At 31.8% G+C, this 144,179-nt stretch overlaps 4 protein-coding genes across 6 annotated transcripts; 3 read left to right on the forward strand and 1 right to left on the reverse strand.

The window, feature by feature from the left end:
• Positions 1 to 6,746: 6,746 nt before the first annotated feature.
• Positions 6,747 to 8,483, forward strand: LOC134727568 (uncharacterized). The gene has a single exon (XM_063591948.1). It carries the CDS (start codon positions 6,747 to 6,749, stop codon positions 8,481 to 8,483), a length of 1,737 nt encoding a protein of 578 aa, XP_063448018.1.
• Positions 8,484 to 24,687: 16,204 nt separating this feature from the next.
• Positions 24,688 to 50,174, reverse strand: LOC134680800 (tectonic-2-like). 2 transcript variants are annotated; one of them, XM_063540036.1, is made up of 20 exons: positions 50,007 to 50,174; positions 47,132 to 47,283; positions 46,588 to 46,694; positions 45,824 to 45,913; positions 44,645 to 44,755; positions 43,724 to 43,826; positions 43,191 to 43,284; positions 42,770 to 42,852; positions 42,067 to 42,211; positions 39,783 to 39,835; positions 39,022 to 39,196; positions 32,584 to 32,702; positions 31,770 to 32,017; positions 30,017 to 30,858; positions 29,082 to 29,195; positions 28,537 to 28,654; positions 27,691 to 27,795; positions 26,806 to 26,985; positions 26,261 to 26,398; positions 24,688 to 25,159 (listed from the first exon to the last, which is right to left on the reverse strand). In XM_063540036.1, the coding sequence occupies exons 1-20, from the start codon at positions 50,062 to 50,064 to the stop codon at positions 24,988 to 24,990; spliced, it is 3,207 nt and encodes a 1,068-aa protein (XP_063396106.1). In that variant the 5' UTR covers positions 50,065 to 50,174; the 3' UTR covers positions 24,688 to 24,987. The 2 variants fall into 2 exon arrangements, with proteins under 2 accessions (XP_063396106.1, XP_063396105.1); XM_063540035.1 differs by having other exon boundaries at positions 39,783 to 39,847.
• An 87-nt stretch (positions 50,175 to 50,261) lies between these two features.
• On the forward strand, positions 50,262 to 80,335 carry LOC134680801 (poly(A)-specific ribonuclease PNLDC1-like). 2 transcript variants are annotated; one of them, XM_063540037.1, is made up of 21 exons: positions 50,262 to 50,384; positions 51,933 to 52,058; positions 52,605 to 52,644; positions 54,280 to 54,355; positions 55,046 to 55,093; positions 55,575 to 55,669; positions 56,954 to 57,057; positions 57,538 to 57,623; positions 62,681 to 62,763; positions 63,767 to 63,827; positions 64,393 to 64,462; positions 65,103 to 65,188; positions 68,648 to 68,712; positions 69,412 to 69,479; positions 70,580 to 70,633; positions 71,125 to 71,167; positions 74,324 to 74,423; positions 75,039 to 75,128; positions 76,264 to 76,352; positions 78,988 to 79,086; positions 80,202 to 80,335. In XM_063540037.1, the coding sequence occupies exons 1-21, from the start codon at positions 50,306 to 50,308 to the stop codon at positions 80,269 to 80,271; spliced, it is 1,632 nt and encodes a 543-aa protein (XP_063396107.1). In that variant the 5' UTR covers positions 50,262 to 50,305; the 3' UTR covers positions 80,272 to 80,335. The 2 variants fall into 2 exon arrangements, with proteins under 2 accessions (XP_063396107.1, XP_063396108.1); XM_063540038.1 differs by having other exon boundaries at positions 50,309 to 50,513.
• Positions 80,336 to 98,300: 17,965 nt separating this feature from the next.
• Positions 98,301 to 101,899, forward strand: LOC134727569 (uncharacterized). The gene is made up of 4 exons (XM_063591949.1): positions 98,301 to 98,501; positions 99,743 to 99,949; positions 100,527 to 100,588; positions 100,873 to 101,899. Exons 1-4 carry the CDS (start codon positions 98,301 to 98,303, stop codon positions 101,897 to 101,899), a joined length of 1,497 nt encoding a protein of 498 aa, XP_063448019.1.
• Positions 101,900 to 144,179: the final 42,280 nt, after the last annotated feature.

A 144,179-nucleotide genomic window follows, 5' to 3' on the forward strand; every position in this document is an offset into this window, starting at 1 on the left:
TAACTTCGAAGCCTGGGGTCTACTTTATTTTGAGAATATCTTTCAAAAAAGAAAATGTAATACTGTACAGACTAAACATTTGGGAAGAAACATTATTTCAGAGAGTATATATCTTTTTTAACATGGCTTCTTTATACAAAATTACTTGCAATTTAGTGAATTCTTTGTGATGAAACTATTTTTAGGAAGACATTTCAGTCAAACCACTTTTTTATCAGAAAGAAACCAGTTTAATGCAAAATGAGTGTAACAGGTTCAATGTAACAAGATTAAAAAAACTTATTTTAATAAAAGTACATGATAAATTCTGTCTATCTAGAAAATCATGAACTTTATGAAACATCAATGAAAGTGTACTACTGACAAGGTATGATAAGAGGCATTTTCGGCCCCCTCTTCAAATGACTTCATATTTGATCCATCATTAGTCTATGCATAGTTACTTAAAAAAAATGTTGATATTTTTGTGTTTATGTGATTATTTGGTTGCCTAGCAACGGGTTTTATAAAACGAACTATAATATCCATCTTTATTGCAATTTCCAAAGGAAAAGACTTCTGACTCTATTTAAATGAATGGTAAAGTGTTAACAAACACTTAAATATTTACTATTGTTGGGTATATCATTTTAAAAAGTTCTTAAAAGTAACTTAGCAACTACAATGTTGCCTAGTAACCACATCAGCGTACTTTCTTATCCAATGTTATCTATAAAAAAAATGAAAAAGTCAAATGTTTTCATACAGCTCATATTAAGTCGACTCCTATATTGATATATTTAGTAACAATGTTTGCATGAAAAAACAACTTGATTTTGTATCTATATAATCTGTCTAATCAATCCGAGTTTTCCTTAGCAACACAAAGTTAGTTTTAAGTTAACAGTTGAAAAACATTTAAAAAGATGTTTAGTATTACTGAGTGTAATTTTTCAGCTTGAAACGTGGAACTAAAGGCTATTTATGAGTACCTTTAGTGCAGATGTGCAATTCTAATATAATTCTAAATTCAGCGTTTCCATGGTTACACAAGGATGTTTCCATGGTTACACATGGACGTTTCCATGATATAATATCTTGCTTAGCATCCATCTCAAATCAGAAACAAATAATTTGTATGCATATCTACGTATGTATTTTCATATAAAACAGAGACAGCAGATACATATGTTTTTAGTGTTGCATACTGTATAATAATCTAAGATTTCTTGCTGCTAACAACAGCCTTATGAGTTGTACCCCCCCCCCCCCCCCCCTGTTTTCACAATGTTTATTTTTTTCTCTATTGTTATTTTCAAAACAAAATCAATTGTGCATGATCTGATGAATAGACAATGTTATTAAGCTTACATATAAAGTTATACAGAGACATATCTCAAGAACTTTAAAAATGACGCTACTAAAATTTGAACTTAAACTGAGTTTTGTGGCAATAATCATTATATATGCAATGTGCATTTTATAACATTGAATTGAGACAAACTCAAGTTAGAGATCGGAAACCAAAAAAAATCAGCTTTTGTTTTTCATTTGTAAAGAGATTAACCCTAGAACAGAAAAAAAATTCATCAAAATTTATACTGGGTCTCTGTTTTTGTGGTAATAACGATTGTTTATAGAGAACGCAAACGAACAATTCAGCAAGTTTTCCTTTTATTACAAGGAGCATAACTCTAGTATGAAATGGCGCCAGCAAAATCAAACTTTACCTGTGTTTTGTGGTGATAAGCATTGTGTATAAGTTTCTTAACATTTGGTTGAGGCAAACTATGGTTAAGAAATCGAATCCAATTTTGGAACGTACAGACGGACGGACCTATGTATGTACGTATGTATAGACGGACAAGGGAACAACTTAATGCTCGCATCGGTACAGAGATGATGTTTGCATGCTTTTTACTACAAACGTGGAGCACAAACAATAGTTGAACATTGTAAGAGTAGAAATTATTGATGTGTGAACTTTGCTGCTGACTTTCAAAATTTACATGAACGTCCATTTTTTTAACCCTTTAGTTGTAAAATAAATGTTATGCAGTAAAAAGTAGTACCATTCATTTTATTATTTAGAACATTGAGTAACTGGTGCATACTGTACACTCAGATTGTAAATTGATCTACATGTTGATATTTTTCAACTGGGATCGTCAGGACAGGGGGCGATGACTTTGGGTTCTTTTATAGTTTTATTTTTAATCTAATACAGAAGATGAATATATCATGAAAAAATAGAATAATAACATATCTATCTTTCGGCAATTCTAAAAACTGATAGGAGTCTAGTGGTTTTAGTCATTTTGTTCAATGCATGTATTATAAGTAAGAAGGTGTTGTATGGTTGACAATAGGACAACTCTCCACTCAAAAGACCAAAATGACACAGAAATTAACAACCGTACGGCCTTCAACATGAGCAAAGCCCATACCGCATTGTCAGTTATAAAAGGCTCCAAATTAACAATGTTGAACGATTCAAGCGAGATTACCAACGGCCTAATATATGAAAGAAAAAAAATAACAGAAAAACAAATATGTAACACATAAGCAAATAATAACCACTTAATAACAGTACTCGACTCACAAAAAAAAAATACGACTAAGAATGATCGTAAGGTATACTGAATTGTTCATGACTTACGATCAATCTTAGTCGAAAGTTTTTTTTGTGAAACTGACTCCATGCTCCTGACTTGGGACAGGCACATACATAGAGAATGTGGCAGGTTTAAAATGTTAGCAGGATCTGAAACCTCACCCTTACTATAACAGTAAAACATAAGGACAAACTATAAAAATCAGTTAAAAAAGGCTAAGATCAATAAAAATACGAATTTTGCAAATAAGTGGACGTGGCTGGGTACTTGTACATTCCAAAAACAAATAATCACTGAATCGTTTTGTTCCCCATTATCTTATAGGTACAAGATGTGCTTCACTTGAGTAAGGAAATGTCTTATCTACATCCCTTGAGAAGATACGCAAAATACAAATTTGATATATATTGTCTAAAATTGGACTGGATAGGGAATGTGTCAAAAAGTCGTGAACTTATTTCTTTTCATACCTGCCAACTGTCACTATTTGCGGGGGATTTCCCCCATGGAGGCTCCCAAATTGAAATTTTGATAGAGCAATTTTGTAACGGCTGATCAGCTTATATACGAGAGAAGACGCATGGATTTTCGTTTAAAAAAATTAAGCATGCATCTGTAATATATCTTCAGATTTTGAAAATCGAATTTTGTTGAGATTATTATATGATCTTATATAGTGTCATATTTGACTTTGTATTTTTTTCAAAGGTTTATAATGTTTGCATACACCTAATTAAAGTTTCAAAATTATATCTAATCCATGCAGGAAGGTTTGGATGGGGTTAAATGACTAAAGAATAATGCCCTTAAAAAATGAAGAATAGAGAATAATGGGCCAAAAAATAGAAGATTAGAGAATAAAAGGGTTAATTTTTGGAAGATTAGAGAAAAAAGGGGTTAAGATTAGAGAAAAAGGGGGTGAAAATTAAATGTTTACAGAATAACAGACCACCCCCCCCCCCCCCCCCCCCCCCCCCCCATCCAGACCCTCATGCAGTATTTCATTTTAATACATGTTATATATTTAACATTCTTATAGTAAATTTAATGAATAAAGAGTTTTGTTTCTTTTAAAATTATTTTAAAAAAATATTTCAAATATTTTCTGTATAATCCATTGACAGGGGAGATAATCTCGGTTCTAATTTTGTTTTCACGTGAAATCGATTTAAATTTCCAGTTGCCATTTACGTACTATGTACAATGTACAATGATAAAAAAGGTTATAGTGATCTATAGTGTGTTAGGGGCTTTATTCATTTAGTGTTGTTGAATGTACAGTTTGCTGGTTGTTCTTTGACAACACTGCCACTATCACAAAGTCTTTAAAACAAATGATGCAAATTCACACGTTCCTTTACTTTGCCCGATTAAAAAAACCCGTAATTATGATTAAGAACGAAAAAGCATTTTACCTTCCCGGCATTGAAGTTTTGTAACCAAATCAAGATCACCTGAGCTAAAATAAGACGTTCGAGCAGATTCCGGTCGTTGGTTCGCATATTATTGACGTTTCCGTAAAAACAAGAAATTTTCAGTGTAGAATTATTGAATTTTGAACATGAGCGGACGAGAGTACCACGAATATATTTAAAACAGTGAATTATTTCCTTACAACAAACAACACATTGAAATATCTTCGTGGTACTCGCGTCCGCTCATAGTTAAAAATTGCTTAAACGGACGGAAAAACTTCGAATTTTCATAAAATTTAAGTTTTTCATGAGAAAGAGAGGGGTATTCATTATTTTTTTCACTTGGAATAAGAAAAGTTATATTGATTTTTTGTTAGAAGAGACACTATTCTCTTTAAAAATAGTCAAGTTTCTTGGATATTATGCATTCTAATTTCAACGAAAATAGGGGGCCATGCAGTTGCAATAGCTTATCGTACCTTGTCCTTTCTCAAGAATTATATTGAAATACATGTTATTAAACATGTTAAATGAAAAATTGTTTTTTTTGTAATTGTGACATAATAAATTGTTTTTTTTTATGTTGAGTATTATAATCATGATATCAGAAATTAAATAAAAGAATATGAATATAGTTTTTATCTGATTTTGCCTTAAGATGTCTCCACTCCCTGTACTCTTTCTAGCAGTTTTCATATGAAAAATAGTATTATTACAAAAGTACTGAACTCTGAGGAAAATTCAAAACAGAAAGTCAGTAATAATGGTGAAATCAAATGAATATCATTGACTTGGTACAGGCATTTTCTTATATAGAAAATGATAGATTAAACCTTTTATAGCTAGCTAAACCTCTTGACTGTATGACAGGCTGTAATTTGTGGATATTGGGTATTTTACTTAAACATGTCTTGAGAATCCACCAGAGGATGGATTCCATGTTGGATATATATTAGATGTATCAAAGTAGTACTTAACCAATGACTATTTTTAACTTTTTTTTAGACTTTTTTGATGGCAGTGTTTAACAATAGGGACTGTTGTGAGCTTTTGTCTTGACTTTTCATACCACATGCCCCATTTATACCGAAGTGAGTTTTTGTTCTGACTGTTCATACCACAATCCCAATTTAGACCATAGTGAGCTTTTTATCTGACTTTTCATACCACATTCCCAATTTAAACCATAGTGAGCTTTTTTTCTGACTTTTCATACCACATTCCCAATTTAAACCATAGTGAGCTTTTGTCCACATTTCCAATTTAGACCATAGTGAGCTTTTTTCTGACTTTTCATACCACATTCCCAATTTAAACCATAGTGAGCTTTTGTCCTGACTTTCATATCACATTTCCAATTTAAACCATAGTGAGCTTTTGTCCTGACTGTTCATACCACATTCCCAATTTAAACCATAGTGAGCTTTTGTCCTGACTTTCATATCACATTTCCAATTTAGACCATAGTGAGCTTTTGTCCTGACTGTTCATACCACATGCCCAATTTAAACCATAGTGAGCGTTTGTCTTGACTTTTCATACCACATGCCCAATTTAAATCACAGTGAGCTTTTGTCATGACTTTTCATACCACATGCCCAATTTAAACCACAGTGAGCTTTTGTCCTGACTTTTCATACCACATGCTTAATTTTACGTGTGTTTGGGATAAATTTATCAATAAAATCGTATTATCTCAACCTCTTAAGTAATTTGTCATTGAGGGACATAGCCATAGCCTTTTTTTTAATGTTTTACCTACGAATCTGGCCATTCAAACATAGTTACAATTTTTGTAAATGACATTAAACCTTACTTACTCTTTTGCTTATTGTTTTGCTGTAGCATATTTCCGTATTTGCCGACCCCGTTTATCATACTTTAATATCAAAAGGCAGATATAATTACTTATTCGAGCATATTACAATATCCTGTTTCAGTTGTTGTACTTTAAACACCTTTTCCAATTATTTTAGAAAATAGATTGAGATAATAAAAAGAGAGCACCTATCAATACCATCAAGACAGAATATATATATATATAAAAAATAAACGGATGGAAATCGTTTACTTACTGATAATGACTCATACGTGCAGTAATTATAATTATATGATGTGCTCATTAAAAACTTTCTGATGGGATCTGATAGTTTTCTCTAGTTTGTGTTCAAATATGAATTTTGTTTCCATTCGTTTGATATGTTTGAGAAGTTGATTTTGCCAAGTGATATTGGACTTTCCGTTTTGAATACTCCTTTAGAAATTCGGTATTTTTTTCATATTCCGCATAGACATATTCTTTCGTTGTGAATTATTAATATTGCATATTTGTATCAGATGTGCTTATCGTGCTTCTTAAGCCTGTTATTTTTGCGAGTCATTACTGACGTACGTAAATCGACTCAACACATTTCAATAAACAATAGATTAAGTACGTGGTAATACATACAATTCAGTTAAGTGCATGTATAAAAAGTCGGTCAAAACAACAATAGTTCGTATTTCTTTTCATGTCACAGTCGAAAACATGTTAACGATTAAATTTGATTGAAAATGATTTTGAACAATAGAATCGTTATACCGAAATTTTATCTGGAAAAAATTTACAATCAAAAGTTCATGGTTGTCTTTTGATATATCTCTTAATTAAAACGTTCTTCATTCTTTATATTATACATATGAGTTAGACATGTTAGAATATATCATTTTTAATATTAGTGTGATATGAAAGAGAATAATGGCGCAAAACTTACTAAAATGCCAATTCTGTAAGAAACCGTCCAACGTTAAATGGAGGTGTAATACTTGCGACGTATTTTTCTGTGATCTATGCTGGATAAATATTCATTCCGTTCTTAAAAATTCTCATGAACATGATGTAACTGATTATAAAGATATTGACACAGAATGCAGTGATAAAGTGAATCTGAAAATCATCCCATGTTCTACGCATCCTGAACTTAGCTGTTTAGTTTATTGTCGAAACTGTGACAAATCCCTCTGCCCTTCTTGCTTGATTAATCCGTCCAACCAAGAAGAACTGAAAAGGATTTACGATTTGAGGCGTGAAAGTCTTAGAGAGTTGAGGCAACAGATGGATAAGGTGTTGCCATTCTTTGAAGAGAAGGCTGCTGAGTTCAAAATCCTTGAATTTAATACGCTTTCACAGTACAATAAAGTTAATGAAAAAATATCCGAAAGGCAAAGTGAACTGACACAAGAAGCTGAAGAACTTTTCCGGAAATTAGACAGCTTATGGGATCCAAAAAATAATTCACTTACACAAGAGAAAGAAAGGATAACGGACATAGAAAATGATTTGAAACAAAGAACGATTGAAATTGACACTGCATTAGAGGCGTCATCGCCCTCTAGTATTTTTACAGTATTTGAAAAGATCAACAAAGAATTGCCAGCTCAAACTACAGCAATCAAAAAACTTCCTGAGCTAATTTTCTTTGAATCAAGATCAAGTGATTCTAATTTCGGATCCATTATTCAAGTACCTGAATTGAAGTTGGTCAACACATTCACTATTGCCTTACCAGATATTTCGGCAATTGTTACTCTAAATACTGAAACAAGCGTCCTTTACAGTGCCACGACAAATTGTTTTCAGCATTTTACTTTTTCTAATTCCGGAATAGTGAAATCTTTAGATTATTACAGTAAAGTTAAAACAAATTGTTCAAAGCGATATTTCGATTCACCAACTCGAGTAGTAGATATGACAGAGTACCGTGGAAACATTCTAATTTCTGATGAATGGCTTGGCGATGAAATAATGCACTTTTGTCATAGTGTCAGTCAAACAAAATTCACATCCATCAGTAAATTACTACCTTGTGGTGTTCATACAACAAAAGATTCCATTCTCGTGGGATACTGCCACGATCATGATTTCCCTACAAACTCATCTGGAATCATAACATTTAATTTAATGGGGGCAGAACGCAGAAGATTTCAATGTAATTCAAGTATGGATGACAAAAGCTTGTTTACTTTTCCAGCGAAAATTACAACAAATGTAAACAATGACATTTGCATCATTGATTACAAATCTTTATATGCCAAAAATACAGGAAAATTTAATGGTGTGAAACATACATATGAACCAAGGTATGGAAGAGTGGTAACCGTAGGAGAATGGGGGCAACCAAAGTGGACATACAATGGAGATTCAAGGGTCAACGGTGACAATAAATTCACACCCTATGACATTGTTACAACGATGCATGGTCTTATCCTTATTGCCGACAGAGATTCTTCTGCTATTCATATACTGTCGAAGGATGGACAATTTATCAATTACTTTTGTCATGAACTAATTGTGCAACCTGCTAGTTTAAATATTGATAAGTCGGGAAGATTATTGATTGGTTGTTCGTGTGAAGGAGATGGGATCAAGCCTAAAGATGATGAAAGTAAAACTTCTTATCTTCATGTCGCTGAGTTTGTTGATGGATATATGTAAAATATATTTGCGATAGAGGTTCATATGCTTAGGTTATACTATTATATTTTGAGTAGTGATATTGAATGAAATAGATATATATTTCTGACTTGCTATTTAACAAACAGCAAAATTTCCGTAAATAAGCGGCATGGTATATGATTTCATTTTTAACCGGATTTTGGTGACAAAAATGCCGGTTCTTAAATTGGGGATGCTCGGCGGGCGGCAGGGCGGTCGGTCGGTCGGGCGGGCGGCAGGGCGGTCGGTCGGTCGGGCGGGCGGGCGGCAATCAAATGTTGTCCGTGCATTAACTCAAGAACCGTTCATCGAAAGCTTTAAAAAGTTTAAAATGTTGTTACTGACAACTAAATGAAGGTCAAGTTCAATAATGGCCATTTTGACTTTTACCATTCAGGAGTTATGGTTCTTGAAAGATTGAAAAATGGCGTTTCCAGTCGTGTCCGTGCATTTACGCATGAACAGTTCAACCAAAGCTTTCCAAATTTTAATATGTTGTTACTGGTGACAAAATGGAGGTCAAGTTCAATAATGACGATTTTGACTTTAACCGTTCAGGAGTTATGGTTCTTGAAAGATTGAAATGTGGCGTTTCCAGTCGTGTCCGGGCATTTACGCATGAACTGTTCTACCAAAGCTTCCCAAATTTTAATATGTTGTTACTGGTGACAAAATGGAGGTCAAGTTCAATAATGACGATTTTGACTTTTACCGTTCAGGAGTTATGGTTCTTGAAAGATTGAAAAATGGTGTTTCCAGTCGTGTCCGTGCATTTTCTCATGAACCATTCAACCAAAGCTTTTCAAATTTTAATATGTTGTTACTGATGACAAAATAGAGGTCAAGTTCAATAATGACGATTTTGACTTTTACCGTTCAGGAGTTATGGTTCTTGAAAGATCGTAAAATGGTGTTTCCATTCACGTTGTTGCATTTACTCACAAACCATTCAATCTAAGCTTTTCAAATTTTAATATGTTGATACTGATGACAAAATATAGGTCAAATTTGATATTGACAATTTTAACTTTCACCAATCATCAGTAATGGTTCTTGTGATATTGCCAGGACACAAATAAATGCTAATAAATCCGGTTTGCTGTCGTTGTGACAGCCTTTGTTCTCATTACTTCGTCGTCCTTTGTTGTCTGTCATCGTCCATTCGGTTTTTACAAAAATATTATTCTAGGCCGAATAAAATTAACATGGAAACAATTATCATTGAGATATTTAATTAAAAATGTGTCCGATGACCACGCCTGTCAACCAACATTGACGATGTTATATTGTTATTCTTCCCCATTCCTGTTTTGCCCCAAGGAATACAACTGGTATGAGCCAATGTTTTCCCTTGGGAATTGGTATGGGGTAAACGGCTATAGTACACCGAAAATACAAAAAATATAAAGCATAGATGGTTAAATACAAGTCTAATATCTTGAGAACCAGTGAGATTGGGACAAATCTAACAAGGCATAAATGTTTAGAATGATGAGATCTGCATATTGTATATTAACATCAAAACTGAGTACTTTTGAATGAAAAAAAATATTAGCAAGACAGGATTTACAAATAGGCCAAATACTTTAAATTGTTCGACGACTCCTTATTCATTGTTATTAGAACTATTGCTCATTTATTACACTTAAATCATATTTTAGTGCGTTTGTCTATTATTTTGAAAGTTACAGAAGACTTATAACCACTTATTTGCCACACCTTTTTGGAATTTTGGTTCACCAATGCTCTTTAATTTTATAATTGTTTGGCTTTCTGACTATTTTGATCTGAGCGTCACTGGTGAGTCTTATGTAGATGCAACGTGCGTCTGGCGTATAAAATAATAAGCCTGGTACCTTTGATAACTGGAAGCATGTCGAAATGTGTCATTGTGTTGATTATTTGTGTATTTCTCTGTCCTGAATGATCTTGCATTTATTTGTTCTGTAGTCCTATCATGTAATGTCTTTTTTGTGTTATATTTAACATTTTTTTTGGCTAGCCAAAAACCAGGTTCAACCCACCATATTTTTTTTAAATGCCTTGTACCAAGTCAGGAAACTGACAATTGTTATCTTATAGATCGTTTTTGTTTGAGTTACATTGTCCTTTGATTTACCTCTTATGGTTGATGTGTTTCTCTCGATTTTAGTTTATAACCCCGATTTGCTTTCTTCAATCGATTTATGACTTTCGAACAGCGGTAAACTACTGTTGCCGTTAATAAACAAAGGATCAGCAAGACAAAATCTGTTTGTGTGCTTCCTATCACGAACACCAATATAGATAGATAAGCTTTTAAATTAGCAAAATCTATTAGCAAATCAAATAAGCAAAAATGATAAGCCAATGAAGAACTAAAAATACATTCGCATGGCTAGCCACAAAACCAGGTTCAACCCACCAAATTTTTCTTAAAATGTCTTGTACCAAGTCTCAGACAGGAAAATGGCAATTGTTATCTTATAGATCGTTTTTGTGTGAATTATATTGTCCTTTGGTGTACCTCCTGTGGTTAATGTGTTTCTCTCGATTTTAGTTAATAACCCCGATTTGTTTTCTTTCAATCGATTTATGACTTTCGAACAGCGGTATACTACTGTTGCCGTTAATAAACAAAGGATTGCAAGACAAAATCAGTTTGTGTGCTTCCTATCACGAACACCAAATAGATAGATAAACTTTTAAATTAGCAAAGTTTATTAGCAAATCAAAGCAACACAAATGATAAGCGAATCAATGTACTAGTATGTGAAGTAAGCAGCTGGTTCGTAATTCGATATTCGATATTCAAAATTAAGTTGAAAATCGTGAAAAAGATAAATACTTGATTACATTAAAAGCATGATTTTCATAGTTAAGAGGACTGATAAGATACTCAGAGTAAGATACGTACGTAGGAAATCGTTTAAGGATTATATACCCTTCTGTTGATTCAATGCTAAACATATGGAAAGTTTATAGAAAATCCACAGCCTTTATCCTTGTTCTATCATATTTTGCAATTTGATGACTGATAGATATAGGATTATTGCATACAATGCTAGCATTAATTTCCTTAAAACAAGTTTATTAATGTAGTTATTGTTTAAAACCAATAAATTTATAGACCAAATCAAGTACACCATTAAGGGTGTGCTCGACTTAAGTGACTCTTCACGAGGTATTTTGGAATATACAGGTTGGTTCGAACTTTTTGTAAAAAATAGACACTAGCACATCATAGAAAAGCAAGTGAGTAATCTATGTTTCAAATTTTATAACAAAAATTTCGGTATTAAAGGCTGTGGATTTTCTATAAAAATATTGGGTTTATTTTCATCAAAGTACTCTTTTATCTGTTGAATGCAATGAAACAGTACGTAATAATGCTTTGCATCAAGTTTCCCCCTAGTATATGTACAAAATGGCCCGTCTGAATTATTCATGATATTTGTAGTTTTGATACAATTTATGTTTGCATAAAAATTCGTACAAAAGTGGCTACAGAAGGGGTCATAAACCTTAATGACCTCTCCAAGCTGTCTCAAATTTTCGTATTCCTCGAATATAAACCCTTTTCTAAATTGCATATCTGTCTTTATATTATTAAGATTTTTATCAATAAAATAAATCATTGATGTAGTTTTATATATGATATTTCTTAAAACAAAAAGAAAAACCCATAACTCTAGAAATATTAATAGAAATATTTATGGCGCCCAAAAAAAGAAATTTATAATGAAAACCTACCGGGGACCGCTTAAATGAGGGTAACATTCAACTAAATCATAGACTCTGTATATTATAGGTTGTATCAAAAGGATTTCCCAGAATAATGTCATCTTCGATATCTACGGAGGGCTTATATTTTTACTTTTCATCTAAAAATTGTCAAAGTTTTAGGACAAAGGGCACAGGGCAATGGTGAGAGCCCCCTGATGGACATTGAAAGACAAGGGGGTCTCACCTCATTTAAGCGGTCTCCGGTAGGTTTTCGCTATATATTTTGAATACCCAACAGGCACTTTGGGTGCTCCCAAATTTATTTTATTCACGTTTGTATCTACCTATTAACTAAATGCAGGGTTGGCAAAGTATTACCCGCCCGGGAATTCCCGGGTGGGAAAACCCGGGTTTTCCCGGGCTGGGCAATACTCCCAGAAATTGGTTATAGTGGGCAATACTGGGCAATATGATTTTCTATGCTTATTTTAACACTAAATAGTAAAGACTTGGTACAGTTTCATAGTATAACAGCTAAATATATACTTTTTATACAGATAACCAATGACAGTCATCTAGAAGATTGAAATGTCAATTTCATTCTCTTATATTCTCTATTAATTCTAATTAACAGAAGATTTGTACATTTAAAGATACCTTTTTAATTACCAATCATTGTTTAATAATCCAAACCTTGAAACATGCATTTTATCATGTTTTATTGCAGTGTTAAAGTGACTTGTTAATTTTATTTGTCAAACATTCATATTGCTAAATAAACACCCTTAGGGGTCATGTCAATATGAATGAATGAATGAATAAAACTTATAGAATTATAAGGGCTGATTATTGTTACATAAACAAATCTGTATTCTAATCTGAATAATTACTAATTAGTGACATTATTTGAATGTAATTTTTCTTACAAGTAATTGTTAATTCTTAATAGGAGTTATATTTATTTGAAAAAAAAAATTTTTTGCTTTATATTTACAGTTTGCCCATCTAGACAAATGCTTAACAAACAAAATAGGGTATAAATATCTTATCAAATGTATTACATTTGTGTTTATCACTGAATCCTCTTGAAATTAAGACAAGTATTTTATATTACCCAGTATTGCCCAGTATTACCCACTAAAACCCAGTAAAACCCGGGTTTTCCCAGTATTTCCCACTGGGCTGGGCAATACTCATAAAACCCGGGTTTTTGCCAACCCTGACTAAATGCCTGTATAATTTTAGAAAGATTGAGAGATCAGGGGGCTCAAGTCATTGCCCTGTGCCCTTTGTCCTAAAATTTTGACAAATTTTACCTAAAAAGTGAAATCTAAGCCCTCCGTAGATATCGAAAATGATGTTATTCTGGAAAATCCCTCTGAGACAACCTTCATATATAAATAGTCTAATATTTTATTGAATTGTATGGACATTGAAAGACCAGTGGGGTATTACCCTCATTTAAGCTGTCTCAGGTAGGTTTTTGCTAAATATAAACGATTTCCTACTCATCTTATCAGTCCCCTAAACTACGAAAAATATGCTTTTAATTTTATTCAGAAATATTTCTTTTTATGATTTTCAATTTAATTTTGAATATCGAATAACGAATAACAAACCGGCTACTAATTTCACATCCATAGCAAATCAAGATCTACAGATAAGTTCGCATGGCCATATTTGAGTTTTCACTCAATAATGACAATTTTAACATTTTTTTGTGTTTTTGCCTATTATCATAAAAGACAGAAAGACAATTTAATAGATCATTTGAAAGACACGATGAACATGTGTACATACAAGTAAATTTTTTCGAAATCGTTTGTAGATTCTAGAAAGGAGTGATTGCCTTTTGCTATGTTTTGGGCAATTACTAACTTGATGCTATATAGAAACTGTTAACATATTTTTGTGTGTGTCATGAGTTCTATTCTCGTCCACAAAGGTGGTGAGGATCCATTGTTGAAGAAAGTCATTTAACTAGGTTAGAGTCATAGGCTTGTTGGAGCCTTTAAAATATCTTCATTACTTTATGTCCACTATGTCTCGGAATGTTACTCAGCTTTAATAATACGTAATACGACATATCGAGGTAAAGGAAGACAAAAACGCTGAAGAAAAATATCCAATCTCATTAACAATGAAACAGAAAACATGATCGGCACAACACATAAAAAGAAAATAATTTGGAAACTGAACTAAACTATAAACCTGCACTAACTCTTTGTCTCAATTAAGAGAGTCTCTATAATTGTGAAATCCGTCTTATTCATCATCCGGTAATAAATTGCATTCCGTATTGTTTTGAAAAAAAAAGAAGGATGAGAATGTGCATACTGTTCACTCATCGGCATCTGTGACTTATTGCACAAGGGTCGTAAATTCCCTCAAAAAAGAAACTTAATTTGTAAACACTTAAGTTTCAGCTTAATATAGAAGCCAATTCAAACGAAAATTTGCAAACAATCGTTATCGTTGGTTTTGTGGGTAATGTATGATCACCGGCAAAAGGGTAATAGTTTAGTGAATCAAGTGACATGTCAAGCCTTTCTTAGGATGAACCTTTAGTTAAAACTCATAATCTCCAAAAGCAACAAGTCAATATTTTGAATAGCCCTTGATGAGGACGAGCCCAAAATGTGGCTTGAAGTTATCCTACAATAATTTTAAACTATTGATACCGGCGTTTCGTTACCGCTATTAATATTGTAACAATTTTTGAAAGGGGGTTGGATATGACTTATAGAAACAAGAAGTATTGAATACAATGCACAAAATGACTATGGTATCCCAAAATTAAGTACTGGTAGCCGATTAACCCGCCGTTAATAAAAGCGTTTATATTGCAGATGATAGATAAAAATGAGTTGGTAAATCATGATCGGTGCAAAAGAATTGGTGAATGTGAATAAATGAAACGTTTTAAATTAAATTTGCAACTGTGGTTCTTTTAAATAAATAAAGGCAACAGTAGTATACCGCTGTTCAAAACTCATAAATCCACGGACAAAAACAAAATCGGGGTAACAAACCAAAAACCGAGGGAAACGCGTTAAATATAAGAGGAGAACAACGGCACAACACCAAAACGCAACAGCACACAGAAACGGACCAAGCAACAGACAACACACCACGAGAATAACAAATATAACATCAAAACCAAATATATGAATTTGGGATAGACAAGTACCGTGCCACGTCTTATCTCAAAAATAAGAGAAAACACAAACGACTCAACGTTACAATGCAACACACACACAGAAACGAACAATATTATATGGCCATCTTCCTGACTTGGTACAGGACACTTTTAAAGGGGAATAAAAGTCGTGGGTTGAACCTGGTTTTATGGCATGCCAAACCTCGCACTTTAATGGCACAGTTAAATATAACATTGAAATGAAAACAAAATATTACAGGACTACAATACAAATAAAAAGGAGAACATATTAGACAAAGAAAAGCATGATTAATAGATAACAAAAAACATTAGGTTTAAAATTCAATACGCCAAAAATGCGTCTAGTCCACACGAGACTCACCAGTGACGCCCAGATATAAAAGATCGAAAGTGAAAAAAAATACAAAATTGTACAGCACTGAAGATCAAAAGTTGAAAAGGTTTTGCCAAATACGGCATTGTTTGTATGCCCAGGATAAGAACATTCATATTATATAGAACAATTCACGCTATTGCAAACAGTAAATTTTAACAAATGAATATGAAAGAGATATACATAACGAAACTGAAGTATTAACTAATTACAGAAAACTAAACTCAGTTTATACTCAGAACAAAAGCAAAAGTTCTTTCCACACGGAAAGGTGGAAAGACCTAATAACAACAGGACACAAAACGCGAACAGGAAAAAATAAAACCGAGCCACACAAACCTCATCAAAATCCGGGGTTTTCAAATTTTGGTTTTATTCAGACAAGGAAAGGTGAGTACGCTATCACTATACCATTTAAGCGATGCATTGTAGTTTGACACGATTCACTTTGATAAGACATAAAATGGCAGAATAAAAGTTCAGACGGTTTTAGTCCATACACAAAATTGTTCAAATCAAACGTTTTCAAAACAAATAGTTGTAAATATTATTGGTCAGACACATGATCATTAGTATGATATCTTTAAAGTTCATGCACTTAGAATTATCGTACATGCGTTGCCTTCTCTGTGCCAAGTATAAAGTACGCAAGGTCTTGAGTAATTTAAGTCATTTATTGCGATTGTAAATTTGATTTGACATTTGTCTTGTGACTTAGGTCCCCTATGTAATTGAATACTTTACGTGCTTAAGGGTGAATAACTGTAATGGTAAATATGTGTTTAATTATGTGACATTCGACGCTTGCCTTTGGACATTCCGGTCTTTCCAATTTTGACAATCCCTACCATCATTTATACTTATACTTTGTCGAAGTTAAAAGTTTATTATTCATACTTGTAATTCCGAGTTGACGTTTTCTTTTTTGATTATATCGACTTGAATATATTTTGTTACATTACATTAATCTTTTGTAGACTGTGTATTGATAACTGATGTTGAGGTAGCGGCTAAGGGAATGCAGATATAAACATTAGCGCATTGTAATAATTTAACAAAGAAACACAGGCGTATGTTAAATCCGGTAATAAGTCTAATTCGATAGGTCACATTAGGAAAGAGTGTAGACATATCTTCCTTTCGTCTCATGCTGTATCACAACCTTTTTGTAAAGATTTCATACAGTTATGAATAGTCGGTATAATGTAATATCAATTTTTATCAAAGCTTAAGGAAGCAAATGTATCCTTCAAACTGTCTCCTACGCCTGTATGCAATTAACCTTCATGATACGTTAATCATAACTATTTAATAACATGACTTTCAGAGGAATGTAGTTTATTTTAGAATTCTACTTATTTTTAAAATGTTCAAATACTCGTTATTATTTTTTTTTTTAGGAAAACCAATATAGGAATATAACTAATATGATCTCCTGTGTGATTTTGTAGGCTATAAACTACTAGAGATATTTCGGGTAAAGGGGTTTGTAAAATGTTATTTCAATACAGTCTGATAAGATGATTTTCAAAAGTATATAAAAAAAAGTTTGAAATATGCTTCCCTGTCCTCTGTAAGTTATCTTTGCGGATGTGGATGTATAGTTTTGAGTTTGGTTTTTTTTTCATCCAGGAAAGTTCAATTGAATTTAATGTAATTTTCAATGCGTATTTGTTTGTTTTCCCTTAAATAGGTGTTTATTGTTGGCATACACTTTTACATAATTTCTTTGATAATCACAAAAAACAATTGTCATACAAAAACAAATGATTTGGGGTATGCATCTATTATAGTTTTTTCCAATCCTTCAGTCTTACTTTTCCCTATATTTCGTAAAGCAGGTGGGTCATTAAAACCAAACTATTTTCTATTAACAGAAGAACTATTATAAAGTATATGTTTGAATTTCAAAATAGTCAAATGTTTAGATTACACCGCTGCAAATAATACTTCAAAGCAGTTCAATTCATCAACTCGAGTAGTAGATATGACAGAGTACCTTGGAAACATCTTAATTTCTGATGAATTGCTGGGCGATGAAATAATGCACATTTGCCATAGTGTCAGTCAAACAAAAATCACATCAATCGGTGACTTGAAACCTTGTGGTGTTCATTCAACTAGTAATACTATTCTTGTAGGATATTGTAGTAGTTATCTTCGCAGCAATAAAAAATCTGGAATTATAATACTTGATTCAACTGGAAATGAAATCAGACGTTTTGAATGTAATGCGACAAATCAGAAGAGGTTATTTACCTTTCCTGCTAAAATCACAACAAATATTAACAATGACATTTGCATTATTGACTACCAGTCGTTTAATATAGCAAAAAATCCAAGATATGGTACGCGTTATACGTATGAACAAAGGGAAGGAAGAGTACTTACCTTAGGAGAATGGGGTCAACCAAAATGGACATACAGTGGCCACGGTGGCATCAACTGTTACGATAATTTCACACCGTATGACATGGCAACAACGATGCATGGTCACATCTTAATTGCGGACAGAGACTCTAGCACCATTCATGTCGTGTCACAGGAGGGAGAGTTTATCACTAAATTTTGTCATGACGATATTGAGAACCCTAATAGTCTTAATATTGACAAAATGGGGAGAATACTGATAGGCTGTTCAAGTGACTGGGATGGGGGGAATCATGAAGATGACGTAGGACGTTGTCAAACTTCTAAACTTCATATAGTTGAGTTTGTTTGATAGACATCTGACTGCTGTAGAGACATAATTTGTTGTTGATATACAATTTCACTGGTTGCACTTCAATTCATAATATTTCAAACTCGTTCCTTAACCAACTGTTAGTTCTAGCAACTCTTACACTATTTCTGCTGCTGTTTTCGTGTACAATAAATCAATTGATTTGAAAACTAAGAAAATTATCTACTTAGTAATTAAATTGTGAAAATCAACACAAGGGAACATATTTGAAAATGAATCTGAATTTAAAAGCAAAGATTGTTTATTCTAGATTTGTAAAAAGGAACGAGTTTCGTAAATCATTTATCCATGGATTTCGTTACCTCAACTAATTTAAAACTCCTGAATTATTCTTTTATAGACAAACAATTTAGTTTGGAATTATTTATCAAAGGTAACGGGAATGTGCTTTAATACGCCAGACGCACGTTTCGTCTACACAAGACTCATCAGTGACGCTCAGATAAAAATAGTTATAAAGCCAAATAAGTACAAAGTTGAAGAGCATTGAGGACCCAAATATCAAAAAAGTTGGGCCAAATACGGCTAAGGTAATCTATGCCTGAAATAAAAAAATCCTTCGTTTTTCAAAAATTTCAAAGTTTTGTTAACAGAAAATTAAAAAAACAACAACTACTAGTATATAATTGATATCCATGTAAACACCGAAGTGCTGGAAGATATGCTGTACATGTGGAATTGTTATTAAACACGGAATATCAAATACTAGTATTTATTGCAATGTTATTAAAGCTGGCAATAGATATTTATCGCTTTAGGGATATGAAGCCGTATGGTCAAATATCCCATCAATAATATATCTACGTGAAATCAACAATAATTTATATACATTGTACTTTCTGATTTATTAAATATTGTTACTTCTGTGTTTTACCTGCTTAAACGGCTTCAGCAGGTCTAGTAGTCGCTGAAATCTGTCATACCATTTGTCATCGCATCAGAAAGAATAAATTTAGAAAACTGCCATCAATGTTTGAAAGATTGATTTTATATCTGGTCAGCAGCTTCATAATTTTGAGTTGCTGCATGTAATAAGTTATTTGAGATATACTGTGCAGTTTCTTTCTGTTGGCAGACAATTTAAAATTTTCCATCACTCATTGTACAGGGAAACTTTTCACCAAACAGTTCTTTGCTTCTATGGCAGCCAAAAATTTCATAATTGGTCTAAATATTATCAGATTATAGAGTTGTAACTTTAAGGATGTACACCTCTAAGGAGTCAGAAATTCCTAAAATTTCAGCTTATTTCATAATTTGGATAAATGTTTTACTTGGTAAAAAGTCAAATTTGAGAATTTGGATCCAATAAGTCTTCTTCGATATTGTGTCGATTTTCTGGTTTAGTATTTCACAGTCCTTGATAACTACTCCTCTGAAACCCAGTTTTAAGATCTTTTTCGTTTACCTCTGTTACTTGATGTTAAACACTTTGTATATTTCACTTGCATGCGTCTTATCTCTGTTTAAAGGTAGTTTGTGATAAAAATGTTTCAATTTTGGTTCTTCTCTTTATTGCTTGAAGTTAAAAAGTTATTCAACATGTTCAAGTATATCACAGTTCCAATAAATATAAGTAGATATACTTACTAAAACGGTGATGAGATTATTAATGATGCATTTCCAATCCTTTAGATGTACGTTTCAGCAGCTAATTATCGATAAACAGTGTATATTCAAATTAATGCAATGTTAGTATTATAAAACAATTATGTAATCAGTTATAATGATAACTGTGTCTAAAAAAATTACATGAAATTTGCACTTTCAATTGAAATTAGCTTCTTCATACTTCCACCGAGAGGGTTGATTTTAATATATTTTGTTCCTTGATCCAATATCTACAAAATCGTGTCTCAGATTTTGGATAAAATGTATAGATCAAATTTAAACTAATCATACATTATCTACTTTTATGTGGTAAAGATGTTTAAACTAATTACATATTTATGAGAGAATGGAATACGATAGCGGTAATTTGAGACACCCTTTTGTAGCTCCTGCTGTGTTGATTATGAAAACGCTAAAATTTCTTGTGTAGTTATAAAAATGAAAGAGTCAAATTCATTCAAGTGAATTGACCACGATTTTGCCATTAAATGCATAAAAATTGATTACATAATGATTGTATCTACCTATATATACCTCTTTTAATAATTTATAGCCAGTTTAAAGAAAGTTGCATCATTTTTAGGTTGGAGATTGGAAGTAAAAAAATCTTTGTATTGTTCTACCTTAATCATATGTTTCTTGCACAAATGCTGGAATGTCAACGTGTATTTTCGTTGTTTGCTTCAACAAGTTTGTAAACTCTAGACGCCAACATGTTTCCCTCCACAATGAAGATAAGAGTTCAACCATTGGTCAAGAATAATGTATTCGGAATGGGCGTAACTTTAATCAACCGATAGATGGCGCAACATTGTTATCACAAATATTGGCTCAATCTGCCAAGGGTGGAGTGCAGCCGGGTGGGTCGTAACCCTTGGGTAGCGAAGATGACATCCCTTTTGTTTTCGATAAGTTAAAACATTTCTAGATGTATTAATTTGAAATTAAAGATATGAAACCAAACGGTCCTACAACCTTTCGATAAGATGTACATGCTATCAACAAATACAAGTCGATGACATACTAAATCATAACCATTGAGGCAGATGAAACCACAGATTCTGATTTATTAACTGTTCTAGGTCTAGTAGTCGCTCAAAGCAGCCATGTCATGTTGTCCCTGCATCAGACAGAATAGAGTTTTATGTTTATTTTTATGTGTTCATTTCTTCTCTTAAAAATTGAATTGATACATTGTACCTAGTCAGCAGCTTGATAATTGTGATTGGTAACGTTTAAGAAATTTTTAGTTATGCTGTGTTTCTGCTTTCTGGAGGCCAACAATGTGAAATTTTCAATACTCATTGTACAGGGAGACTTTTCATCAAACATTTCTTAGCTTCTATTGCAGCCAACAATTTCATATTTGGTCTAAATAGTATTGAGTTGTTACTTTAAGATATTTCTATATCTATCATGCAGAATCTTAATTCCTGTTTGTCAATAGTTGAAAATATGAAAATAACGAGGTGTGGTATAATTGCAAACGAAACAAATATCAATCAAAATGCAACTGTAAATCCGTCAACAATGACAAACACCAATACCGTATAGTCAGCTAGAAAAACCTCAACAAGAAAAAATTGAAATAATTCAAAACAGAAAGTAAAAGTCTAATTAATAACAAAACCAAAAATGAAAATCAAATATGACAAACATGCACCTAAGACAACCTCTTAACTAAAGGTTCTATACTTGGAACAGACACATAAAGAATGTGACAGTGTTAAATACGTTTGAAAGAACGTATCCTCCCCTAAGCATTTAACTTGCTTATACCCTGGTCAAAAACAGTGGTAAAACACGAGACAAGAAGAGATACAAAACTCTGAAAGCACAACTATAGAAGGAGTCTAGACAAGCACATGTTACTCACATGGAAGATGTCGCAAGCTGCGAAAAAAACCCCAAGAGATTCTGGTTACATGTGAGAGCCGGAAACAAGATGCATCACGGATTGTGACATTGAAGTCAAAAGATGACTTCCTCTATAGTGACAGTTACTAAGGCATCTATACTGAACCAGAAATTAGTCAGTGTACACCAAGGAAGATGTTAGTATGTTACCTGAACCTTGGCCGTTGTAAGCCATTTAAAAAAAACCAGCCTATGCAATGATCAAGTATGCTTCAACAGCGTGGAACTCCCCTCACACCACCTTGATCAAAAGCTTAGAACGGCCACAGCGCAAAGCAACACGATTCGTAAACGACCAGTACATAGACACTTCCCCAGGATGTGTCACTGGACTACTAGACCAACTCAAGTGGGATAACCTAGAGCAGACGTATAAACTAGCGACTTGCCCTTTGATACAAGATCCAGAACAAACTAGTGGATACAACCAGCTACCTACTACACACCTGAGGAACAAGGGATTGCCATAAAATAAGACAGATAAGAGCCACTAAGGAAGTTTACAACTCCTTTTTCCCACACTCTATAAGAGTTGGAACCTACTGCCAGACAGCTGCAAAACTACTAAAGTGAGCAGTATGACAATGTCCCTGTCACCCTCCAAAATTAACCCAAAAACTCATAAAGATGAAGAAATATAATAGTAAGTGCAAAAGTACATCATGTGAATAAGATTCTGCGAAAGATTCACAATATGTTGTCTAGCAGTTCAGGAGCATTTACTGATGCAAAATTTAGTAATAAGGAAGTATGAACTATATAATGCCCCCTTTATAAAGTAGAGGGTCACAAAACAAGGGCATGGTGGAAAGAGACAGAAATTTTGCAAAGCCAAATACTGACTTCTTACGCGACCTAAACAAGTATTACTGAACAAGTACACACTATTGTTAAGGGATTTTTTCACTGTGTTGAAGACCTATTGGTGTCCTATGTCTGTTACCTGCTCTTTGGTCAGGTTTATGTCTCTTTGACACATTATCGTGAAGTCATCTGTTCTCGATAGCAATGAGCGTGGTTAAAATAAAAGTAGTTTGCGAAATCGCACATTTTTTCTATTTGTCAGTATTCCAAGGACAGAATAAAAACTCACTTCAAACAAAAATTAATTTCAACATTTCAAGTTTTCAGACATTTTACAAAAGTAAAAATAATATTTTTCGATTTTAGCCTACTTTTCCTAAAACAACCCCAACTTCATATAATAAATAGCACTTTTCAAATGTAAACAAAACTTACCTTAAAAAGAAGGTCAAGTCCACATACTTTACACATGTGGTGTGACGTCGCTGTGGAAAAAAAATATTTGAAACGCAGTTTGGACCATATCTTATCAACTATAAAATTAATTCAATTCAATTATCGGAAAAGTAATGCCCTTAAATATTGTTACTGTGACAAGAAAAATATTATCAACATCTGTTACAACATCTTATAACATATAAGGATTGGTTCAATAATTTAAAATCATCTAGAATTAATATTCAATACATATTTTTGGTCAATAAGGCCAAAATTCATAAAAAAATGTTTTCTAGAGACAAATGATAGTAAATTCATACTTTTCTTCAATTTGAGTAATTTTTAATCTACTATTTATATCAAACATGCTTACAATACTATACTTTTCACAACTATCGAAAACTGATGACATATTGCACACAATGTCAAAATTGAGTACAACAACAGATGTTTTGATATTTCTTGATTTACGCAAGAGAAAATTGTGAAGATAATAGTAATTGAATAAAAGTATCTACTAAATTAACACAATCAGCTTTGACCACATTTATTTGAAGAACTGGCCCTACAGAGCAAAAGTTTGTTATATTATAGAGAACTGATAACACTAGGATACCCATTTCCGTTCTTAATTTTTTATGTATACTGTGGATTCATTTATTTTCGTGGGTATCAATTTTGTGGAATTGTTGAAAACTTGCATATTTGTGGATATTTGATTTCGTGGTTTTGACCTTCTCTGTATACAAAGCCTATTTAAAATATGCATTTCGTTGTTCACCTGAACCCACAAAACTCATGAAAATTGGTATGCAACGAAAATAATGAATCCACAGTATATTTAAATGATGGATGTCACATTGGCTAAGGTTTCCATAAACAATAAAATAAATTTTTACAAATTTTATTATAAAAATTCATGTATAAATATTAAATGTATATAAAAATATCACTATAACTTGACAAATGATCACTAACATTATTTTGCAGATATGTTTTGTTATACCATATAAGGTATAGCTAAAAAGTATTCACTCAACAACCTGAAATTTCACTACTTGAAATCATAACAATCAAACATACGTACACATTAATAAAACCTTTCATCACTTTCATGCATACTCATGGACGGAACAACTGCTCATACTTAAAAAATATATAAAACAGGCAACAGGAGGAATCATTAATAAAACTGTACCTCGTGTTTATAGTTCTCCCTATTTTTGTTAACCATGGCAGATATTTTCATACAACTTTCAAGTGTTCTCATTTACATGTCTAAAACCTCAACTTCACTGTTGAAAAATGCAAATAACTTAAATAAATAATGCTAACTCTAAACTCTAAACTCATGCATCATCCATGGATCAGCCAGTTTACTCCAGATTTCAAATTATTCAACATATTGTAACCCAACTTATTTTCAAAAAACTTTTTGTTTAAACGCTTTCTAGCCAACATCCATTAGATTTATTGGTCTAATTTTCTTGGTGATTTATTTATACCTTTTTCAGAATTTTTATTCACATTATTCTTCTTCTTCCTCTAAATGATTAAATAAATTACTTGCAAAACAATAAGTTGGTTTACAGTAGACATTTTTTGTGCTGTAGTTATTGATTAACCTCATACTTCTTTAACATGTTATCCACCTTTTTAACAATTCTAAAACTTTCAAATCTTTCAATGTCTTTAAATGTTCAAATTATTTATAATATGTCTATCATTTGTTTCACCACCATGGTCTTGTGATGAATAAAAATCCAAACAAAAATAAAATTAGAATAAGTGACATAGCTAGGACATATTTTCTAGGTTCAGCAGTGTAACCCCGTACTAGTGGATAAATAAAGTTATCCCAGCATACATCTTGGTAACATATATCTGGATGTTCTTCTTCCCATCTGTAAAAGAAAATAATTATAAATCAAAATTTTTGCATCTTTTTCTGTGGTGATCAACATTTTTCTTTGTTATTCTTGTATATTTTTTAAAATTTTAGTTCATTAATATGTTTTGGAGTTTTCCATTTTCACTGAACTAGTACACATTTTTATTTAAGGGCCAGCAGTGGCTATATAGGATTTTCTTGCTGCATTGAAAACCCAGCAGTAGCTTTAGGCTGATATCTGCTCTTTGGTTGTTTTTTTTTTTTTTTATATATATCCTATTTCCATTCTGAATTTTATAGCTTATAAAGAAACACTTGCTTCAGATTGAGAGTGAATTTCGTATTTTGCATTGACATTTTGACCAATAATTTGCAGATTTCAAATTTCAATTTTTTGCATGGTATTGGGTGTTAAAATTTTAAAGTCGCATTGACATAGAAAGAAGTAATGAAAGCTGATATGATTAACTTTCATTGTGCTATTGTTAACCTGTAAGAACTCCAACTGTTCATGAATATTTACGAATACCAAACTGAATATTTTGAGTACAAAATTGTAAACAGCTGTGTACTTCAGATTTATTTACAAATATTTGGTACCAATTCTGGATTGGGGAATCTTGAATGCTCTTAGTTTTCAGATTTTGTGGTTATGACAAATTATGTATTCAGGCTTAAATTGATATTAGGAAACATGAATACGATTGAACACTCAATTTGTTGTTACTTTTACCTACATGTTTATCCCTAAAAAATCACCAAAATTAGTACCCAAAGAATGATTATGAATTGATACTGTAAATTCAGAAATATTTGCGAGCATTTATTATTGCGATTTTGTCATCTTTGACTTAAAAGAGATTTAAATTTTAGCGATATTGAGAAAAACCGTTTAAATTCATATAAAAAATTCAAAATACGAGTTTATTTTTTTGGCAATTATGACCCTGTAGCATTTTTCTCAATTATTAAAACATCACAATAATTTCTAAATTTACAATAGTATCTTTTCTATTTTGAGTTAATTTGAAAAAGGACTGTGTGAATATTTTGAGTGTTTAAGCCAATTACTGTATCTAAAGGTGCTTTTTCAGTCATTGTAGTACAGACATACCTTATTTTGGGCACTGGTGTATTAGCTGGAACTTTGATAAACCTGACAGACGCTGTGATAGGAAATGGTTCTACATATGATGGATCCGTACATTGTGAACCTGATGTACACGTTAACTGCCATGTTGATTTTGAATAGCTGTAAAATAAAACATACAAATGGTCATGTACAGCTGTCATTGTTTTATCTTATAATTAAAAATAAAAAAAAATCAATTAAAAACTGTCTAAAGTTGTGTCTTGTTTAAAAAAATGTATGTATTATGCACACTCAAAAATGGTATACAGAAAGTTTAAACTTTTTGAAACAAGTTAATTTTTTTAACAATCAAAATAACATCATAAATTCTAAATACAGAAATAAGCTGATTTGGAGGTAAATGTTAGATAGACAGCAGTAGTACAACGGCAACAGAGTACTGGATAAAGATAATCTATATAGCAGGCGGTCATCACAATGATCCTTTTACCCCTTCCTACACCCCACATCCATTTTTATAGGATAGTCCTAACATGCATTTTAAAGGGATAGACCCCAAAACTCACCTGACGTATGCTCCTATAATTTCTTTAGTAGGCACACCATTGGCTTTACCAGATTCTCCATACATCACATCTAAATTGATTCCACTGATTATATCTGTACAAAACCCAGAAATTCTCCAAGACAGCACAGTCTGGTTGTTAGCCTGTAAGCTGTTAGTACAAGTTGAGGTCAAATCCTCTCTACAAAAAAAAAGTTGACCCAAATATACAAGAAGCTACAGCTTATACCTTCCAATTGTCAACAAAATAAGTATGCAATGGATTATAAGCATGGCTTTTGAACTATCCCTAAGTCCCAACCTACAATATTTTCTATTTTAAGAAGTTGTATAACAGCTGTCTACCAGAAATGTTTACAAAAATACACCAAGACCTTGGGGCAAAATTCAAGTTGTAAGAAACATATTTTTGTCTTTTTCCAAACTTCAAAATCTACCTTGATAGTCTGTTTAAAATGTTTTTAGACATAATTGGCCAGTCTGTTTTTTTTTTGTTTTTTTTTAAATTCCCTTTTACATATTTTGTTATTCCTTGAACTAAATATCAGAAACTCATTTTGAAATCTGCGTTCAGTTCAAGGATATTAACTCTTTAAACCAATGAAGCTGATTCAATGTTCTTGATATAATATTTGTAGCAAAGGTCTCTTTGCGGAATCTTCAAAAAATAAACATTGCATTTTTGGGGGGTATTTAAAGTTGTCATAATTAAGAATTGCTTCAGTTTACGGTTTTTCTTAGTACTGGTACTAGAAAAAAGTGAATCAGTTATTACATAAAAATTTGTAAAAATCTTGAAAACAAGTGCTTTTGAAAATACAATTTTTCTTGAATCAACAAAAATTGGTACCCATGAAAATAAATGAATCCACAGTAATCTACATACCTTAGGACTTCTATCCATTGTGCAGGTCCATATGGGTTGTTGTTACCATAACGACCTATTCTCTCAGCTGGCATCAAGTTGTCAAGACGGTTAATTATCAGTTTGCTGAAATGCAATAGTATACACTATATCATTCTCATTTAATCTTTATCGGATTTTTCATTTAAACTGGTCTTATTAATTGTTTCAAATATAAGCTTTAAATTATGATGCATAGAAAAAATAAATAATGTTTTTTTTTCCATTTCATATTGATTAATTGCTTGTTTCTTAACATCCAGTGACAAATATTTTATCCATGTTCAGGATGATTTCATAATATTATTTACAATGTCAACAATCATACTCATTCTTTTTTCGTTACAATCTGAGTAAAATTTGTTTTACTCAATAACCAATTAAAGACCACTACCTCATCAGTGCGTTCATGTTAGTGTGCTTGCATCTCTACCTCATCATTGAGTTCAAATTAGTGTGCTTGCATCTATTGTGGAGGATGTGTGTTCTTAATTCAGAGATGAAACCATCAATTTTCTTGAATTTGCTTCTCTTTTGTCAAGAATGCAGCATTTAAAAGGAGTAAGAGCAACAACTGGTTTACTATGAGTCAGAAAAATGACTTTGTGTAGGGTAACAGATCGTTCCTTAAAAATCTAACTACGAGTGATGGTCTATGTACAAAGCAGTCTCTTCATATCACACTAACATGTTATCGCCCTGTATTTAAATGTTAAACTTGATGTGTGACATAAAGCAGCTTCAATCTTTAATCATAAAATTCTATAGGCAAAAAAAAACCAAACCCAAAGAACTTCCAATGTTATCTCCCTTACAAAGTGAACATACCTGAGGTCTGTACAATTCTCGAGATCAGATGTACCAATATAAATATTGCAACTAGTAAACGTATCTCTACCAAATAGAATCTCTCTTCTTCCAGCATTACTACACAAACCATCAAAACCTACAGGTATATATATTTTAAAGTTAAATTTTATTAAAAGCTTATTCTTTAAAATGATCTGATTGCATTCTTATAATTCTATGTAAGAAATTGTGAACAGACTGTATTGTTATTATAAAATAACCAGTATTTTCATTAATTGTCAATTGTAACAATTCCAAAGAATGAAGTCTGCATGGCTCCCCCTAAGTCAAGAATGACCTTGAACTGCCTTTGAATTTTCCAAGTTGTTTTCTTGCTTTTTTGGTAATTATTTATAATTAGGACTTAAAAATCAGAAGGGCCTATTTTTCATTAGTGAAATTTCAAAAAAAGGGTCGATGTTTTTGATTATTAGATATAATTTAACAAGCCCCAAGTTATATGCCAAATTTTAGCAAAATCTGTGACATTGCCTACTTACTGTTACTTGACCTTAAAAGTTTACCTGTATTCCACAGTGCCATCTGCCTACTGGTGTTAGAGTTCATGTATAAGAAGGCATTGTCGGTTTCATTTCTAATCACCATCCCACTGATCATTGGTTTATCTATGTCATAACCTGTCAATATAATTTTTATTCTTAAATTAAAGTATTAAATTATATATATTTATCACTGAATAGTATACTGCAAATTCATGAACATTTTAGTATCACATATGAAAATTGTTTTGTTATACCAGCAACTTAAGCTGAGAGTTTGTGAAGCTTGACAACCAGAAGTCATGTTTATACCAAAACTTTGCTTTGTTCCATCAGATGTTTTTTTTTCTACATGTGAAGTCCAAAAATTGCAGAATAATGTTTGGTGGACAAAAACCAATAAGGGTTTTGATTTTATTTTAAGTACACAGCCATGTTTTACAGTGAATGATCTGTGTTCAGTCTTTACAAATAAACAGACTTGATCTTAAACTAGTTTGAAATCTTGCACTTCTATATATACAAGGTGAAAGGATGTGCCGCTGGAATAGGTCACATTTTCCAGCTTGAAAATATGTGAATAGGTTGGAAAAACTATTAGAAATATAAGTATAAAAAAGTTTCCAGTACTTGTTTATATATGAAAACCCTGTAATTTTTTTAGTGTTAGCTGTGTTATGATCCAAAAACTTCCTCTCTTTTGCCACTTTGGTATTCTTCCCCTTTTCCAACACACCACATAAGAAACCCAACCAAAAATGAGAAAATACGCAAATTTCTAAATAATATGAAATTGGTGGGGAACAAGAACCCTAGCAACACCCCAAGACCATGGACAAACAGAAAGCCTTGAAATAATATTGCCCCCATCTTATCTCAAGCAGGGCAAAAACCAATATTTAATGGAATTATCATGTATATGTAGATGTATTTCCAAATAACCTTGAACTTAAGCTTACCTGGTTTACCTGACCTAGAGAATGGTGTAGTAACATTGTAGAAGTTGTCCTCAGCTGGTGATCCTGCAAAACTGTTCACAAAAGATGCTTTATATTTCTGTGTAACTACCACTGGATTTGTTGGCGTAGAAAGCCCTATATTGGCAAGAAATACTGTTGCATTAAGTTTCAATATATTAGGACCAGACCAATAAAAGTTGTACCTGACATCTACAACAGCATTTTCACAAGTAGCACCATTGATATTTGGTGATGGGGGTTGAGTGTAGTGATCATTGAACCCACATCGTGGAGGAAGAATTTCCTGAGTAGTGCCATCAACATAACCAGTACATGGTGGCTCATTGGTCATCTCCCTACCACAGTTATCCAATGGGCATCCAGCTGGGTAAGTGTAGTTGAATAGTGACCTTGTTGAATGTGGTGCTGCAGTTGTTGTTGATTTGATATAAGATGATGAATCTGTTAAACAGTAATAATTGACAATTGTTTCTGCAATATTCTGTGTTCCAGTATTAGGATTTCCCATTATTGAAAAAGCACTTGGACAAGATGGATCTCGAGTTGTTGATGACTGTATGTAAGACAAAGCATTAAACACACTATCACCAGAACACATAGCATTTGTCAGTTGAAATGAACAATCACTGTCTATATCATTCAGATACTGTAATGGCGCAGTTGTAGAACATTCACCAGACAGGATACGCTGAGGAAGGGAGACAACTCCTCTCCTATCAGCCGTACCAGCTGCATTAGTTTTGACTGATAGTACTTTCTCGTTCTGACGATAACCAGTTGTGGCTGCAGGTGCTGGAGACTCAACTCTTTCTTCATCTTCCCTGTTTATAACAAAAAGAAAACCTGATATCAAACTGATAAAATAGATCACTCAAATGAATACAATGAAAATAGTTCTTTGTGTTCATGCTTAAATATAAAATGCTAATAATTTAATTAATGATGTAACACGTCTTCTGATTGGCTGACATTATTTTGTTATCAGCCCATAGACATACTTTGGTCATGTGACTGTGATGTCATCAATGTTTTTCGTAGTTTTCTACGGTTTAAAATGGAATTAGAATAAAATCATAAGAAATGACTGTAATATTTTTTTTTTTGAGAATCTACTTTGGTTTCGTTATCATTTGTTGTATACCAATTTTCTTGGTTTTCGTGGGTTCTGGCGAACCGTGAAATAAATATATAATTTTCTAACCACTTTGTACACAAGAAAATAAATGAATCCCCAGTATCTTATATTTACAATGTAAATGTGGATTCATTTACTTTCATGGGCATCAATTTTCGTGGATTGCTGAAACGTTCATATTCGTGGATATTTGATTTTGTGGTTTTGCCAATCTATGTATACAAAGCCTATTGAAAATATATCATTCGTTGAACATTTGAATTGGTGGTTCACCTGTATCCACGAAACCCACTAAAGTTGGTATCCAACGATTAATAATGAATCCACGGAAAACGTAGATTCTTATACTGCATACTGTGGGATAAAGATATGTTCTTTGAAAGAACTTCTTTCTATTTGACATGATTAGAGATTGTGTATAAAGCAATAGGCTTATAGATTAAGTAAGTACATGTAACTACATAAACATTTCAATTAGGTTGATGCAAACTGTGAAATCAATTTGTTTAAACAGAAGATTGTGCATCATTATTTTTTATTTAAAAATTCACTCATAAAACATTCATATAGCGCATGGCAATCTAATGTGATACTTACTTATAAGAAAAGCTTTCTTTCCCATTCACCTTCATCAATAAACTTTGTGTTGTTCGTAAATTAGGTTCATTCTGATAGAAGAAACCCAGTAATGAATTGTACTCATTTGTGACACACATCAATGGAAACCAGTCTTCTTTGTGGAAATGTTTAGAATCACACATATACTCTGGTAAGGCAGCTTCCTGTCCACCGTCCAGATATGGTATACATCTACTGAAAGTCTCTTGTTCTGATGATGTACAGTCCTGTACAAAATATTTGAAAAATTTAATCATGCAGGATGTCACACCTATTCTTTGAATATTAAATTATGAAAAAACAAGAATGTGTGCTAAGTACATGGATGACCCATCCACACTATCATTTTCTATGTTCAGTGGAATGTGAAAATGGGATAAAATCTCTAAATTGCCATCAAAATTAGAAAGATCATATCAAAGGGAACATATTTTCAAGTTGATTGGACTTCAACTTCATCAAAAACTACCTCAACCAAAAACTTGAACCTGAAGCAGGACAGATGGACAAACAGACGGATGGATGGACATACGAACTAACACATGCACAGACCACAATGCCCAAAAATGGGGCATAAAATCGATATTGTATTTTCAAATGTTTTTGTTAAAAATTAAAATTGAAAAAACATGTATAGCTGTGTATATTCTGCACTTCCTTTACCAACTTCATATTTTGGGTAAAAAAGTGTGGACTATACACAACCAAATGTGGTTTTATATAAATATTTTTTGAAGATGAAAAGCCAGAGAAATTGAAGTATAACGCATTTAATATATAAAAGTCAACTTACCGTATCACAACAGCAATTAATATCACACACTCCTCCTGTTAAATCACAAGGACATGGGGCTACCTCTACAAAGGCTACATTCTGTATCGTTCTTGGTGTTGTAAAGTTTATATTGATGTCTGAAAAATGAAAAAACTCAGAAATACTGATAGAAGTCGTAACAATAATTAGATCATACAAAATTTTTAGGTTCAGTTAAGACTTCTAATCAAAATACGGTTAACCATATAATTTTGTGAACAATTTTTTTTATGACTTTTGCAAATAGGAAAATAAATTGTCATGAATATTTGAAAAGTGGGTCATTCATTATGTGACTGGATCAACAAATAATGCACCAAATCTACAGAAAAGATCTTATCTGAAATAAAGTATCTATATAACTTAGTTATCAGTATTTTAAATTACTTCTACTGTGGATTCATTATTATTCGTTGGATACCATTTTGGTGGATTTCATGGGAACAGGTGAACCACGAAATTAAATGTTCAACGAATACCAAATTTTCCATAAGCTTGTATGCATACTTCAGCAATACCATGAAAACTAAATATCCACGAACATGTAAGTTTTCTTCAATCGACAAAAATTGATACCCACGAAAATAAATGAATCCACAGTAAATAGTTTAAAGATAAGTACTCATTCTGATATCTATAACTGCTATTCCATTGAAATGAATAATGGAGGATTAAAAATGAAAGTTTAGCAATGTTTGGTTTGTGTGTTGTATTTGGTTTTATCTTCTTACAAAATCAGTACGAACAAGTGAAACTGCTAGCTACTGCTCACTGATGATACCCCCGCCGCAAGTGGATTATATTAACAGTGTAAAAATATGCAAGTGTTCGGTAAACAGGAAGTTGTCGAGTGATGAATCTGAAAACGCATCACACGGTAAAGCTGACGTATATAAATCCTGAAACCAAATTTCAGAAATCCTTGTATTGTAGTTCCTGAGAAAAATGTGTTGAAAATTTTCAACTTGGCTATCATGTGTAAAATCATACAAGTGTTCAGTAAACAGGAAGTTGTCAAGTGATCAATCTGAAAACGCATCACACAGTATAGCTGACTTAGATAAACCCTGAAATCAAATTTCAGAAATCCTTGTATTGTAGTTCCTGAGAAAAATGCGACCAAAAATATTCATGGGAAGGACGGACTGAAGGAAGCACAGACAGAGGTGAAACAGTATACTCCCCCTTTTTTAAAGCAGGGGTATAATAATTATACATTTAGTTAAAGCCTTCTGCATTAATTTGATGAAGCTGTTTTAAACTTTATTAGGTGAAGTTCAGACGTTTCTTTCTAATTCTTTAAAAAAATTCTGTAATTACCATGGCATTCACATAGGTTTTCTAAATAGAAGCTATGTAACAGTATATTTTGGATTCATTATTTTTTGTAGGGTACCAATTTTTGTTGATTTAATGGGTACAGATGAACCAATAATACAAATGATCAATGAATTACAAATTTTCCTTTGGCTAGCTTGTATGCACAATTTGGAACCAGATGCTCTGCAGGGCATAGCTTTATACGACCGCAGATGTTGAACCCTGAACGGTTGGGGCAAGTATGGACACAACATTCAAGCTGGATTCAGCTCTAAATTTGGATTGTGATTAAATAGTTGACACAGCATAGGTTTCTGACACAGAATGAATGTGTTCTAATGAACTTAAAATTTTTGTTTTCTCTTAGAGCAATTCACTATGCTGTTGAATATTAAAAATGTTTGAAGAAATTTTCTTTTTATTTATGAAATTTCAAATGAGAAAAGGTTCAATTTTTTAATCACATCTCCCTTTCCCTTATTCCAAAACTAATCTCAATTAAAATATTCTAATGGAGTTTGCAACAATAACAACTCATTTAAATACATCATAAAATATTAAGATGTAAAAAAACTGCTTGTTATCACTGAATGGTAAAGATTATTTAAATTTATCAGTTAGTAGAAAAAAGTGAATATACATTGTATATTGTATATAACAAAGATTTAAGTTGATTCTGGACAAAGAAAGATAACTCCAATTAAAAAAAATTCTTGCAATAAGATATTTCTTGCTTACTATTCTGGACAAAGAAAAATAACTCTAATTAAAAAAAAATTTGCTATTTCACAATATTATGAAATTAGATATTTCTTGCCATTGCACAATACTGTGCAATTGAAAAGACTTGCTATTGCACAATACTTAATATAATAATTTTAGATCCTGATTTGGACCAACTTGAAAACTGGGCCCATAATAAAAATCTAAGTACATTTTTAGATTCAGCATATCAAAGAGGCCCAAGAATTTATTTTTTGTTAAAATCAACCTTAGTTTAATTTTGGACCCTTTGGACCTTAATGTAGGCCAATTTGAAAACAGGACCAAAAATGAAGAATCTACATACACAGTTAGATTTGGCATATCAAAGAACCCCATTTATTCAATTTTTGATGAAATCAAATAAAGTTTAATTTTGGACCCAGATTTGGACCAACTTGAAAACTGGGCCAATAATCAAGAATCTAAGTACATTTTTAGATTCAACATACCAAAGAACCCAACCGATTCATTTTTTGTCAAAATCAAACTAAGTTTAATTTTGGACCCTTTGGACCTTAAGGGCATCCGATACAGTTTCTCGATTAAATGTCATTTTTATAATTTTGTAATATGTTGTAGGCCTTGGCGAGTTATAAAATAAAACACAAAATAAAACATAGGTCACCGTAATTGTTTTTGAGAAAATTGAGGCTGAAAATTGGGGATTTGTGCAATTTTGTAAAAAAAATTGGCAATGTTATAATTTTTTTGGAGCAGATATTTTTCGTCGTAAATTATTAAGATCGGGTTCAATCTGAAGCTGTGATACATGACAAAAAGGAAAAAAATAAATCACTACACGAATAACTATGCAATTATTCAAGCCTTGCTTGACATTGCAGACCAGATGCTCAAAGTGGTATTTTTTTAAACCTAAAAAAATGGAAATAAACTGTTTCTGAAAATGTCATTTTTATCATTTTTCTGCATAAACTGCATTTTGTCATGCTTTCTCCAAATCTCAAATAAAAAATATAGGTCACCGTGCTTGATTCCATGATAAACACGATTTATCCTAAAAATTGCGTCCCCCCTTTGTAACCTCAACGTTAGCGCCAAAGTGCACGACGTCGCTGGCAGACAATTCCGACGTTATCTCTGCAAATTACCGGCGACATTTTTCAGATGTATAAATATTGCTTGTTAAGTACTAACTCTAAATTGGTAATATTGTTTCTGGGAAAAAAAGCATGTGAATTAAGGAATAACAGTACTGTAATTGAAGAGTTGCCACCGTCAATTGTAGATTTGACGGTCTCAAATGCAGTTTTACTGGCGACGCGTAGCGGAGACAGTAAAACGAAGATTTGCGACCGTCAAATCAAAATTGACGGTGGCAACTCTTCAACTACAGTACTGTTATTCCGATTCTAATGCATTACAAAAAAGCAAAAATTCGATAAAACTTGAAAAAATGTCTAAATTTGTCAAATAAAAAAAAATCCGCGAATCTTCATGAATGATTTTGGCACAAAGACAACATGGCTAAACATGACGTCATACAAATGAAAACTTTCAAGCTGGAGGTTATGACGTTACTTGTAACATTTATTCATAAAATCTAACTTTTTTTCGGGTCATTGATTACATTTGAATAAAATTGAGAGGCTCCTAAACAGTTTAAAATTCACAGTTTATATAGCTCAAAGACTATGCGGTATGGGCTTTATTCATTGTTGAAGACCATACGGTGTCCTATAGATAACTTTGTTAATTTCTGTGTCCTGTTTGTTCTTGTGGAGAGTTATCTCATTTACAGTTATGCCATATCTTATGTTTTGTGTTGTGAGAAAACAAAACGGAATCTTATAAAGGAGATTCTTCAATATGCTAAAAGATGCTTTTGTCCAGAGAGAGAAACTATACAATAATTTTGATTTTTTTTTATTCGGAAAAAACGATTGAGTTAATAGCGAGAGGACTGGACAAAGGGGCCTATTACCTATGGGTAATTTCATTGGTAATTTACTATATATATATGTTTTCACCACAGTGCTACACATTGCGGGGTACATACAATATCGCACATGCTTTGCATCTGTCTGTCCTTCCGGTCCTTGTGGTTAATTAGATTTTTCAAGTGTACAATTCTTGCCAAATTTCTATGAAACTGATATCGTATGTACACGTTCGAAAATCACTGCATATCAACTATTCGTTAAAAGAGTCAGTATGCCATTCGGAAATATTAACTATATCGGAAATTGCATTGTATTTGCTGTCATTCCGTCATTTCTATAGTGTATTTGTAAAAAAAAGTCAAGAATAAACATCTGCGCTACAAGCTCATGATACGCCCGTAGTCTAATGAAAAAAAACCATAATGCAGGTTTTTAAAATAACACGGGGTGGTACAGGAAGTTATTGGAAGTATATCCTGACTCATTCCTTATCCTTATAAATAAAATTTGAATACAGATCGTTTAACCATCCTGAAAAAAGAACCATGTTAAGTTTAATGACATTAGGATAATATGATATACTGTACCATATTTACGACGGACAGCCGGACGCCGGATATTTGTATACCATACTACGTCCAATCAAAATGTTTACGGGCGTATGAAAATATTGTTGGCTATTGCCTTTAGAAATTTCCTCGGAGTTTGGTATTTTTGTGATGTTACTTTTTGTTTGATAGAATAAGTGCTACGTGGAGGTAATATAAACTGTGTTCTTTTATTAAAGTTGTATCATTGTTGATATTAGCGGAATACCATTATTTATCTAACATAAATAACTTGAATAAATTGTTCAGTAATGAAGTTTACTTCTTCGTGTAAAATATTCGGTATCAGTATTAAAATAGCATTGTTGGTTTTCTGTGCTGTAATAAATTGACAGGAAATCGGATCCGGACTAAATCATGGTTTATGAAGGATAATGATATATTTGCCACTGGACGTTAAGCAATCAAAAATCAATCAATACATAGGACATAGTCTTGGTATATAGCTGGCATTTAAGGTAGCGCCTTCCCCATATCAAAAATGATAATTGACATGCATTATATTACTAGTAACACCAAAAGGGTCAGTCATCTTGGGATTGCTTTACTATACGATATTTTGTTAAAGATTTCACAGAAACAGTAATGTGTTTTATTTCTTATCATTTGATTATCCTGTTATCCTGTTAGAATCAACTAATATTAATGTTGTAGAAGTTAGCATGCGGGAGAAACAGAAATTGGAGCACCGAAAAATTCAAATTACGTTTCTTATTACGGAAAATTACACGCATTACGTCCCGCAAAAAGTGACATTTTGCGGGAATTCAAACGCTTAACGTCGCGCCAAGAGTTAACTCCCTTGAAACTGTATCGGATGCCCTTAATGTAGACCAATTTGAAAATATGACCAAAAGTTAAGAATCTACATACACAGTTAGATTCGGCATATCAAAGAACCCCAATTATTCAATTTTGATGAAATCAAACAAAGTTTAATTTTTAACCCTTTGGGCCCCTTTTTCCTAAACTGTTGGGACCAAAACTCCCAAAATCAATACCAACCTTCCTTTTATGGTCATAAACCTTGTGTTTAAATTTCATAGATTTCTATTTACTTATACTAACGTTATTGTGCGAAAACCAAGAAAAATGCTTATTTGGGTCCCTTTTTGGCCCCTTATTCCTAAATTGTTGGAACCTAAACTCCCAAAATCAATACCAATCTTCCTTTTGTGGTCATAAACATTGTGTTTAAATTTCATTGATTTCTATTTACTTAAACTAAAGTTAATGAGCGAAAACCAAGAATAATGCTTATTTGGGCCCTTTTTTTGCCCCTAATTCCTAAACTGTTGAAACCAAAACGCCCAAAATCAATCCCAACCTTTCTTTTGTGGTCATAAACCTTGTGTCAAAATTTCATAGATTTCTATTAACTTTAACTTAAGTTATAGTGCGAAAACCAAGAAAATGCTTATTTGGGCCCTTTTTGGCCCCTAATTCCTAAAATGTTGGGACCAAAACTCCCAAAATCAATACCAACCTTCCTTTTATGGACATCAACCTTGTGTTAAAATTTCATAGATTTCTATTCACTTTTACTAAAGTTAGAGTGTGAAAACTAAAAGTATTCGGACGACGACAACGTCGATGACGACGCAGACGACGACGCCAACGTGATAGCAATATACGACGAAAATTTTTTCAAAATTTGCGGTCGTATAAAAACCATGAAATTAATCCATTGAAGTGAATATTTTTTCTGAATCACAAAATTTGTACCCTACCACCAAATAAATAAATTTACAGTAACACTACTAGTCCAATTGCAAACAAACAAAACAAATGTACAACAATTGACAATTTTTTACTATAAATACCTGTAGATTTTTCCCAGTCCACAGTAGCATTAGGAGTTAATGAGACATGAGCCAATATGGCAGTTTCTAATGTAAAGGTTCCTGTTGTACTACAACAACTAACAACTACATTCTCTTGTACAGATGCACTCACACCTACATTACGTGTAGCTTTCAACAAGGCATGGTGAACATTCTGTCAAATAAAGTAAATAGAAACTATATACAGTTACTGTAAGTTATTATATATGGTATTTAAATAACTGTAAATTCAGAATTTATTATTGCAATTTAAAGAAAGGACAAAAAAGCAAGATCAGAAATGGTGATTTCAGGAAAATCTGCATATGTTATAAGTATTGGATATCGAAATGCAAGCTATTATTGTATATTCACAGAATTACAACATTTTTATTGATAACAACCTTGCAAAAATATCTGATTTTATAATATATGTATAAATTCATGAAATTAGTGAAGTTATTTTTCAGATTTTTTCCTCCAATGAAAATGCCAAAGTGTATTTTCCTTTATATTACCAACGTTATGATGCTACATAAACATTGTCATATTGTAACAACTGACCATTTGTAACTGTGAATTGTTTTGTTGATTTTATTCATAGTTTGAAATGTTCAACTAAGTATAATTTTTAATAGGCTTGTTAACCATTTTTGACAAAACCATGACATTAAATATCCTCAATTATTTTTGCACTCAATGCAACGAAATCCATATATGCTGTAATCTAAATAAATCTGCAGTAAATAAATCCAACTTACTGTATCCAGATTGACCTCGGGAGTTAATATTCCCCACTCAGGTGTGACTGTATCTGTAGCATTTTCTGTCAATAAAATAATAATACCATCAACATGATCAATCAACTGGAACTAACTCCAAAAAATTACATAAAGGAACCAGTTACACACTTAGCATAAACATGAAAAATACTTTTGTCGACATAATGAAAAGAGAAATTTACAAAAACTATAAAAATAACTACTTTTGCAATATCTTAATATAAAATACCAGTATATAATATATGAAACCCAAAATTATTCCAATATCTGGTTATTATGCAAGTTAAAATGATTGACAACTGGTTAAATATATTCATTTATTTTCACAAATAATCCACATAAACCTGTTTAAAAATTGTTTAAACTTGCATTTTGCAAATCAAATAAACATAAATAGTAACTAAAAAAAGGCATGAAACTCACTACTAAAGCCTGTTTGGAAGAAATTTCATGACAACTTCATACTAATTAGAAATTTGATGATAGAACAATTTTTTTAAAGCACATCCAAGATTGATGGTTTGACTATAGTTAAAAAAAAATTCTTTAACAATTTGATGTTATGAAACAAATTGCAACGCTGTCAGATTTTTGAATGAACTGCAATCTGTGAAGAGGAAGTCTTCTTGATCATATATAAGCCAATGAAAAAATATACAATTAATCTATTTATAATACTTGTATGCTGCTTATGCAGGAAAATTTATCAGGATTACATACTATAGGGTTATTGCATGAATATTGGGGAATATTGTCCAGAGTAGAATTTTACATTGCACGAGCTTGCGAATGCAATATATGTTCTATGAGGGACAATATTCCCCAGTATTCATGCAATAATCCTTTTATTGTATAGCAATATAATATTTGAAAGTAAAAATTGCTATAAACTGAGGTTTTGTTGTTGATGATGTTGTGAATTTTGAAGATTTATTGCACTATTGCACGCTAACTTTTGGTTACTTTCTATGGGAAATATTATAATGCTATAAAATAATTGCATATATTTGACCATGATGCATATAAATATAGAAATCAAATTTATTTTCTAATTCTAGAAATGTATCTGCTACTATGAAATCAATAAATCAGCTACAAACAACATAAGCACAACAAATAAATAGCTTTCACTAGAATTCATGTCTTTCTATTTGGCAATACAATGCAATGTAAGGGAAGGAATTTATTGACAATATAAAATCAGCAACAGTGCAAGAACTCACCAATATTTATTATGTATCATCAGGAAAATCCATAAAGGGATGCAAAAAATAATAAGATTTTATGAGAAGGGTTAAATATTTCTATTCTTCTCTATAACAAAAAAAACAATGTACATATATGTAATTTAAAGTTTTTTTATTCTATTGTGAAAAGCAAGGTTTATTTTTTTTTGGGCCATCAAGTTACTCATGTTACTAGTTTGTTTTATACTTTGATCTAGCATGAGCACTCCAGTTTCAAATTTTGATGCGAAATACATGTAAAATAAGTGTGAGACTGAAATTCAGCAAGGTAATTGCAAGACACTCTTGAAGTTATATGCATGTAAAAATCTTTATACCCATGAAATTTCTACCATTATGCAAATTAAAAAATAAATAAATTAGGAAATAAGAAAATATCAAAATATTGCAATTTTTGCTCTGCTTAAAGTCATAAGAAATCTCAAATTAAAAAACAATAATGCATATGTTTTTTAAAACTCAATGGATAGTTTTCATTATAAAACCAGGAAGCAATTCCCCTGTCATATTTTCCGTATGCAAAGTGACCTCAGTGTGACACATCTTGAAAAACATGGTGATCGCAATACACATAGATGTCCTTAAAATAAACTATTATCTGATTGTACATGTTAAACATGTGCTAAATATCCCTGCTTTTTTTTATGTTTGTTGACAAACAGGTCACAATCGTTAAACTTCGGCTTCAAAACACGAACTTTAATTACCTGCAATATTTTCACAACAACACTGACTGATTGAAAAAAAAATTGAGGAATATACGAAATTTATACGAAAAAATGATAAAATTGTGCACAGAAGTTTATGATGTTTATACGCATTGGTTCACGAATTGGAACTACATTATTTTTCACCGGTCACTCGTTTATTATGACTTTAACAAATCATATAATTTTAATGAGTCATTTTGAATTTGTCAATTAAACTTATAAATAATGTCAACAATAAATTATATATATATATATATATCCGGCTTAACAGTCAGCAATGAAGCAACAAAATAATATAATACTGACCTGCAGTGGGACCAGGGGTGGGATTCGCAGTCCTACATAAAGGAGTCCGTAGAGCATCCTGTACTTCTGCCAAAGGCAGGAGATCTGCTCTACAACGGAATGTTGTTGCACTCCCTGGGACTGATGATGTCAGAAGTAATATTGTCTGAAATTAAACAAAATCGTTTTAGAGTTCTTGAAATCTTTTCTTTTCCTGGTTGTCCTTGATATTCAGTTGATCCTTACTATTATTTCTGTTGTAAAATACTAAAATTATCCTGTCCTTTGCAGAATTTTGGTGGACAAAACATTAGTACCTCCATTTTTCAATAAATCTGTCAGAAATTACAATAGACCATTTTAAAATTGGTGTATTTTCCAATACATTTTGTATGTCACAATGATAATGTTGTTAACTCACAGTAACAACCATCAATTTACACCAATTTAACTAGGAGAAATTGGTGTAACACATTAAGAGAAAAAAATTGAAATCGGTCTATGAATAAAACTTGGAATTCTATTTTTCATTGAAATTCTTTCACAAATGAAATTCTATCACAAATAATATAAATACAATATATTCTATTATGACACTTTAAGGTTCTGGGAAGAACCCTGACTTGAATAATGCAACTAAAATAAGTAAATAAATTAAGAATCAAAGAAGTCACAAATATCTGTCAACAATTTTCAATTTTATTTTAAATGGTGTGATACTTACTGCAAATGAAGTAGTTGCTACTGATAGACTTTGAGGGTATAATGCTACAACTGGTTGTACAAGTTGGAATGTGACAGCAGGACCTGTAAATACAATTTGATATTTTCCTTACACATGTACATACTGTATCATTAGCAAGGCAAGACAGAGAGTTTGAGTCTGAAACCAACAAATGGTGTTAAACTCCCAATCTTTATAGGATTTATAGCTATTAGGATCCTCCATCAAAAAAACACTGGATATATTGCCAGTAATGCTTAAAGTTGTTTTTACAGTTTCTGTCAGTTGTCTGTCGACTGACTTGGTATTTTCAAAAAAACAAAACATGTCTATGGGTCAAAAAGAGGGTGTCTATTAATCTACAATATGTCTTAAACCAGAAGATGATAACTATTATAATATAATAAAAAAAAATGTTTACCTTGTGAATTGCCTGTTTGATATTGACCACCTGTCTGTGATTGTCCACTACATGTACCTGTGACAGGTGTATTTACTGTCAAGGTAACGGTTACCTACAAAGAAATAAAATCAAATCATTCAGATCCACTAATTAATCCTGGTTTATCTAAATTACTATTTACTGAATTGTTATTCATAGAGGGAAACATCACAAAAATATACTTTTAAATCAAATAAATATTTTTAGTAATTGAAGTTTTTTTCTTTTATAAAAACTTTTAAATTTATAATTCCTGAAATAAAGCTTCAAACCATTTAATTTCTCAATTAAAGCCAATAAATCAATCATATTAAACCTTCACAAAAATACCGCCTCCCCCAGATTGAAATTTTTTATACAAAAAATTAAACAACCTATCATACTTATACAATAGCTTTTTAGATAACAGATAGAGACTAGAATCTTTTGGGGGAGTGAACAGTATCTTGTACCACTCTGAAAACCTGATTCACTCAAAAATTGCAAAACCATAATATAGTCTATATACTAACCGCTACTTCTCTGGCACCAACAACAGCTGTGGCTGTAAGGAATGTTAAACCAGCACTAGCACCAGTACATGTAATGGTAACAGGGCTTCCAGCAACAACATCACTGCAAATGTTTTATGAATCATGTAGTAATATTAACAGAGTATTACTCCATACCATAATTCAAGAATGATAAAAAAAAAATTGTATAGAAATATGAACATAAAAAAAAAAAAAAAAAAGTAATTTCCTGAAATTTGTTTGTGCAGATATACCATAAATAAAATGTTTAACAAATTACAAAGTTTCTATTTGAAGCTTAAATTTCAGTGGTTGTCGTTTGTTGATGTGGTTCATATATGTTTTTCATTTCTTTTTCTTTTTTTATAAAGATCTGTTGGTTTCCCCGTTTGAATGGTTTTACACTTGTCATTTTAGGGGCCCTTTATAGTTTGCTGTTAGTAGGGTTGTAAAAGTGTTGACAGTGCACACACATTTTTAAGAATTTCGGTCAACTCTTCTACACCAATGAATTTACAAAAAGAAGCATTCAATTCTTAAGTAAAATTATTGGGTTTTAACTAACTGTGTATGTCAAGTAATCAAAATTATTTTTTAATGTAAAATCAAACATATCAAAGTGACATGTACTATATTGTACGTTACATGTGTTTATTGCACATTATATCTTTTTTAAGCTTGCGTAATACCAGGGAAAAGTGTGATTAAAATAATAATATGTGTTACTATGTGCTCAGTTAATAAAACATTTTACATTATTAGTGCATCTTTGAACTCAACAAAGTGCGAATGAAAATAAAAACAATAAGTCCAGACAGATTTTCATGAGTCAAGGACTTATGGACTTGCCTTCATGAGAACTCTGGTTACACATGCAAATAAATGAAGCCACAGTATCTTATTTGCATATAAAAAACAAACCTTAGTCTAACATTGAAGGGCTGTGGAGTATTTTGACTGATGATAGCCACTACATCTTTAGTACCGGTAGGACAAATACTGACCGTAGGCCCACTAACAATGGTAAATGATCTGAAATGAAACAAAAATATTATATTCTTAAGCCTTACTTATGTATAAAATGTTGTTCAAGCTTACCAACTCAGCTATGGTTAATTTAAGGTGGTACCTTACACTACAGGGAGATAACTCTATAAAGTCACCTAAACGTTTTAATTACGTTGTTTCATGTGTGTTGTAAAAGGAATATTAAGCTTCTCAATGATCAAAATTGATGTTTGTCAAACTGCTATATAACCAGTGTAATTTTTCTGACAAAACGGTTGGTTCAAAATTTTTGATTTTTTTATATTTTTGTTTATTTACTTTGACAAAATTTTATGAAAATCAAACGAGCCAAACTAATTTTAGTGAAAGTGTTGGGTACCACCTTAAGTCATATTTGAGTAATTTTTAAAGTTGTTTTAAAAACATATAGATTCCATCACTTCAACAAGTGTGTTACAATATTTCTCTGGTCGAGACAGTTAAATTTTACTATTTAAAGCATAAGGCTCGCTGAGCTTTTAAATAAATAAAATTTAACTGATGAGATTAAAGAAATATTGCAATACACCAGTTATAGTGGAGGAATCTGTTCATTAATGATTTTTATCCTTCTAGCCGAAAGATTTGCAGAAAGTTTTTTATTATATGTGACGTCATCAGACATGGTCATCTTTTTTTCAGGATGTCACAATAAGAAATTTAGAAGAAATCAAGAAAATTTAACATCATCATTTATTTAAAACATTACCTCTAAAGACTCTATAGATTACCTTTTCTCAATGGTAACAGTAATTTACCACATCAATAGCAATAACCAGTGGTTTTACTTTGTCTATAATGTCCTTTCAGGAAACTTAAGTAACCACCATGTATTAATCGATACAAATCAAAAATGTTCTGGCTTTCAGCTCATGTCTATCTTGATTGATAAATAAGATCATTGCCACACATTTTGAGGATAAAACTAATTGGTAGCACAGTCTCAAAAAGCATTCAGTCCCTCTCTGTCCTGCTCACAAAGTTTTTAAAGTTTGGCAATAAAAATAAAGTCTTTTAAAAAAGACTGTCATCTAATAATTAGTTTATACATACGATGGTGAACTTATAGATTCTGTTTTGTTGAATTGAAGACCAGAATCACTAAAACATCTAATGTCAACTGCCTGTCCTTTAACTGGAGCACTGAAACAAAAATAGTCTTTGTGATAATCTATTGATTTAAACCTCTATTTTTTTCAGGTGGATTCAATTGGATTAAATGGTTAAAAAGAAAAGTAAACTGGGCTAACGTTATAAAAATTCCTAAAACTGTTTAAATATTTAAAATCTCTAATACTCATGATAATAGGCTAAGCATATATATATGAAGTTGAATCATTTATATAAAGCAAATTTATTTTTATTCAAGGCTTTAAAAATTTGCAGTGATCAGCTTAAATTATGTTCATGCTTCTTTTTCAACAGTCTTAGAATTATTAATAAATTGCACATTGCCACCACGATTTGACTGATATAATGTTACTGTTCCTATAGTGACTTACCTAAATTGAACATTGCAATCACCATTGGCCTGAGATAATGTTACTGTTCCTAAAGTGACTTACCTAAATTGAACATTGCCACCACAATTTGCCTGAGATAATGTTACTGTTCCTATAGTGACTTACCTAAATTGAACATTGCAACCACCATTGGCCTGAGATAATGTAACTGTTCCGAAAGTGACTTACCTAAATTGAACATTGCCACCACAATTTGCCTGAGATAATGTTACTGTTCCTATAGTGACCTACCTAAATTGAACATTGCAACCACCATTGGCCTGAGATAATGTTACTGTTCCTAAAGTGACTTACCTAAATTGAACATTGCCACCACGATTTGCCTGAGATAATGTTACTGTTCCTATAGTGGCTGAACTAAATCCACTTCCACTTGTACTCAACTCACATCCAACAATAACCTGCAATAATATAACACAAATAAATGCTTATTTATAATGATTTGTACATGTATGTATTTATGACAGTGAATTAAAAGTTAAAATAATATTTTTCAGTTATTCTTGGAAAATTTATCATTTCTCTGACAGACAAAATGTTAGACAAAAAGTCCTTCTGTCAGACAGAATTTTTCTGATTTTTCAGTTAAAATACAGTAGAAAAACGTCCAATTTATTTTCTGTCAGACAAACCCTAAAACAGTTTGGCATAGACTGAGATGGTGGACAGTTGTCTCATTGGCAATCATATCACATCTCTTTATTCTTATATTGTACATGTTGTATGCAGACGTTGACAAAAAAACATACAATGTATCAAATATTCATAATTTTTTTTTACAATGCTTCCTTAATCACGTCAATCCAAAAAATAGAAACAACACTGAGTCAATACATACATTTCCTGTTATTGGAACATCAGTATTATCCACAGGGTTTTTGTTTTCTATAAATACAGGTATCACACGAGATGCTAATGCTGAATTCTCATTAAAGGAAAGAGATGACACAGTATTATTTGGCAATGTTCCAATATAGACTTTTCCAATACCTGAAAAAGAAATAGGAGATTAGAAATTTTAAGAAAAAATATGCTGTCCATCATTGTTCATATATCAAAAGAGGGTCTAGAGGGGTCATTGGGTTGTGGAAGGGGTGTTCTTCTATTTCTTCTACCATTTTAATCTTATTTTTGCCCTGTATTCTGTACATTTTACCCATTGAAAAGGATGTCATAAATAAATTCTTGTAACAGGAGCAGCATAAATTAATATATGCAATTTCTGTACATACATGTACATTTTTGTAGTAAGTTGTATTTCATTTTATTGGTATTAATTTTACCAAAAAAATAAGTATTCACCATGTTCACAGAATAATTTTTACATCTTCTAAATGCTCTCTTCCACAGGAGTCAGGGTTACCACTTGTCATGTAAATAAAGATTGATTGTACAAGGAGTACCCCTAACTGATAGGACACATCTACTTCATTATACAGCAAGATGTTTGATATGCAATATACATGATCCATCAGCACATTGATGGCAATATGTTAACGCATAACAAACAGAAACTTCATCCCCTAGTACAATAGAAAAATCAATAAAAAAATAAGAAAAATAATAGAGAAAATTTATCATGTTTATATATATATATTTGAAATAAATGATTTGATAAGCGTAAACAATTTTTATGTTCATGACATTAGAGCTTTAATTTGTGCATTTGCAGGGTATCCACTGGAGGTCGCCATTTTCGCAATATGCGACATAATAATTGTGGTGATTAACACTCCTCATTTACGAAAGAAATACATGTATACAAACTATAACGATTTATTTTCATCCATCTTGTTTATCTACTTTTTTCTGTTTTTTTGGACTTAACCTGATCAGACAATATTTCGATTTCAACTTGAACTGGTTAAGATTTTGACAAAAAATTAATAATCAGCTTATTGCATTTCATTGCTATCGACAACAAAGGACTAATCAATAAAGGTGTTGATTGTATGGTCTGTCAAAAAGATATGTTTAAATGGTGTCTGTCACATGTCACCTAAAGCAGTGTTCCAGCTAGGCTGTTTTCAGAGGGCGTGGCGTCCGCCCTTTTCCGAGTGGTGCCCTGTGCCCTTTACTTTTTACAGTTTCCAGGGTGCCCTGCCTTTTTAAAGATCGATTGCATATTAATTTGCGTATTGATATGATACGCTAATTACTAAATTTTACCTGGGGAAAAGTTAATGACTTTTTTAACGACCCCAAGCTAATCAATGGTTACAACTGGTGTCATAATCTGTTGTTAAAGGTAATCCGTTTATCGGATGGGTCATTAATGATCATCAACATTAATTCGTTCAAATAGAATCTGTCAGTCTGCAATTATCTTTGAAGAAATGTGCATACAACAACTTGGGCACAATTTGCGATGTTTACCGTAGTTTCATGGAGGAAACGTAATGACAAAAAGTTGGAAAACCCTAATAAACTCCTTGAAGACATTGTTTTACTTGTTTTCTGTCAAATAAACAGAAAATTCAGACATATTTGTCATTGACTGCCTTCATTTTTGATACGAAAATAACAAACTTGGTCGCCATATTGTGATCATATTTACGTCATATTAACGTACTGTTTATAATCCTCCAAAGAAGGAGCACACCTGAATAAAGAAAGATAACTCAATCTGATTTTTTCCCTAGCATTGAGTAACCCATTTACATATTTTAAAATATGTCTCCATACTTCTTGCTTAAGAATATATATGTTTAGGTATTTATTTTGAGATATATATGGGAAAAGTTAAAGAGGGTCTTAGTAGCAGTGTTGGTAGGGTGCCTTGGTTATCTATTTCTGTATTCTTTATTTTTGATACTATTTTTCACTGTTGCTTTATATCCTAAAATTGTGAATTTACTGAGCACAGCTGTTTTGTGCTGTATTGCCATCAAGCACAGCAGGGGGGGAAAGGTGAAACTGGTAAAATGGGGTAGACCATAGAAACAGTATGAAACAGGTCTCCTTTCAAAACATACTGCATATAAAGTTCAACTGTGCCAAGCAATGATAAAAAAACTTGTGTGACAAGCTGCTTGACAAAGTTTTTCAGCCTTAAAAGTAGAAAGATAGAGTTCTATATGGGCTAATGATGTTGTTCTTGTCTAACCTGTGATTCAACAAATAAACACAAATGTTTGATTAACATCTTTTATTAAAATATGCCCTTTTCATATTATCATATCGCGCGTTAAATGCCCCTTTTCAGGATTGACACCCTGCCCTTTTGAAAACCTAGCTGGAACACTGTAAAGGATTTGTGAACCAAGTGTTTGAAGCAAACTTTTGACATATCCTCTCCTTCTTTTAATGAAAGTCCAGAAAAGTAAACTGTTGTTATGAAGAAAAAAGTTCAAAAGCAAGAAAAATCTCCTATTTAAAACTATATTCTTTGACTTTGATAGATTTAAAACTGTATTCTTTGACTTTGATAGATAATTGATTTGCAATGTACCTAATTATATATATATAAGTGTAGGGACCCTTAAAGTCAAAGAAGCCGGAAACACTGCATTTGCAAATGTGATTTCAGATTGATAAAATATTTAGATTTTAATTTAGTCGGCAATACCAGGTTTAAATCATTTGTTAATAACAATCAAATTGTTACTTAAAATGAGCTAATTTCCTTCTGACAGCTAAATTGCTTGCAACTTGAACATGCTGCAACAGGACTAGTTCTGAAAATGTGCAATAACTATGGAGTAAAGACTGACCTTGACATGAAATTACTTGAAAAAGTAATGATATCAAAATGTTATTAATGCAAGACATTTTAGAGACGTAAGCTTCGTCTGGGAGATAGATTGACTGTTATTTTTAGTTCAGCTGAATCTTCTTGTCAAATTTTCCGCCATTGTTGATGCCTAAAGTGAAACTAACGATATTTTATAAGACTGATTTTGATTTGTTTAAAGTTTTAGATCTACCAATGAGAATTCATGTAACATTAAAAAAACATTTCAAGGGGAGAAAACTCATACTTTTTAGTAATAACTTTTTTTTAGCAGACAGCATGGTTGGAATTACAAAAGCAAATTTTGAGGATGTTTTTCCAACTGTAGAAACTGCTATCAGAAAGGCTGAATTTATAGGTATAAAAAGATACATGAGTCACAGAGAAATAGCACGTAGCAACGAAAAAAGAGCATTTTAAACATGAAACTAATTACTAAATTAGTACAAAATGATTTATCTCACCAGCCAACAATTAGTTTTACATGGTAAAATGACATTATAAAATATTTTTAAATATCTTTATATAAGCGTTTACCCTTCTTGTACATGTATGAAACCAGAATAAAATATAATATCATGTTAAGTCAAACTCCAAAACCATCTTGACTCTAGTCTTGGCCTCGTAATAGAGAGTAGTCTGAGATTACGCTGACATTTAACAGCTGTTTTGCCAGACACGCTGGGGCTGTGGGACAAGATTACTCTGATTTCTAATAACTGTTTTGCCAGACAAGCTTAGGACGTTGGAGCTCTTCCCATATAAATAAGTGGATATTTGCCCTTCCAAAATGGATTAGGTGTGATACTTCTTGTGCTGACTGATGGCCTTGGAATTATATAAATTGGGCATAAATCTGCTATTTTTTCATTTATCTTCCTTCATGTATGTTTCACCTACCTGTCATTCTTTATTTTTTACATTTTAACAGTTTTTATAACATAAAATATTGTAACCCATGAAATATTGTGTCGGACAAAATTTCCTTCAAAATTGTCCATGAAATTTTGTCACCTCCTTCTGGACAATACTTCACTATAAAATTCTGTCCATGACAATGCTTCACTATGAAATACTGGCTTTAAAATATTTTTAATCAAATTATTACACAATTGTAAATAAGTACATGTACACAAGCATGCAGCATATTGCACATTTTTAGAGTTAGGAGTGAAATGGTTAACGGTTTTGTATAGCAAGGAATTTATAGTACTTCTAATAGTGAGTTTCAAATTTGCATAGATACATTACATATAGTTAATTATAAATTAAGTTAATTGCCTAACTTATATGTTCCATTGTATTACATTATAATGTACAAATATAAGTAATGTAATGACAATCACTTATTTTGTAAACAGACACAGGCACATGTCGCAGGAAAAAAATCCTATATACCTTCTCTTACATGAATAAATGTTGACTACCTCCCTTGAAATTTTGGGGGTAAAATCCTGAGGACCACCACTTTTTGCGAACTCTGCGGCCTCCATGAGACAAAATTCAATGACAATCTGTCTATGAAATATTGTCTCAATACTCATAAAATATAACCTCCCTTTACCAGGACAAAATTTCATAATAATCATCAGTGAAATATTGTCTCAATTCACACAAAATATAACCTCCCTTTAACAAGACAAAATTCCAAAGTATTCATCTGTGAAATTTAATCTATATATACAGACAAAATTTCAGTATGAAAATTTGTCCATCTCTGGACATATTTCCATAGACGAGGACAAAATTTCATGATACATAGTAATAAAATATTGTCTTGTGGTCCAATATTTCATAGGACAGTAGTTTGCTTTACAATGTTACATTTTCACAATGACTCATTGATTCTGGCATTTTGACTTAGTAAATGAATTTGAAAGCTAAAGTTTTTGTTTTTCTTTCTCAGCTTTAGATGCAGAATTTACTGGTTTACAATTAAACAAACAGACTAAAAGTACTTTATTTGATACAAGTGAAGAAAGATATGCAAAACTTAGAAGAACCATATCCAACATAACGATATGTCAGATAGGTAAGCTGCAAATTGTAGTACATGTACATGTATTTTCAATTTTGAAGTCTGTGGGTAATCAATATCAAGATTTTTTTTTAATTCCCTGTTAAATTAGAGGGGGCATCAAGTGTTACCCTTGTCAGTTTGTACATGTATCTCGTAATTAAGAAAAAGTATTTAATATTCAATTTCATATATAAATAAATATATATATCGTAGGGAAGTTCTTGTGAAACAAAACTTTGTATTTCAATCCCAGAATGTAATGATATGAAATGCACATGATCAAGTGAGTAAATAAAAAAGATGAACATACATATTTTACATCAATAAGAGTTTCTACAAATTTTTGACAAATGAATTGATAAATATCAGCTGGATAAATTTGTAGGTTTAAAAGGATTAACTCCACAATCATAATATCATGAATATGCTCTGAACACTATCATGCTTATATCATCATAATTGGTTAGAATTTAATTTATATATAGCATGTATAGAATGTAGAAAAGTCAATTGTTTGATCAATACTATATTCCTTTTATTTTTTTGGTTATATTTCAGGTGTCTCAGCATTTGTGAAAGATCCTGACTCAGAAAACAAGTAGGTTTTCTAGTACTATAACTAATATCATATATATATGCTATAATTTTATTATGTCAATGCTGTCATGGCTGGGTTAAACATTGTTGTGGGCCCTCAATTTGCCCTAATGATATAAACCTGAGACAGTGGTGTTACAGCACAAAGTATCAAAATCAGTGGAAAAGGGCTTAACACATCAGATCACTACAAAGCAGAAAAACATGTAACAAAAAAACATGAAAACACAGACCAAACATGGCAGGGTATTTATATATCCCGAACAACAAAAAACACACAAGAGTACTGATCTCAGAGTACTCTCAGTTACTGACATCTAGTCCAAAGTGAAATAATAACTAATGAAAAATAATGTTTGTGTCTATTTCAGAATCAGTCAGAGCTCAGACATAAATAATTCTTAATCTGCTTTTGACTCATAGAGGTCTAAATTTGCAAGTTTTAGGATTTGTCTCCCTTAAATGCAAGACAAGAGAAGACTTTAAGCAAGAAATAATTGACCAGAATCAAAAAGTTGCAAATATCAACTCCTACAAGTCGATAAGTTATCAAAGTTGGTTAACTTCAAGACCCACACATATTTATAAAAAGGTCATGCATCTAAATCAAATAATGACAACATTGAAAGACAACGCTTTGTCTTCTATAGAAAAATATGAATATGAATGAAAGTCTAAAAAATCAGAGATAATGTTAATTAACCTTACAAAACAACCACCTGGAACCACACTTACTGAGGTAAAACATCTGTGTTTAGTATGAATGTTCTATTAAATAATTAAATATAGATAGCTTAAGTGCTTGTGAACTCTCAGACAGGTTTTTGCTGTCATATAACAAAGAAGATGTGGTATGATTGGCAATGAGACAACTATCCACAAAAGACCAACTATAGGTCACCGTACAGCCTTCAACAATGAGCAAAGCCCATACTGCATAGTCAGCTATACAAGGCCCCGATAAGGCAATGTAAAACAATTCAAACGAGAAAACTAACGGCCTTATTTATGTAAAAAAATGAACGAAAAAACAAATATAGGTGGTGTACTTTGGCCACCAAGTAAAATTAAGTTTTTTTTTATCAACTTAAATAGACCTGAACAAGTCTGTCATTTTCTGACTTAAATAAGTCTTAAATTGAAAACACATTTTTAAAATAAATACATGTTTTGACTTCTTTAAGTCAAAAACAAAAATAGACTTGTAAATGTCTGAGCTCTGATGGATGTTTATCTTTTTCATTTAATAGAATAAAAAACTTCTTGTATGAAGACAGGTCAAACCTCTTAACTATGTATATCGATGCTTGTCTTGCATGAAGCCAAAGAAAAGATTTTGAAAACACGCCATATTTTTTTATTGTACCAAAATATGAGTAAGAATGACAATTTGTACTAAAAAAAAAATACAAAAAAAAAATGAAGTGCAAATTTAATTATGTTTAAATTGTTAATATTAATCTACTTAGATAAATCATTTATGGAAGCATTTTCAGATTTTAGCCTGATTTGTTGCAACCATCATGACCATAACCTCAGCACAAACATGCTTGACCATACTATGAATTTTTTCTTGTCTGTAAAAAGAATGTAATATTGAATTATATTTAATACTGATTTGATCTTTATTATTTAGATATATAGCACACACCTTTAATTTTTACCTGTACCCACCAGTATTTGGACCTGTAGATGTCAGGTTTACTTGTCAGGTAAGAAGAATACACCATTGAAAACTACTGTTTTCCTCTTTCCACCAATAACCATTGCATTTACCAAAAACTCACACATTAAATAGACCACTCGCTCAACATTAGATTGGAAGTGACCACGCACCAAATGCATGAATGATGTTCACTGAAACCAAAGTTTTTGACGGAAATGACTTTTTAAAGTCCATAAATGTTCTATAAATCCAACAGAAATTAAAATAAAATAGCACCTGCCTTCAAAAGTTCATTTTAATGAGGTATTGTCCATATTTGAAGGGTACACGTAATAAAATAATCTTTCCCTTTACAGTTTTTTAATTCATATGATATCGTGTTTGCCATGACGTAAATTTTCCAAATCATTCATGCAATTTTGCTGAATTTTATTTAAATCTTATTTTTATACATTTTTTGATGTTTTTGTGCATTTATTTTATTTATTTTTTGTTATTAATGCCTTAGAATAGAAACAGCTGTTATATATTTGTTTTTTAATCTCAATTTGCTGCAAAAATGTGTATTGTGCATGAATATATTACGAAAGTTTTTTCGGAAATAGAGAAAATTTCGTATTGACCAATCAAATTCAAGTATTACAGATATGCAAATCATATAAGAAATATAAAGCTATGTTTGCCTTATGAAATAGGGTTAAGATATTTCATGCTTACTTGTTTATTCTCATTACAGGCTAGCAGTTTGAGGTTTCTTTCCAAGTACAATTTTGATTTCAATAAGGTACATTTAATAGTAAAAATAAGTGTAGACTGAAGTAATCCATTCAGTTTTGTACATTTAGCTAGTTTAAATTAGATTATATCATTTAAAATGTAAATGATATAAAAAAAACAATGAGATGTGGTATTATTGTCAATTGTCAATGATCAAAGGACAAAGACCTGAACATTAATAGGCTACCCTATGGCCTTCAACAATGACCAAAACTTATATAATCTGTGAGCTTTAAATGATCCAGGGATGACAAAATTTGAAGAGAAAAAAAAAACCAGCCAGATTCATTGTGTATAGCAAAATATAGTAGTTCAAATTAGTAGTCCAGCAAACACAATGAAGTTTTCATTCCTTGTCGGCAATAAGATTAAAGCAAAATTTCGGATATGATTTAAATGGATAACTCTTTTTGTCTTTTTGACTATTTTTAACAAATGAGTTTAATACCACTTATCATGCTAATTAAAGTAAAAAAAATGTGTTTTAGTTTATATATGATGGTATTTCCTACTTAAATGCTGAGCAAGAACAACAAATTCAACAGTATCTGGATAGAAAAGACTTGTTTCAAGGTGTAGAAAGGTTTGTACATTCATTAACATATTGCATCAATTACCTTGACAAAATTATTTTGTTGGATAGGGGCCTCTGTGGCAGAGTCAAGTCTAAGTAGTCATACTACTGTATCACTAGGCTTTTAACACTGAGGTTGTGAGTTCGAATCCTGCATGTGGCATGTGTGCTTAAAATTACAATTTTAATTCGCTGTTTCAGAATCTAATGCATTCTGGGTATTATTTTCGAAAGCGTACACCAAAACGTTGTGATTGGTTTAAAATGTTCTAAACAATAGAAATCCATCCAATGACGTAACATTATTTTCATTTTGGTGTACGAACAATGATATTACCCAAAGTCCTTTAGTTTCTGAAAAGGCGATGGACTAGGATTATCAGTTTTATTGGTGGTTCCCTTCAGGTATGCCAGCTTCCTCCACCAATAAAAAAATGACCTCTTCAAAATAGCACAAAAGTGTTGAAAGTGGTGTTTTAAACACTAAATAATCGATTGATCAATCAATGATATTGTTGAAATTATAAAAAAATAATTGATATTTTAAGTATCTTGTTGTTTTTTCAATGGCAAAAAGTACTTTTCTCATATACCTTATGAGACATTTCTTGAATAATGTTCAGGGAGAAACAAAACTGCAACCGAAGAAGTTTATTAGGATATTGATAGGTCCTCATCCCCCTGTCTTAGTTGTAAACAACTGGTCTATTTTCCTTGTTTGTTTTTTTTTCTTTTTCTAAGATTAATTTAAGGAAAGCAATATTTTGGTATTACATTTTGGCCATGACATTGTGATCAACAGGATATATGAAAATACCTCTTTCACTTAGGTTAACTTAATTTATATTGAGGTCATCTATTTTTAGACTAGTTTATATTACTAATATTCAGATGAAATTCCTTCGTGAAGCATACATAAACACATTAAACATGGTCCTCTGTCTGGATCAAAATGCCCTAAATCTCACTTTTTAGAGTTCGTTGACCTTCAATATCTTTCATATATTGTAGCAGATAAAACATTTAATTGGCAGCCAATGTATTTTTTTCCTTTAAATTAGAAATCTGATCTTTGTTTATTTTCAGATCAACTATTTTATTTTCGATGAAGTTTATGATTGTATTTGTTTTGTAGAGATGTTGATGAATCAGCTATACAGAAGTTGTTATCTACTGTAGCTGAGTGGAAGTTTATAATTGTATTTGTTTTGTAGAGATGTTGATGAATCAGCTATACAGAAGTTGTTATCTACTGTAGCTGAGTGGAAGTTTATAATTGTATTTGTTTTGTAGAGATGTTGATGAATCAGCTATACAGAAGTTGTTATCCACTGTAGCAGAGTGGATGTTTAGTACAGAAACTGATAAACCGCTAGAAATAGTTAAAGATGATGAAGGTGAAAATGAACAAAGATTTCAATACCTATTTCAAAATTTTTTAAATTTAACATCTCATTAAGGCTTAATATTATTATCTAGGAATTTTATATGCAATCATACAGGGGACCCAGCAAGGCACTTTTAAATGTCAATTTTGGTTGGGTGTTGAATATTTTTGGACAGTGAGAAAGTGAATCAAATTTAAAATTTACATGTTTAAATGGAATAGCCTAAAAATGATATATTATAAATGAAAAAAAAATCTTTGTTTTACAAAAACATCATCCTGCATACTTCTTATACATATATATAGATTTGGTATTTTACAAATCAAGCTGAAGGAACAGTAAAGTTTGTACCAGACTTGACAGAACACATAATTACACAAAGTTCATATGTGGACTGATGAAAAATCAATTTAGTCCAAATTTTTATGAATAGAATTTTTTTTATATGTTCATCAATATTAATAAAGTTTATTTCTCATTTATTTACAGATTTATTGTATACACAGGATTATATATTGCATTCAGAACTAAGAAACAGATTTCCAGATATATGGACAACTATTGATAAAACTAAGGTAACACAAATTGAGGAAACAAATTCTGAGGTTGTACGTAAGCCTGAAATTGATTGGTCAAACCAACACATTTACTCACATTAAATATAAAGTTTGTGACATTGCATTGACAAATTCTTATGTAGATAAGATAAATCTGTAAAGATCCATTTATTTTTCATTATTTTAGATTAAAAAATATTCATTAATTGATTTTTAGGATAGTTCATATAAAATATTTTAAGAAAGAAAAATTGGGTCACAATACTTTTTACCTGCTATAATCTAAAAAGAAAAAAATAACTATACAATCTTTTATAAATGAAAACCTTCATAACCTTAGCCACATATTCTATATTTTCACTGGTATTAAAGAGATAATAGTAACTGCAATTACGATTATCCCAATATGGCGACGGTAGATATAGGTAAAATCTTTACACTCATTTTTCTTAAATGTAGCATGCTTTTGTCAATAGTTACTCAGCTGCAAGGTTTATCTATACCAGTACATCATATTTGAATCGTAACGGTGCACTGGAATCGTCTGAGCGCTTTGAAAATTGCCGTTGAAAAATTCGGTATGATAATCGTAACTCTATGGTATTTTTCTTCTTTGATAATCGTAATTTTCTTTATCGGATAATAGTAACTGAAACATAATAAATGTGTCTTTCAGCATTTCAATGGTATTTTGTGTGTTAAAAATGCAAATGTCAAGTTTCACGAACACATAAACGCATATAAAAATAAATGAAGAAACTTACAGGTTACTATCTAGGACAAATTTACCTCTATATATAATATATATATACAGTCATGGGACTAAAGTGAGTTCCCAGTAAAAAAAAGTCCTATCATTTCAACTTGTATATCTATTTATAACTGACAACAATATGCATAACCTTTTAGTTTAAACATATTTTACTTGCAAAAGTAGCAAAAGGGATTGGACAAAAGTTATAACAACATTAGAGAAGTCCTCTCCCAATATAAATATAAACACAAAGTACATTAGATAATGGCGAAAAAAACCACAACATAGTAGTAATGCATGTAATACATACTTCAAACAAAAATTAGAAATAAAAAGAAAAAAGAAAAAAAAATACAATACAATATAATAAGGAATAATAATGAAACAACTAGACTGAAGTGAAGGTTGTAAAGTAGAAATTTAGAATGTTAATTGACTGCTATAAATCTTTGTGTTATTCTGATATAAGATTGTACGGACTCAAAAATGTCTTTGTTTTGCTGAAAAGAAAGGTCACCGTCACCAGCTAATAGAAGCTCAATGGATATAGCATAACTTTTTAATTTTGAAAACAGTATTTCTCTGGCTTCGTTGTGAAGAGCGCACTGTAAAAAATAGTGTATACTATCCTCAACAGGGTGGCCACAGCTGCATGCGGGACTGGGTTTAATATTAACACGATGTAAATCTGAATTTAAAGAACTGCGCATATTTCTCAAACGTGTATGAATGATATTAATTTTCTATCCCCACAACTAAAATAGGAAGGTGGCTGTATCAATTTGGACTTCATCTTTCGTTTAAAAATATTTATGTTTTGGACGTACGTATGTCGGGGGGAAGGCTATTCCATTCAAAAGTAGTGGATGGGAAAAAGGATGTTCTAGTTATGTCTAGTCTATAACCGGGTACTACATAATTATTACTGTTTCGCAAATCGTAGTTAGATACTTGACCAACAAGGGGGGGCATTAAATCACAGAGATAATCAGGGGCAGTTCCATTATGTAAAGAATAGAACATATTGAGCTTTCTGGATTTTCTTCTGTTCACAAGCAATTGCCAGCCAGTTTCAAAATATATAGCTTCCCGACTAGCAAACACGGGAAACCCAGTTACTAACCTCCCTGCTTCTAACTGAACATGTTCTAAATTGTCGGCTTCTTGTTGAGTACAACCATCCCATAACTCACATGCATATTCCATAACGGGTCTTATAAAAGTTAAATATATACGAGCAAGATAATTTCTATTCAATACATATTTCAATTTTTTAAGAACATTTAATCTCGTGCTTGCACACTTTAAAATATTTTCTATATGTGTATGGAATTTATCATTGGAATCAAAAGTAATCCCTAAGTGTTTATGACAGGAGACAAATTCTACTAATTGTTTTTGAAATTCTATTTCAATATCATCTGGGGAAGTTCAGGAGAATATCATAGCCTTTGTCTTATTAGGGTTAAAGTTAATAAGCCAATCTTTAGACCATACTGAAATTTGTTCTAAATCGCTGTTTAAGACATCCTCTATAGTGTAAGGGTTATTGCTGGAATAAGAAAGAGATGTATCATCAGCAAACAATCGAGTTGACTTGTCAAATTATCAGCTATGTCATTTACATAAATAAGAAGTAGTAGGGGACCTAATACAGAGCCTTGCGGAACTCCTGCATTAGTATTATCAAAAGGCGAATAGGCATTTGAAACAAAAACGCTTTGTTTTCTATTTGAAATATAACTTTCAAACCATTTATACAGATTTCCATCAATACCATAGGCTTTTAGTTTTATTAAGAGGCCACTCGAGGTATCACATAATATAAGAGATGTTATACAGCGATCATCAAGTGACATGCATATCCTATAATAAATTTCTATTAGCTGGTGAACCTTTTGATATATACATGTACCTGTTAAAGATACGGAAAATGAACCAGCTGTCGAGACAGCTATTGTGGTAAGTAGATATTTTGATTTTTTTCAAAGTTTCAATGTTTTGTGCGCGTTTAAGTCCATTTTTGTTTGGGTTTTTTTAGGGGGGAGGGGGAGGGGGAGGGGGGATTAGCTTTATCCCATATCCCAAAAGTGCAATCCTTTCAATTCATTGCTCAAAATGAAAGTCACGTATACCACATTTTCATATGTCATATATATGTTTTGCCTCCAATATCACGTTTATATTAAAATTCTGCGCGAAATGAACAAAAAAATTTCCGTCAATAACTTTATAACTGCATTTTCGGATTTAACAGTTGATACCTTTATCGGTAGATATGAGTGTTCATATTTCCCTTTTCCTTATAATTCAATAAATATAGCCGTCCATTTTTTTCCCTTTGATTCCCTTTTTTCTATTTTATACTGATATAATATATGATTTTAAAAATTTAATTCAAATGTTTTGATCAAATACCCATGTATTTTAGGACGTTTCTTTAAACAGTGTGTATGGTAAAGGATCTAAAATAGTTACAGTTTATTGTTACTATTGTTTATTGTTACTTTTGTTTATAGTTACTTTTGTGTTTTTGTTTTTTTAGCCTTACCTATAGTCTTAATACGAAGCACTTGACGGACTGAAAAAAACACACACAAATATGTATATTGATAAATTACATCAGAAGGCATAACATGTTCATCATCACAGTCGGAAGTTGTTTAATTACAAAGATTTTTATAGATTTTACAACAAATATTTTGTGCTTCAGAAAAATACATGACAATTAGGTTAGGTTAATTTTTGTTTTCATTTAATAGAAAATAACTTATTGTATTGCAAGTATGCAAATACAAAAATGTTCCTTGTTTAGTACCTTCAATATTTGTTTCTACAGTATCTTCCATGCATATGTATGCATCATACTTTTCATATACCGAGTATTTATGAATTTTTGAATTAGTTTGTTTCTAATTATTGCGGAATATGCGTTATTTTATTCTCCACTTTGCAGTCATTCTTTGAATAAGTATTCCTTGTAAGACAATTTAAAGCCACATCAACTTCAATTCTTCATTTTCGGGCTTTTGGCCAAACTATAAGAGAACACAAATCCATGTTTGTCAAAGAACTCCACGTTACTTAATTTCATAATACACAAAAAAATCCCAACCTTTCTCTATTCTTATATAGCATTAACTGTTTAAAGGATGTCATATTGTTATAATTCAAAATTAAATTTGTGTTGTTTATAGTTATTTTCTGAGATATCGAAATTTCAGTGACAGTCATGAAGTAGCTAACATGCCAAAAAAATATGGTATGATTAACAACGAGACAACTTTCCACAAGAGACCAACATGACTCAGATATTAACAAAAATAGGTCACTGTACGGCCTTCAACAATTAGCAAAGCCCATACGGCATAGACAGCTATAAAAGGCTCCGAAATGACAATGTAAAACACTTTAGACGAGAAAACTAACGGCATTATTTATTAAAAAAAACTAAATTTTATGATATACTAGTATGTAGATATAGGAAGATGTGGTGTGAGTGCCAATGAGACATGCAACTCTCTATCCAAATAACAATTTATAAAAAGGTAAACCATTATAGGTCAATGTACGGCCTTCAACACGGAGCCTTGGCTCACACCGAACAACAAGCTATAAAGGGCCCCAAAATTACTAGTGTAAAAAAACAATAGCATAACATCACAACATAGAAAAACACACGTTAAAATATCAATTGGCAGACTTAACTCAATCAAAAAACATAAATTAATACACATATGTAGCTGTTTTCCTAAGAACTGTTAATAATATATGCATAAAAAGAAATGTCATAAGATGTTGGAACGTTTCGTAAATAATTCATCGACATAACTTCATTATATGCTATTAAATATATGTTTTAAGTATCAATATCAATAAAACATTTTCCAGTTACGATTATCTTTCCATTTTTAAATACCATAATTACGATTATCTTTTTTTCCGAGTTACGATTATCATCCCGAATTTTTCTACGGCAATTTTCAAAGCGCTCAGACTAATCCAGTGCACCTTTACGATTCAAATATGATGTACTGGTATAGATAAACCTTGCAGCTGAGTAACTATTGACAAAAGCATGCTACATTTAAGAAAAATGAGTGTAAAGATTTTACCTATATCTACCATCGCCATATTGGGATAATCGTAATTGCAGTTACTATTATCTCTTTAATACCAGTGATTTTGTTAGTTGTATGAAAACTAGATCTTTACCTTGTAATTTTAAAGTCCTTTGAATTTTATTCACTTTATGAGAGAGTTTGCAGCAAATTACTTTTTTGATTGATTATCTAAAAACTAAGTATACTTTTCATTTTAGATTACTATAGAGAAAGTAGGTGAAGAGAAGCGAAAATCATTGGAGAAAGAAGAAGTACAATCAAAAGAACAACAAGCTACATTGTAAGTTTTCAGATTTGAAATTCTTGATTTATAAAAAAATTGTTCAAATTTACTTCATGTAGGCAAAGGGAACCTTCCTCCTTTTACACAATGCTTAGAAACATAGCTTGCAGACAGAAATTTGGGCAGTGATGAAATACCGTTATAGAGTTATTCCCTTTAATTTATAATTTGAAAAATTTCATATATATTTTGCTTTCATTCTCTAACTTTAATTTTCCTTATCCAACAAAAAATTTAAAACTTGTGGAAAATTGCAATTTTATTTTTTTGCGCAAAATTTCTTAAGTTTGCCTATTAAATGCAAATTTTGATAGACTCACAAAGTGCTGAGTACCAAAACTTACAGTCAGACTCAGAGTTCAAAGGAGTAGGTCCGGTAAGGACCGAGTTTGGCCTCAAATATCAGGTTCATCTGACGAAAGATGTTGACCACCTTTTAAACACTTAAGTGTCTATTTTATTTGATTCAATTAGTTTAAGTGAAAGATTTTAACCAATTTAGTCATGAAAAACGCTCCGATTTAAGCTCAAATATGAAAAATATGCCAAATATGCCGAAAAAATGTCACTTTTCAGATGGTTTTTGTTAAAAATGAAAGTGGCCGCATCGGTGTTCATCCTCAACCTTTATATATGTTATGAATTATCATCAAATATTTTAGATGAACACGAAAGCGGCCACTTTCATTTTACACGGAAACCGTCTAAATTTTAACCAAAATGCTAGAATTGTGAAGATTTCAGTGATTTAGCATGACTTAATGATGCTAGTACTCGATATTACATCGTATTGTCAAAAAACAGCCCATATTTATGTAGCAGAAGCTTTCTACTGTCCAATAAATAACTATAAGTATTCATTTTAACCATTTTGTAAAACTGCTTTATTTTGGGGCCAAAAAGGGGTCTTACTGGACCTACTCCTTTTGGCAGTTCTAGAGTTATGTCCCTTTTTAACTTTGAAAATTGCAACGCTTGAGCTTATCTGTTTTTTTTCCAGATTAAAAAATAGTTTAGTAGGATTTACCAGAGTTTTCAGATTACTGACTGAAGCAAAAAAGGTAAGACTGTTGTTATTGAAGTGTTGTATTAGTATCAAGAAATACAAAAATACTTAAAAAAAGGGAGATAAATCAAAGAAAACATAAAATTGAGAATGGAAATGGGGAATGTGTCAAAGAGACAACAACCCGACCAAAGAAAATAACACAGCAGCAGACGGTCACCTACAGGTCTTCAATGTAGCGAGAAATTCCCGCACCCTGAGGGGTCCTTCAGCTGGCCCATAAACAAATATATTCTAGTTCAGTGATAATAAACGCCATACTAATTTCCAAATTGTACACAAGGAACCAAAATTAAAATAATACAAGACTAACAAAGACCAGAGGCTCCTGACTTGGGACAGGCACAAAAAATGCGGTGGGGTTAAACATGTTTGTTTGTGAGATCTCAACCCTCCCCCTATACCTCTAGCCAATGTAGAAAAGTAAAACAGTCTTCACATGTTAGCAACAGACAACACCAACCACTAATGCTTAGCATTAATTACCCTTCAAATTTTAAATCGGAACATTATGTTTTTCTATGTTTTGAAGCTGTTTATATTGATTTTCTTTATTTCAGCCAATACTAGGACACAATATGTTGATGGACTTACTTCTTTATTATGATAAGTTTCACAAATTCTTACCACGTAAGTTCTGTTATATAGTATTCAATATCAGACTGATATAGTATTCAATATCAGACTGATATTGGATATACATAAATGAATAATTGTATTGCCACTATTACTTAAAAAGAAGATGTGGTATGATTGCAAATGAGACAACTGTCCACAAGAGACCAAAATGACACAGAAATAAACAACTAAAGGTCACCGTACAGCCTTCAACAATGAGCAAAGACCATACCGCATAGTCAGCTATAAAAGGCCCTGAAATGACAATGTAAAACAATTCAAACCAGAAAACAAACCGCCTTATTTATGTACAAAAAATGAACAAAAAACAAATATGCAACACATAAACAAACGACAACCACTGAATTACAGACTCCTGACTTTGGACAGTCACATACATACATAATGTCTATTTAGGGCAAGAGGGAGGTTGGTATATATACACACAAATCTGATTTAGCTCCTAAACATAATGTGCATGTACAAAAGCAGGCGAGATTAGATTGTTGATGCTTAGTGTGATTTGGTTGAACAATATTATTTGTTATATCTGTTATCATTTTGGGTTTTAACACAGGAAATTGATATAGTTAAAACAATTGTACACAATATTTTTGTTCTTTCCAGATCCATTTATCTTTTTATTTGTCAGGTAGTTATAAAGAGTTTAAATCAGAGATACACAAACTATTTCCAGTTATAATTGATACAAAACACATTACAAATGCACTGAGAAAAGTAAGTAATTGCATACATTTTAGTTATAGTAAACACTTTTAAAATGTACCTCTTTAATAGTTTATTGCCTGAAATGATCTGTAGCAACAATATGTGTTTTAAAATATATATTTTTTGTGTCTTACTCCCAATGACAAAATCATTTTTATTGATAATTGATTATTTTGAAGCTAACAATAGTCTTTCACTTTTACAGTTACCAAATTTATGTTTATTCTTAAGCTTGTACCTAACACTACAGGGAGATAGCTCTGTAAAGTCAGCTAAACGTTTTAATTACATTGTGTTGAAAAGGGAATATCAAGCTTCTCAATGATCAAAATTGGCGTTTGTCAAACTGCTATATAACTGTTCCGGACCATATGAGTATTTGGACCATACGCGTATGGTCATGACCATATAGGTATATACTCATATGGTCCGACCATACGCGTATGGTCGGGGTAATTAACACTCTGTTACAGTTTACTTTTAATACTTATAAACTCTTCATATGGTATGACCGTTCATTCAAAATACGCTATCATATAGGTAATTCTATCATTATATTAAAATAAAAAGATAAGCTAAATAAAAATAAGAAGTTTCACATAGTTAATTTTACTTAATTGTCAAATTTAAAGTAAACACATTTTATACCGATGGTCATTACCGATTAGTTATTACGAGTAATTGGCAATATGTCGACTAAAAAAATAAATTCCAAAAATTTCTTAATGAACTGTTGCATAAGAAGTCACTGGAAAGTAGCATACTATTAGTTTATTTAAGTTGTGTTGTGAAGATGGTGTATTGCAGTCATTTTACGATATTTGAGATCTAGAGCTTCTTAAAAACACCGTAGACATCAGAATTGCCAAAGACCTCGGTATCACTGAACGCAGCTGCAAAAAAGGCTTGTTTTTCACTCGCAAACAATGTGTAAATGAAAAAGATTGTGCACAAATTTCTTGCAAATGCAAAAAAGCTATGATACCGTGTGGAAGTGAATGTCATCCAAACCTATATGCACGAATGTAACAAGCGATGAAAACTAACTATGGCATCAATATTAAATTTTTATGTAGTTTTTTGGATTATAAAATTAAAAAAATTGTCATGTTTTAAACCATCACTCTTTTTTTAGATAAAGTTTTTGTATTATTGAAACGTTTATAATGTAATTTGAAAAAATATATATACCTATATGGTCCAAATACTCATATGGTCCGGCCCGTTAATAACCGAACAAGTATTATACTCATATGGTCCGACCATACGCGTACTTATATGGTCCGGAACATAACCAGTGTAATTTTTCTGACAAAACGGTTGATTCAAAATTATTGAAATTTTTATATTTTTTGTGAAAGGGTCAAAGTAAATACATTGTCAAGATTTAATGAACATTAAACGAACCAAATTAATTTTAGTGAAAGTGTTGGGTACCACTGTTAGCTGATATTATATATTTTCGATAAAAAGTATCAATATTTACTTGTTGAAAGAACATTCATTCTTCAAAAAGGATAAAAGAACAAATGAAAGTGGATAAATATTTGCAGCTTTAAGAAAAGTGTTGGTACTTCATAAAAAAAAATCTGTTAGAATACAGATAATTTAAAAAAAAAAGCAAATTTCTGATATTTTAGACCACACAAGACATGTTAAATTCTGTAGTATACATTGTGAAGGAGGCCTCATTGTGACATTAGTTGAGATGAAGAACAGCAATAAAGCACTATTTCTTGGCTTTTTGTGTTTGTTTTTTTTTGCTGTGAATGTATTGATTTTGTGCCTTGGACAGATACAATATGTGTTTTAAAATATATATTTTTTGTGTCTTACTCCCAATGACAAAATCATTTTTATTGATAATTGATTATTTTGAAGCTAAAAATAGTCTTTCACTTTTACAGTTACCAAATTTATGTTTATTCTTAAGGTTGTACCTAACACTACAGGGAGATAGCTCTGTAAAGTCAGCTAAACGTTTTAATTACATTGTGTTGAAAAGGGAATATCAAGCTTCTCAATGATCAAAATTTATTGGACAGTTGAATACTTCTGCTACATAAATATGGGCTGTTTTTGACAATACAATGCACATATATCGGGTTGTAGCACCATTAAGTCATGCTAAATTACTGAAATCTTCAAAATTCTATCATTTTAGTTAAATTTTAAAATAATGCAAATTTGGTTTAATGCAATCTTCACTTAAAAGCAGTGCTTCCAAAATTTTTCTGAGCCAGCCTCACATTTTATATCTGATTCGAATTTTAATCCCCAAGACTCAATAACAAAAAGCAATTATGGTAATCAGATTGCCACCCAAATGTTTGACACTAGATTAAAACGATATTTAACTTTATTTTTATATGAATTTGATGTTCTGACATACACTGTTAAAATTGGCATTGCATCATTCAAAGTGTGCACATCAGCGTGTTCATATCTGCATTAGACTCTTTATTTGTGCAAATTGACGTTGTCTAGAACTTTATTTTTGTTTTTAAGTCACATTTTTCAAAACCGGATGTTGACTTGACAATGGTAAAACATGGACCATAAACGGATACGTAAAATCCTTGTACGTTTACATAGCACGACTGAGTGGAAAAGCTCTTTCCACGTTATTTCTTCAACAAAATACTTGAAATGAGCGTTAGGTACAGGTATCAATGATAGTTTTAGAATTTTGAAGAAATGTACGATGCATAATTGAATTTCCCACCTGTGCACATGCGCACACTTGTTCTTGTTCATACAACGTAGTTCTGACGATTTTTTCATGTAAAACCTTTTAAAATGTTTCATCAAATCAAGTTTATAAATGTATTTATTATAAATTTGATATTTTGGACTAAATTTATTGGATACAAACCGCTGAAATGTACGAAAGAAATTGTGAATGGACCGAATAATTTATACGATGTACGGTACTGAAATTAGTTTACCTGTCACCTGAACAGGTATAGTTTTCAGCTGTCCAACAACTAATTAGCCTTGATTAAAATTAGAAAGTATTGAAGTAAGGGTTGTTTTGATAGTAATTAATCAACATGTCACTTTTATGGCCGGAAACGTATGGCTGTTAAAGGCAAAATGTTGGGTCAAAAAGATCGTGAATAATATTAAAATGACCGAAAAAGCCTTGAAAACTAAAAAGTATATGACCGTTTCATGCTTTACCCAGCCGGTCTTTTACCGGACATTACACAAATGACCGGAATATATGACCGTTTTGGAAGCCCTGACTAAAAGGCCAATAATAGATAAAATCTGAAACTCCCCATATATCACATGTATATGCAACTCTGCCTGGTTCTTATAAAGTTAAAACTAAAAATGTCATCTGTTTTATGCAGACCTATGTTCTATATTTAAATTTTTAGATTTTAGAACAGATTTTCATTTGATACTTCAAATCATACTTTGCTTTATAATTATAATTGTTTATATAATTCTCTTTGACAGCCATTAGAAAAGACTGATTTACTCAAATCAACAGCACTAGGCAGCTTGTATGAGGCATTTCATAGGTAACAGTAAAATTTTGATATATTTACCAGTTGATCTTATACTTGCTACAATCCCTAAACAACTATAAAAAAACAATATATATATATCAGTTGATAACAAGTGAACAGATAAAATCATACTGAAAGAATTAAAGAAGTTGAAAATTACATGTATTGATGGGACAGTTTAATTTTTATTCATTCTATACCTTCTAAAAGAAAAGTTCAGTGTTTATATGGTAAATTTTACCTATTAATTACATATAGATATAGGAAGATGTGATATGAGTGCCAATGAGACAACTCTCCATCCAAATAGCAATTTATAAAAGTGAACCATTGTACGGTCAATGTACGGCCTTCAACACAGAGCCTTGGCTCACAACGAACAACAAGCTATAAAGGGCCCCAAAATTACTAGTGTTAACCATTCAAATAGGAAAACCAACGGTCTAATCTATATAAAAAACTGAGAAACGAGAAACATGTATAATTTACTTAAACAAACGACAACTACTGTACATCATAATCCTGTCTTAGGACAGGTGTCCATAATACATTGTACAAGTATTGCTGGTATACACATTAAATTTTTATTTATTTTAAAATATTGGAAACAGATAACATACTTAATTTGCATTTCTTTACTTGTATTAGAAACAAGGAATCTGTTTACATATCATTATGGGTAAACACACTTTGTTTTTGTTTTTGTGATAGCCAGAATGGACAACAATATGTGATACACACACCAAGCATAGCACTAGGACCAGGTTGTGAACATTATTGTAAGTTATTTCGTTGGCTTTGGCTTTACTTATACATGGTAATTTATTTTGATATCCGATTGCATTATGTAGGTGATAAAAGTTGTAAAATAAAGTTTGTCATCTGGTTTCAAAGCATCAATTTTGATGATCTCTCTTCTTATTTCTTGATTATATGTATGTAATTGTAGTTTGCATATAGATTGGACCGCAGTAAATACATTACCCATAACAGTGGTACCTAGGGTCTGAGTAAAACTGAACTGGGTATGGCAGTCTTTAGAAAAACATTTCAACCCAAAATCCTGATTTTTAGATTCTCCTGAATCTGGAAATGAATGTAGTCATTTCATAAGGGTATTTCTATAATAATCTGATCAGAGGGTAAAATCTGGCAGGTTTACAATTTTTTTTTTTTTAAGTTTTAGGCCTTTGTGTAATTGCATGGGTCAGACACACAAGGGAAGTTCACTAATCCAATAAAAAAACAGTATAGCCTGGTTTCAATTTTCAAATATCATATTTGGGTTCAACCTGTACCTTAATCCTGAGAAACATTACAAAAAAATATCTTTATGTTCAGGAGACATGCAATAATTTTGAAAAACATTAAAAGTTTACCTTGAAAAGTATAGAGAGCCATTGGAGCAAAAAAAATTAATCAAGATAGACACTATCATATTACAGTCCCTGTATGTTAAGGGTTAATGTCAATTTATGCAGTTTAGTCTGTTAATTTTGTTTGTCAATATGTCTACATTTTATTGATGCAGTATTAAATGAAAAATCATAAATTTCAAGATTTTATTTGGGTTATTGTTCATTGTTGAAGGATTTAAGGTATAATTTATTTATTTTGATTTGATTTGATTTTTGGGGTTTTACCACCACTTAGAAACAACACATTTAGGCTATTTCGTGGTGGCCAGTTTTTATTGGTTGAGGAAGGTGGAGTGCCCTGAGAAAACCACCTACCTTCGATAGAAAAACTGACAATTCTAGTCAATTAAATTTGGAGTCCAGTGCACCCGCATGAGCGGGGTTCAAACTCACAAATTCAGTGTTAAAATTACATAAATTATATTCAGTGTAATTATATCTATATTTATTGTATATTGCAGTGGAAGCAGAGTTTCCACATGAAGCTGGGTTTGATTCCTACATGTGTGGCTATGGTATGTACTTTTTATAAACAGCAGAGTTAAACTGAAAAAGAATAGTGGGTTGTGCAAACTACTTCATACAAAATACAGTTTAATAGTTTCTATGTATTTTTAATCAGAAAAGTGGTTGGAAACTTCAATAGCATTGTTCCATTTATCAGTATGAGAAACATTTTAAGAGATTTACTTCATGTACAGTACTGTTTTTCAAAGTCATGTGTGGATCTGATAATTGTCATTTCCAATGTAGACTGATTATGCCCCTTTATAATGTTATAGGCAAGCAGGTGCATCATCTGTGTCCTACAGGCACATTCTTCATATTCTTCATTTATTTGAATAAAGGGCAAGAAATGGATATAGGAAGATGTGGTGTGAGTGCCAATGAGACAACTCCATCCAAATAACAATTTATAAAAAATGGTCTATTTTTAAATACCGTGTACGATCATGTTTTAATTTCTTGAGCTGTCTTTGTCATACTATGGTTTTTTCTTTTCCAGTGTTTCTACGAATAGCTCATATAGAGACTTTCAGGGATATCTTGTAAGTATTATACAACATTGCTGACATAGAGTTATAAATTTGTGCATTGAAAATTTTTATTCCTTATGTAATCGAGAACAAATATTGTTTAACTGAAACCCTGAGTATATTAAAAAGAATAAATATTGTTCATTTAAAATTTTCATCAGTGGTTATCGAGACCAAATATTTTTCATCATAATATTTGAAAAAGGAACAAATAAATCAGACCTGCCAACTATCCCGATTTTCGTGGTTTCATCCCGATTTTTACCCCTCAACCCGAATCCCGATATCGGGATCGTAAAATTAGTCAAAATCCCGATTTTCAACAAATATACCCGAAAAAAATTATTGTTTACTGATTTTATATATATATGGAAGTGTTTAACGACCTTGACTGGCTTTTCAGCCCTCGCACTTACCGATTTTGAAGTTTTTCTGATCAATTTAAAAAACTCAATCATTTTACCTGGGGACATATTATGACAAGTTAATGACCCTACGCTAATCAACAGGTGTCATAATTACTGGTTGTATGTAATCAGGTTACATAATGGGTCGTAACAGTCCTCAAAATTAATTTGTATATGTTCCGGACCATATGAGTATCTGGACCATACGCGTATGGTCATGACCATATGGGTATATACTCATATGGTCCGACCATACGCGTATGGTCTGGGTAATCAACACGTATACTTTTAAACTCTTCATTAGGTGTGACCCTTCTGGTTGTTACGTCACTAAAATGTCAATTTATTATATATAAAAAAAAATATAAAAAAAAAACAGTTTCACACAGTTAATATTACTTACTATTTGTAAGTACAATTATAAGAAGATGTCAAAATCAAATGAAAATTTTGTAAAAGGAATTTTATTGTTTAAAGTTAGTGACATCACCGGCAAGGATCATGATATTTTTTTAAGATCATGATATTTTTAAAGATATTTTTGATAAGTAAAATATTAAAAGTCTATGTGTTCATTGTCACTGAACTAGTATATATTTGTTTAGGGGTCAGCTGAAGGACGCCTCCGGGTGCGGGAATTTCTCGTTACATTGAAGACCTGTTGGTGACCTTCTGCGGTTGTTTTTTCTATGGTCGGGTTGTTGTCTCTTTGATACATTCACCATTTCCATTCTTAATTTTATTCTTAATTATTTTCTAATCTTTATTTCTATACTTCTATTTTAATCTTAATTATAAGACCGGTAAAATAGCATTTAAGAGCCATGAAATAGCTACTGCCTTTATTTAATTTGATCTGTGATATTCATTTTCTTAGAGTTTCTTAAAAACACCGTAGACACATCGGAATTGTCCGAGTCGATATCACTGCACACAGCCAAAACAAGCAATCGCAGAAAAGCTACATGTATGGTACCATGTGAATTTCATTCTTAGTATACAAAAGCATACACGAATACAATTAGCGATGAAAACTAAGATAAACTGACTGTGGCATCAATATCTAATGTTTATGTAGCTTTTGAAATGTAAGAATAATACATATTATTTCTGTTGTATATTTGAAAAAATACCTGTATGGTCCAAATACTCATATGGTCCGGCCCGTTAATAACCAAACGAGTATAATACTCATATGGTCCGACCATACGCGTACGGTCAGACCATACTTGTATGGTCCAAATACTCATATGGTCCGGCCCGTTAATAACCAAACGAGTATAATACTCATATGGTCCGACCATACGCGTACGGTCAGACCATACTTGTATGGTCCAAATACTCATATGGTCCGGAACATATACACAAATTATTTGGTCTAACAGCCTTTCAATTTTAATCAATTTATCATACAAGTACAATTTGCAACATTTGCCGTAGTTCCACAGCAAAATCATAATTAATTGAAAGATGAGAACTGTAATGAACTCTCAAGAAAACATCGTTTATCTTGAAATATGTTTAATTTTTGAAACCAGACATCGTGTGTCTGTTGATTTAAAATCGACGCCATTTTGTATACACTTCTACTGTGTTACTGTATAAGCCTCCGCCGGTAAGAGCACCTCTGAATACAAAGAAAGATAACTAAAAATTTTATCCATTTTCTCATTGATACTGATATAAGACCATGAGTAAGACTAAATCAAAATCTGTCTTCATCCTTCTTACTTAAGGACATGTAGTTTTTGGTGTTTTGAGTCAAGGTTCATAGGTGAAAAGTTCTTTGGAGGGGGGAAAGGGGGGGGGTCTCTACTTTGAATCCATTATTTTTTATGCCATTTTCTCTATTCTTCAGTTATTTAGTCAATTTTATAAATTAATAGTACAAGAATCATGCAAATAAAAGAAATCAAGGCCTACAAGCTCATCATTAGTATACCAAAAAAAAAAAAGAAGAGAACTTAGACTATTTTAGGAGTAAAAAACAATGCTCACAGAAAAGTCGCTAAAATTGTAACACTTAAAAATCTTGTCGCGCGCTAAATCCCCCATGGAGATTTTCAAAAGTTGGCAGGTCTGATAAATGATTGTAAACTTTAAACAAATCAAACAACAGTAGATGATATTCATTTATAAAAAAAACATGGCAATTAAGAGCAAACATTTGAAAGGTATTTAAATTTTAATTAATCAAAGATAACTATTAAATTTCCTGAGAATTTCTCTGAATTAAAATATTTTATTTTTATGCAGAAAGGGATACCAATTACTCCTGTATAATGTTGGTATTCAGAACTCAATTATTTGAGAACTTGTTGACATCCCTAGTTTATGTGTTTACTTGTTCCAAATTGAATATAATAGTGAGAAAGAGAAGAGATTGAAAGATGGATAAACCATTAATAAATCATCAGGATCAAATTTTCAGGGACTGAATTTTCTGCTCTCCTTTGACACCATGTGTAAGTATTGTATTGAGGAAACGATTATAGTCAGCCGGAAGGGGACAGTAAATGGCTGACCCATGTTAAGAGAAAGCCATATCTCTTGCACATAAAAGACACTCTTGTAGATTTTGAAATAGAGTAGGCTAATGCTGCTACAAGGCAGCACTCTCACCTGCAAAGTGGAAAGGGATTAATATAAGTTGCACACCTTCTTTCCCAATCCACTATTAATAAATATGTTTAAACTAAACAAAACTAATCATTACAGCATTTATAACAGTCTTTTTTTTCTTCTCTTCATGTATTTATAGATCGACAGAGGTTGTGCCATGTTCATTTAGGAGGTATCTTCATTCTACAAACGAGTATGCAAATAAAATCAATATCATCAGGGCCAATCTAAACTATCTGGTAAGAAAATATTTGCTGTATGACATCAACAAAAAATAAAGATATTATAAGAGATAAGAAGGGTACACCAACTGATCAAAACCCAATATGACTATGAGGATTTAATGCAGGATCAATTGAAAACACCTCTTTTTATGACAACTTTCTCAACTTATGTTATGAAAAAAGCCACTAAAAGCTAACTGAAAACAAACATAACTGAAGGTGAAAAAAAAGCTATTAACAAAGTAAGCATTAAATTGTAACAAATGAAAAATATTAATAGTACTTTCATAAAAAGTGTTCATAAAACTCTTTTAGTACTTTATTTTTAGTGAAAATGCTTACTGTTTTAACTATAAATAAGTGAAAATGGGGTTTTCTCTGTCTGGGATGCCAGTTACATTGTATATTCAGAATTATTCCATTAAAATGTATGTGGGATGGTAGGAAGGGACTACAACCATGAATTATTTTTTAGATAATTTTGCATAATGGAAATAGACCAATGATGCACATTCAATAATTAAACTTCCCTTCCTACCTTTCCACATACATTTTAATGGAATTGCCCTCAGCATTACTTTTATAGATTTGAGATTTGGTTAATAGAACATGCACTAAATTACATTGTAGAGTTTAGATTGTGAAGATCCAGTTTCAGAAAGACCAGACATGTTATTTGTTAGATCAAAGAAAAAATCATATAAGCTAGAAGCAGGACAGGTAATTTATGGGTATACACTAGATGTTATCTGTGGAATTTAAATTCTACTTTTAAGAGTGTTATGTTTAGAGGTAAAGTCAAAATTAAAGATTAAAAATCAAAGATTTATTGACTTCAGTTTGGTTTAACTCCTCAATGCTTCAGTGTAAGTATAGAAAGAAGTAGCAAATACAAAGTTTTTATATGATCTAACATTTTAAGATCAATGAATAATTTTTCAAATTGTTACTATAGAGTTTTGTAAAAAAAAAAATGTATGTCAATTAATATAATCAGCTGATTATTTCCTGGGTAGTCAGTGGATTGTAACAGTGTACTTCAAGAGAAGCTTGGAATCTTGATGGTTTATGTAACAAGCAATATTTGATGAATAAAATTGTTTTGTAGTTAAAAAAAACCAAAAAAATATTGATTTATGGTAGAACAGCATGGGCAACTCAAACCAATCCTTTTCAAATCAAAATGTGTTGTTTCTCTTGACAAAGTGTAGGTTATTGATGATTTTTTTTTAAAATTGAGTGCTTGATCCATGATTTATTGGAAAAAGGAATCTACCAAGTTTAATTTAGAATAAGTTGTTTATCATGACAAAATAGGGCATTGTGTTGAATTTCACTCTTAATGCAGTTTAGAAGTAATGGTTATTAAATGATTAATTTAAAAGTGAAGCATTATTCTTTCTGACATTGTGGGTCATTCAACCAACACTTTTTAAATAAGTTGTTTCTCATGAAAAAAATAGGTCAATTTCAATTTTGACTATTATAGTTTTGCTTTAGGAGATATAACTGGTGTAACACTGACATCCATTAATCAAATTACCTTACTCTATTTAAGGTGGTACCCAACACTTGCACTAAAATTAATTTGGCTTGTTTAATTTTCATAAATATTTGTCAAAGTACTAACTTTGACCCTTTAACAAAAATATAAAAATTTCAAAATTTTTGAACCAACCCTTTTGTCAGAAAAATTGCACTGGTTATATAGCAGTTTGACAAACACCAATTTTGATCATTGAGCTTTATATTCCCTTTACAACACAACGTAATTAAAACGTTTAGCTAACTTTACAAAGTTATCTCCCTGTAGTGTTAGGTACCACCTTAAATAGTTTTTTTTACTTATTTACAGATAGCTCGATGGTTTTCACCTTATGGTTCAGTAGATATAAGTTTGAAAGGACCAAATTCAGCTCTAGTGGCAACATCTCATTTTGGATGGTAGGTGGTAAATAATAGTTGTTAACTGATAATCCTTTTTCAATACTGTAGATTCATTTCTTTCGTGCGTATCAATTTTAGTGGATTGATTAAACTTTTATTTTCATGATTTCATGAGTATTTTTTTTGTGGTTTTGTCGAAGTCTGCATACAAGTGTTCAAAGAAACATGTTTTTAAGCAAAGAATACTTTGCTTTTGATGTTATTTTCATGTAGAAACATCAGTATTTTAAAAAAAAAAACCGTAAAGACCTGAACATAAACTGCTGAAAAGATGGAAAATTATGGCAAAAATGAGTACCCCACTCTACAGAAATTTTACCTCCTCAAACCCAAAAAATCAAAGAAAGTTGTTATTCATAAAAAAAAGGTAAACCAATCCATGGTATATAATCACAACAACAAAATTAAAAGAATTGTATAAACTTGAAATTGAAGAAGAATGGGTGCATTGGCAGGGTAAGCTTTTCCTGTTATCCATGCATTATCTGCCATGATTAGTAAAAAATTTGGGATATGGAATAGGAATCAATCAGTACAGATTAGAAGACTTTTGAGATATTTTGAAAAAGATTTAGCACCAGAATCACACATTCATGTCTCATTAGTGAAGACACAGACATTTGAGATCGATAAACCAGTTTGTTTGTAATAAAAAAAATTGTTACATCAATTTTTGTAATTCTTCTGTTAATGAAGTGTCACATAAGTAAGTATTTATGGCTGGATATTGATGTTTTAGGTGTAAATATTATAATGTTGTAGATGATTTAGGGCTTACAATATGTGACACTTAATAATTAAATTTATTAAGGAAGTCTATATACTGTAAACAAACTTTTTTTTTATACTTTATTTCGAGTTTTACCCTTTCTTGACCATTCCGTGGCTATTTAATTTCGTGATTTTCTGATTTATTTGATGAAGTTTAATAAGGAAAGATTGAAGATTCACATATTCGCGACAGTTTATATTCACGTTATTTTTCTACTCGTGAAAGTCGCGAAAATAAATCGCTCGCGAAAATAAATCGCTCGGGAAAATAAGTTGGTTTACAGTAATGGGAACATGCATGTGTACATCATATCAATTGAGATATAGAAAATTTTAACCATAGAACAGATGAAATGTTTCTACCTAAGATAAAATGAATATAACCTGCTATGTTAATATGAATGCTATCTTTTTCTATATGCCCTCCCAACTTCTTAGTGGTGAGGGCATATAGTGTTAGCCTAGTCTGCTCTTCTGTCAAGAAATCAAGCAGTTGTCAAGAACTTATGCCTGCAGATATTGTCTCTTTTTCATTTGATGACCTTTTATTTATGAATATATATTTATAATAAAAAGTGAACAAGAAAAAAAACCCTTATTCAATGATAAATGAACATTGTATATGTCAATAGCTTGTTTATGATTTTTTTCACTATGTATTTATGCTGTAATTTACTTCAAATATAACATGTATTCTTTACACACTTAAAAACTGAAAATCAAGAGTTACCCCTCTTATATTATGACAATAAAATGCTGATTGGCATTATCGCATATTGATTAAATTTCTTCTTCCTTTCCTATAACTCAAATGTAGTTATGTTTAAATTACCTGTAATAATTTAATAATTATTTGGTTCTCAAAATGGCATGGAATTCATTTCTCTTTAAAAGACAAGTTAAAAAGACTTTGACATGTAACTTTACTGAAATTCACTTGCCATCTGGGTCTGATTTTGAGGAGATTATTAACAGGGGTAACAATAATTTGTGTAAACAAAAATATCACCAATTAGTGCATTTACCTATTGGAATTCAGATTTAATTTTTTTATATGAGTAATAATTTTACTATAACAAACAAATACATATTGTAAACCAAAATTTTCTGTGAATAGTGTGACTTTTTCATACTTAAACAGATAAACTTTTGTAATAACTGTGAAAAATCTTTGTTAAAATATCCTCAACAGTTTCTGGTAAATATTTGTCTCATTGGCAACCAAACAACAATACTTATTTTAATATTTCTACATAGCCTTTTGATATTAATCTCGAAGAATACATTAACGGGAGGGATTGTGTCTGATAATCATATGATAAAGACATAATCTTTCCATCAGTTTAATTGAGGTCTGGAGCTGGCATGTCAGTTAACTGCTAGTAGTCTGTTGTTATTTATGTATTATTGTCAATTTATTTATTTTCTTTTGTTACATCTTTTGACATCGGACTCGGACTTCTCTTGAACTGAATTTTAATGTGCGTATTGTTATGCATTTATTTTTCTACATTGGCTAGAGGTATAAGGAGAGGGTTGAGATCTTATAAACATGTTTAACCCGGCGCAATTTTGCGCCTGTCCCAAGTCAGGGGCCTCTGGCCTTTGTTAGTCTTGTATGATTTTAAATTTTAGTTTCTTGTGTATTATTCGGAGTTAAGTGTGACGTCCATTATCAATGTACTAGTATGCATATTTTTAGGGGCCAGCTGAAGGACACCTACAGGTGCGGGAATTCTCGCTACATTGAAGACCCATTGGTTGCCTTCAGATGTTGTCTGCTCTATGGTCGGGTGGTTGTCGCTTTGACATTTTCACCATTTCCTTTCTCAATTTTATTTTATTGTATTTTCTTTTTCAGTGCTAGAGACATTTTAAAAAATTTCAAAAGACATGAAAAAATAGCTGTATCAAAATACAGTGTGTGGAAGCATTCTCCTGTTGTGAGGAATGTTTTTATGTAAGTAAAGAGAGTATATAAATAGTTCAGAGGTTGATAGAGCAGATTATAAGAGCAATGCATTGTCTTTTAAATTATTGAATTTTGATTGGTCGGTGCGAGAGGGTGACATTTAAAAATATTTGTCTCCAGGTGAGCCATAGGATAGAGTAAATTGTCTCCCTCATATGACCAAATCAAAATCTGGCATTATAACGTAAAGTATAATCACATAAACATATCTTTGAATGTTTGTCTTTTGATAACATTTGTTCTGTGTGCAACTGGTATCCATTATAAGAAAAATGAAGGAGCTTTTATTGTTTGAAATTACCCTCACCAATGGAGTGGGCTCTGTACTGGATTCACATTGTCTGTCCCTTCATCCATGTGTACCTTTAATGCATGCTAATCAGTTTCTGTTGAATGGACTTATTTGACATTTTGGTCAGCAACTTTAAAAGGAGTTTTATGAGTTGTACAGTGTACACAATTTTAAACCTGTTTGAACATTTTTATGTTACTGTAACTGAGGTCTTGTTAATGAAGAATGCCACCATTTTTATGCAACTACTTTTGAGGCTCTGTAGGTAGTATTTTGCAAGGCAATATTTTTGCCTATATCCAACATGCCCGTTTTTTGCAATGCAGTCTAAATGGACAATTAATTTTTACACAATAAAATCTTAGATGATAAAATTTCTCATTATTATGGTCACTCATAAAAGACCTGTACCATTCAAATCAAAATTGTATGTTGCCTTTTAAATTGGTATAGAGTTTAGAAAACAGATATTTAGCCTTGCATATTGAATGTTTATCCCATTGACAATAGTCGTTAATGTGGTTTAATACCATTACCTTTACCAAAATGTAGGACACAGTATTGCTTTCTTGACCAAAATGACTGAGTGTAAGTCAAACGTTTATTTACCAATTTTAATAGTAACATAGAAGTGTAATTTTAATAGTAACATATAAGTATAATTTGAAAAGTAACATATAAGTGTAATTTGAATAGTACAGGTGTTTTTTCAAATGACCATAATTTGGATGAAAAATACTATAAAAACTTGAGTATTATATCTGCATGACCTAAAATTATTAAATGGCATTTTATTTTTTTATACTTTCAGAGCGGGGACATTATTATCTGGTGGACTCTGTGCTTGGGTTTTATGGTCCAGTAGAAAACAACCAGCATGAAGACAATATGTGAAGTGTAGTCAAATATGTCTGTGATACTATAATAAATGTGTTCATCTTTTCATTCATTTTATTGGTTAATACAAACGAAAAAATCTTTGTAGTAAGAACAATGGGAGGTTATTGTATATCTGATTCATTTATTCCTCCATGAAATTAATTAAGTAAGAAAATATGGTATGATTGTCGATTTGTGATAGTGCATGTGTATGCATTTGGTTATAAAGCCAAACAAAACAGGTTCAACCCACCATTTTTTTCCTAAAATGTCTTTTACCAAGTCAAGAATATGGCAGTTGTTTTCAAATAGTTTGTGTCTATGTATGTTGCATTGTCATTTGTTTTTGTTCAATTCAGCGTTTTTGTTCTTTATTTCTTTTCCTCTAATAGTTGATGTGTTTTCCTTGGTTTTTAGGTTGTTATCAGGACTTGTTTTCTGTCTATCCAGTATTGACTTGTGAACGGCGGTATACTACTGTTGCCTTTATTTACAATAAAATTCAGTATTTAAAAAAATGATTTGATTCATTGCTTTATTAGTCCCCTCCTTATTCAAAGGTGACAAGGTTTGCTCTCTGTCTGTCGTCTGTCTGTCTGTGTGTCCATCTGTCAGTCTGGCAATATAAAAAAGAAAAAAAGAAGATTTGGTATGATTGCCAATGAGACAAATATCCACAAAAGACCAAAATAACACAAACGTTAACAACTATAGGTCACCGTACGGCCTTCAACAATGAGTAAAGCCCATACCGCATAGTCAGCTGTAAAAGGCCCGATAAGACTATGTAAAACAATTTAAACAAGAAAACTAACGGCCTTATTTATGTAAAAAAATGAACAAAAAACAAATATGTAACACATAAACAAATGACAACCACTGAATTACAGGCTCCTGACTTGGGACAGGCACATACATAAATAATGTGATGGGTTAAACATTGTAGCATAAACCAACCCTAATCAGTTTTCCACACTTTTTTCATCGTGTTTGAAGATATTGATTTGATTATAAGTAATAGTTTATGGTATTATCATGACAAGTTAAAATGAAGTTCGAATTTTGTTCCGATCTGATGATTTTGTGCAGAGTTATGGTCCTTTGACTTAGAAAAATCACATGACAGGTTACAGATCAATTTAGAAATATTTTTTTGGGGGTTTCTGACCAATGGAATTAGTGTTCTTTTTACAATGACAATGTGGATACCTTTTTCTCAGAGAACGAATATAGATTATTGACTTTCCTATTTGATTTTCCTCTGGGTTCAGTATTTTTGTGATTTTATGTTTTACTTAGTTGAGTACAAAAATGTATAAACTTTACATTTAATATTATGTTATAAATGAAAATGCTGTTATTACTATACTGAAGTAGAATTCAATGTCTAGATGAATTGTATTGAAAACTATCCACAATATTCTCTCTCACTCTAGTGTCCACAATGCTTTACACTATCTAATATTTATATATTTAAAAAAAAAATGCTTCCTAGAAGAAAGATGCATTGATTAGACAATATCAATAGATTTATATATAATAAATTGCTATAATATTTGCGTATGTTATGTTGTTAATTGGAACTATGTACTGCTATGCAATATAATACTCTCCAAATGCTTGTTTTAAGTTTTTAACAACTAAGAAAACCAATTTGATCCAGGAACAATGAGACATCTGTATGGTTACTTTGATGCAATGTGAATAGCCTGCTTTCCATGTCTCCTTAGAGGACTATATTGATGTATTATAAAGAAACTAAATAAACGTGAGGAATAAGAAAGCAGTTAAAGTGTCATATAATGAATTGCTGATAGAAATACACAAGTCATAAGACAAGCAGAAACAAGAATGTTACAGTATCGATTTGAATTTGAGTATTTATGGAGATATGATCTCTTTACAGTATTCTCATGATTGTTTAATAGATTAGTGTTCTAATTCCAACCCATATATACACGAAGAAGTGAGAATTCTAGACCAAGATGGTACAATACACAGACAAATGTGCAACAGTGTATACAAAAAAAATGGCAAGGAACAATTGTTTTTGTTTTCAGCTGTTATGAAAATGAAAAATTTGTATTAGTAAAGTTTTTGAGGTGATAATCACTCACACTTGTTTCATTTAAAAGTATTACTTTGAATAATTGTTATAGAAGTGTTTCAAACATTTTAATCTCACTTCAATATATGATTCAGATCTAACAGTCCTCTTTGTCATAAATTAAGCAATTAGATGAACAGAACAAATTCGAAATTCTTAAACCTGCCAATGTATCATTACAATCATTATTTGTTTAAAACTTCTTTTTATATCATAACTAAAATGGAAAGTCGATCCAAGGATTGTCATTTGAAAACGAAAGTAGATTTTCCGAAAACTAGTACTCATTGAGTATAAGCTATGATATAATCAAAGTATATACGATTAAACATTGTTTTATTTTGAATTTTTATTGGGAATAATATAGAGAAAAAAAAGTGTCCAAAAAAGAAGAGTTTTGCTTAGGTTTATCCTTCAGTATACAGGCAATAATCTCATCATATTTTTTGTCGTAAAACTGTAAATTATTTTTCAGCCATCTGCATAGGTCAAAATTCCACTTCGGTAATGACATCAATATCAATTATATGGTCATTTTTATAAATTTACTGTTGGCAAAAGTTTGAAATATTCCAAATACTAAGGATTTTCTTTTCCCATGCATAGAAAACCTTAGCCGTATTTGCTCAACTTTTTGGAATTTTGGGTCATAGATGCTCCTCAACTTTTAACTTTTTTGCATTTTTTCACTGGTGAGTCTTGTGTTGACGAAACGCGAGTCTGGCGTATACAATTATAATATAAAAAAGAAGATGTGATATGATTGTCAATGAGACAACTATCCACAAAAGAATCATAAGCCTGGCACCTTTGATAACTATTGACGCGGCAAGCATCACCTGCTGTGCATGCATCATCAGCCATACGAATACATCCTCATTCAAAATGTGACATTTTGGAAAAAAAAAACGCAATAGGTAAAATTACTCTTACGACGAGCATTCCTACATCTCGAGTTCAAAGAATGCTAATTCATGTCACAAGAGGGTTGAGAAAACATAATTGTATCGGGCCATCAGTATTTGATAATGATTGTAAAATAATGTAGTGTCGAAATTAGTCGTTCTTTCGTGTTACTCGGCACGCGAGAGAAGTATCAATTGAGATAGTTAAACTCAATGCCAGTACTTAAAAAAAAGGAAAAGATCAAAAAAGGCTTGATTACTGAAGTGCAGAATGACAGCTTTTTAATCCCAGGTAAACAAATCGAACAAACCTGATATGCCTATCATTTTCAAAATAGTGTCTCATAATTCTTACCAGAATGGCGCTTGTTTATGTTTTAATTTACAATATGTTGTCTACAATTACATATTTCCATGTTTTACATTATACGCTATGATTTATATGTGTATTATAATGTAAAATGATATACAAGTGGTGAGACTTATATTGAATCTGCATCGGAATCTGCTTAAACACCCATGTGAAAGAATGACATGTATGACATAACAGGGCGATAAGGAAAAATTTAAACAATATCTGAAAGATTTATACATGAAATGAGACACTTGTCAATTAAGAGACAAATATAAAAACAAGTCTTTGACAAGAATGGTTGACAAACTTGAAACAAAATGTAAATGAATATACAAATAGAATAAACACGTGTTGCATATGCCAGTAATTTAACTTCATAGATTTCAAATCTTTAGAATCAATTATCAAAAGATATTGACCTTTATTATTATTTTTGTTAACAACTTGAAGAAAAGTTTAAATTTCAAGCTGTGGAAACAAATTATTTAACTGGGGTATATATTTAGATAGGTTTACAAACAATCTGTAATTGATGTAATAGTTTTACACCGAGGGATAGGTTTGTCTGGATAAGAAACCCTGTAGCCTTGAGATGTGTATTATTAAAACACCGTATCCCTAGTGTACAAATAACTTACTTCCTAATCTTACTACTTTATTTTTTTAACATTGATTATTAAATGAAAAAGAAATGATAGCACATTTATTGACAATATCAAACCATGCATGATTTATAAGATTTATTTGATTTTTATTTTACACGAAAGCCAACTAGAAACCTTACTTAGTCTATCTTCGTTCAAACTTTGACCAGTGAGTAGATTTTACAAATGTCAAGTTTTTGTTTTGCATATTCCTGTAAAATCCATATGCTAAATGGATCAACAGGTCAAGGTTGGTTGTTTTGTGAATTCTTATTACAAAAAAATTACATCATGTTCTTTGTATGCAGTTGTCAATATGGTCGGGTATAAGACGGACGACATTTTGAGCCAAGCGTTGTATTTAGCAGAAGAGACTAAGATAAAGGCTATATTATAATCCAAAGTACTTACACCTGTTTGATTAATGTAATCATAAATGTATTTTACATATGTTACAGTCTTATATAAAAAAAAAAGCCCCTCCCCATTCTTTTCTTAATAATAAAGAAACATTTATATTCGGAAATGGTGAGGGAAAGTTGTGTCTGGATTAGAAACCCGATGACCCGACAAGCTCAACATACAAAAATACCTTTTATATTATAAAGGAACTCTTTTTGGCGGCAATTCGAGGGGGAAGGGGGGTGTTTCGGGAGTTAGAACCTTTTGTTTCTTTTTATTTTAAAGATCATTGCCTTAAAATAGAGAATATGATTTGGATTAAAATTTCTATCTTCAAACAAAGGAGAATTCAGAGATTGTTTACTTTCTTTTGAAAAACATTTTTTCGCTATTGGAATTTCAGAAATGTTTTTTTTTTAATATCTTGAAACAACTTGTAGGCAACACTTTTGGTATTTTTTTACTCACATGATATAAAGGGATGTGGAAGCAGGGTTTTCTAGAAATTCTAAAATTACTCATACGACGAATATTCTACATCTTAAGTTCAAAGACTGCTAATGCATGTCACAAGAGGGTTGAGAAAACATAATTGTATCGGTCCATCAGTATTTGATAATGATTGTAAAACAATGTAGTGTCGATATTAGTCGTTCTTTCGTGTAACTCGGCACGCGAGGGAAGTATCAATTGAGATAGTTAAACTCAATGCCAGTACTTATAGGCTTGACTACTGAAGTACAGAATGACAGCTTTTAAGTCCCAGGTAAACAAATCGAACAAACCTGATATGCCTATCATTTTCAAAATAGTCTTTCATTATTCTAAATAGAATGGCGCTTGTATATGTTTTAGTATTTAGGCTTATGATATTTTACTGTTAGTTTTAATATATAATATGTTGTCTACAAGTACATGTTCTAATGATTTATATTATACGCTATATTTTATATGTGTATAATAAGTATAGATTATTACATGGCATTTTTCATATCAAACCCTTTATCGGCCCAAGTTTGTGATATCAGTCCAAGAGCCGCAGGCTCGAGGGCTGATATCATGAACGAGGGCCGATAAAGGGTCTGATATGAAAAATGACATGTAATAATTGTTTTATAATCTAAAACATAATTCATTTTTGCTCCTCAACTATTTTGGGAAAAGTCTTATCACTAGCCGTTTTCAGCGTTTTGTTGTCGTTTTCAATCAAATTTCCGGAAATGCACGAAGTTGCATGTGATAAACGTCACGGAAATTAACGGAAAGGCATGTGATAACATTCCGGAGGCAGTCAATAAAGGTACCTTTATCAACCCGCTATGGAAATTCTTAAGAATCTGGTCAATAAACTTAGTAATCCTTTCATAGCCTTTTGATATTTTAAAATGTTATTGAACTGTAAAATTTTCGTAATATTTTATACAAGTATATGATAATGTAAAATAATGTACAAGTGGTGACACTTATATTGAATCTGCATCTGAATCCGCTTAAACGCCTATATGAAAAAAAACCAGGTATAACATAAAAGAGCGATAAGGAAAAATTTAAACAATATCTGAAAGATTAATACATGTAATGGAAACTTGTCAATTGATAGACCAATATAAAAACCAATTCTTGTTCAATAAAGGTTGAAAAACTTTTAAAAAATTGTGCTTATGAGTATACAAATAGAATAGACACTTATTGCATTTGTCAGTAATTTAACTTCATAGATTTCAAATCTTTAAAATCAATCATCAAAGTATATTGACTATACAGGTAGCCCTCCTTTTTAGCTCACCTAGCCCGAAGGGCCAAGTGAGCTTTTCTCATCACTTGGCCTCCGTCGTCTGGTCGTCCGATCGTCCGTCGTCGGCGTTATCTTTTTACATTTTGAATTTCTCCTACAGCAATACTGAATGGAATGAAACCAAACATGACATGAATGTTCCTCATGAGGGGCTGACCAAGTGTTGTTAATTTGTAGCCGATCCATCATCCAAGATGGCAGACAGCGGGGGACTTAGTTTAACATAGGACCCTATGGGAAATGCAAACAAATGACTCCTTTTAGAGAACCATTTAATGGAATGAAACCAAACATGGCATAAATGTTCCTTGTGAGGTGTTGCCCAAGTGTTGTTTCTTTGTAGCCGATCCATTATGCAAGATGGTCGCCAGCGGAGGACTTAGTTTAACATAGGATTCTACGGGAAATGCAAACACATGACTACTTTTAGAGAACCACTGAATGGAATGAAACCAAACATAGTATGAATGTTCCTTATGAGGTGCTGACCAAGTGTTGTTACTTTGTAACCGATCAATCATCCAAGATGGCCGCCATCGGAGGACTTAGTTTAGTTTAAGACCCTATGGGAAATGTATACAAATGATTTATTTTAGAGAACCACTAAATTGAATGAAACCAAATATGGCATGCATGTTCCAGTTGAAATGTTGATCAATTATTGTTACATTGTACTTTGTATCTGATCCATCATCCAAGATGGCGGCCAGCGGGTGGCTTAGTTTAATAAAATTAACGGTACTAATTTTCTTGCACCAGATGCGCATTTCGACAATACATGTCTCTTCTTACATAGACCCTATTGAAGAGCCTCTATTTTTTTTTTTTTTTTTTTTTTTTTTTTTATCTTGGTCTGTATTTTTTAAATTTCTATTTGTTTTAACTTCACTTTCTACAAAATTTCTCAATGAATCAACGGCAACTTTAAGAAGGTTGGTTACGTTTATATCAGGACAGAATCACGGACTAATGACCTAATAATACCCCGAGGAGTAACAATCTAGCAGTGACTAAGATCAACTTTTGTTTAATTGTTCTAGTCGTATTAAAGGCCGGATTACATCTTTTTGACAGGTGAATTAGCCTTTCAGAATCTAATGCATTCTGGGTATTTTTTTTAAAAGCGTACACAAAAACGTTGTGATTGTTTTTAAAACGTTCTTAAACAATTTTTTTTATTTTGGTGTACAAACAATGAGATTACCCATAGTCCTCTAGATTTTGAAAAGGCGAATTGGCTAGTAAATAGTTTTGGTGATTTTTAACAAATTAAAGTACTGATAATCTACCCGTTTGGTTAATTATCAACACATACTGACATAACTATTAATATTTTAAGGTTTAATTAAACGTATTTCCTCTTGAATGTCTCTCATATTGACAAAATTGTCATTTTTAATCTTACAAAATTATAAAAGTCAATTCACATTAACTTCGTAATTCCTTGTCTTCAATATTTTGTTAAATATTTGATAAATATAGAAATGATATAGTGATAATTTACCTTTATTATCATTTTCAATTTTTTGTAACAACTTGAAGAGAAGTTAAAATTTCAAGTTGTGTAAACAAATTATTTAGTTGGGATATATATTTACATAAGTTTACAAACAACCTGTTATTGATGTAATAGTTTTACACCAAGGGATAGTTTTGTCTGGGTACGAAACCCCGTAGCCTTGAGATGTTAATTATTAAAACACCGTATCCCTAGTGTATAACTAACTTACTTCCTAATCTAAGATAAAGGCTATATTATAATCCAAAGTACTTATATCTGTTTGATTAATGTAATCATACATGTATTTTACATATGTTACGATCTTAAATAAAAAAGCATCTCCCCCTTTTTTTCTAAAGAATAAAGAAACATTTATATTCGGACATGCTGAGAGAAAGGTGTGTCTGCGTTAGAAACACAATGACCCGACACGCTCACCATACAAAAAATGTTATTTTATATTAAGGATATCTTTTTGGCGGCAATGCGAGGGGAAAAAAAGGGGGGGGGGGGGGCTCGTGAGTTAGGATCCCTCCTTTCTTTTTATTTTAAAGACAATTGTCTTTGAATAGAGATATATGATTGGGATCATAATTTCTATCTGCTAAAGAAGGAGAATTTAAAGATTGTTTACTTTCTTTCAAAAAATTGATACTTTTTAAAATATTTTTTGCTATTAGAATTTCAGAAATGTTTTTTTTAATATCTTGAAACAACTTGTATGCAACACTTTTGGTGAGGTTTTTACGCACTTGCTATTTAAAAAACAATCAATTAATATTGTAATGAAAGGATGTGGAAGCAGGGTTTTATAGAAACCCCGCTCATCACACCCTGTGGGCAAAAACCATTGTTATTCGTTTCAATTTACACTTGTTTCAGAAAGAGAATCTGATATGTATAACAATTGAGCTGGGGTGTAAAAATACTTAAAGTTAGAATTATCAGTGAATCGTTTAAAAGAGTATACGTGTCAAACAATGAATATGAACTTCTTTGAGTAAGAAACAGTCAGGTCATCACGCGTACGAATTATTTCCAGTTTAATTCAGTATTTTGAGGCTTGTTTTATAATCTAAAACATACTCCAGTTTGATACAAGTATTCACAATTGTGAAATACTTACTAAAACTATTCAAAATTTCGATTTATGTTTCCATTTTTACTTTATTTGTTAACAATACCTCACTCCACTTTTAAATTTATATGTTCATGCCTTATTCAGGTTTTATTCTTTTGAGTTTTATACATTTAGCAATCTATACCTTTTCGATAATATAGAATTGTTATCCAAGCACAAATCAAATACAATGTTGGAGAATTTACACTTAGAAAAATTGAACAGAAGGCGAAGAGTTTTCTGCTCAAACCTACAGACACATAGAGAGTAGGCTTATCCGAAGGCTACAGTTATTAGAATCTGTGCAACAATTTCAGGACACATACCTTGTTTAATTAAACATCAGTCTGAGTCTAACATAGTCTTTATAACATCTAAAATAAGGAAACAAATAGAGAAAAGTAAATTATCAAAAATTGTTATGTTTTTTTTTTAATTTGGATTTATTTGTTTCAACTCTTTTCTAGGTTTTGCCTTCAAATCGACAACTGTCACTGACGCTATTCATAAATACGTATCAAGTATTATAATTAAGTGTAACTAATAAGGTTGTAAAAGCAACCAGTATTCTGGAAATATTTTTTTTAAAGAACAATTGTAAAAACATTTGAGAGTCTAGAAAAAAATGTTTAAAAAAAGGTAGTTAGAGCATTTAATAGTACCAAACTTTAGCGTCAAAGATTTAATTGATTTCATTATTTGAATAACTAATTATTTGTAAACAACAACAGAAGGTCAAGAGCAAATCATTTAGAAGGTTGACATAGAAATTTAGTTAGTCAATGCACCACACCCATGCAAACATCTTTAGCATGATTAAGTTACTGAGACAAGAAGGAGCCTTCCGTGCTCTCACGCTTATCAATGCAGAACTGGTGGTACACATATTCCAAGAAAGAGAAAATGTACAGGGAAATGGATGACAGGCTTTGTGACGGTTTTTTTTCTAAATCCATAAGATGTTGGATGTATACAGCTTTATATTATAGTCTTAGATGCAATTTTTTTATTAGTTGTTATTTACTTTGAATTATCTGTCAGAAACTACGTGTAATTTCTGATCTGTATAAATAGTCGTTGTAGGGATGTATTAGTACTCGTTCACGTCCTCTTGGTGTTTTTGTTAGATGTATTTCTATTTGTATACAACTGATCAGTTAATCAGATTTTTGAACTTTTTTTTTAATGTTTTCTTATGATTACACTGTTACACCACTGTCCAGGTTAGGGGGAGGATTGGCGCCTTCAAAAGAGTTTAACACCACCACATTATGAGTGTGCCTGTCCCAATTCAGTGTTTTCCGTTTGATACTGTTTAAAATCTTTTTTTGTTTATTATTTTGTAATTAAACTAGGCTTTGAGTTTTCTCGTTTAATTTGTTTTACATATGTAATTTCGGGGCCTGTTAAGCTGACTTTAGGGTATGGGCTTTGCTCATTGTTGAAGGCCATTTGGTGACCTAACGTTGTTTAACATTTTTGGTAATTTAGTCTCATGTGGAGAGTTGTCGCATATGCAAACATACCACAATTTCTTATTTTTGTGTTCAATTTCTGAAAACAAGGTTACAGAATCTAGTATGTAAATGCTACCTCTCATCTACTGAACATTGATTCAGACTTTGTATGCTCTTGTGTGTTTAATTTAGTGGAATTATTTACTGTATAAGTGCTCTTCTTTAATGTCAGTTTAGTGTTCTTTTGTTGCTTTATTTTTATGAATATATATATCAATTTTTGTGCTTCATTTCAAATAAATATTACTACAATTTCAATTTGATCATTTACTTGTATATATTTATGATTTTTTCACCTAAATAATTTCAAATGCTTGTGAATAACATCGAGGCTATACATTCATTTTGTGTTTTTGAATAGTAGTTCCCTAAAATTTGCTTTTAAATTATTTTATAAAATATTGTTATTCAGAAATTATTATCTTTCTTTATTTTCAAGAAGATTTACATAGATTTACCTTGGTTAATTAGTTTAGTCTTGTTACAACATAATCCTACATAATCCAATTGTTTCCATAAAAATTCTGGGAACTTCTACAAACTTTTTTTTCTTATTTTACCTGTAAAATTTAAAATGTAGTAATTGCCAGAATAAACAGGTTTTGGCTATAATTTTTCTTTTTGGTATATAGATTTTTCTTTGTATTTTCAAATATATGGGCCTCGAGCAACATTGATTGTTGAAATGCGCATTTGGTGCAGAAATATTGGTACCCTTTATGTCATTAAGATACATTTGATCGATATTTCATTGAAATGTTCATAAAAATCGTCATACAAATAACCTTCATATATAATCAAGACTAATAGCGCAATTTGAAAACGATGATGTAGATGATCGTTTTCAGGGTAATGATAAAGTCAGTCGAACCATTATTACTTTTCGTATATTTTGCTGTTTGAGGTCGCGAAAATATGTTATTACAGGATTGAACGCCTTTTTAAAGGATTTTATTGGTGTACAAACCTCACCAATTCACTCACAAACAAATAAAAATCCAAAGGACGTGAATGATATGTTTTTGAGTGACTTGGCCGATTTTATTCACCAATAAATTCCTTTAAAAGGCGTTTAATCCTTATAATTATTTCAAATTGGAGATAGGGAATATTTTTTTCCAAACTCGTTCCTTCTATCACACGTAAATTGTATATCTATGTCATTGAATAGGCCTGGCGCATGAATATATTTGTTGGCTAACGCAAAAATATGTTCTCGTTTTTTTATATAAATTAGACTGTTTTCCCGTTTGAATGGTTTTACACTAGTAATTTTGGGACCCTTTATAGCTTGTTGTTCGGTGTGAGCCAAGGGTCCGTGTTGAAGGCCGTACATTGACCTACGGTCACGATGGTTAAAAATTGTTATTTGGATGGAGATTTGTCTCATTGGCACTCACGCCACATCTTCCTTTATCTACTCAACGAAATTTGATGTTTGATAAAAACTATCATTATCATTGAAACGAATGTTTGTGTGTATCACTGGTATTAAAGAGATAATAGTGACTACAATTAAGATTATCCCGATATGGCGACGACATATATAGGTAAAATCTTTACAGTCAATTTACTTAAATGTGGTATGTTTTTGTCAATAGTTACTCAGCTGCAAGGCTTTTTCTATACCATTACATCATATTTGAATCGTAACGGTGCACTGGAATTGTCTAACCGCTTTGAAAATTGCCGTAGAAAAATTCGGGATGATAATCGTAACTCTGGAATTTTTCTTGTTTGATAATCGTAATTTCTTTATCGGATAATAGTAACTGAAAAAATAAATGTGTCTTTCAGATTTCAATAGAATTGTGTGTATTAAAATGCAAATGTACAGTTAATTGATGAAATTAACGGAAAATAAAAAAAAAATGGAGAAACTAACAGGTTAATATTTAAGACAAATTTACTTATATATCTCTCGATTTTTTGGCGTTTTTTTTTTTTTTACAAAACCGTGATTTCTTGTCACAGCGACTTTAAAAAATTGATTTTTGATCTTTACAAGTATTTTTTTGTGCAGTCAGTACATGGAATTAGATTTATCATGTTTTAAGCAAAGAAATATACTATTTTTAAAGGGACTAATAAGCTATGGATTCCTGGCATTTTCCTAGACGCCCTATTCAACATTTATGCTCAATGTTTGCAAGAGATATAAACATAAGGGTCTTACAAAAGAAATGATGTTTTAATAACGGCACTTAAATTGTTGACAAAAAGAGCACATCAAATGGACCAGAGTGATACCGTATTTTCGTTAATGTCCACTTCGAAACAGTTCAAATGTCTTTCAGTATCTGGTTTTAAAATTATGAAACAAAATCAGTGTACAGCTTGATACGTGTTTTGATTAATATAATCATTCTTGTTACTATTGCAATATTGAGATTGTAAACATGTAAATATGTCCACTACAAAACGGTCACTTACTAAACAAGTATTGGAGATTTTTATTTTTTTCAATTCTTTTCGTGCAAAACAAATAGCAATGGTTCGTTTCATGTAAATTTCAGTATGTTATCAACATAGTATAGGGTTGATGTCAACTACGAAACTTTTTGTCCACTACGATCCAAGCGGGTTTGTCCACTCGACACTCATGAAAATATCCACTACGTAACTTAAGTTGTACGTTCATATGTGAAGTACTGTCTAATATTTATCGATAAAAAATGGTTCTCACATTCATAAAAAAATGAGATCGTCCTAGTTTATAAAGTAAAACAAATTAGAATGTCTATAGGAGACATTAAAATGCAATAAGATGTGCGTTTAAAAGCAGTTTCGTAGTGGACAAATGTCCCCTGCGAGCGAAACAGTACCATACATTAATGAAAATGATATCATTTTAAAGAGTATTTAAGATTGAACTTTTTATTTACAAACAGGTCTACAATAGAGATATTCAAAATAACTCTAAAAATAAAAATTTCGACAAGTTGATTTTTAATTTTTTTAGGTCTGAAATTCACACTTTTATTGAGCAATGCCCTTATAACAGACAACAATATGCATTACCTTTTAATGTTTACATGTTGAAGGCCGTACATTAACCTATAATGGTTTACTTTTTTTGAATTGCTATTTGGATGGAGAGATGTCTGATTGGCACTCACATGCATCGCATCTTCCTATATTTATGTACCTGTTCAATTTATTGACAATGAAGCAGCTGTCGGGTCAGGTATTCTGGTAAGTAGATATTCTAATTGTTTTCAAAGTTTCAATGTTATGTGCGCGTTTAAGGTGTTTTTTTGGGGAGAAAATGGAGGGGGGTAAGCAATATCCCATATCCTCAAAGTGCAAAATTGTTGTTCTTAATTTCTCATCAAACTGTCTCTGGCGAATACAAAACGTCTTTTCTACTTCATTATGGCATATGGATTAGAATTGAACCAGTAGTCGCTTCTCGGGGGAAGAAATAGCACACATAGCCACCTGCATTAAATGATTTAAAACAATAATTACTATATTTACTATGTTTTTATTCAGGATAAATCAATGTTCTTCAACAGTCGTAGGGCCAGCTGAAGGACGCCTCCGGGTGCGGGAATTTCCCGCGACATTGAAGACCTATTGGTAACCTTCTGTTGTTGTTTTTTCTATAGTCGGGTTGTTGTCTCTGTGATACATTCCCCATTTTCATTCTCAATTTTATTCATCACAAATCTGATGTAGGGAAACACATGCGTTTCCCCTGACAAGTATTGCCATATATCCATTAACTTCCTGTGCAATTGCCTCATCGCTCATTCCCATAATTTGTGACATTCCTAGTTCTTGGGGGTTTTCTGTATTTCAACATAGTTCGTGTTTTTCCCATATTCAAATTTCTTAAAGCTTGTTCACCCTTCCAATTTTATGATAGTATGTAGCTGTTTTCATTAGAATAAAATTGAGAAAGGAAATGGTGAATATGTCAAAGCGACAACCACTCGACCATAGAGCAGACAACAGCCGAAGGCAACCAATTGGTCTTCAATGTAGCGAGAATTCCCGCACCCGTAGGTGTCCTTCAGCTGGCCCCTAAAAATATGCATAACAGTACAGTGATAATGAACGTAACAAAGGCCAGAGGCTCCTGACTTGGGACAGGCGCACAATTGCGGCGGGGTTAAACATGTTTATGAGATCTCAACCCTCCCCCTATACCTCTAGCCAATGTAGAAAAGTAAAAGAATAACAATACGCACATTTAAATTCAGTCCAAGAGAAGTCCGAGTCCGATGTCAAAAGATGTAACAAAAGAAAATAAAGAAAATGACAATAATACATAAATAACAACAGACTACTAGCAGTTAACTGACATGCCAGCTCCAGACCTCAATTAAACTGATTGAAAGATTATGTCTTCATCATATGCATATCAGGCACAATCCCTCCCGTTAGGGGTTGAGTATCATACTATCATAAAATATATGAGAAGACATAACCCGTGTCATGCCAACAACTGTTTTTTAGAAATAAATGTGTTTAGGTCCGATGCAAAGATCCTATCAGTGAATCAATATTAAAGCCAAAATATGCAATCTTTAATGACCTGACAACAGTATCGTAACTATATCCCCTTCTAATAAGTCTATTTAAAGGTTTTGTTAGTTTCTGAGGAGAATACTGACATTTTTGTGCTTTATAAAGAATATTTCCATAAAAACTTGGATGTGAAATACCTGAACGTATAAGATGTCTGCATGTTGAGTTATATTTACGAATTATTTCCTTATACCGGTTATAAAATTTAGTAAATGTTTTGACCAGTTTGTGATATCGAAAACCCTGGTGTAATAATTTGTCAGTAATACATAAATTTCTCTCGCCAAAATCTAGTACAATGTTATATACACGAGTAAATCGCACAAGTTGAGATATATAAACACCATAAGATGGTGACAAGGGAACGTCACAATCTAAAAATTGATAATTAACAATAGGAAATGAAAAATCATCTCTTTTATCATAAATTTTTGTGTAAAGCTTCCCGTTTATGATATAGATATCAAGATCGAGGAAAGGGAAGTGGTAATTTTTATCATTAGCTTTATTCAAAGTAAGTTCTACAGGATAAATTTCTTTAGTATACATACTGAAGTCGTCATTATTGAGAGCCAATATGTCATCCAAATATCTAAAAGTATTGTTAAATTTTTGTATCAAATGTTGTTTTGATGGGTCTTTGCTAATTCTAGTCATAAATTGTAACTCATAACAATACAAAAACAGGTCCGCAATAAGTGGTCCACAGTTAGTCCCCATTGGAATTCCAATAACTTGACGATATACGGAATCTCCAAAGCGAACAAAAATGTAATCAGGTAAAAATTCAAGCGCATAAATAGTATCAAAGCATGTCCAATTGACATAGTTCTTTTGTTTATTGCTACTAAAAAATGATCTAAAAGAGTTTGAACATATGTACTCGCATTCCGACTTTTTAAATGCCCAGTTAATTAGGGATATGAATTTTAAGAACCATTAATAATATATGCAAAAAGATATGTAATAAGATGTTGAAACGTGATTAATTCATCACCATAATTTCACCATGTGCTATCAGATATACGTTTTTAGTGTCAATATCAACAAAACACTATCCAGTTACGATTATCTTCGCATTTTTTAATACAATAATTACGAGTTACGATTATCATCCCGCATTTTTCAACGGCAATTTTCAAAGCGCTTAGACAATTCCAGTGCATCGTTACGATTCAAATATGATGTAATGGTATAGAAAAACCTTACAGCTGAGTAACTATTGACAAAAACATGCTACATTTGAGTAAAAGTACTGTAAATATTTTACCTATATCTGCCGTCGCCATATTGGGATAATCGTAATTGCAGTTACTATTATCTCTTTAATACCAGTGGTGTATTATTTTATATAACGATTATCTTAAATTTGTTAACGTCGTTGTTATTATTGTCGCCATTTTGTTTACATTGGTTACGAAAAGAAGTTCGGTCCACGTCGTGTATCGAAAAATAACTAACGACTAGATCAACAGTCGGGAGTCCACCCGACCATTCATATCAGCGTATTCCCTATTGTGCAAATCATACAAGAATTATATGACGTTAACAAAAACATGAGCTCCCATTTAACTTAAGTTAAGAATGTGGACTAAGGATGGAGAAATCAAATATTTTAACTCTACTGCAAGAGAATACATTCATAGTTACGCTAGCTGATTTTTGGCAATTCTCAGCATTTGATTTATACCAATTCAGAGAAGGCATTGAAAAAAAAACCTGAAACCCATGATTGTTTACAAATATGACAACGAAAGCAAAAGCATTGTTTTGATAAGGACAATTATTTGAGGGCATTCAGATTAAATATTTATCTACTTTGAATCGATCTCACCAAAGTTTTAACTTATACTAAATTAAAAAATGCCACACAATTGTCTGTTTGATCAGCAGCATAATCTGTGCAACACTTGAAACAGAATCATATAAGTATTTTGGAGCAACTGAGATCATCTGATTGCTTGTGTTTTGTCAGCAACACAGAATAAATTCTCAGGAGTTGAATAAGATTCACGATTTTCTAGTTTCTATATGCAAATATTGTTTGTACTCTTTGTATGTAAAGACTAAAATGCAATCTTATCATCAATGATAAGTATAGTATTAAAATATATGCTTATATTTAAAAGTTGTGAACTAATCTGTCATATTGTTGTTATAACAGGAAACAATCTTTGAATTGATCTGACACTTTGTATTCCTTCCCTCTTTACAAGATTGGATTTTAGATAAAAGGAATTGTTTTAAATTATTTAGTGATAAAGTCAAATCTATTTGTAGATTATTATTTGAAAAGTTCAGGGAAGTCTTTCCAGATTAATATTGTTTGACTTCCTTGAACAGTTTTGCAGAAGGGGTATTTACTAGTATAATAAATTAAGAAATACGATGTATAGGTTCAATTTGATAAAAAAACAAAAACATTTATCAACCCTGTGTGGAATATGTTGTATCAGAGAATGAACCAGTTGGACATCGCCAAACGTTTTCTTTTTTAACATTTGATACTAAGCATGACAATCAGGAATCGAAAAAAATCACCTTATAATATTTTGTTTTACCTTTGAATTAGATTTTTTTTTGTAATCGTTATTTTACGCAACTTTCGTTTGATCTTACTGACTGATAATTTCATTTCTCAACACAGAAGAGTGATATGAAAAATCATTTCTAGAAACTAAGGATGCACGTGCCGTTGTCAATCAAATCAACAACGTCGTCATAGGTAAAATTATTATTATATTATCATTGGTCATCTCAAATCGCTTATTTTTCTCACTTTTGACATACCGGCTTAATCGAGAAAATCAATCTCTTTGAGAAAACCAACGGTTATCTATAATTATTACATGTTGTTTTTATATCTCATATCACATTTCAACCTAGTACATATGTTGAGTGTATTGATGTTCAATGAATCTTTTCATGCATTGACTTTGCAAACACCTATCGTGAATATGCAGAACTAATAAGTTCAGGCGTTTTGTTTCTATGGTCTATATTGAAAACAAGGAGGTACATTGAAGTGCAAGTATAGTCTGTCAACCTCTGATCATTAACAAATGACAATACTTATTTCTTAACGAATATTCATAAATCCCGCTAAAAAATTCAGAACGAGGCTATATTCGGTAAACATTTCAACAAGCATGGCCGCCACGAGTGACGACGAGAAAGAGTTCTTTGCAATATCTAAGATTGGCAAAGGTAGTGACCAACATTGTTGCGTCCCTAGCTGTAACAGCAATGGTCGTCGCCATCAAGTTTCATTCCACAGATTTCCTCAGGCTGGTGCAAGGAGAAACTCGTGGATTCAGGCAATCAGAAGAGACCCTGGACCACTATTCAATGTAAGTATACTTGATTGATGACAACGTCAACTAGTTTATTAAATCATCGTTGTTTAACCAACAGAATCTTCAAAACTATTTGTTACCGATATATCACCACATACACGGTGTTTTTTCTTCCTCATTAAATAAAAAACAAGAAAGGATTGATATAAATATTGTTATTTTTTTGTGGACAGAAGTTGTACTCGTTTGTTGACATATTTTCGTCCTACGTTTACATGTACTTTTATTTCATCTATTTTTATCGCACATCTGGTTTCAATTTTAACACATATTAGTATACCAGTATTCTCATTTTCCTTAACAATTAGATATAAGATATTTGATTTATATATTTTTTTATTTTAATTTATCATAATAAGAATTATTATTATTATTAATAATGCAACTTTGAATACTTTTTGAGGATTGCCATTTTACCCATCAGCAGTTTACAATTTATAGATGCTGGATCATCACCCGGCCCAGCCTTGTGACGATTGATGCTGGAACATCTTAATAAAAATACAAAAATTATTCTCAAAATGGTTTTTGTTTGTCAAACTTTTGCCAATATTGCTGGTTAATATTGACATTAAATATGAGTTTGCAATCAAAGATCACTTTGGATAATTTGAAAGACAACTTCATGCAGCTGGACTGTTTGATGTGGAAATTGATCAAGCCTGTACTGTAGGTCCAGTCAACAATATCTCATGCATAAAATAGTAATGTATATATATGTATGCAGTCATATTGCTTTTAAAACATTTTTATTTTATTTATATGTATTGCATTTTATAACTAATTATTTACATTGAATGGATTTTATGAAGATTAATTTGAATTAATTATTATTTTTGTATAGACGATGCAGAGTTTCCCCAACTGATTTATTTATTCAATTATCTTTTTTTTTTTAATTATATTTTCATCGCAATCAAACGATGACAGCACATAATTCAGAATTATATGTCTCAATGCTCAATATTTATTTTGTGATAATCAGCATCCTTGTTTTTTTTTCTGTGGTTTGTCACACTCATCGTGCTCCTTATTTAATTACCCAAATTTGAGTACCGACTTTATTAAATGTGGATCATCATATTTTATTTTAAACATGAACACAATCTTTCACATACATCTGCATGTATGTAATATAAATGAAATTGGATGTGGGAAGGTGATAACAACCAGTCATTTGTCCCTAAACAAATACATGTTTATTTTATATACTAAAAGCAACTGTTCATTTTTAGATCAATGCATCCACATTTGTGTGTTCCTTGCACTTTACAAAAGAGGACTTCAAGTGGACACCAGTTAGGAAAACTCTGACAGCAGATGCTGTACCAACAGTGTTTAGTTGGACAAGAGATTTCACCCCAAGAAAAGCTCATTTTAAACACATCACACCAAACAAGAAGACTAAGCTGCAGTCAGAGCATGAGATGATGGATAGTATTGTAAGTGAACTTGTTATACATTTTATACAATGTATAAGTTATAATTTGTAAAGACATAAAATAAAAAGTACATGAAATGAGCAACAGAAATTTTTATATTGTCACACATACATGTACCGGTACATGTATTTCAGTTGCGTTGACTTAAACATGTTTTAAACTGTGCATTGTCCAGGATACACTATTAGTGTATCTTGAATTGGGAGTTGTCTCATTGACACTCATATCATATCTTTTTACTTGTATATAAATGTATATCATTATGTACTAAAACATAGCATTGACTAAATATATATAGGAAGCATGAACATGTACATGTACTTCATAGTCAAATGTAAATCAGTACTTAAATCTTGAATTTATAAATTTTATTTCAGCAAATATGTATAATATGTATTCCATTGTTAATAAAGTCATTTTACAAATCATACAATATTTTGAATTTCTCATCTGGATGAATGTCATTGCCAGACTTTAAGTACAATGTATAACTGATGTTTGTACTGTTTACTAATTATAAGACCAGACAGCCAGTTACATGTAGATTGTTAATTTCAGTCATTAATTCTTATTTCAGTCAGAGGAGGTTAACCAGGAAGAAGATATTGAAGAATCTGAAGAAAATTTGGGGGATACTAGGTATGATTAATCAATTAATTAGAGCCCTACCATCAATAGTAGTGCCTAGAGCAATATAAATGTATCTGACATTTCAGTTACATAATTTCTAATATTGACATTAGGACTATTTGTATAAATTTAAAATTGCAAAGGAACTTGAATGTTTTTAACCAAATTTAAGAATCGGTGCAAATTTTTTTCTGTAGTATTTTGTTTTACTACACAATTGTAAATATCAGCTCTGGGTTTTCTCATATTTTGCTGTTGCATTGATTAAATAATTTGAATAATGTAAATTTCAGTGGTGTGGTAGCTGAAAACATAGAGAAAGAACTAGAGAGAAAGTTGAAAGAGAGAGATGAAGAGATTAAACAGTTAAAGGAGAAGTTAAGAATAGAACGTTTTGGGGTGTGCAGATTTTCTAATGATAATTCAATGATTATGTTTTTTACTGGTTTTTCCACTTATACTTTGTTCTTGGCTTTCTTTAATTACATTCAACCAGCTGCTAATTCTATGACCAGCTATTATTATAAAGCCACTGACACTGTTAATTTGTCTGTTTCCAGACAAAGGACTATGGTTTTAATAGACGAGTTGCTTATGTTTCTGTGCAGACTAAAGTGTGGTTTATTTGAGCAAGATTTAGCTTGTAGATTTAATGTTCATGTTTCAACTGTTAGTAGAAAATTAATAACCTGGTCAAATTTTTTGTACTTTGTACTGGGTAGTATAAATATATGGCCAACAAGGAATCAAATTCAGAACAAAATGCCTCAGGTTTTTAAAACTTTGTATCCTACTACTAGAGTAATTATTGACTGTACTGAGATACCAACTGAGAGACCATCATCTTTGGCTCTCAATTCTAAGTTTTATTCTACTTATAAGAGTACACATACTTTTAAAAGTCTTGTTGGTATTGCACCACATGGTGCCCTTATTTTTATTTCTTCATTGTATACTGGTAGTATGTCTGATGTTGAGATAACAAAGCTTTGTGGTTTAGTTGAACTTTTAGAGGAAGGTGATTCCATTATGGCTGATAAAGGTTTTGTATTAAATAATGTTTTATCTGGAACTGGCATAACTGTCAATACACCCCCATTCCTTATGAATAAGGGTCAGTTCACTAAGCAGGAGGTAGAGGAAACTCAAACTATTGCTCGCCTTAGGATACATGTTGAAAGGCACATTAGAAGAGTAAAAGAATTTCACCTTTTTGACAGACCTATACCTCTGAGCATGATTGGTTCAATCAATCAAATTTGGACTGTTGCTAATATTCTGACACTTTTCAGAGGTCCACTTGTAAAGCAGTGGCAGTGAATATTAGATTTGTCAATAGATAAAGTGATTGAACAGAAACATCATAGATACTTATACATGTATCACAAGTGTTAGGTCTTTATTTTTTAATGCCAAGATAATCACATTGTATTTTTAGGGAAATAGAAAGCTTCTCAATGATCAAAATTAATGTTTGTCAAACTACATTGTAATGTTTTATTCAAGGTAAATTTGCAAAGAAAGTGTTTGGTTACAGCTAATTTCCTAATGCTTGCAGAGTAAAACTTTGGAAGGCTTGCTTGCTCTGTTTGTATAAACATTAATTCACGCTTTGTAATTAACATTGACTTCTTCAAACAATATATATAGGCATAGTTAAACCTGTGTATATATATTATACCTAAATTTGATTGAATGTTATCCCAATTACAATTGAACAATATACATCTACAAACAAAGCAAGCAAGCTAACCCAAGTCTTGCTCTACATGCAGTAGGAAAATAGCTGTAAATTTTTTATTAATGTTTATAATTTTGTCAAAGTTAAGGGTCAAAGTAAATATTTTGTCAAATTTAATAAAAATTAAAGTATCAGTACACATAATGAACCTAACACAAAACATAACAATAGGACCGTATATCATGTATACAGCAGTAAATAGCTTGCTCTTTTGGAAGAGTTAAGTTCTACATTGAGACTATACACTGCAGCTTATTGTTATTAAACTACATTGTCTTTGATAGAGAATTTTCTCATTGGTGCTCATGCCACTTCTTTATAAAGAATATTGTGGTAGCCTACATGAAAAATATACACCTTTCAAATGATTCTGTTTTTAAACCTATTTTTGTTTTATTTTAAGACACATTATATATGGTTACAGGGATTCTAATTGTTTACCTCTACTTCATGTGGACTTTCATTCTTTTTTTGGGATCTGTGACATCTTGCTGTTACCATACAACCATTATCCAATTTATGAACTGTAAACAAATTTAAACAGTTTATGAAAGCATGCAAATACAAATGTAACTGAAACTGATGCCACAGTGACCCTCAAGAGTAAACAAATAGTGCTTTAAGATTAACACATAATTGATTGATGTCTGCATTATGTCAAATTGCATAGTTGAATTAAAGATTAAACAACACTATATCAAAAATGGAATATGAATAAATCAGTTTTAATGCACTGAATATTTTTCATAGAAAGGAGTGACTGAAAAATGAAACACAAAGTATGGATGGTACAGTGTATCTTATGCCAGACCCTTAGGCCACAAAGGAAATTGAACTTTTAATCAATTCACAATATTCACGGACACATGTGCTTCATGCTTATAAAGGGTTAAAAAAAAGAAGAGACAAATAATTATATACTGTACATGTACATCTGCATACAAAATGGTGGTTGATTCCTGATCTAATGTCATATCAAGACTGCACTCTGTCTCAAGGATTAACATGATTTGCTCATTGTTGAAGGCCTTACAGTGACCTATAGTTATGAAATTCTGTGTCATTTTGATCTCTTATGGAGAGTTGACTTATTGGCAATCGTACGGTCACTATTTGATGGATGATTTCCCCAATGGATGCTCCAAAAGTCAAATTTTGAATGAGCAGTTTTAAACAAAACAATTAATTTTACAATGACATGAGGCTTATAAAATAATGAAGAAGCCAAAACCAACATTAACATGTATTTAAAGGCCCCTTGATGGTTTTTTAGGACTATAATGACGGCCATATTGCACGCAAAACCCCCATTGGCATTTTGAAAAATTTGCAGGTACATGTATGATTACATCTGCTTTTTTTAATATGTAGGTGATTTCAAGAAGCTGATGCATATACATGTATATATTTGGAGACAATAATATATGAAAAGAATATTCATCATTCTAGTGAAATTTGAGTTAACATATTGATAATTCATGCTAAAACATGAAGTAAATTGTCGTATTGCCCCTACTTTGCTCTGGTACGTACTAAGTGTCGCATTTGATAACATCACAGTGGATTTTGACAAGGACATTTAAATAGTTAGTTTACTAAAAAAAAAATACAGGGACCCAACGTGCCTACGTAGACAAACAGATCGTTCATTATTTTAAAATTTAGTGTATACTATATTGAAACAACATGAAATTAAGAAGGGTTAAAAATGAGGAATCGGCGCCAAAAGTGAAGAACAAATACCTGAAATATTAAATATGTATTTCTCTACTTATATCCCTTTGATAATTCTTTGTCTCCCTGACTCCTACTTCCCGATTTTACGATAGACTCGACAAAGCTAAAATTGATAGCCGGTAAACAAGTCAAATCCTTCGTTGAAGTATGGTCCGTTAGTTTTTCGCTGTCATTTGCCGCCATATTGTTTACTTTAGTGACCGAATATAGCCTCGTTCTGAACATGTTATGAATATTTATGAGCATCTCATTAAGAACGGAATATAAAAGTTATCTTATCATTTTAATGTTTCTTTACCTAATGCATACTATTATGATGACGGAGAACAAACTGCAAAGCTAGTCATTTGACCCCTACGTCACAAGGTACTTGGTGATAAAATGCGTTTCAATACTTTTTTTAATGGTACTGTATAACATTTTAAGAATTATTGTACCTTAAGATATGATACTTTTATTATTGATATTCTATGGTTACATGACGAGCTATATATATATATTATATATCAGTTTTTATCCTGCAAGTTGGTGTCCTCTAATACATATACAGCCCAATAGATATCGCTCGGATGTATCTGTAAAATATACATATATCGCTTTAAAGCTCCGCCCATATCCGCCATACATTTGTGTATTGCTGGTGACTAGTGTTGAATGAACCTCCATGATCCTGGAATGTGTTTTGGAGTCACTTTCTAATCACGAAATTATTGACCGTATCTAGATTTACGTTCTGTTTTGAAGGCTTTTCTCTAGAGCAATAAGATTTAAACATTTTCTGCAAACAGACAAACATGAACAGCAGGTTTAACTTTATTTGTTATACGGCGCCAATTATCGAGGTCAAAACTTGAATGTGTACAAGTGGCACACAGAATCTACCGTGCAATAATGTCAATTTCAGCATACTAGGGGAATTTTTATTTCGAAATTCTTAAGCGTAGGACAACTCGTGCACTTTTGTTTTAAATCGAACAATATTTTGTTATTTAGTTTTACAGCTGAGATCAGTTGTCATGTTAGAATAGACATTTTTTTTACTTTGAGCATTGCTGTTGACCATTTAAGATTTTTTTTTCTGCGAACCCGTCTTCAACTAAATGTGTGACCTTAATATTATTACGCGGGCCAAAAGGGAATTCAAATTGAAAATTAATTTAATAAATGTGAGTTTTTCTGTCTTTCAAAGCATTAGCCTCATACAGATACAACTGATATCTTAAGACACTGAACAGTTATTGTCTATTGACTTACGAATTAAAAACAGTTGCAAAGGGACGATGATAAATATATTCAAGTTTATATCAAATTGTACTGTTCCCTGGATATACAACTTTAAACTTCTTGGCAAATTAATTGTTTCATTTGTTTAAACTAGCCATGCAGCTTCTATGTTTAAAAGCTTGTACAAACATAACTTTAACACAGTTCTGAATCCGAATCTAACTACACTGCATTATCGAGTACAATGGAATTAGGCACATCATGATAAAAAAAATACCGAATTATTAAATGTTTTACATATTATACTTAATGGTATTAGTCAAGGCCCGCAGATATTTATCTTACCATATAAACTTATTTGTCCTACGTTTTATATTTCATTGCAGAAAACTATGACAGCACTTATCAACTGCTACAAGTGTTTTCCTTTCAAATAGTACCTCGTTATGCGTTTTGTGAACTGAAAAAGCTATCTATTTCCCTTATATGAAAGAAAAACTCATTGAAATAATGTATTTTCAATTGTTAAGAAAGCTGTATTATGTCATGGAATGTAACCATCTGTTATCCGGAAGCGGCTGATTATCACCCTTATATATAAGTTCAGTACCCAGCAACCATATATTATTTACATCAGAATAAAATGTCATATGCCACTGGAATTGACCTTATAATTTTGAAGTGAAGCATATTCCTCCTTTCAAGTAAAAAAAACCCATTGAAATTATATATTGTTGAATTGATGTTTATGTGTTAAGGTTGTAAAACATATCACACTTAATTAAATAGTAACGGAAAAAAATGGCGACACTGATATCAAAAAGGATTTTTTAGTGTATCCCAGAAAGCAAATTAAACGGCAATTTATAGTGTGAATTTCTCAGTAAATTGTAATTAACAAGTACATGTTGGAGATTCAGGTTGGCAACACAGTTAGTATGCGGGAAACTTCAGTGAATATTTTGTAATACAATATTTTTGACTTTTGATCCTGGGCCATCGTTATTAGATTTGTGTAAAAAATGGTAACAGATTAACGCATACAGCAAAGCAACTGTTGCTATTATTTGGTTATAAGTTTAATGTCAGAGTTCAAGGTCATGTCAAAATGATATTATCATACCTTCAGCCATATGGATTTTGGTCGAGAATTATAAAAACTATACCTATACCTTTAAAGTATATATATAATTTAGAGAGTTAAAACGAACAGATAACCTGTCAAATTGTCACAAAAATAGGCGTCATTTTAAATGTCTAGTTTTATGATTATATCAGTCTTGCTGTATTTTTTTTATTTTTAGAAAAATGTTCAGTTATTTACAAAGTACTATTTCTTATTACTTTATAGATGAAAATTGGTATCAGGGATTGACCTGCCTGTAAAACAACCACCTAGCTTGATAAAAGTATGTTATAAATTCTCAATTAAACAAAGGAAATAGTTATATAATATTTTTTTTTCAGAAACACAATTGAGGTCTCATATGAAGTAGTATTGCCGTCGCATTTTGGAACACATGAGATCTTGACAAAGTTTTTGAGGAGTTCATATTGTTACGGCCAGAAATCGCCTTTAAATTGTAGCCAACAAAAGACACAAATCAATAGTAAAATTTAACAATATTTATTTTACAAAAGTTTACAAGAAGTATTTCACAAATTTTACTGTCAATTTAACTGTCAAATATGAGTCCAATCTATTATCTTTATCTGTATCCGGAAATCTTTCCGAATCCAATCTGAATATTACGTTCACTATACTAAGGTCACAATCCAGTACGATGTAGTTTGTAGAATAAAAGTGTCAATCCATATGCTGTGAATACTAATGTCTATCGATGTCCAAGTCTAATCTAATTCTAATTCTGAGAGTTTAACTTTAGTGTCTATATATAAATATAGTTGTCACGGAAATCTCTAGAACATTCTATAAATGGAAAGTTCTAGAGAATTATAACGGAAGTTTCTGGAAAAATGTAGAAGTTTAATCTTTTATAAGGATCATTCTAGAATCGTCAAATAGAAAGTTCCAATAATTCCATAAGTATCTGTGATTGTTCCAGTTAATTCTAAACTGCACAGTTATAGGATTATTTAGTAAACAACTATCAGGCCATACAACACAACTTAGGCCAACATAAATAAATACAATAATTACAATATCATAACAACTCCCCCCTTATAAGAAGTTTTAGTGTAACAAAAACATATCATGAATAATATGAACAAAAACATGTAATAAATACAAATTGATTTAATAAGCTCTAGATAAAGCATCTGCTATTACATTATCTTTACCCTTAATATGTTCTACAATTACATTCCTGTAACAATAAACTCCTCCTAGTCAACCTCTGATTCTTGTTTCTCATTTTATGCATGAAGGTGAGAGGATTATGATCAGTATAAACAAGAATAGGATGTACAGTTGGATTCAAATATACATTAAAATGTTGAAGTGCTGACAACATTGCAAAACACTCTTTTTCAATAGTTGAATAATTTTTCTGATGTTTATCTAATTTCTTAGGATATAGGTTTCTCGACCATATCATCTGTCTCTTGATATAAAACAGCTCCAATGCCTACATCGCAGGCATCAACGGCAAGTTTAAATTGTTTTTCAAAGTCTGGAGTAATCAGAACTGGACTATTAATTGAAAGTGATTTGCTATTTTCTAAAGCGTTTTAACAATTTTCACTCCAGATAAATTTAGATTCTTTTCGTAAAATATGAGTCAATGGTTGAACAACAGTAGCAAAATTTGAACAGAATTTCCTGTAAAATCCAATCATAGCTAAATATCTCATAAGTTGTTTTCTATTTGTAGGAGGTGGAAATTTGGAAATAGCTTCCACTTTAGCCAGAATAGGTTTTACTTGACCTTGGCCAACTGTATGCCCTAAATAATCAACAGTGGCCTGACAAAATTCACTTTTACCAAGATTAACAGTCAAATTTGATTTTGACAATCTATCAAAAGTATCATATAAATGTGTTAAATGCTGTTCCCAGCTATCACTACATACAATGAGATCATCAATATAAGCATCACAACAGTCTAAATCTTTTATAACATTATTGATCATTCTTTGAAATGTAGCTGGTGCACTTTTCATGACAAACGGCATTACAGTGTATTGAAATAAGCCATCTGGCGTAACAAAAGCTGATATTTCACGAGCTCTCTGTGTAAATGGAACTTGCCAATAACCTTTTAATAAATCAAATTTGCTCACAAATTTTGCTTGACCAATATTGTCAATACAATCGTCTATCCTTGGAATCGGTTAGGAATCAGATTTTGAGACTGATTAACTTTTCTGAAATAAGTCACGAAACGAAAGGTTTTATCTGGTTTTGGCACAAGGAGACAAGGAGAGCTCCATTAACTGTTACTCGGCTCAATAATATCATTGTCAAGCATATATTTAATTTCTTTATCTCATAACTTCAAGTTTGAGTGGATTGAGCCGGTATGGATGTTGCTTAATTGGAGAAGCATCTTCTACATCAACATCATGACAAACAGCAGTGGTTTTGTTTGGCACATCTGGAAAAAGATTTTTAAAAGAAAATACAAATGTTTTTATTTCTTCTCTACGATCAAAAGACAGATGTGCAAGTTTTGAATCTAAATTTGACAAAATTTCTGAATTTTTCAATCTAACTGTCTCTTCCATAGTTTTACAACTAAAATATGGTTCAATTACATTTGGTTTTTCATGATTGTTCTCAGATTTAACCATGCCTACAGTGGCAACTGGTTTACTCTCACATACATTAGTTCGCTCAAAATATGGTTTTTAACATATTAATATGACACACTCTGTTTTGTTTGCGCCGACCTGGAGTTTTTACAATATAATTCAAATCATTAATTTTACTTTCTATTGTATAAGGAACACAATATTTAGCCTGTAAAGGATGTCCAGGGACTGGCAAAAATACAAGTACCTTATCACCCGGCTCAAAAACTCTGTCCCTGGCATCTTCATCATACCATATTTGCATCTTGTTCTGTACATTTTTTAAGTTTTTCTGAGCAATTTGACAAGCAGTAAACAATTTTTCTTTAAATCTAGATACATAGTTTAAAAGATTCAAGTCAGTATGTTCAGTAAGCAACTTTTCCTTATTCAATTTTAACGGTCCCCTTACTGTATGACCAAATACCAACTCAGAGGAACTAAATCCAAGGGATTCTTGAACAGCCTCTCGGACTGCAAAAAGAAAAAAATGAACTCCATCATCCCAGTCTCTGTCAAATTGAAGACAAAAAGTTCTAATCATGCTCTTCAGTGTTTGATTAAAACGTTCTCAGGCACCTTGAGATTCTGGATGGTAAGCACTTGATCTGTACTGAGCAATCCCTAACTGGTACACGACTTGCTGAAATTAACCCGACATGAAATTTGATCCCTGGTACATGTATGACTGTATAGACTTGGGAAGTCCTACAAATGTGAGAAATTTGATCTCTGCTTTGACGATAGTAGGTGTCTTGATATTTCTGAGCGGAATAGCTTCAGGAAAGCTAGTAGATGTACACATGATTGTCAATAAATACGCATTTCCTGTTTTGGTCTTTGGTAAAGGTCCATCGCAGTCAATTAGAATTCTGCTGAAAGGTTCGTCGAAGGCTGGAATAGGCAGAAGTGGTGCTGGTGGTATTTTCTGGTTAGGCTTACCAACAACCTGGCATATATGGCATGATTTGCAGTATTCTGCAACATCGTTTCTAAATCTGGGCCAGTAGAAATGTTGCAATATTTTTAGGCAAGTCTTCCTTATACCTAAGTGCCCAGCCAAGGGGGTGTCATGGGCAAGACCAATAATTTCTTGCCGATAAACATTATACACCACCACTTGGTATACCACTCTCCATTCCTCCTCTGGGGTACCATCAGGAGGCCTCCACTTCCTCATTAAAATGCCGTCCTGATGGAAATAGCTTTCAGCCACTTTTTCTGCTTCCTCCTGTGGTTGAGCCCTCTTGCGGAGCTGAAGAACTTCAATGTCTTTATTTTGTTCTTCGAAAAGGTTCTTTCTGTTTAATGAATGGTTTTCGACGTCTGGCCATGGCATAATAACATTCTTGTTGACACTAGGTTGTCTTACTTTGGCCTTTTCTGAGCTACCAGGACCTTCAATGTCAGCTATGAAAGTGTTAGAAAGATCCATGTAATCAAATTTGTCTTCTTGCAAATTCTCATCTTGTTGCTTTCTAGTCATCGCCCTAGTAACAACACAAGCTGGATATAATTCAGCATCATCTTCAGGTGATTTAACATCCACCACCGGTTCACTGGTAAAAATTGGTTCAGCAACCACTTTGTTCCTAGCTAGATCATTTCCTAGCAATAATGTAACACCCTCAACAGGGAGATTAGGACGAACACCCACAATAACTGGTCCAGTTATCAAATCTGACTTCAGATAAATACGATGGAGAGGACCATCTATACAACCTAACTCTACACCTTGTAACAAAACGGAGGCACCAACAGAAGTCTTCTAGGACAAAGGCAACACACCTTCTAACAATAACGAATGAGAAGCTTCAGTGTGTCGTAAAATCTTAATAGGCTGAAGAGTGGTATCATCAACAATAGAAACAAACCCATCATTCATAAGGGTTTTATATTCCTCCATGTAATCACAAAAACTGGACTTAAAAGCCTGACTCGCAGGACATTCCAACGCACTGGAAATGTAAGGTGTAGTACATGCACTGGTCTTCGGCATATTATCTCGTTCATTCTTCTTTTGGAGTCTAAAACAATCAGCCATCAGGTGACCATTCTTCTTACAATAAGTTCATGTTCTAATGCAAGCTGTTTTAATTGGATAGCGTCAACATGTTCAACCTTTAGATCAAGAGCTTCTTCACCTAAAATTTCTGCGTCAACTAATTTGTCTATAACAAATTTTTTTATAATTTGTTTTCTCATAGATGCTTTAAAAACTAGTTTCAGTTGTTTAGCAAGCAAAACTAATTCCTCTTTCTTTAAATTATCAAAACTGGTCTGGCGTTTTCAAAAATTTACCAGCATCAATTACCATTTTGTAGAATTTTGTTGGCTAGTTATAATAAAAATACTAAACAAATTTTGAATAAAATATTTTTAAGAATCCCGGACGAGCCCCAAATTTCTGTTACGGCCAGAAATCGCCTTTAAATTGTAGCCAATAAAAGACACAAATCAATAGTAAAATTTAACAATATTTATTATACAAAAGTTTACAAGAAGTATTTCACAAATGTTACTATCAACTTAACTGTCAAATATGAGTCCAATCTTGTATCTTCATCTGTATCCGGAAATCTTTTCGAATCCAATCTGAATATTACGTTCACTATTCTAAGGTCACAATCCAGTATGATGATGTTTGTAGAATAAAAGTGTCAATCCAAATGCTGTGAATACTAATGTCTATCGATGTCCAGGTCTAATCTAATTCTAATTCTGAGAGTTTAACTTTAGTGTCTAAATATATATATAGTTGTCATGGAAATCTCTAGAACATTCTATAAATGGAAAGTTCTAGAGAAGTATAACGGAAGTTTCTGGAAAAATGTAGAAGTTTAAATTACGCATCTTTTATAAGGATCATTCTAGAATCGTCAAATAGAAAGTTACAATCATTCCATAAGTATCTGTGATTGGTCCAGTGAATTCTAAACTGCACAGTTATAGGATTATTTGGTAAACAACTATCAGGCCATACAACACAAATTAGGCCAACATAAATAAATACAATAATTACAATATCATAACAATATGACCAGTATTAAATATTCGTAGTAGAGTTTTGAAGACTGATTTTATCCTTTTGTGCTTTGTCGTGTTTTCTTTGCCAGGTACTTGTCAGTTCAGTTCCTCATCGTTTTGTGAATTTGGAATATCCCTTTGGTATGTTCCGTCTCGGTCTAACAAAAGCTTAAATCACAATAGATATGTTAAAGTTTTATCCTTAATTCGAATGAATGTGTGGTAAACATATGCGGATATGATTTAGTATTTAGGTCTGTTCAGAAAGCAATCTTATCTTCGCGTTTAATATACTCGTACTGATCACAGCTTAACACTACTCACTTTTTGGACAAATCATCATGGAAATCACCGATGAATTGAGCGCTGTGTTAGCAGCCATGAAGTTGACTGGTAAAGAACCTGCCTGGAAGTTTTCGGCAAGTACTGACCAGGTGACAGTACAGTTGACGTGGACCAAGGCAAAGGAAAAAGAGGCATCCTTTAGTAAACCCAAGCCGGCCCTGAAAAAAGAGTAAACAACCATCCATCAGGAGAAGGGACGCAAAGCGTTACGACAAGTGGATGGCAAACAACACAGCCGTTGTACCTGCTACCCAAATCCAACAAATCATCATCACGCAAACCGAGGCAAGATACAGCATAGTTTGACATGTACTTACACCAACTAAGTACAAAGGGGAACCAGTTAGGGTTGAAGTCAATAGGGATATTGTCACCAGTCACTACAACCCCAAAAAGCCTGCCATCGCCTGGTATTCTACACCTCCACAAAATGACAGAGGCAAACACATTAGGATCGACTTTGAAGAAGGGTTTGACATCGACGACCCAGACCTACTGCGCACACCACCATTCACATCGCTCGTCATCAACGTAGATTCTAAAGAGGCAATACAAACAGCCATGCTAGCAGCACGACCTGATACTCCGTACCAACAGCACCAACGCAGTCGGAGTAAAATGAAGGCCAAAAGACAGAGACACCGGGCTGTAAACTAGTTTATTCCAGTCCGCTATATCCAGACAGGATAGCCGGACGTGAAACATCTACATATCATCATTAGTCTTATCTTCATTTATAAGCAGTATTACGATGTGCGATCACTTACCTGTCTTCTTTTTGATTTTTAATCTTGAATTTGGTATCTCATTCCTTGTTACATGAATTTTTCCTGCTACAAAATGCATTGTTCATATCCTTTTAGGTTTATTATCAAAAATACTATCAAAGTTGAAGTAAAACATCAAGGTAAGCTTTAAAATATTTATTGTGTTGTCTACCGTTTAATAATACTGAAGAAAGGGGATTTATTGTTTATTTAAAATATAAAACGGAGCAATGGTTCAATTTGATAAAAATAACTATTAAGATAGTTAGTCATCAATTGTTTCTTTTCCTTATTACACATATATCAGCCTTTGGCAACATAAAGGGATTTGTTGCACCAAATCATGCACTATTTACTTAAGACGCATATACGATATTTATAAGATATATCTTTTTTAAGGGATTTTACAAAACCTGAAAATGTCAATACGGCGTCTAAAAATTTAATCAAGATATATCATTTCACTTAATGCTATGCAAGGTTCACCCGATCCGGCTCCAACTTCAAAAGTTATATTAAATTGAAAATCACGTCTGTAGACTGTATGCCTGTATACCAAATGATAAGAAGTTCACTAAAACTTCTTAGTTTGATGAAATACAACCTTCTGGATAATTTGTTTTAATTTATTGAATAAGGGATGAAAAAGATATCAAATTGATTAGCGAAATATTAATTTTGAAGATGTGTAAGCAAAGCCAAGGCAAGCAAACAGAAACGAAAACACAGGAGAAAAGACAAACAATGATCTTGCGGACTACAGATAAAGGCCAAATGTCAAAGTAAAATAAGCTTAGCATATGTAATATTCAATAGTGAACCAAGATTACTGCTTGAATATTCATTTTGTTGTCGTAGATTGTATGAAAATCACACAAAGGAACATACATTTGTACCTCTTAAGGTGGCTCGTGACTATTCGACTGCGCATCATTTAACGCATGAATTACAAAAGTATTTGTCGTAAATTCGATATAATTTTAAAAACATATTTTGATAGATTATAAATGTTAAATCATTGTAGTTATGTGACTTATAGAATATTTTCGTTATTATCCGTATTTGTTAAAGGGTCAAAATGACATTTCACCCATCGGTGACCTTTTTTTTTTATTTCCTCATTCTTTGAAGCTATATTTAAGCTTTTTATATTACAGTTTTGGACCAAGTTTCAAAGAATGTTTTTTTTTTATATTCCGATAAAAATATGTCTATTTTCCCTATCATTCATTGAAAAATTGTCCCTTTTACATACCTGTTTAAAAGTAAAATTTTGAACTTAAATGGTCCATGACCCCCTATTTTTTTCGACCAATTTGATTCACTTTCTGTAAAGAAAAAAATAACTAAAAATACGGCACTTCTGATAGAAACTTTCAATAGGCCCGAGCCACCTTAATCACTCAAACAATCATAAAATTTCAGTGTCGAAAACTTTCAGTTATTCATATTACTTACAAGCAGTTTTGTCTGTTAACAGTTAAATAAAGTCAATAGTAATTTAGGGATGTTAAAATTTCGTAGATTAATTAAATAGAAACAAAACCAATAATAAATATTTCAAATTTAAACACAAAACAATTTAAAATAACTGAAAATGGCAGCCGGATCAAAAGAACTAGTAAGGACATCTGATATGAACCTTAACGATTTTGTGTGGGATTTGATGTTCAATTTAAGTCTATATGTTACATATCTGTAAATAGAGACAATGCAAATTCCAATAGGAATTCCCTTTCGAACTAAAAAAATAAGACTTTTAATTTTTACTATGAAGTTTGGTGCAAAATAACGTCCTAGCAAAGAAAGTTGATATACACTACTATTTTATTCAAAGATAAAATCATAGGACTGTGCGCCATATTTTCAACATTTATATGCCCTGAACCTGTTAGAGTTTTAACTTATACTTAAATTGCGTACTTCCGCCACCATTACTTTTTACCTACTTCTAAGTTATTTTTCACCGCAGTAGTAAGTTTTTATGCCGGTAACAGCCATAAGTTATGTCTCTATCAGATGAAACATAGAGATCAAATATGGGAACAAGTATGTTAACAAAACATATTGTCTATGCATATATATTTATCTCTAAAAGAGACTTTGTTTGATACAAAGCTGTATTTACAAAGTGCAATCTATATATGGTGATTTGTGGCGATGTTTCTATCATTTCGTTGTCTTCCATTTATTTGTTTGCTGTTGCGTTTTCATTTTTTACCTTACGAGTTAAACATTTCTTGTACAAGCAGGATATTTACAAGACCTGACATATTTCTGAATCCAAATCTAATGGCCTCACTTCAACATGTAATCGGGGATCAGTTACAGGATCATTTAAAAAAGTATACAGTATGATTCATCATGATATGATATTGTCATTCAAGATGACGAAATATTTGACTTGATAAAAACTATGCAATACTTTTAACTTCTTAAATTTCTATTATATGGCAGAAAACTTTAAAAGCACATACAAACTGGTATATTCAGAAAAGTTTTTGCAAAATACCCCAAAAATCCTTCACATTTTGTATTTTTATTATTATATATTTTGCTTTTTGATTGTGCACTGAAAAAACGTAAGGTGAACATTTCTATAAGATTGACACTCATATTTAAACCAATTGCCTCGTACCACAAGAATATTCTTGAGCAATTGAAAAAAGGTTTTAATGTCAAGTCAGGAGTATGACATCCGTTAAATGTGTTCGAGCTTTTGGTTTAGCCATATGATTATGAACTTTCCGTTTTTAATTCAACTCGGTGTTTTCTTTTGTAATTTTTCTTTTTTCGTAATACAGCATAACAATAAATGACTTTTGTTTAAGGAGGTCCAAAAACAAATAAATAACACGTATTATTTAGTTTTAGATGAAAGTTAAAACATATTTGATCGTTTGTTTTGATGGCATGTATGTAGGGTTAACAAAATTGAAATAGAAACTGTTGTATTTATGAAAGTACAGTATATAAAACTGTAGAGATCTATTGCATAACAGTATAATAAAACATCTTCACAATTTTTAAATATATGCTGGTATTTAAAAGTTTAAAAACAAGAATAGTTGGTCATAACGTATATATACATTGTTGTATGCGCGTTTATTAATGTATGCAATATTTAAATGCAAGTGTCTGTGTAGGTTTTTTGGTACATTTTGTGTCTTTCCCGTGCAAACTACACTTATTGGACTTTTCAAATCGCCAGAATATATCATCTTTGAAAATGAAAAAAAAACCAATTTTTGTAAGTCCTTGTCCTTGTTTAAAGCAGTTTAATTTATTTTTTTCATTCTTTCATTGTTGTTTTTCTTGCGTTTTGTGTGTTCTTTCTTGGTTTGGTTCAGTCGTTTTTGCTCTTTTTGCCTTTGCTCTTTTTTTCTTTGAATGTCCTTTTTTATTTTAAATTTGTTTACATATTTGTTATTTGTTCTTCCGCGTATTTTGTTTGATTTCAGGTAAATTGTTGCAAACTTTTTTTATTTTCATTGTTTGAATTGAGTTATGGAATAAATAAACCGCATTTTGTAAGCGTCTTTTTTGAGAAAATAATAGTTCATATTTCCTTGCTTTATAGAATAATAACATTGAGAATGGAAATGGGGAATGTGTCAAAGAGACAACAACCCGATCATAGAAAAAACAACAACAGAAGGTCACCAACAGGTCTGCAATGTAGCGAGACATTCTCGCAGCCAGAGGCGTCCTTCAGCTGGCCCCTAAACAAATATAAACTAGTTCAGTGATAATGAACGTACGTCATACTAATTTCCAAAACAAGAGACTAAAATTAAAATCATACAAGACTAAAAAAGGCCAGAGGCTCCTGACTTGGGGCGCAAACATGCGGCGGGGTTAAACATGTTTATGATATCTTAACCCTCCCGCTATACCTCTAGCCAATGTAGAAAAGTAAACGCAAAATAATAAGCACATTTAAAATTCAGTTCAAGGGAAATCAAAGTCTGATGTCAGAAGATGTAACCAAAGAAAACAAACAAAATGATAATAATACAAAAATAACAACAAACTACTACCAGTTAACTGACATTCAAGCTCCAGAATTCAATTAAACTGATTGAAATTAAGATTATGATTTCATCATATGAATATCAGGCACAATCCTTCCCGTATAAAGTACTTTTTACTTAAAAAAAACCCCAACTAAACTCCGGGGAAAATTCAATCAGAAAGTCCCTAATCACATGGAAAAATCAAATGACAAAACACATCTAACAAATGGACAACAACTGTCATATTCCTAACTTGGTATAGGCATTTTCAAATGTAGAAAATGTTGGATTGAACCTGGTTTTAAGCGATAAACCTCCCGTTAGGCATTTTTTAGTTAGTGACATAGTACCTGTATTGTTTTTTTTTGCCTTTTTCTTAATCTCCCGATATCTTAAAATTTTATTTTTTTATTTTACTGCAATATTTACTGCAATATATTCTTTTATATTATATTATATTTTATTATATTATATTATTTTATAATATATTATATTATATTATATTATATTATATAATTATATTATATTATATTATATAATTATATTATATTATATTATATTATATTATATTATATTATTTCATATTATATTATATTATATTATATTATATTATATTATATTATATTATATTATATTATATTATATTATATTATATTATATTATATTATATTATATTAAATTATATCATATCATCTTATGTTATATTATAATATATTATATAGTAAACTTTTTACTTTCCAATTTCAATTGATTTCATACAATAGATATAATTATGCTTACTGTTTGATAATTACTAATTACTAATTATATTATTTTCTTATAAAGGTGCGTTAAAGGTTTTCTCTCTTTTAAAACATTAATGCTATTGCTAAATTTTCTTCAATATCATTCTATTTATAAAATGTAAAGTTTCTCACTAAGTCCCATGGAGAATGAATTTCTTGCAAATTTTACATTTTCTTGTGTCTTTAATTTTTGTTTCTTTCAGCAAGTGTAACAAAAGATAAAAAATAATATTCAGCTTGAAAAAATCGTTCTGCCCAAAACCAATAGTAATATTCTTCTTAGGCCAAGCTGGCTTTTCGAAGTAAATGTGTTATTGTATAACATAAAGTACTATATTCAGCATATACTGCTTATATCTAAAAAAAAAATATCACCGATTTAAATTTTGATTCTACCTAAATAATCATTGTTTGATGTTCATTACATTAGTGTGAGAATTATGATTATTTATTCACAATTAAAGTGCTTGTATTTTTCTTAGCACATGTACTTTTTCCCCGCTTAAACAAAAATAACGTAAAAATAATAAATATAATGGAATATGTGTCCCTGTGCATTAAACTTTGTTTTCGAAACTCCCTTAGCTGACCAATAAGCTCAGGTCATATGCATGCAATTGCTAATGTCTGTCCGTTACTTAGAAAACCTAACGTATCTGTTTATAGGAAACTTCTGTAATGAAAAGTGAGTTTTTAATCATGTGTTTTTATTATTTTCATCGGTTAACAATTGGACACATTTATGACATCATGCGATGGAATTCAAAGTGATATTGTATAAATTTATAAATATGAAACAAGTACCAAATCAAAATTTTAAAATGAAAGCTTATATAAAACAAAACGTTGTCATGACGGTTGAGCATAGACAAAACAGTATTTCAAAAGACTGATCTAATATTGATGAAACTAGGTGTTTAAAATATTTAGCAAATTTCATCATTTATTTATTAATAAGTATGCATACATCATTGAATTGATATCGGAATAGTTTGATTTGACCTATTGCTAAAAAATACTATTTTATGTTTTTCTCTTAAACTTCTTATTTAAAGCATTTGAAATAATATTTATAGATTATGTCATGGATTTTATAAAATGTCAAGATTCAAAACGAGTTATAAGAAATGTTGATAGGTCTTAATCATGTTGTCAAACCAAAACGTGCATGACCAAAACTGTTGTAAATACAACTTCCTCTCGACACACACAGAATATAAGAACTAAATGTTTTTTTTTCTTATACACAATTAGCTTTAATGACGTAATTACATGTTGCTAAATGTCATAGAGCAATAGAAGGATGTGTATAAGCATGCATGTTTCAGTATTCCAGATATATAGTCAGCTCTTGTCAGCTATATTTCAATTGCTCATTATGAGACTAAAAAATTATAAAAACTATTTTCCCGTCTAAAATATATTCCGGTTTCAAATTCTTTTGTGTTTTATTGTAACCACACCTGGAATAACTGGATATTTTTACCGAGATTTTGCAGTTATTAGAGCGCAGAAGAAAATAAGGTTCATCAAAATGAAATAAAAAAATAATATTTAATATTGTCCCATCTACTTTGCATCCAAAAGAAACAGTTATGATGCACTTTAGTAGTTTATTGATCCATTCGATTAGCTGTTTTTGTAGAGCCTTCGATTTAAGTAGAAAAAGCAAGACATAGTGATATTTTAATAGCATTCTTAAACTATACTGGATTTCTACTAAACTTGGAAACAAGCGTGTTTATGATCTCATTAGATAGTATACAGAAGAAAATTTTGTAACAATAACATTTCATTTATTCCGTATTTTACTTATAAATGAACTCAGTTTTTTTTGCCGAGAAAACATTACATTCACTCTGTGGTTAAAGTTTTGAAATTTTAATAACTTTCTTAAACGTAATAATGGATTTCTACTGAATTTGGACAGAAGCTTGTTTATGATCATTAATTAGTATCAATAAGAAATTCCGTGTATATGTATTTTACTGGGACTTAGTTTTTGCTGCCGGGAAACATAAAATTCACTCTGCAGTTAAAGATTTGGAATTTTAATAACTTTCTTAAACTATACTGGGTGTGTACCAACTTTGGACTGAAGCTTTTTTATGATCATATGATAGTGTTCGGAAGTAAATTTTGTAAAAAAATAAATAATTTCCCCCCATTTTTTACTTTTAAATGGACTTATATTTTCTAACAGAAAACAACACATTTACTCTGTGGTTAAAGTTTATAAAATTTTAACAACTTTCTTATACTATTTTGGATTTGTAGTAAACTTGGACAGAAGCTTGTTTATGATCATAAGATAGTATCTAAAATGCAATTTTGTTAAAATTTGTACCTGTATATCTGTATTTTACTTACAAATGAACTTCATATAAGCCGTATAGATACAGTTGTCAATTTGTTAGCCGGCATGACGTAAAACACCGAATCAAAGAATTCAACTTTATTCATAACTTACATAGGACAATGCCGTTGATTAAAAAATGCTCCATTCCAGGCCCTTTCGTTCTCAAAATAAATAATATTACCAATAAGTTCCAGGTCGACGGGTTCAAACAGAAAGATTTTGAAAGCAGAGAAAACTGTGCATCTTATAAACGGCATTACTTTATCAGATGACAAAACCAATACTAAAATAATGTTAACGCATAGTTATATACTTTAATTCAGTCACGAACCTGCGATATCACGAGCGTGTTCTAGTATATTATATTTCAATAATATAGTCGTCATGGAAGCGTGTTTGGGTCAAAGAAAGAACGTGATGTTCGTAGTGAGATCGTAGTAAAGTCGCTCTGAGATCGTAGCGCAGTCTCCCCGAATAGAATCGAGCTTTCGCTCCGCTGTCGCTACGATGATACAGCAACCTTTTCAATATAAACACGAACTACTGCGCTTCAACTACGACCCGATTTCGCCATGACCGCACCCCAATTGTTTTTAACATTTTCAAAGTTGACCACGCTCATCAAGCTCCAGTCCCACTAGACCACGATTGCACCACGCTTATCACGATCTAAAATGAATTCAGATCGTGGTGAGCTCGCAATATGAGTTGTATGAAAATGTAAATTTTCGTTTCATTACGTTTCTACTACGTCCTCATAAAAATATTCAACAAACAAATGACAAGCGTACGGAATATATGAAGAAAAATAGTGACAGTTAAGGACAATTACTACAAAAGATAGAAACAATTATCGATAACTGCAAACTAATATGTCATGGGATATGTTGACAGTGACAGTTGCAAACATAGTATTCAATATGTTCGTGAAATCTATACTGGGTATACATACATATTCCTAGATCACTTTTTCAGGAAAAAACCCCAGCAATAATGACATCACACTCCTCCACCGAAAAAGACAAACTCAATACCTGGCTTGTGATAATGTTTTTAGCTATACAGCGGCCTTTTAAACACCGCCCTCGTAGAAATGTAATAGTTATTGTCTGGAGAGGCGAAAGATACCAAACGGACAGTCAAACTGATAGATCGAAAATAAACTGACAACACCATGGCTAAAAAGGAAAAAAAAAGACAAACAGTAGCACAGAAGGAATCTTTTCATCTACACCATTTGCAACTCTTGGTTTAATCGCTTCCTTATGAGCAGCAACCATCTATCAAGGAAATCATAATAGTAAATACAAGTCAGGAAATATCGCATTAATTGGGAGATATGTACTTCGTATGAAGGCGCTACGGGGAATATGAAATCATTTATTTTATCTTAAAGTTTTGTTTTCAAACGACCCTCAATTTTTAGATGTAAGTCGATATGAGGCAGTATTAACTGTATCTGAAATATCCTTTATCTCTTGTTGTATTGGATAGGTTCGTAAAAAATAGTCACCATATTTTGAATTATTAAGTGAGAGAACATCATATGTACAGCAGAAAGAAAAGCTAACTTCCTATCTTTCTTCCTAAGAGGTTTCCGTATCAAGTCAGCTTTATACAAATACAGACGTAAGTCGTCAAGAAGAGGACACACTTGGTTTCCATTGAGATTTCGACAGTCTGTTGAAAAAGACGTCCCCCAAACGTTAAAAATATGTTGTCAATCAGAAATCAACCATTTTGATAATGTCAGTTTCATAGAATATTTTGTTTGAATCAGAGTGATTCTTGATACAAAGTAGGATTAATACCTTCTTATGAAAAGATACATGAATCTACGTTTGCCATTCGTTTTATGAAACAAAGCAATAGCAACTCTTCCAATTTGTCTTTAAGTTTGGAATGGGGGATTCATGTGTAAAGTGCACGTGAAAAAAAGTCAAATGTTTTAATACAATTGCACGATGAAATAGTCTTAGATTTCATGTACTCTACTCTAAAATATCGTTGGATGTTTTTAGTAACCTCATCCGATTTTCGCCACATCAAGAATATGCAGTTTCACAATATCTTTGACGCCCGGCTTTGATTGCTAACAAAATAGATGTAAATAATTTAGAAAGAGCTTTCGTGGAGCATTCGGAATACCCAGCGGTATACCGTTGATTGTAAGGACACTTATGTAGTTAGTTAAAGTATCCAATACAGTAATGAAAGATCCTGTAATTCATCTTTGGTTGAAATCCCAAAGGAACATTGCACATTTAAAATAAAATATCGCAAATAACAATCAATCTTTTATACTAAATGAAGATCCTCTAAATCATCTCAAATAACCATTCGGCTTTTGGGGACCTCATTTTCGATTCAAACTACAAACGTTTAGCAAGGTAGTTTGTCCATCTGAATTGTCAGCATATGTAAAAATGATGTTTCATCATCAAATTTGTTGTGTTTAAAAAATGGCCAAGGATTCTCCTTTGTCCAGAAATTGGCACAATAGACCACTTTCGAGTTCATCAGTCACCGGAAAAAACTCGTCAATTATACGCGCCTTTATCACCGTCATTTGTGCGGTTAGGGGCGTCGTGACTTCCCTTCCAATGTTTAGCGAGTGGTTGGAAAACTATAATTCTATATTGTACGAATTATTCGGCCAATTGAATTCTCAAAATTGACAATCAACACTGCTGTCATTAGGGAATTGGCAGTAAGTACCTACAGAGCAACCATTATTTCTAGTTTATCCTGCACAAAGACGATCACTAAGACGCTTGATGAACGTAAATAGTGCAGGGATACAGGCGACCCCCTCTATCTGGTAAATGACGTCATAAAGGCGTGCATAATTGACGAGTTTTTGCCGGTGACGGATGAACTTGAAAGTGGTCTATTGTATTAACTCGTGGACATGATTTAAAGTAGTTCAGGAGTATAGATAAGAAATGACAAAATTTTCTTATACTTTGTGAACTAAAATTTTGTAGCAAGGTAATGGAAATTAGGCAAAAAATATGGGAGTCGCCGGCCTTCCAAGAGATTTTTTGCCCACTGCCAATAAGTGCATGGACATAAAACCTGTTTGATTGAATTTGAACAGCAACAGAAATGACAGACGTTGATAAATTTTTCATACTGACAATCTAAAAGTCTATTATTGGACAAAAATGTGGGGGTCACTGGTCATCCAAGAGATTTGTTGACCCCGGAAAAGTGTGCAAATAGGCTTAATATAGGGAAACCATGCATAAAACCCCTTTGATTAAATTTTCACAGCAAAAATGACAGAAGTTGCTCTTTTTTTTCCTACTGAAAATATTGATGTCTCTATGTTATAAAATTTGAACAAAATGTGTTGGTCACCGGCCATCCAAGAGATTTTTTTACCTCTGAAATGAGTGTTGTATGATTGCTTATGATACAACTCTCCGCAATGGACCGAATGACACAGAAGTTAACAACTACAGGTGAAAAGCCGTTATCACATAGTCAGCTATACAAGGCCTTGGAATGACTAATGTAAACTAAATGAGAAAACTGACGGCCTAATTTATGTACAGAATGATGTAAAAAAACAATTAGTAACACAGCAACAAAAGACAACCACTTAATAACAGGTTTATGACTTAGAATTGGAACATGCAAAATAGGATGAGGTTAATGCTTGAAGGCTCCAATCGTTCCTTTTAACATGGAACAGTGGTGTAATGATACAACATATGGGACGGCTTTTATCAATTTTTATAATTCATTCATGAACTTTGATTCTAAAGAAAAAAACATTATCACAGAAAAAAATTGCAAAATAAGTTGTATGAATAGTCCGGATCCTCGTCTTACAGTCTTTATGAAGTAAGATAAATGTACATAAAAGTCTGTGATAAATTTTCACTAAATTTTAATTTTACAAAATCTTTTCAATAAGTGGATAACAAGTGATTTAGATATATGTCTGTTGAGATTAACATTACATCCCAACAAAATTAGCAAAAAAATCCTACAACTTCAGTAAGCTTTTTTTATGTACATACAAGGTATGTTCTAGGGCCTAAATTGATCCTGAATGATTTCAAGTGTTATTATACGTAAGACCATTTAATTCTTATATGATATGATATGCTATTTGTAATTTCTTTTCTTTTTAAACTACATTCTGTACATATGGGAGGATTATTTATTTTACAAAAAAACTTCACTAATTTTAAATAACTGGAAAATATTACATCTTCATAGGAACACCCCCTTTCATTCTGAAACCTTAAAAGGCACAGCCTCATACATTTTTGTAATTTGGATTTTGGAATCATTATTATATGAGTCTTATGTAGACGAAACGCGCGTCTGGCGTATAAAATTATAATCCTGGTACTTTTGATAACTATTTATACATCCGATGAGTATTCTTTTGCTGTTAAAACATGACACTTAATATTAGAGCATTTAAAAGGTATTTTTACGCAATATTTAGAATCTGCTAAGAAAGGTAAAACATACGGCGACCTTGCAGCTTACTATTAAAAAATATGTCCCAATGAATTTTAATGGCACACATAGTAGCGAATGATTTTGACCTTTACGACTCCACGAACAACTCTATAAAGTCTGCAGAAAGGGAACGCCGCACAGAGACTACATGCAGCTGCCATTAAAATGTATCGGGTTATAGAACGGAGAAGTATTCCTGACTGGAAAACTTTGACAAATCCCATAAGATTCCACCTGATTTGAGCTTTACATAGTCAGAACGTTTGTTAATTAGAAAATTGTCAAAGTTATGTATACCAACACTGTTCATGCCTGACGTAGATTGTTCAGCACTCAAGAGAAGGACTATACCCAATGCCTTAAACTTTGACACGGAGTTAAGGGAAATGTGAAAGAGTGGAGGAACAATCATACGGACCTTTAATACAATTGTAATTGTTCTGTGTGGTCGCTACTATAAAAAAATAGATCACAAACAAGCGAGTTGTGGTTGCAGATGTGGAACATTAACAGTGTAAATGATTGGCGGAGATTTTCACCAATTCAATAACTATGTGTCTGTCTTCCCCAAATAATTTGTAAACTATTGCCTGCTGCACATGTACTTACCGGATGCGACGCAACTTCGTCTCTGTTTGAAGTAGGTATACAAACTGTCTACAAGACTTCGAAGGACACGCACGACTATTTCAGCTGTTTTTAGAGTTTCGGTAATATTGACAATGATGAAGCCCTTGTTTTGGCATGAAAGATAATTTCAAAGGTTTATGATCAGTCCTATCTCTTTAAAACAACTCCATCATAATAACTATTCAAGTTTGCCACCAGTAAAGATGTAAGTTAAGTCAGGTTACCTTCCTGCGAGATGGCACTGAAACAGTATGTTTTACGTACTTGGTTTCGAACTATAAATTTGGACCGCATTGCACATTGCTAAACCCCTATCCGGTCACCTTTAGAAAACGGTTAGCGAGTGAAAAATGATGCATTACATCCCTTGTATTTTAAAGGGCATATTTTAGCAGAATTCTTGCAGGATCTTCTGTCTTCATTGAAAGGAAAATCTGCATGAAAGAGTCATGTGTTTGTTCACTACAAAACCTTACATGTCCGGGGCTTTGTAAAGGGTCAGATTTATGTAGAAAATTTCAAATCATGTTCCTTGACAATTAACCAGAATATATAATTCTGTTGTGTGGGATTGGAATGTTGAATTGTAAGTCTTTTCGAAGTATTGAGTGCTTTTTAGTTTTAATGAATTTCATCAATGATCTTTTGCAAAATATGCATTCGTGACAGCAGGATGCAGGTAAAAAATAATATTTATCATTTATTGATGAGGTTGAATGTCAGCTAGTAAGGTAACTATTGTAATTTTAAAAGAATATGTGTTGATCTTGTGTTATAGAACACGTATTTGAAAAACGCCAATTACCAGAAAAAATCGATTTCTTATTTATTTAATTTTTTTTTTAAATTTTCGAGATAATTCATTGATAATTGATATAAGAAAATGTCTGTATCTAGAATTTAACCTAGATTGTTATATATTTCTTCAAATTTTGAAAGTATGGAAGAAAAAATAAAAACTGAATTGATCTTTTACCTCATTTTATGCAAAACTGTTACCACATTTCTTTTTGACGACATCGATATTTCAAAAGTACTAATTTTTCTGAATCAAATGATATATAATATAGCCATATAGTATGTTTGACGATTAAATCTAAAAAATATTTGGTTTGGTCACCGGATTTGTATATCTAACTATACAAATCCTTGATGTCATGCATAGTTAGTTTTCATCGCTAGTTACCTTCTTGCATGAAGGCCTGGTGTGACATTCATTTCAAACGGTATCATAGCGTTTTTGAATTTGCAAGAGATTTGTGCACGATCCTTTTCATTTACACCTTTTGGTTACGAGTGAAAAGCTAGAATTTTTACTGCTGCGTACAGTGATACCGATGTCTTTTGCCATTCTGATATCTACGGTATTTTTGAGAAACTCTAGATCTCAAATATCGTAAAATGACTGCAATACACAATATTCACAACTTGAAGACAACTTAAATAAACTTTGTTACTCTCCAGTGACTTCTTATGTAACAATCCATTAAGAAATTTGAGGTATTTTTTTTTTTTTGACATATTGCCATTTACTTGTTAAATAACAAATCGGTAATGACTGTGAAACTATACTTATTTTTATTTAGCTTATCTTTTTAATATAATATAATAATAAAATTAACTATGTGTGTCGTCTTTTTATTGAACGGTCATACCGTATGAAAAATTTAGAAGTATTAGAAAGTAAACTGTAACAGTGTGTTAATTACCCCGACCATATGAGTATATACCCATATGGTCATGACCATACGCGTATGGTCCAAATACTCATATGGTCCGGAACATATATACATCTAACTCTAAGGTCTAATCAATTACATGACAAATGCCTATGGTTACATGTATATTAGCAGCCTAGGAAAAAAGGGGGGAGCATTGTTATGTTGTTTGACACGGATTTTGTTGTGAAATTATTTGCGATAGTTTAACGCTTGCAAATTATTTTCAGGAGTCGTGAATCGCTCTGTGAGCATTTATATACAATGCATTAGTACTTACTTATCAGGTTTCCCCTTTTCATGATTTGTTTACCTTCGTTCGCAATTTTGCCGGACCTTTTGTAGTTGAAGACAAGGGTGAAACTGCTCCATACACTACCAGAATGAAGATCGTTATCTATAATTTCGATCTGCATTATAGTTTTCATAAAAAAGCAGTTCACGTTTTCGATTCATTCTCTCATCTCCGACGTCATGGGGTGACTTTCGTTTTACACCGAAACCTTCTAAAATTTAATCAAAATGATAGAATTTTGAAGATTTCAGTAATTTAGCATGACTGTGCTACAACCCGATATATGTGCATTGTATAGTCAAAAACAGCCCATATGTATGTAGCAGAAGCATATAACTGTCCAATAAATAACTAATTTTGTAAAACTGTTATATTTTGGGGCTAAGAAGGGGTCTTACCGGACCTACTCCTTCAAGATACGTCAAGTAGACATGGTTGTAATAGTGTGCTCTGTTCGTCACAATTTTTTGTATGCTTTCCTTTAATCCTTTTTGCTAAACGAATAGGCTTACCCCCTCCCAAATACTTGATTTTTAAGAATAATCTTAAACTACATAAGAACTTGTCAATGTTTGACTGGAATATGACTGATCAAAAAGGACATCTAAGTATATTCATTTTTTTTAAAAGTAACCAAACTGGGTTATTTTTGTATAAAAGAAGAAGATCAGAAAGTCCTCGACATTATTTTGTTCTGTTGGTCCTTTAAAAAAATCTGCTGGTACTAACTATTATTTCTAATGAAAAATGGACGATGGTCAAAACCTTCGGACTACCACTTTTCAAAAACTTTCCGATTGTATATGGATATATAATACAACGTACGTATACTAGACGTTTCTTTTTTGATTAATCAGTTGGTTGTGTACTGATTGTCATTATTGATGCTTCAGTCTTGGAGAGCAAGATTTATTTCAGTCACTAGTTGCAATTAGCTTTGAACAAACTTCCAGTAATTGCAAGTACTCTTAGTACGACGCTTTGAATTTATTGTATAAATTTTAGTTGCCGGTTTCTGTTGTTTATCTCGTACCGATCTTTTGAGTTAATCTAATTGCAACTAATTTGCGCAGTTTGTTCTCATATTGGACTGCTACACTTTTGTTTCAGCTTCGTGACGGATTGAGCGCTCAAGAACAAGTTGTTTCACTGTAACACCACTGTCCCAGGTTAGAGAATGGTTGGAATCCCACTAACATGTTTAACCCCGCCACATTCTGTATGAACGTGCCTGTCCCTAGTCAGGAGCTTGTAAGTCAGTGCTTGTCGTTTTTTGCTGGGTTACTTTTTTGTTTTTCGTTCTCTTTATTTTGTACATCAATTACAACTTTGTACTTTTTTCACTTTCGATCTGGGCGTTATGTATTCGGGTTTAGTTTTCTGTAATTAGTTTTTACTTCAGTTTCATTATGTATATCTCTTTCATATTCATTTGTTAAAATTTACTGTTTGCAATAGTGTGAATTGTTTTATATAATATGAATGTTCTTATCCTGGGCATACAAACAATGCCGTATTTGGCAAAACCTTTTCAACTTTTGATCTTCAGTGCTGTACAATTTTGTATTTTTTTTCGTCACTGGTGAGTCTCGTGTGGACTAGACGCGTTTTTGGCGTATTGAATTTTAAACCTGATGCTTTTTGTTATCTATTAATCATGCTTTTCTTTGTCTAATATGTTCTGCTTTTTATTTGTATTGTAGTCCTGTAATATTTTGTTTTCATTTCAATGTTATATTTAACTGTGCCATTAAAGTGCGAGGTTTGGCATGCCTTAAAACCAGGTTCAACCCACCACTTTTATTCCCCTTTAAAAGTGTCCTGTACCAAGTCAGGAAGATGGCCATTGTTATAATATTGTTCGTTTCTGTGTGTGTGTTGCATTTTAACGTTGAGTCGTTTCTGTTTTCTCTTATTTTTGAGATAAGACGTAGCACGGTACTTGTCTATCCCATATTCATGTATTTGGTTTTGATGTTATATTTGTTATTCTCGTGGTGTATTGTCTGTTGCGTTTCGGTGTTGTGTCGTTGTTCTCCTCTTATATTTAATGCGTTTCCCTCGGTTTTGGTTTGTTGCCCCGATTTTGTTTTTTGTCCATGGATTTATGAGTTTTGAACAGCGGTATACTACTGTTGCCTTTATTTAGGCCATTGAATGGTTTTACATTTGCTATTTCCGTTTTTTTTATAGATCACTATGTGGTATGAGCTTTTCTTATTTTTGGAAGCCGTATGGTGACATATATCCCTTTCTTTAATCCTGCCTTATTCTGTATGAACCTGTCTCAAGTCAGGAGCCTGTAGTTTAGTGGTTGTCGTTGGTTCATGTCTCAACTTATATGTGTCATTTTGTAAAATTGTTTTGTTTTATTAGGTCTTTGTTTGGATTGTTTCACACATTTCATGGGCTTTTATAAATAGCTTTACAGTATCGTTTTTTTTTTGTTGTTGTTGAAGGCATTAAAGTTGCCTTTAATGGTTTAAATCCACTTCATGTAGGGATAATTGCCTCATTAGCAATCATATCACACCTCTTCGTTTTTATATTATATACCCGACTATTTATCTGGTGTTTTCCAGAACATGCATGCAATATTTGTCAGGGGGCATTAAAAATTAACATCAATTTAAACTTAAATAATAGAAAACCATTTGAAATTTATTTATTTGTTGGGATTGGGGACAGGAGGATTTCGTATATAAAGATAGTTGCTGGTATTACTTGATTTATTTCACTTGACTGGGCGGAGTTTAACAGTTCGGTCATCATAGACCAGTCCATCTATAGACAGGAGTTTTTGGATAAACTCATCAAAGAAGTGTCCAATTATGGTCATTGATCCGGTTTAAATATGTTAACACTATACGTGTATTCGCAAAATAAACAATGAGAAACAGTCGTTAATTTTCTTCATATATCTAAGACCATCATATGCATTCTGAGAAAAAAATATAACGCTGTTAATGCCTCTAAAACGTAAAAACACAAAAATACTGAACTCCGACTAAAATTCAAAAAAGCCCAAACATCATCGTATGTGTGTGTAAATCACATAACATATACTGCTTGAAAATGAATTAAAAATCTGTTAAGCCTATTTCAACTGGTTTGTATAGTTTTTTCTAATGTTTTACTCTTACACCACTGTTCCAGGTTAGGGGAGGGTTGGGATCCCGCTAACCTATTTAACACCGCCACCTGATCTATGTATATGCCTATCCCAAGTCAGGAGCATGTATTTCAGTAGATGTCGTCTGTTTATGTGTTACATATTTGTTTTTCGTTAATTTTTTTGTACCTAAAATAGGCTGTTAGTTTTCTCGTGTGAATTGTTTTACATTGTCATTTCGGGGCATTTTATAACTGAATATGCGGTATTGGCTTTGCTCACTGTTGAAGGCAGTGCGGCTACTTACAGTTGTTAATATCTGTGTCATTTTGGTCTCTTGTGGAGAATTGTCTCAGTGGCAATTATACTATTTACACCACTGGGTCGATACCACTGCTGGTGGACGTTTCGTCCCCGAGGGTATCACCAGCCCAGTAGTCAGCACTTCGGTGTTGACATGAATATCAATTATATGGTCATTTTATAAATTTTCTGTTTACAAAACTTTGAATTTTTCGAAAAACTAAGGATTTTCTTACCCCAGGAGTAGATTACCTTAGCCGTATTTGGCACAACTTTTTGGAATTTTGGGTCCTCAATGCTCTTCAACTTTGTATTTGTTTGGCTTTTTAACTATTTTGATTTGAGCGTCACTGATGAGTCTTATGTAGACGAAACGCGCGTCTGGCGTATAAAATTATAATCCTGGTACTTTTGATAACTATATACCACATCTTCTTTTTTATGAGTATCTCTTCTTGCAGACTTATTTCTTCATTCATATGAGCTGACTTCATAAAGGAAAGAAAAGAAAATAGGAGTATCACAATATCTATTTTAGATATTTACTACAAGTCTGACTTACATTTCACACAATTGGTTAGCGTTTGTCATAGTTTTTGACTGAAAAATTCAAACTTGAAATCAAGTATAAGGAATAAATGGGTTAAATTGCTTTCAGAGCCAAGTTATTTCTAGCAACAAAGAAAGCACCAAAACCCAACCACGCCTTTTTGTTAATTTCAACCCCCTCCTTTTGTCATATTAATTACTGCAGGAGTGGCAATGTCACAATTGGTGGTTTTTACTGGATTTTAAACTCAACACATTTTAATTAAAATGCTCAATTTCAAGATTCTAAATCGACATTTGACATATATTCGAGTCATTACAAATCAGTGTAGCTTAAATAGTTGTAATAATGTCAATTGGATGAGTAAAATAATCATTGTATTCCTTAATCATTTGACTTCTGTCTACTGAATTTTGTTTTCTTTTTCTTCACGCTGCGCTGATGAGTACCAGATGCATCCCTCTTTCTATTTTCTCGTCGTAACGTTCTGCTACTACAAGGGACATCTACATCATCATACGATTCTGGTTGATTCAAATTCAAAAGTTTAAATGGAGACAAGCAATAAATGTTGTTGTTGCTTTTCATTACTGCCCACGCTTCCTGATGATCAGTAAAATCAAAGACTCTCTCAGATGAAATGATGATCTGAGCCTTATGTTGTTTTGCAAACTTATCTATTAGTTTTGCACATTGATGTTGTTCTTCTGTACACGGAATGAAATGGGAAAAGATGCAAATGATATATTCACTATGACTGAATTTGCTTAAAAATGATTCTTTTAATGTGGTAAGGAACCTTTTATCATCGGTTTTAATACGTGAACTATTGAAATCAGATCCTAAAATTGTCTTTCTTATATCTCCAGACGGATCTAATAATCTTGCCTCCCCATGCCTTACCCTTCTTGGTGTACCTGCATTCATCAATACGACCAACCTTTCAAATGATAAACTGGAGTTGTGATAAATATTCGAATCATTGTTGGTTGTCAAGGCATTATCCAATTTCTGGTTTGCCTCGTCTATAATTCCAAGGTCTTCTTGATCAATTTCGTCATATGAAACGATGGCCGCAGCAACAAACTGCTTCATTTCAAATTCAACATTATCTTTGAATAGGGGCATCGATTTCTCTCCGAAATCTTTCAAAGACTTGATAAACTTTTTAACTGATTCGACTGCAAAGCGTTCTGATATTAATGTAGAAGAAGCTGCCATCTTCCTAACTAATTAACAACTTGCCTTTTGACCTACAAAAACGAGAAGTTTTATCATTACGCTACATGTATCCTTTAAAGTTCTTTTTTTTGTTAGCTTTAGCAATTAAACAGAGTGGTAACAGCTCATCTGTACATTTAAGTTGATAATATAAAATCGTGATCAAGGCTGTGTAATCCATCGAACATCAAATAATAGCTGTGTTCATTAGATTACTACAGGATCGTTCATCATTGTTGTCTTATTGTTTGCATTACGAGTTTTCTATACAGTTTATGTTTTCGAATTAAGATATTGATTGAGTTTATTTAATCAAAGACTTATAAAAATACGTTTGTTTACTTTTTGATTTTTATATTTGGTGTTTTAACGCCACATTTAATCACGCATTTAGCCTATTTCGTGGCAGACGGTTTTTTAGTAGGAGGCAACCATAGTTCCTGGAGAAAACCACTGACCTTCGAAAGGAAAACTGAAAATCCTAGTAAACTAAGATTGGAGCCGAGTGCACCAACACGAGCGAGGTTCAAACTCACAACATAAGTGTTGACTTACCAGTCATTACAGAAGTAACTACGTAGACCACTCATCCAACGAGGCCTCCGTTTGTATAAACTAATTGTTAATAGAACACAGATGATCTTTTCATATAAAAATATGCCAACCTCTTGATAATACAGATCAAACTATGTTTAAAAATAATCGAAAATCATATTTACATTTACTGAAGTATAGAAAATATGTTCCATTTCTGCACGTCGGAGCCATTTAACATTGGCCGAAAGGGTCCCTAAGCAAACACCAACGATTCAGTTAAATTGTGAAGTAAAAAAAATAATCTTGACATTGAATAATGAAGTCTAGAATAGATTATCTCTCCAAAGTAGTAAAATTATCACATCTTCAAAATTTGGAAAAAAAATATAGTCTGTTTCAAAATACGTGTTTAAAAAAAAAAATTCATTTAAAGACATTCTTCAAAATTCAATGAAGTTTTTCCATATCAGAATGGGTTTGTCCATAATATAATCAGTGCTGGATGACTTATGAAAAACAAGACCAGCAAATACACATTAATTTCATGTTTCTTTGGCCAGTACCGTATTTAGTGAAAAAAATCGATTTCAATTTTGGACCTGATAGTCGTGCAAAAACTAATTCTCCAAATTCAGAGGGTGATCAGATAATGTTTTGAAGATATGACATTATCTAGATTGACGCTAGCGCGACTTTGGGCCTGGGCGCATAATTTTCGGATTTTTTTTCGCTACCGTATAGAAAAATGACACATTTTTTTAATACAGCTTTGACAAAATATCAAAAATAGTAACTTTTGTCGAAAAAATGTGCAACAGTGAAAAATGGGGTCAAATGGACTTTTCATCATCATGAATTTAAGCTATAGTCTGTGTCCTATTTGTATTCATTTCAGTTGAAACAGGATCGAAATTAAATTTAATCGAAAGTTTATCCAATTAGGTGTAAAAAAATCATATTCACATTTTACGAAGTATAGAAAATATCTTCCATTTCTGCACGTCGGAATCATATGAAATATACCATTCTCATTAAGCAAAAATAATATACGATTTTTTTCAACTGCATTTTAAGTCAAAAAATTTAAGCCGCAGTACCCTACATGTATATATTTTCTTTGGTTGTAATGCAACACTGGCAATTATAGGAACAGGAACTGCAACCAGTTTTTCTCTACTTTGTGTAGTCTTTGAGAAAATACGGAACACTAGTGGTACCCTATGGAAAATGCATTACGTATAATTGCGCTCTTCTAACCTGTTACTTAAACTAAACTCCTAAACGGAAGTATATTCTTTAAAATCACTTTATTTTTGGAAGATGTAACACATTTACCTTATTTAAATCCGATCCTAATGGTTATATATGTCTATATGGTTATGGAACTGCGTGCTTGATTTTATAGGTTGACGTTATCTTTTTATATCAGGTCTTGACATAAGGCATATTCAACGTTCATTATCTACTCAATCGTTAATAAATAGAGAAGTATTTTCCTTGTACTGATTTTTATTGCATGTACTTAGTTTGATTTCCACGAATGGATATGGTTAAACTTTTCATCCACACAAAATATATATGTGCCTTTTGTGATATTTTTAATGGCAGGTAATATGAAATTAACTCCTTGCTTTATTTTAACATGAAAACCTGTTTTTGGCTTGATAAGGTGTATAAGGATCTCTCTATAATAAAAAAAACCAACAAATGACTGTTAACTTTTAATGTCTTGATTGTCTGTGTTGTTGGGTTGTTGTCTCATCAATATTTACTATTATTCCCTTTTTTCTAACCCAAAGGTTAGATTTGAGTACAGAAATATTGTCCACTCTTGACTTAATCCGCTCAACTCAACCTTGCTGAACAAGTAAAGCCCCCTCCCCCTCATTCCTACCAACGTGAAAATTAGTTCACAGGCTAAAATTGCCACTACGATGCTTTATGTTGTTGTTTTTAAACAATGCCTATTGCAGCTATAATTCCCGGTTTTGGACAGAATAAAAAGAAGTAGATTTGGTTCGATTGTGAATGAGACAACTTCAAACTATTTGCTTTCCACCAAAGTTCACATGAGGCTGATGAACGCAAAGTTATATAAAAAAGAAGATGTGGCATGATTGCCAAAGAGACGAATGACATAGAAATTAACAACTATAGGTCACCTTACGGCTTTTGTATCTAATTTTATATGATAAATGTATTGCCTTGTGTCGTTTCTTTTGTTTACTAGTATATAAAATGTCTCTGGTGGTATGAATCTTACTTCATGAAATTTAAAATTAGACCCTTTTTTCAATAAAAGGCTATCGCAATAAAGATAAGCTTAATAGAATAATTATTTCAGATTTTCACTCGTTCAGGAAATGTCATATGGGACAAGAATGAGTTTTAATGGCTAAATACATTTTTTAAACAAAATGTGGAATAAAAACAATTAGGCCAAAAAACAGTCTAACTTGCGAAGCTTTCTTTGGTATTCAATGTTACAAAAATAGAATTGATTTTATCAAAACAAAAAGTATAAGTTTTAAATTTTCTATAGAATGCATATCTATAACTTGTCTCGGGTATACTTTTTATGTCCCCATTCGTACAGGAAGTCCAGTGTTGTTTTAAGACGTACCGATACACAATATCAAAACTCCTGTCCTGTCTATTTTTTCAAATTTCACCCCCCCATAAAAATCAAATGGTAGCTCCCTAAAGCGGAGCATCGCATTTGCGTTAAGATAAATTATTTTTTAATTTCCTACTAAAAGATATTGTTTTTTGTTTTCAATTCTTTCTCAAATTTAGATATAGGTTTGACACTGAAACGTTTTGTATCAGGTTTATTCCACTCTTGAACTATAGAAGGCATAAACGATTCAGGTAAAGATATAACATTAAACATTTGTATTTTGATCGTTACTAATTGATTAATTAATGGTTGTTGCTGAATAAACCTCACAGTTTAGCGTGGCATAATTTCAAGTTTATGAAAGAAAAATAAAAAAAAATGAAATTTGTGTTTACTTCGCCTTTGTTTTATTTTGTTTCTAAGGAAATTGCTATGTAAGCTTCTTTGTTTATTTAAAGAAGCCAATTTTGAGATACAAATTGATAAATAAAAGCTTTTGCGATTTCATTTCCTTATTTACAACACAAGAGTTTACATACTATCCTTATTCTTTGAGAGACATGTGAGAGTATGTGGCGTCCGTGGGATTCTTCAAAATCCGATTAGAAATGTCATATAGAAAAACTCCAAGTGGTAAATACTATATTACGTTTTTAAAAGAGAATATAAATCATAACTGTCTTCTATGAACGATAATTTTATAACTGATGTCAATGCTTTTTTTTTTAACAATTCATCTTTATTCAACTATTGAAGATGAATACCATTTTATTGTATAATGTAATAAACAGTGATGTAAGCTATACAATTCCAATGTAGGAGAACTGAATAATTTAGTTAACTTAATCATATGACTCTAAAGCCCAGTCTGCCATTATTAAGAGACGCTAAAGAACTGGACAGCTGTGGAAATATAAGACTTTAAGATTTTGAAATAAATGAAATAGGTGTCACAAATGGTATGTCTGCTTGTATTTTAAATATTTTATAAATATATATAATGCTCTTATACACAATTAGTAATGGTTGTTTTACTTCGCTTAGTTATAGCATTTAACAAATAACTCTTCGTATTCTTATTTTTGGTATTTTTTAAAATCCTATGGGAGAAAAAAATATCCTACAGGATTTTGTCACTGTTTTCACTCCAGTTGCCGAACCGGGCGAGCCACACCAATTTTTTTTTGTATCATGTTATTTATCCCTAGAGGTACATTATTGTTAAATTTGGTGATTCTACGACAAAAAAAAGTGTGGCTCCAGTTTGCACTTATGAGAAGTGCAAATGAATCCAAGAACATGTTATAAGTAAAGCTAAGTTGCGTTTAAACACTGTCTACTTGAAAAAAAAACCATGATAAAATACTGATCTTTTCTTGATTTTAATAAAAGGACTCATTTTCTTTACGAACTCCCTATTTTTATCTCCCTGTTACTCCTTTTTCTGTGTTTTGTTTAAAAAAAAACGACTTAAGTTCGTTTTTGCCATTTTTCAAATTATGGTTTTTGGTTGTGCGTCTTGGTTCATTCTCGAGTTTGAGTATATATTGTCTTTTGAAAAGACAATAGATTAAATTCAATGCGAAATTTTGTTTCGTATTGGTGTATTATAATGATATGCCTGCATCTCAATTGCATAATGCTAGCCAATCGAGTGCTAACAAAGATTGAACATCTAAACAATTAATTTTACCAAGACTTTGAGATAATTTAAATTTAGAATTCACTTGAGATATCGTTTTACAGAATAAAACGATATAAACTTACCAAAAATAGTGTAATCTGGTAAATACGATATATTATACTCTGTGTGTAATGATGTTTAAAAAATTTAACAAAACAGTTTTATTCATTTTTTTTAGATATTGTAGATAACAACTGCTGTCGTGACGTTAAATACTTATGAAAATAACAAACTGTTTATTAATCAAAATTCAGATAATCTCGGAACAAAACTTAAAGCTGATAAAAATATAATACACATGTGAGTAAATCAATTATGTAAGACTAATACAAATATACTTTTCCTTGGTTTGTTGCTCGACAACCATTTTTCAAATATGTTTTATTTTGGTACTGGAGTGGTCATTTTTAAATCTTTTTTTTTGTTATTTTCTAAAATTCATTCATTCAAGAGAAAAGTGAGATATATTTTAATATAGGAGTATAAAAGAACTATATCTTGTCGCATAATATTAAACAGGTGTGTCATTGAACTTACACGCACACCCTTGATCTTATCGGTTTCATTGTCACAAAAGGTAGTTTTCAACCAGCCATAACGATGAATCGGAACATTGTCAAGTTACCTTTGCATTGGTTTATATATAAATATATGGATATGGCTATTAAAGATTTAAGGTTGAGCGCTCCATCGTAAGGTGAATACTAATATTCTGCGAACCACGTACTATAATTGACCAGGATATAAGTCACAGTTTTATCAGTAATGTTTATAGAATGCATGTTCACGGTGTCTGACTTCCTAATTTGTTTTTTAAATTTTATCTCACACAATGCTTTCCAAAATAACCGATCTAGTTGACCTGAAAAATACCTTTGTAACCTTACCTAAATGCAAGTAGATTTTCTGAAAATATTTTGATGAGAAAATATTTTGTTTTACCTTATTTAAATCTGTATGAAAATGGCTATACATATAGAAGGGTCTTTAAAAATTTATTACAAGCTTTACGATGTAACAGAACGGATCTGGATATACATTTAATACTAAACAGAAATCAATAGACTTGTGGCAAAGATGTTATGCCAAAAACATAAGGTGTCAATATTTTTTTGTACACCAGGGGCCGGTAACAAGAAATTTTATTAAGAGCGGTCGTAAGTATTGAATTAAGGGGAAGATAAAATCATTCTAAGAACACCCAAAGAGTGTAAATCAAAGCTCCCTCAGGTTGTTCGTAGATCGCTCTTATTTCTCCCTTAAGTTTACTCGTAATAGTTTTCAATTTACGAGTTCTTAATAATTTTCTGGTGTCTCCGTTTTTGGTTCCTCTCAAATAAATTAGAATCACCTTAAATGAATCATAGTAACGTTTTGATGAACAATTAAATGCGCATAACAATCAACTACCCAGTTAACCTAAGGAAAACAATTCTGGCCGCAGACCACCATTATTCTTCCGGCCCTTTTTTGATAAAAGTAAAATTGAATTTAAAAATGTGCACCGCTTCAAACATGAAATTATTTTAGCTGCTTATAGAACATTATTATTTTAATAAAAATATGCTTGTCTCAGGACGATCCTTTTGATGGCCTTATATTCACCAGGCCAATGGTGGGATTTGAATCGAGTATAAATGACGAGTCTCAAATGACGTAGGCTTATTTTTCTATCCTACCGTTCATTTCGGTCAAATAACTACTAGAATGGTTTACTTTTATAATTTGTAATTTAGATGGAGAGTTGTCTCATTGGCACTCATAACACATCTTCTTATATTTTGTCATTTTAAACAATATTTTTTTGCACATTTTTAAAGCCTTCTTACAAAAAATAAAATCACAAAATTACTTAACTCCGAGGAAAATTCAAAACGAAAATTATAGGTCCTTAACCAAATGGCAAAATCAAATGATGAAACACATCAAACGAATGGACGACACTTGTCATATTCCTGACTTGTTACAGGCATTTTCAAAGTGTAAAAACATGATGGATTGAACCTTGTTTAAAGAGCTGAACCTCTCACTTGTATGACAGTCTTGTCAAATTTCATGATATTGATTACGATGCGTGAACAGAAAAGACACAATAGGCAAAAAATGTAAAAAATACAGGTAAGGCTGTACGGTGACCTATAATTGTTAGTGTTTGTGTCATTTTGGTCTTTTGTGGATAGTTGTCTCATTGGCAATCATACCACATCTTTTTTTATATACAACAACAACACTCAACCCACTAAAAACTGAAGATGATTTTAGATGATTCGAAAGTGTAAGCAAATCCTGCTCCACGTGTGGCGCCCATCGTGTTGCTCATTATATTACAATCCGGTAAATAATAGGTCAACCAACTCATGATGGCTTCCGTAAAACTTAAGAAGACTAGTGATGACTTAAACTTCATCATTTGGAACTCTTGGTTTAAAATTGAAAAAAGTCTCAAATTTCTCCTTGCTTTATATTTAACACTTCTCTCAACAAGCCAAAATTTTAATGATTTACAAAAAAGAGAAACTACCATCCACCACATACATGGCCAAGAAAACACTGATATATATAATTTCCTATTCAGATGTATTGATAATTAAAATAAAAAAGTTTTAAGGTTTATGTATTAACTTTTTTAAGCAACTTGTTCTAATATTAACAAGTGAATGTACAGCTAAGAGTAGTCGGGACCACTCTAACAAAAAATGTCAAGTGAAGCTATTGCGAATTGTTCTTGGTACACCCCTAAGTTGCTAAGTTTGTTTTTAAGAACACTTAATAACTGACCAACATTTAAAAATGATTTTGTGTTACCGGAATTAGTAAGAATGCTTTAAGGTAGACGTAAGAATCGTTCTTAAATCATGCACTTTTTCAAAACATTAAGGGCTGTCAACAATTAAAAGATAGGTCTGAGGAAGGGTCTTGTTACATTCTTAAATCTTAAGACGCCCTTTAGACGTTCGTAAGACATACGAATGCTTCTTGTTACCGGCCCCAGATCAGGATTTCGACAAGAAATGTCTCTTCAGCGATGTTAGGAATCAAAACGGTATTTGGAAGGCCATAAAATTCACCCTTAATTAAAGATAGACTCTTGATTTTTAAGAGTCAATGTAGGATGAATGGATCATATAAACCGGTGAGAAAATATGATACAAGCGCAAAAGAAAAAATATAAACAAGTCTTAATCGAAAACTTCGTTCAAACCACGTTTGAATATTATTTGAATTTTTAACTGCTTGATTTTAATGGTTGACGTTATTTATCTACAAATGAAAATAAACAAAAGTTAGAAAAATCGTGTTTTACGCTGTCTTCTCTTATAACAGTGAATAAAACGAAAGTAAACAAAATACCTATCTTTCAGTTTGGAAAACAGAGAGGCTGTTGTCTTCTCTATGGTCGGGTTGTTGTCGCTTTGACACATTACCCATATTCTTCCTCAATTTTATGGTGGTAACATAAGCAGTGAAGCTAGAGAAATCAATAATGTAACAATGTCTTCGTCTTACTTCGAAAAGACACATAAGATACACAAATTGTTTTTATTTGTTATACCTTCTGTAGGTGAATAGTTATAACAAGGGGAAAATACTAATTGTGGTTAGATTTGTAATACTAGTACATTAACATTTTATTTCCGAAAAAAAATATCTTTTTTATATTTGCTCCAAGATTTTCTGTTTTGATTTTCATGTGTCACCTGTAACGGCTTTATATAATTGATTGAAAACTTTAAATACTTGAGATAGTCAGAAAGTACATATCAAAATATTCATCGAAAACAAAATGTATTCAAATTGTAAAAAAAAACAAAACAAAAGGTTCTACTTCTTATTATATATCAAGCGGGCTCATTTCTGGTATCACAAGCACTCACTTTCACAGTAAAACATTTGGAAAGGCTGATTCATTTAGTGAACTGTTTGCAAAATAATTCCCACAATGTGACATCTTCACTCTTCGTCATTGTTCATTCCTAACCTGGTTGTACTAAACTTGTTATACAGTCATGTTATATAGATGATATGATTCATCACATTCAAAATAATGCATCATAGTGAAAACGATTTTGATAATTTTTCATTTATGCTAAACATCTTCTCATTTTTCTATTGTCTATAAAATAATATTTTCATATTAAAAATATGTAATTGGCAAGCAATCAGATCAATGAAATCTTAAAATAATCTAACAGTTATCATAATTACACCTATTTTTCACACTGTAATCGATTACATTACGACAACTTGTAATAAAAAATTGCATGATTACTGATCACATGAGATTAGATTGCAAAGTGTAATCGATTACAAGTGATTACGATTACTGATTTGATGACCCCATAACTGATTTGAAACGATTTAAAATACGATAAAACTTATCAAGCGATATGCTGATGAATTTGATCTCCCTATTCCGGCTGCACCTCGAGCAACCGACAACCCCCCCCCCCCCCCCAATTCTTTTACCTTGTAGAGATCGAGTAATATATAAGTTATAAATTTGGAATGCATGTGTACATGTCCCTAATATTAAATTTTATGAATCCTGAGACGGATTTGTGTAAAACGTGCTTTCAGTCGAGGGAGGAAATTAATTGACCATACTAGTATACAGTCTGCGCGAACGGAGTGTGAATATTATATGTGAGGTACACAAAGAGCACGCGTTGACGAAAAGCTGGCTGAGTCTCCAATAGGAAAGTATAGCACTCCATGTTCAAAACATTTTGAAAATGATCATTCCACTTTTGACTTATCACAATATGCTGTTAACTTGTCACATTCGTCTCAACCGGTTGGGGCTCTTTACTTTTAAAAACCTCGAAAGTTTCAAATATTTTGTGTTTGCGATGAAATTTTTACAATGCAAACAGAGATGATTGCCAATGAGACAACCCTCCACAAGAGACATAATGACACAGACATTTGCATGGTTAAACGTATAGTGGAAAGGCGTGTATTTTCATACTGATAATTCTGTCGGACTTTACATTATCTGTTGTGGATGTGCGCAAAGGGTTTACACAAAACTATTAATCAATATGTTATTATTAATGGGCATAAAAATGTTACGCGTTTTTTGGGATATTGCAGAAAACTGTTGAAAGTCGGACGTAAACAATATATGACAACTGGTTACAATGTACACAATTCTGCTAAATGCAATAGATCAGATGACGTTTATAGTGCAAATTACGATGACGCAAACAGCTAAAAGTGGTACAGATGGGATAATTTTAAATATTTGAAAGCACTTAGAGGTAAAAGAAAACTCCATCACTTCAGATATACCGGAGGTGAAGTAGAAATAGTAGTTGCAAGATAATTTCTTAATCTACCAGAGAAATGACTGGTCTTCTAAAAGGAAAGCAAAACAACTACCGGAGTTGCTCACGGCACTTCCAAAAGTTTTTCACCCAACGGGTCTGACAGAGGAGAGAAGGCGTTATCTGTTCAATGAAGTCCGTCATTTTGTTCAATTTAATTTTCGTGAAGAGATTTGTTTATGAGCTTCCGAGGAGTGACATTTTACACATCTACATAACTGGTTAAAGTAAAAATGAAAAATTGAGAATCTTTTATGTTTTCCTTGCTTAAAAAATCTCATAAATCAAATTGAACGTTGTTTACAAATGCATGTTTTCATGTCTCTCTAAATCCGGAATAAAAGGACCAATACACAATTAAATAAATTCACGATACGTTAATTTCACGACAATATAGTACAAACACGGAAATTGTAATTGGTTCTTATGATTTGACAGTTATTTTTATCTGTTAAGTACACCTTCGACATAGACAGTTTTGTTTTACAAATAAGGTGGTATCATAACATTATACCACATTGAATATAAAAAAGCTGTTTAAAATATATCGCGTCTCAATTTTCAACAACTTTACATTAAAATACTGATCATTAAGTTTGGACTACAGAAAGATCGTAAAATAAATAGTACAGCTTATTAAAGTTTTTACTATTGACGTATTTTGTATAAGTTGGAAAAGACATATAAGATATAAACGTATTGTTTTTTTTATATATCTTCTGTAGGTGTTTAGTTAAAGATGAAATACTGATCTTTGTTAGAATTTAAATTAATTAGATAAATATTTTCCGAAAAAGACTTGTTCTATGTTACCTGTCCCTCCATCTTGAGTTTTCTTTGTTACTTGTTACCACTTTCGGTCGTCTTCACTATTTAGGAATCTTAAACACGCTGTTTTGTGTCATTCATCGACTTATGGTATTCGTGTGCTTTCTTGGTATCTTATCGAATTTGAGTATATACTCGTCTATTTGTAACTACAGTATGTTAGATTCAAGGTGTATGTTTTATTTCGGGCTGGTGTCTTATAATGATATGCCTACCTCTTTGATTAATATACATCGATGGGCTACTTTAAAAAAGGAGAACCTAGACAATTTAGCAAGAATGTCCTTTGAGATAATGTACATTCAACATACAATCTGGATTTCTTAACAAATTACAGAATTAAACGATACGAACTTATCTTGAACAGTGTAATATGGCGACTGCGATATATTATACTCTACGTATAATGATGTAAAAAAAAGTTTAACAAAACAGTTTAATTCATATCTGAATATAAATGCTATTAGCGATAAAAATAGAACTGTCACCTGGGATTTTGATTCTGCCATTTGATTGGGGGCTTTCCGTTTTTGTCA

Source organism: Mytilus trossulus, chromosome 8 (assembly GCF_036588685.1).
Source record: "Mytilus trossulus isolate FHL-02 chromosome 8, PNRI_Mtr1.1.1.hap1, whole genome shotgun sequence".
NCBI classification, from domain to species: Eukaryota; Metazoa; Mollusca; class Bivalvia; order Mytilida; family Mytilidae; genus Mytilus; species Mytilus trossulus.

Coding starts and splice junctions, on each gene's coding strand:
- LOC134680800 (XM_063540035.1), bottom strand. CDS start 50,064: ATGTCTTGCATTAATAACATTTTGATATCATTACTTTTTCAAGTAATT. Junction 42,853..43,190: donor TCAAACAGGCAATTCACAAG/GTAAACATTTTT, acceptor TTGTATTTACAG/GTCCTGCTGTCACATTCCAA. Junction 42,212..42,769: donor TAGCAACTACTTCATTTGCA/GTAAGTATCACA, acceptor GTTTAATTTCAG/ACAATATTACTTCTGACATC.
- LOC134727568 (XM_063591948.1), top strand. CDS start 6,747: ATGGCGCAAAACTTACTAAAATGCCAATTCTGTAAGAAACCGTCCAAC.
- LOC134680801 (XM_063540037.1), top strand. CDS start 50,306: ATGGTTGGAATTACAAAAGCAAATTTTGAGGATGTTTTTCCAACTGTA. Junction 55,094..55,574: donor ACAATTTTGATTTCAATAAG/GTACATTTAATA, acceptor AATGTGTTTTAG/TTTATATATGATGGTATTTC. Junction 68,713..69,411: donor TTGTATGAGGCATTTCATAG/GTAACAGTAAAA, acceptor TTTTTGTGATAG/CCAGAATGGACAACAATATG.
- LOC134727569 (XM_063591949.1), top strand. CDS start 98,301: ATGGCCGCCACGAGTGACGACGAGAAAGAGTTCTTTGCAATATCTAAG. Junction 98,502..99,742: donor ACCCTGGACCACTATTCAAT/GTAAGTATACTT, acceptor GTTCATTTTTAG/ATCAATGCATCCACATTTGT. Junction 99,950..100,526: donor ATGAGATGATGGATAGTATT/GTAAGTGAACTT, acceptor TTCTTATTTCAG/TCAGAGGAGGTTAACCAGGA.